Raw genomic sequence first — 144,179 nt, forward strand, 5'->3', positions numbered from 1 at the left:
CATTTTTCCCGTAGAGGTCGAGAAATATCCAGACGAAAACACAAGGCTTTTAACAAAGTGAGTATCTCGTGCTCATATAAGGGGACCAATTTTATGTTTTATTTGGTGGCAATTGCTGTTCGTAAAAAGTCCACAAGGGATCGACTAGTAAAAGAAATCCCAGAAAGCAGTCACCACGCGTCCACCCCAATTCATGGGACACAGTTCTCGTAATAAGTGTTGGTAAACCTCCACCGTTTGAATACTCTCTTCAATTTCCTTCCACGGAATATGTTGTATCACCACTGATAAAGGTCGTGGCATGGTATCCGGTTTTAATACGTCTTTTTGACTGAGGCAATAAGTGTACTTTCTGCACAGAGATGGTCGTACTCCAGTGGTAAATGTAAATGCTTTAGTCGCTAACTTGCACATCACAAGACACCGTTCAGAAGTTTCCTCTTGAACTAAATTTACGTTGTGTAAAAGATTTTGGTAACCATTTAACTGTTCTTTTGGAATTCGTTGTAGTATGTCTACCTTGTAGTAAAAACAAGCAGTCACAACAAACCATTCCTTCTCGCCCCCATCCAATTTAACAATGTCTGACCACCGAAACACTTTCATTTGAATCAATCCTCTTATAGCATTGAGGAACCAGTGATTTAAATAGCGGTGACGTGACGGATGCAGTTGTTCTTTGCGTTTCACTTGTATTTTGACCAGCTCTCGGTAAATATGTTCTCTCAACTCCACAGGCAAACCACGAATGTTCTCTAGTAAAGTATCCATGATCATGTCAGTAAGTAACTCTACCTACGTTAGGGGTCACTTCTAATTGTCCTTATTTTATTTAAAATCTTCTCCTTTGAGAGAACGTAATGGACATAGTAATTTCTGACCACTGCCGTTCAGGGTAACGGTCAAGAATGTCAATAAAATCTTCTAATGTAAACGGTCTAAAGCGGAATAATGGGATGAACGCAGACTTGATCCAGAGAAACATGACGAGCTTGTTGACGTTTCACTTTCCTCGTGTGATTTTCGCTACCCAAAATTCTACAGTCACCAACTGAGATTTTGCTCTTGAAAGTCCCTGCCAAACATCTTTGTAGATATTCTCTTACAGTTCGTTTGGTAATCCTTGAATATTACTTTTCAAATGGTGTTTAAATACTTGTCTCGGTGTTGTCCAAGGTTTGACTCCTAGCCATGCTGGTATCTTAAACGAAAAGGTATGCCACTTCAATAGAGTCCCAATAAAGGTAGGTAGTGACAATGTGGAGACCATCGAGCCTGTTCCAGGTAAGCCGAATCTTTCTGCTCCCACTCGTGAAGTGACACACCACAACTGAAGCCCTTGACTTTATCCCCTGTGCCAAAATAGATAAATCCAGCTCTTCCGTGGAACGTTTGGAATCGACTTTTAAAGTCGCAGTGTACAGGGAAATGCAAAGGGAAAGAATATTCGTCTTTCACAGATTCATTCCGATGACGGTACGGTGAAATCCGCAGTGGTTTACTTAGGGTTACATGACATCGGTAGGGTGGTAGCTGAATGGTTTCACTTGGATGACATTGACAATGAAAACCAGTAAAGAGACAAAGTGGTCTGTAACGAGTGGCATCGCTGTCACATTCGTCAGGTTTGATACGCATAACATCACTGTAGTAGTAGTAGTCATAAAACGTTCCCATGATGTGGTACTGAATCCCTGAGGTCACAGTGTACGGCATCGCTCTCATAGCAAGGCACAACATCGCATTCCACTTGAGAATCACCGAGTTTAAATGATGTATGTTTAAAAGTATCCATCTTTCTTGCTTGGACTTGGTAGTTACAATGAACTATTGGTTTGAACGTTGTCCCTTTTCATGTACTGACCAATATCGACTGTACGTACGGCAAAACGAAGTGGTTGGGAATCCGCGCTCGCTTCTGCTACACGATTTGATACACTTTATCCAATAGCCGACTGACAATTTGGTGTGTTTGAAGGTACAATCTTGTGCGGTTCGTAGGTGGTCAATTTAAGGTTTCCATCCTGTTCAGACTGCAAAGCTTATTTCACCACGCCAAAGGTCACCACTAGACTGTTGAGATAATTGTGAGTCAATCCTTTCGCTTTACACTCGGTGTGCACTTCTCCTTGTTTATTCCGGTTAATGTGAGTTTATGTGTGTGCGTACGTGCGAATATGTGTGTGTGTTTGCATGAACTCGCGTCGTTTGTGGATAGTGGAGTGTGTTTTTGTATGAGTGCGCGTACGTTTGTGTGGATAGTAGATTTTGGGGTTTGTAGGCGCTCATGCACGCTTGTGTGGATAGTAGATATTGTGGTTGTTTCCCCTTCCCGTATGTGGATAGCAGATAATGGGGATTTTGATAGAAGATTTTGGGTTTGTAAGCGTTCGTGTACGTTTGTGTGGATAGTAGATATTGTGGTTTTTTTGATAGTACATTTTGGGGTTTGTATGGGTTCGAGTACGTTTGTGTGGATATTATATTTGGTTTTCGTTTATTCTCTTCCCCTGTGTGGATAGTAGATAATATGTGAAGTGAGTGTAATGGATGTTTTCCTTCACGTCCGTGCTTGACAAATATAAAGTCAAGCATCCGTCATTCGCACCCAGATACACACGACAACAAGAGTGGTAAGAAATAAATAAACACAAAAAATTCTTAGGCCCCAACCATCTTAAGACTATAGGGCCAGTCATCAGCCCCCCCCCCCCCCACACACACACACACAAGGCGGAACTAAATAAACAAGAACACAATCCCCAATTATTAATACGACATATAAATCCAACACTGATACTCAGACCATACATTCTAATTTATACAACAAAAAGGGGCACGATATACCTTCCAAATTCAAGATAGCTACTAAACAAATAATCGTGGCGATAAAAGACCAGTCGCAAACATCAAGATCTAAGGCAATGGAAGTCGAGACGAAGCAGAACAGCAAACTCTAGCAAAACAGCCAAGCACTACAACAGCACGAAGAAGAAAGAAAGAGGGTAACACAGAATCAAGAAGGGTAAAGAAGAAAACGGACATCGACTTACAAATTGCCAATTTATATGAGGTTCTTCTTTTGGCTATTGAAGACCTCTTTTGACAAAAGCTATCCCCACAACCCTAACTCGATCCTTTGTATATCAGCATCAAAAGTGAAAACCGAAAGTAAACACAGCGTGACCCAAACATGTATAGGGTGCCTGACACCCAGCTGATTGGCAACATTTCGGAAAATCAAAAGTACAACATGTACACCAAATTCCAACTTTAATTAAAGATAGGAATGGAATTACACAACTCAAAAGAATTAGAAAAATTACACGACTGGCTTACACACCAATGGAATAGATTACTGTCCACAAGTACAACTGGACTTGATTTGGTCTTACGCGCTTTTCTGTTTCTGGGCGTACAGCTTTCCTGTGGCGCTTCGCGTCCCGCGGGTCCCTTGCCTCTTTACCTCAGCCGGACATGTTCATGTATTTAAAAAAGTGCAACATTCACACATAAAAGGGGGACTGTAGTGGCTCCATTCCTACAGTCCCGATCAACTGAAAATCTCGACCTTCGATACTTAACCAGTCGCGAAAGCATTAGTTGCGTAGGCGACTTATATCCTTTAATTGATTGATTGATTCGCGCCATTCTACGGAATAACCAAAGATGACCATTTGAATAAAATGTTGAAACTACCGGAAGTGGTGGATACCATTGGCATGGTGGAAGTATTACTAGTGAGAATTGAAAATGGGGCCTATAGTCCGCACATTTTAAAAATGGAATTAAACAATTTAAAAAGAGGCTAAGGAGCAACTGAGACAGCTGATTAAAGAAGAAAATGAGGAGAAGGAGAATGAATAGGACATACAGAGCATGAATGAGCGGAATAACAAAATAGAAAAGGAAGAAGAAAATGAAAGGAAGGAGAAAGAGAAGAATGAAAAACAAGAGGAAAAAATGAGAAGAAGACAAAAAGTGTAGGACAGAAAATAATAAGCTGGTGGAGGAATAGAAGAAATGATAAGAAGAACAAGAAAACCAAAGGCCCATTTCAGGGCCACTCATATGCCTCGAAAAGATTTACTTTCTTTTCTATTTTTTTTAGCCGGTTGTATAGTTGTTTGTGTCATAAACTGATGTTCATCAATCTATGTCTATATGTTGTATCTGTTATATGTGTCTATGTCACTGTCTATAAAGCAGTTATGTGTCCCGCCTCTTCTGGTGCTGTTTATTGGTATAATTTATGAACTAGCTGAACTTACCCGCCACCCCTTAACTAGCTGAACTTACCCTCTACCCCCTGTCACTGATTGCTGTTTGGCCCGACTGAGGTTAGCCTCTTGCAACATTGTTACCAATTCGCAGTGCAGTGACGTCACCTCACCTGTTCCATTACTATTGTCCCTATACAACAACCCACTTCCCCTTGTCGCTAGACAGACCCAATTGTCCCCGTGTTCAATTCACTTGACCCTAAATGTGCCCAGTGTGATCTGAAAAGTCTTGACGCTAAACGTGTCCAACGGGTTCTGTAATGTATTTTCCATAGACGCTAAATAACCGCCTTTAACTACTTTAGACTCGTTTCTTTAATTCTTGGATTATTTTTGGATTTAATTCGCAATAAGTTCTTTTTTCTCATTGTTCTGGTTAGCTTTCCTAGAGCAAATACAGCAATCTGAAATTGGTCTTGAGCGAAGTCATGGCAATTCAGAATTGACCAGTTGGATTTTTTTTTTTTTTGGAGATCTTTTAAGCTACCGTATAATACTGTGCTAAGGAACACGAAAATTAATTTGATAAACACACATACATAATATAACAGTTATCGGTATATTTAAATATTAGATAAATGAAGGTGTTACAGCTTATTTCGTACAAAATGAAGATAACTTCATATGCTAGTACTAGAACCGAACACTTACCGTTTGTACTCATTTATAGGTTTAATCAAACTGTAAACAACACAAAGATCGTGCTTTGCTGTAACATAGCGCGCCTGCAGATCTGTGTCGATACTGCTTGTTTTACTGATTACTGTTAACAAACTCCACATATCCAGATTTGCCGTTGCATTAAACGACAGCAGTTCTGGGTCTGTGCAGTAGGTTGCAGTTTAGACCAGCAAGTTGTTCTCCACCTTTTTTTTTTTTTTTTGTTTGACTGGCGGTCTAGTTGCAGTTGGACTCGTCTTTTGTTCCATTACAGACGGTGCTGTTTTATTGACCACAAAAGTGAGAATGAGAACAACAGAAACAAAACGTGTGTAAACAGATCTCAATTGGAGGTTATAACTATTGAAAATAATTTAAAAGTGTTGATGTCTTCAAAGACCTAGTTCTGTCAATTTTGATGATATTATTGTTAGCCTCCATATTTTACGACATAGTTGGGTTTCCGGTAAACGCATGTTTCCGGTTAATTGGATGATGATGAAAGCTTATTGAAATATTTAAATCTGTTGTAGGTATATCTGTGGTAAGTAAAATAAAACAATGTAATTCTTTATCTGATTATATGGCATTAGACGTAAAAAAAAGTTAAAACTATTTAAAAAATCACGGTATGAAGTATTTAGAATGAACAGTATCTTCTTGACAACTCTTCGACATATGTTATATGACAAACCACAGGGGCTAGTATCGTTGCTTACAATTGACCTGTCATACATGTACTATATAATAACTACAAGGGAGGACACTTGTCTCCTAGTCCTACATGTAAGACCTTGACGCTCATATGTATGTTTTGGGCGTCAGGGTCTTACAGCCTAACTAACAGACCGCTAAGGTGGCCTGTGTTTAGAGCGTCTGCCTTGGATGCGGTAGGTCGTGGGTTCGATCCCCGGTCGAGTCATACCAAAGACTTACAGAAATGGTACTAACAGCTGCCTCGCTTGGCTCTCAGCATTAAGAGGTTAGTGTTAGGACTGGTCGGCCTGGTGTCAGGATAATGTGACTGGGTGGGACATTATGCTACATGTCAGTGCTAAACATCACTATACACTGTCACACTGCAGACATCGTAGCGATATGACTGAATTTATTTTAAAGCTACGTTAAAAATCCAAATCACACTCACACACATGCCTAACTAACAGCGCCGTGTTGTGTCTTTTGATCTCGACTAAAATCATAACGAAAGTCAAATTTTCAGGAATATTTCACAACTGACAACTAAAATAATGGCGCTTTTCTACAAAGTAAAGTCATAATGTTGTAGTCAGATTTTACTTACTCTGATATCTTTTCTCTAATAAATTCAATTTCTCACAGAAGAAATGGACCTGTTTTCAAGTTTCCTTGGCCTACATTTCAGTTGACTGGAAAGCGATGAACACCTGGAATGCCTAAGTCAGGTTAAGTTGAAATATTATTCTTTAATGAAATGAATAAAAACATATTATGCCTATTGGAACTGGATGGCAATGTTTTGTTTCGTTTAAGAAACATATCCACCACTCAGTATCTTCTGCTGCTATGCCCCAGAAGCACTAAGCTGTGTCTAGCTGCTTGTGCCCCAGAATTTTTACCTGTTTGAAAAATTTTGAAAACATCGTGCACATACATTCACTCTTACCTTAATTTCTTTATTCCAAATGAATTTGTCTACACAGTGATTATTTTTTTCCCTATTTGTCCAAGTCTTTCGCAACTTATTTATACACATTTTCCAAAATTATGTGCAATGTTTATCCGCAAGAACTCTATCATCATCGCTGTCAGCATCCTCATCTTCTGATGATTCAGTCTTAGAAACTTTGTTGTCCGAATCTAAATCTCGCAAAATATCCAACTACCGAACAGAAATCTTTCCTCAGCTTGCTCAATATTTTTTAGATCAAACCCAAGAAACTCCTAATTTTTGCTCTCATAAAAAATCACTCTTACGTCCATCATCATTTATGATTTTTCTTGAATAGAACACGTATAGTTAAACTTCTCTCAAACAGTAACCCTTGGCTTCTAAACAATTCAAATTTCCACAAATGAAAGTAAAATCATTTCTGATTGGTTTATTAGTTGTTTAGCTCTTGGAAAAAACCCATTTCTAACCAATCAGAGATGTTGTATCTAACACACATTCATCACACCTGGAGATGAGATCAGCCACTGAATGCAGTAAACAATCCATGACTACAGGCGGGATTGGCCAATGAATGCAGAAACCAGATCATGTCTACAGACGGGATGGGGGCCAAATGAGTTAAACATACTTCGGTATTCCTTGACTACCATCCCATTACAACAAATTCAGATGTATGTCAATGGAACATGAAAATGCGTCCATTTGCTAGTGTTATATTTTCATTCCGCCAAGATAAAGACAGGACAGTAAGTATATTAATTGCACATAAATTAGTGGAAGAGTGTCGATATATGCTGCCAAATGTGTGAGATATTCCTGAAATTTTGACTTCTCGTTCCGATGTCAACAACATCGGAACACGCTATACAAGGTCGTTATTTGGATGGTAAGACATAGCACTAAAACAGAACCAAACATGTGCTGTGTCTTGCATTGTAGGGCTAACTTGTCTCCTTGCTCTCGTGACCTATTTAAGAATAAACACTGATATTTTAAGCTAAGCTTTGCATAGCTTAATAAATTTGGTATGGATATTTAGTTCAGGCATCACAGGCACTTGATTCCAGGGTAAACTAATCATGTGTACACTCACCAATTAACACAAGGTAACTAACTCTAGCCAGTCACAATTTGACCCCTCAGTGGTTCTCTAATTTTCCGATACTATCTTTGTATTCAGTCGCTCATAACGTACACCACTGTAAAGAAGATTCCCCACACCTTTTTTTAAATTTTTGCATTGTTTTTCCTGGGAAAGATATTATTTGCTAAATACTTTAGCCTGTATAAGACTGATGTGTCTACAGTTCTTTATTGTACTACAGAATATAGTATTCCGGTGTTTGAATTTCCAAATAAAATTTCAGTAAATGTCTTTGTCCAAGATTTCTGTGTGAGTACTAAAATATTTACAGAAAAATGAATTAATCTTTTAGAATCCAAATAATTTGAATAAAAGTTACAATGTTAACTCCAAACCGGTCGCAACAAAATTAACACCTTGATATCAAGTGTTTAAATGCCTAACTGACTAAATTCTCTATAGACATCGGGATAAAACCTGAATACTGCACAAAACAGATGCCTGGATCAGGGTCAACCCTCTGGTAAAACCAGAATTTATAGAACTTGTAGAAGCTATTTACGTCTAAAGTCATCTAGTCCCTGTCAGCCTCGATTTCACTATGATCAATCACACATTAAGAATGATTTTTTTATAAAAATGTTGTTTACTTGATTTTCAATCAAGGTCAGGAACTAGGTCAGCAAAAAGATACAGAGTTTTTTTTTTTTGGTGTTTTCGACTAAACAGTCAGGTCAAACTAATTTCAGGGCCCCGAGTGGTCTACAGTGCTCACTGTTACGTATCACTGCCATCTCACCTCTGTCTGCATGGGTTCAAGTCGTGGGTTTGGCCTATGTGAGTATGTGAGAAAGCTTGCCAGTAGCTTCTCGTGGGTCAGTGGTTCTTTCCGGGGGTTTTCCGCGTTCTTCCTCCACCATTAATACTGGCCGCCATGTATAGCCTATCTTGTGCTGAGAAATGGCGTTAAACCCCACAACAACAACAAACTAATTTCTGAAAAATATCAAATTCCGTAAACAGAATTACATTACATTAATATGTAATAAAAAAAATTAAAACTTACAGACAATTAAATTAAATCAAATATAAATTAAATCAAATATACATAATATTTTAAATAACAGTCTTTAAGAATGGGTTTGTGCTTTAAGAGGAGTCATATATCATATGCATTGATCCATTCATTAGTTTCAAATTTGAGATGTACTGTAATTCAAGTAAACATCATGTGATGTGAATGGAGGTTGTGGCTTTTCAGAAAGGTTAGACAGACCTAATGCTTGATTAGCTTGTTGAATCCACATGACCCTTGTTTACCAGTTAACTTTGCAGTGTAAATGAGTCATTGAACGGTCCTTATTTTTTAGTAAGACTTGGTAATCAGTATTAAAGAATTATTGCAATACAATAGTAAACACCATTCTTGGAAGTTATTCATTGAGAGGAATGTATTTATTTTAATTAATATTTGTAGTTAAAATGCTTGAACCTTTCAGATACATTTGGATTTATGGCTGTATTGGAAATACATGTACTTTGACTTCATTTAAAGACATTTTGAGAATCTATCATTGTGAATTCTTTTGTACTATTGATACATTAGTACATTACTCTCATTTGAAATACCTTATGAACTCATTCAGATTACTTGAATCGTTTAGAATTGATAGAACATTTAAGATTTTAGGATTCATTCTCCATACTGTAAGTTATTTTTAATTCTTTTATTTTATATTATTGGGAGATTAATTATATTTTCAGTTATACAGGACTTTGTTGTTGGCCTTTCTTGTTACTTGTTTTAAGACCATATCGTCATGACTACATATCGTACCAACAGCATGTGTTAGGAGACCCCTAGCAACAGTCAGGGTAGAAATTCTAAATTGATGAAATGGCTAAAGTTTGTGCATCTTTTATAACTTTGATTTTGATTTTTAAAATTGTTAGTGTGGAGTACAAGCTGGTGTGAGGGTTGGCAAATACTATAGTTATTTAGCTTTCCTGATTTGTAACCATGACAACAGAAGCAAGTATGAATGGATTTTTATTATTAACCCCAGTTTGTGGATAGATGCCCTCAGTGATACAACATCAGTAACTATTGAGTTTACCCCTGCTCCCCAACCCTGTACCCAAAAATACAATAAATGTAGATTTAATCAAACTTTGTGTGTGGTTATATTGTCAGAGATAAGTTCAGTGACCTTTGGCCTATGATATCAGATTCAAAGTCAGAGCCGTGAAAAAATGTTTATAGTGCACTTTCAGCTAATGTGTTACCCTAAACATATGAAAATAGCTTTGTTGCTAAATTTGTTAAGTTAACATTTCTGAAGAATATCAGAGATGTTTTCATTGCAAATCATTTACATTAGAGTTCCTTTGAGAGAGAGTTATATATTAAAGGTGCATGTGTATATACAGTGTATATATTGCTGACTAATTAATGGTTGACTACATTACAGGAAGAGAAACTGAAGAAAGTCATCATGGCTGAAGAGAAACTCCGCTTAATCAAAAGAAATCTGCAGGTAGTAGTCAGAAAGTTCAAGTATCATTATTTGTGTTATTCATAAATATAATTTTAATTTATTCTATACTAAACAAAAATTAATTGTATAATTTTGGAATTCCTCTTCCATAATTAATTTCTTTTTTTTTTTTTTTAAAGTTGCTTTCTGCAGTGAATTAATGATGTTTTAACATTTTTTAAATGATTTTTCAGAAGACTTAATGCAAATGACAGTATACAGTAAAGATTGTTTGTAACATTTCGGAATGGACTGGGATTTGAGAATGTGATGCTTGAGAAACTTTATACCCAAATTCTTTTATTTTTTAAAATATTTATGTACTTAATCCATGTCAGTGGCATTGAATATAGACATGGTAAACAATATATACTGGTGTAATTGCTCTCAAACATCATAAATGATGGTAATTCAATTTTCTAAAGCAACATTGTATTAATGCATGTTATCATCAGAAAAATGGATAAATCATGAAGTTTACCATCTGTTGAAAGGATCAACATGTAAATGTTGTTACGTGCTTAGGCGCTTTTAAACAGTAACAAGAAAAAAGTGAAGACAACAAGCTTTGTAAATTTTAGCAAATAATTTATTTCCCTAGAAAAACAAGGTAAAAATGAGATAAAGAGCTTATGGTTTTAAGAATCAAATCCAAAAATAATACAAGAATAATCAAAGAATTGACAAATAGAAGTCCTAGTAATAAAATGTTTTAATGAAATTGAGTTTGAATCCCAATGAAATCCAAAATGGAAGGTGATGATGTATGCTGTGGTCATTGTAGTATTGATGTGTCAGCAGTTCTTTGTTGAGTTACAGAAAATAATATTCCAGTGTTTGAAGTCTGTAAATTTCGATAACTGTCTTTGTCCAAGTGTTAATTTAGAGCACAAGTATTTCCAGGGAAAAATAATCTCTTAGAATCCAAATAATTTAAAATTTAAAATTAAACTCAAACTGGTCACAACAAAATAAACACATGAATGTCTCCAGGGTTAAAGCAAGAATAAAATTATTTCTCAGTACATCAATATTAAATCTAGCTACTGTGCAAAACAGATGCCCGAATGAGGGTCAACCTTCTGGTAAAACCAGAGTTTCTAAATAATTGCTACATGCTGTTTGTCACATACTTAAAGTACAGCCTTGATTTCACTCTATAAATCTACTTTAAGCAAGAATCATTTATTTTTTTAAATGTTGTTTACTTCAACTCATGAATCAAGGTCAGAAACTAGGTCAGCATTAGATACTAAGTTCTATTGTAATGAAAAACTGAAATGAATTTCTGGTCAAATCCAGTAATTAAATTATATTAATATAGCATGTAATGGAATAAAAACAAAACTAACAAGCGAACAGTTAAATTAAATCAAATATAAATAACATTGTATCAACAGTGTGCAAGTGAGCATGGGACAGATCACTTATTATTAATGAAACTTTAAATTGAAAGATCTTGAACAGTGAATAGCAATGAAACTAGACAAAAATCAAGTTACAGACTTGATTCTTTCTGCCAAATCATTTTTTGATCGGTCTATCTATTTTATCTCACCTCTGCCAAAGAATGGTTGATTTTTAATCAAAGACTCAAAAAGCTATCATGGGCTACATTTGATCCCTTTATTATTTCAACACCTCAAAAATATCGCATATTTGGCTTAAACTCTCCAGATTACAACAATAAGCTAATCAATTTACAGCTTGATGTGTACACATGTTAGTGTTAATCCCTTTACTCAGCCTGCATCATTGCAACAGCTGCTGGAATACGTCTGTACCCAGGAGACTGGTTCTGTCTGGTTTCTGTAATGAAGGGATAGAACGTGTTAAAATGTGTTGGTTTTTCTTTCAATTTTGAAAATGAAATCTGTTAATTTTCAGAGTAGTAGATTTCAACTGTATAATGGTATGTGTAGTAGACAGCCATTTAAAGCTGTATTTTTTACCTATTGTCAGTAGAATCATGTGTATGGTAAAGCCAAGAGAGCACTAATTATAGTTAACCCAGCCAGTATGTTCCCCATTCATAGATCACATGTTTCACTTTGTACACAAAGTTATAGCTTTCGATAGAAATTTGCTAAATATGTGGTCCTAATGCATTGGGATACATATTAATTCATTCGGCCCCAATCCCTCCTGTAGGCTTGATGAGGCTGTATCCTATTTCCGAGCTCTGCTGCATCAAGGTCATATAAGATACACCAAAGTGGGTGGTATTGGGGGTGCTCACCAGATATTATGTACTTTTGAGAGAGTGGCGTAGATAAGGTGAAGTTGTTTGCATTTGTAACATGCACAGTAAAGAGAATGTTGGCATACCTCTATGCTACTTTTATGTAATGTGGCTTACATTTCTTTGGATACTGTACTTGTGGAAATTGTACATGATCTAAGCACATGGTATAACAAAATGGATGCTCCCATGTGCTTGACAAATTAACCAAAATTAATCAAAAGTACACTAACTTTAGCAGTTATTAAAATAGGGAAAACAAATTTTGCTGAAGTAGACAATAGCAGCTACTGAAAGTGCAATGAACCAATTACAAAATATCTGAAAAGTAAAAAAAACATTATCGGCTCTTTTTTCTACAATTTACCTCTGAAGTCCAGGAAGTGAAAATGACCAGGTGGAGCTAGCAGTTTTTTTATGAGCACATCTTAAGTGAGTCCAAGCTGTATACTCTAGAACCTAAATTACACCTATCAATCATATATCAAAATTAAGGGAATTAAAAGTTCTTTTAACAACACCTAAGATATACAAAGTCTTTATTATATAGCCAGTATAACCAGTGAAGAAATCCTGGGAAATTCTTTTTCTTTAAAATTGTAACCATATTCAACATACAAAACTGTAGAGTGCCACCATTACAAAAAAGCAGACAGATATAGCTCTACAATGATACCAAATAATCTGGATGTTCTAGTTACACTACAAAATACAGAGGGAAAAACCTAGTTTTTGGATCCGTTTTTTTCCACCCAAACTTCGCTCGTGGTTGGAATGTGATTTTGTGTTTGGATATTACACCTTTTGGCCTCAGATCTAAAGCAGACCGGTCTGAACTGCACACAGACAGGTGAACCTTTGCAAAAACTAGGATAAGGTGGGCATTTGGAATAAAGAGTGGTCTCCATACGAAAATGATAGGGCCATAAGGCAAAAAAAAAAAAATAGAATTCCAACTTTTACCCTTCTCCCTTCTGCTCATGCACTAGCAAAATAACCAATGGAAAATGGTGTTTTTAATACAACTATGCATTTGTCTCGTGGAAAATATTTTGAAAGCTGGTGTATTCAGAAATAGCCCCCAAAATGTCTTTCCTACTCGTATTTCAGGCAAAAACTGCAAAAACCACCAGGGCCGAATGAGTTAATAATTTACTACATGTATTCTTGAAACAACTTGAAAATAAAACCCTGCTGTTCATCAAAGTTTTCTGAGGCAAATAAAAATTTCTTTTAAAAAGCCCAGTGGGCACATAATTTAGAGTATATGAGGGCCCCAATCTGAAATTAGAGGGGCTTGGGACATCAGGCTATCAGATTTCTTCAGTACTGACCACCATTGTTTAACTGGCATGTCAGATGGTAAGAAAGTTATAATTGAGTTCATTTTCTCAGGCATACCAAAGAAATCAAACTGTATAACCAAATAAATGTTGTAACAAAGGAATGATTGAACAAATCCTTTGAAATGATAGGTAGGAATTCAGCCAAAAAAATGAAACTCATTATAACATTAAAACCACTCTGATATCTCATTCTGATAGATAACCATAAGCAAGTGAAGTGTTCCACCCAGATACAACTGTACTGGAAAGAACAGATCACCAATTCCCAAAAGGGCACAGAGTGCTTTAAATTCTTACAAATGAAGACTTTATTTAATGTCAGCTTCATGACCATACATTCAGCCAATTGATCCCAATATAAAAAGTTCTGTAAAAATGTTATTATACAGTTGTTTTTAGCATAACAGAACAAAATGTAACTGTCAAAATAATTGTACATTTTCTTCAGCTGAATATATAATGCAGTACTGTCACTGATTAAGTTTGTTGGGACATGCAACACTATTTTTTTAATTTAGAACATTCCTATTGGACTGTATTACTGGGCATTAGTATCAAGCATTATAAAATGGGACATAATGAGTGTACTGTATTGTCAAGAAATATCAAGCAAAAAACCGACTGCCACAGAGTGCCTCAAAAGTTGAGCCAGTACCGGAGTATAGTGTATGCTGACATAATGAAAGAGAAGTATTCCTAATTTGAGAAATGCATCCATCGGTGTTCTATCATTTTGTTGTAATATTTTGATATATTCATATGATCTTTATCTAAAATCCATGACGTGTTGAAATAGGAAAATCATGACCCATCACATGATAAATTTAAACTAACATATTATATCCCCATACAGTTCAAATATTCCAGTGTATAATTATGTACAGTTTGGTTATCGAAATTGAGGCTACATTCTTTGTTTTTTAGAATAACTTTCCAACTTCATGGAGATGAATTTAAACTGATGCTGAGAGATTTTTCTGTTACTACTTTTGATCCATTTAAACTGTATCAAAATTAGAATAGTTCTTTCCCCAGATCAGTTTGTGATGGCACTGCATTATGCTTTAATTTTTCTGCACCAGGTAATTTTTTCTTGCATCAGCTGTTTTAGATACATGTAGTGCCATGCATTTTTCCCTGAAAGCTTTTCTCTTTTTTTCAATTACAAAATATTTCTTTTCATTTCTCATTGCCCTTATGATAATGCAGAAATTGTGATATTGTTGTGAATGGAATTAGTGTCATGGCTAGTGAAATTGAAGTCAGGGTTTGTGATTTTTTAAAGGTCATGTGCCTTGGACCTGTGTTTGAAATAAAGTAATTAACACAAATTGTCTTATATGATCAGAGTTCAGAAAATCCAAAAGCTCATTGACTGGGGCCCCACTAAATCTACATCAGGCCCCCCCCCCCCATTATTATAAATGAGTTTTCAATTCAGCCAGTCCAAAAGAAAGAAGTTCTATATATTTTTGCCTGAAATAATCTATGTGCTCACTGATGAAATTCATTTCTTATTTTTTTTTTTTTTTCATTTTCTTGAAAGGCACTGGTAAATTGTTAATACTAATTTCCGTGCTTGGCAATGTCTATAAATCCTTCCACATTATGGAGATCATTTGCTTAACTGTATGAAAAGCTTGTGATCTATGAGTGTTGAGCAGTACCATTTCTTTTCTCCGTATTTCATTGGTTACCTCTAATTAGCAGTCACTTGTACAGCATTAATATTGATAAACTATCCTGTGCTCATGTTCCTTTGGTAATGCATTGTTGGTTAAATATATCTGTGTGATTGTTTCCTAGTTAAGCAGAGCTAGGGATAATTGACTTAAGGCCCCCAATACAATGGTTTTTCACCTTAAATGAACTGAGATCATTATATTTAAATCCATTAAGTTCACAGAGTCGGTAGCCACTGATTTGATTGATATGGAGTGAGTGTTTTCTACAATTATGACACATCCATATTACCATCACAAAAACTAATTACTTATGAACCCAGATTGCCCATCATACATTTTTTGCAGTGTAACTTTGTTAAGGGATATTATATTTCATCCAGGGTTAGTATGCACCATTTTTTTTAATGAGACTTTCCTGACTTTAACCTTCTGCAATGAAAACAACATAGTCTTGTGGCTGTATGGCAGGAGTAGCTGTCATTATTTTTTAATCTCATTTGCAAACAGACAGAATGAATTTATGTTATAATTTGAATATGTATTTCCTGATTGAAGTGCCCATTTAATACCTGTGATGAAATAAATCATCAGCGTTGTAGTTGGGGATTGACCTAATTAAGTCCCAGATGGTAGTGGATTTATCAACTTGCTCGTATTTGAGAGCATTCTTAAATACTGAGACTTAATGATGGGTGATACAGGGCAATTTAAACATTATGAACTTTAACAAGAAAAAAGTGACTTTTTGCCTTAGTCTCCAAGTCTACAGATTGGGGGATGGGTTCAATCACCTGCATCAGCAATTGTTTCTTTATGTCATTGTTTGGGTACAATATCGACATATATTAAACATTTCATGTACTGTATATTTTAAGTAATGCAGTACAGAAAGAATATGCAGATCTGGAAGGGACGTGGTACTGGAAAGAAAAGATGGTTGGATATAGTCAGTATTAAGAATTAAATATAGGTGGGGTGAAAATTGAACTCCAGAAATAAGTTCTCTGATGCAGTGCCATTCTCTACTTACTGGGACACTAGGAGATCTCTGTCAATGTGATATGAAATGTAGTGATGTATCTAATATAATAATTCGTTTTGTTTATCATTCAAACACAAAGGAATAGAATAATTTAATTTATATTGTACTCCACTATAAAAGGTGTTGTGGATATGTGACAACAATGAGCAGTGAACACTTTCTGGTTCTAAACCTTCTACCAATCTTGGACAAAGGTTTAATTTTGCTGGCAACTTTTGGGACTGTATTGCACTTTTTGTGCATTTTGTTTAATACCTTATCAAATGGGATGGAATATCCTTTTCATGATTTATTGTTTATTGTAATATGTTATGAAAATAGTTAAATTCTGTCTTCATCAAGTTTTAACTACGCTTTATTTCAGGAGATCATCGGTGAAGACCGTCTTCTTGAGATACTGAAGCAACGTGATTTAAAGGTATATTGGGGAACTGCAACAACTGGAAAGCCCCATGTAGCCTATTTTGTACCAATGTCAAAAATTGCTGACTTCCTTCATGCGGGATGTGAGGTAAACTACTTAATATCCTATTTTGACATTAGTGACCACCTTAACTTGTCATATTTATTTAACAAAAAATGCTCTTGTTGATTTGCCCACTGTTTTATATGTCTACCATTTTGTTGGAGCTTATTATGCTCTGAAAAGTCTGTCCATCTATACATTAGCTTTTCCTATCCCCAGACTTGCCAACTTTTATGGCCATGAAAGTGGGACTGTTGGTCATTTAAAGTATGAGACTGGGTTTGTAAAGTGGTATTATCTGACAATCTTGTCCCAGAATATCATAATCTATTATTGACATAATTTTTTCTTTCACTGGTCAACTTGGAAAATTTGAAAAAACAGAGATATTTTACTTGATCTGTATAATAGATGTCCTGTTAGTTACTCTTAACACAGATCAACCTGGAAAAAATGGAGAAAAAAAACCTGTTACTTCCTGTTGACTCTGAAAGACCCAGAAATATGACAAAAACTGAGGTGTTTAAATTTGTATATAATTTAATTTCCCTGTTACTACCTGTTGATTCGGAACGTTTTTTAAATTGGGAGAATTTTACTCCCACAAAGGACTGTTGGGTTTTCTGCACACAGTCAGGAGCATCTCTATTAAATCGGGAGAGTTGGCATGTCTGTATTCCACATGACAGCTTCATTTCTACAGCATGTGCCTCCACCAAACTTTATGGATAGCTTGGGATCAGGAAGGTTTATGTACAGTAACCAACAGGGCTTCACCTCCTCCATTTACCAGAATTTGTTGATAGCTTGCACTTGGGGTAACAAAGAACCTTATTAATTTTTGGGTCATAAAGCCAACAGTTGAAAAAAGAAAACTGGTTTCTGCACAATTACTTGAATTCTCCACAGTCTGCAGTACCAAATATTGCCAGTGGCTTGCGGGATAAGGAAGAAGACATTGATTTTGGGGTCCAAAATGTCGTGGTCACTTACCAAGAGAAGAAAAATGGTTTGTGTACAAAAATTGGAGTTCATTATCATAGACTTAGACTATTCTCCTTCCAGTATGTTCCCCAATCACATCACTTTTGGAATTTTTAGCCAGCTACCCCCTCCTCGTCCAGTCCTACTAAAAGATGAAAACCATCTTATCCTATTTCAGATAGACAAAGGGTAGTAAATCTAGCCCATTACCTCCCCTTGGCACTGTCAGGGTCACTAGTTTTTAGCTTCACTGCTGTACAGAGCACACATCATAAAGATCATCCTCAGACAATCCAGCTGTTGTAATGTTCCCATAGGCCCACCCAATGTTTTTTTTGGATTTAATATGAGGATTTGTCAATCTGTTGCAGGTTGTATGCATTAATTTTTTAATTTCTACCAAATCTGAGTGCTTTTATCACCTTTCAGGACCTGATCTTTTAAGACCCCTGTCCCACCATGCAGTCATTGACCTTATACAAGATCATTATGAGTTAACCTGACTTTAATTGTCGATTACTCCATTTATCACAGAGCTTTTATTAGCGAAATTCTAAAGTGCTGCTTGATAATTTATGCTTGCTTTATTCGTTTTCATGCTATTTTGATAGAATTTTGGTTTTATTATTAACTAAGCATTGTGCATATGTTCATAACAGGGCCATGGGTTTCTGATATGAAACTTTCACTTCTCTGTTAGTTACAACAGTGATTTATCAACTCATTAGTTTCAAATACTTTACTAGTTTCAGCTTTAATTTTTGTTTTTTGTTTCGTTTCATTGGAATGTCATTCAGGTGTTTAAAGTATAAAAAGTTTCAGGCAAGGAAGGATACTCATGACCCCAGCATTGTCTGTATGAAATGTACTCCAGCATCACCTTGCCATATATACAGCATTGTCTGTATGAAATGTACTCCAGCATCACCTTGCCATATATACAGCATGTAGTCGGAGAACACCTGGGCCATAGTGCTCCAAAAAGCAACCAAGGGGAAAGAAAGAAGGTCGAAATCAACTGCTCCGACGTCCTCAGCCTTCATCCCATATCCACTTCCATTGCAAGCCTTGTGGGGGATGTTGGGTCCCCCCCTTCCAAAGTTCTTTGGTGTAACCTATGGCTGCAGTTACTTCAGCAACAGGGGATGAAGATGATGCAGGAAGAGTACAGCCGGCGTTTGAACAAATGTTACGCCCGGTAAAGGAGACAACAGCACAACTCTTTATATTTGGACAAATTTTGTCCCTTTTTCCATCACTTGTTCCTGCACCTCATTTGGATTCATTGAGGGAGTATTACCCAAATTTTAGGCAGCCCAGCATGTTTGAGCATGGCCTTTGGGCCTTTAAATCTGGGCAAATGGGGTTCATGCCAGATCCATTGTATCCAACTCTTGATACTGCTTACTGGCCATCCTGACATCACCAGCCATCAAGCTGACATTGGCAGTCCAGCTATCCCAGTATGGGTACCTTTTCATTAAAATTGTCCTGCCAAATAGTTCATCTGGGGATCTTAGTGATCCATTCATCTATCCATGCCATCGTCATCTACTACCACTATACTGGAGATTTTAATGAGAAATTTGTCTGCGGCCAGGCCTTTGGGATGGCCAGTACCGTTGATTGTTGGACCATCTTATATACCGCCAGCATCCAGGCCAACCACACACCATTCACACCAGCCATCAGTGCCGGTTATATCAGACTTTTGATTATTCACTGCCTACCTTCTAGAAAGAGCTAGTGACATTGCCAAAAATGACCAGCCAGAGTCATCAATGCCATCTGACAGGACTTGAGCAGAGCTAGAAGCTGACCTGGAAGAGGACCCAGCGCACAGTGATTGTGAGACGCTGGCAAATCAGTCTTATTGAGTTCTGACTATGGAGCAGATTGAATTTAGCTTTCAAAACTCCATTGAAGAAATCTTTCAGGTGTTGGAAATTTCGGAATATCCTCCACTCCCTACCACTACCCAGGATACAAAAGTCACAGCATTGGTTGATTTTGGGGAGGAGGATAAGATGCTGTCCTTCCCCAATTGGCAGAGATATTAATGATGGGCTTTTGGGTCAGATTGGTGACTCAGGGATCTCTAAGGGCATTTCTAAGGTATTCTTCTCAGAAAGCCACATTCCAGTGACATTCTCCTCTTGCTGGAATCATACTCACTCCAATGCCTTCATTACAGATCCTCCAGCTCTCAACAAGAATTTGGCAACCATCCACATCAGATCCATTGTATTACACAGTGGATAAGAACATGTTCCATGCCATGTGTAAGCTGGTCCAGAACATTGTGGTGACATCTTTTATGTTAGATCTGGTCTAATTGGCAATCTTCAGTTCACCAAACAATCCAGCAATAGTCATGCCTGTGACACAATTGCCAGGATCATTCGGGTTCTGAATGGAGAAGCTACCATACTATGGCCAATACCTTGATGGCTTGGGCCAAATTTTTAGACCTAATCTGATGGGTCACATGTCTGCAGTCATCACTTAAACTGCACTATACCATTGATTTATAGATGATCCCGTTTTGTCTCTCTTGCTTTTTGAGGACAAATCAAAGTTTGGAGGCAGGCAGCTCAGGAACTGCCCCTCCAGCATGCCGCTTCCCCCGGCATAGGTGTTTGGGCCCACTCAACCCCCACCAGTGTGAAGATATGTTCAGCGACCCTGGGACAGGGGATTCCTCTCTGAGATCTACACCAATATAGGTCCCAACTCAAAAGTCAGGAGACCACAGCTAAACCAGCTTAGGAAGAGATCGTACAGAGATGGGGAGAAACAGATTTTCTCCTCTTTCAACCCTACAAACTGTAAGCATTGACCTTCCCCACTGCCTGCAGACAGCCTACCAGTGGGTTCACAACTGCATTTTCATGCTTGCTTGATCTCACTCTTCCCTCATTGGTTCAGTGGTCCTCCGGACACAACCAGGCTTTGTAGCCAAAAGCAGGTTACTGTCCATCAGTAACCAAAGAGTCGTCATTCACTCCCTCTCTTCCATAGACAAGTTGAGAGCAGCAGCCATGCAAGATCCTATTCATGGTCTCAAGCACTACTTAAACACACAGAGACAAGTCATGGCACACACACACTCTTTCTCCTGTGAATGCTGGGAAATGGGATATCATCTCTGTTAAGTGTTCAGGCTCAAATAAATGATAATACTAGAAAGAGTGAAAACAACAAACTTTGAAAAATATAAGAAATAATTTATTTCCCTGGGAAAATACTGTAAAAAAAAAGAACTTATGGTTTTAAGAATCATATCCAAAAATAATCCACAAATTAAATTTTAGAAATCCTAATAATGAAATGTTCTAATTAATTCAATTTCGATTCCCAACGAAAAATCCAAGATGGAAGGCAATGACATATTCTGTATCCTTTGTGGTGTTGTAAGGTCTACAGTTCTGTTTTATTCACAAACAATAAATCCGGAGTTTGAATTTCCCAATAAAATTTAATGAAATTTCTTTGTCCAAGAATTCTGTATGAGCACTCATACATTTCCTTCTGAATCCAGATAATTCGAATAAACATTAAAATGTAATTCCCAAAACTGGTCACAAACAAACGAACACCGTGACATCAACATAGCTGCCAACCCTCATGATTTGGGCGTGAATTTCATGACTTTTTCAGCAATTCACAGATTCATGTTGCAAGCCAAAAATTCACGAATTCTCCAATTCTCAATTATTTTAAATCTTTAATAAAATAACCAATTTCCTGTTAAGTGCTAGTTGTGATATTGGCAGTTGCCAAAACGGTCCGGTGGCAATATTAGTAGAAATATAGCCGATTGGTACAGTTGGCCTGGTAGCAAGCATTTTAGCCTATTTATTCTATATATATGAGTAGTTTTACAAATGCTTTTAAGAGAAACTGGGGCCTAACCTGAATTTTGTTCCATGCATGCGTCACCAACACTTATTTGAGTTACTGTTTGGCATCGCATGTAAGATCTTGAAAATGGCTTTACCACCAAGGAAAAAGAAATGTGTTTCTCAAATAGTGAAGTTTAATTTGGAATATATCAAAAATTGGCCATGCATTCTGCCAATAAACATTGATATACATCATGCTTTTTGCACACAGTGTGCCACAAATTTTAGTATTGGGCATGGTGGCAGAGATGATGTGAGGAAGCACGTCGGTTGCCAAAAAAACACAAAGTTGGGAAAATAAAGAAGTCGCAGATTTCAGCTCTGGAATATTTCAAGCCATCGGCGGAAGACCTGCAAGCTGCCAGTGCTGAAGCATTATTTGTGAGTTTTCTTGTTGAACACAATCTACCTTTTTCAGTTGGAGACCATGCTAAACATTTGTTCCAACAAATGTTCCCAGATTTGAAGATTGCTTCCAAATTTTCCTGTGGAAGAACCAAAAGTGTTGCATTTCCTGTGCATTACCCACAGCAACAGCGACAGTGAAAGAGTATTTCCTCTAGTGAGGAAAAATAAGACAGACTTTAGGGCCTTTTTAGCTGCAGAAAATTTGTCAGCAATTTTAGTCACCCAAGATGACCAGCAGGCAAGAAGTCTGAACTGTTTAGGAAACAAATCTACAATTAAGCAGTTGAGGAAGTTCAAGTCTGCCACAGTATCATGTCTTGATAAATAACCACAAGAACAAGTGGAGTTTATGAATACCATAATAAATAGAAATGCAGATATATTTCTGCATATATGTAGTGTTTTAGTTTTATATTGCGATCTTGATATAATGTAGTATTGACGGTCAGAGTGGATGGAATTATTGTCATGGTATTTTTCAGTAATTCATGTCCAGATTCACTAATTTTTGTCCCTATTTTCACTAATTGCGAGCCTGGAAGGTTGGCAGCTATGCATCAAGTGTTTTAAGCCCAAAGTGTTGTTGTTGTTGTTGTAGGGTTTAATGCCATTTTTCAGCACACAATAGGCTATACATGGTGGCCAGTATTAATGGTGGAGGAAGAACCTGGGAAAACCCCAGAAAGAACCACCGACCCATGAGTAGCTACTGGCAAGCTTTCTCACATACCCACATTTGCCAAATCCGAGACTCGAACCCATGCAGACAGAGGTGAGCTGGCAGTGATCCGTAACGGAAAGCACTTTAGACCACTTGGCCACTCGGGGCCCGCTAAGCCCAAACTGAGAGATATCTCTATAGACAATGATTATACAGTAACTCAAAACACAAAACAAATTCCCGGATGAGGGTCAACTTTCCAGAACTTTGAGAAGTATTTACGTATAAAAGGATGTAGTCCCAGTATGACCTTGACAAGGACCTCTAAGAATAAGATAAAAATAAAAAGTTGCTTACTTCTCTAATTTTTAAATCTCAGGAACTAGGTCAGCTTTAAGTCTTTACAAATTAACAGTCAACGTAAAACTATTTTCTTGAAAAGTATCAAGTTCCTAGTCAACAAAACTACATTATTTTGACACATAATGAAATTAAAAATAAAAAGATTTTAAAACTTACAAACAATTAAATCAAATATACATAACACCCCTCAAGCCCATTGCTTCATGGCTGAAGTGGGTTATACACTCACTGTACTCCAAGGTCACTCAAGATCAGAGTTGTTTCATGAAGATTACAGCTATGAGATTAGAGCCATCTTTGCGAGCCTCATATTTGAACACAACATGTCAGTCCAAGATATAGTTATTTGAACGCAACATGTCAGTCCAAGATATAGTTCTATCGCAGATCAAACCTTGAATCTGGTAGGGCTGGTGGCAGCAGCACAGATGGCCACCAGACCCAAATAAATCAAAACACATCCTGTTAGCTTCGCTTGATTCAGCAGTGAAATTTTGCAGATTAGAAGATTTCAACTTCATCTTCATAACTATAAATAAGAGTCACATGTCAAGGGATCCCAGACTATATAATTAGGAGAACAGGTTATCGTTCACATCGGGAATCCAGGTATTCTTCCCCTGAGGGATACTCAAGGTACAGGTTGGATGCTCAGAATCCCCTCCTTCTACTAATTATTCTCCTGAACTAATGTGATTGGGGAATGTATTCTAAGGAGAAAGCAGATTTTTAAGTAAATTATGTTTCTTTGAGAATATTTAACCCAATCACATTACTTAAAAGCCCTCCAAACCACACTGCCATGTGAACATCCTCCTTAGTATCTTGCTGAGCTAAAACAAAAAATGGCGACACCTGGCAGTGCCAAAGGAAGGTAATGGACAAGAGCTATTGCCTTTTGTCTATCAAAAAATAGACATGATAAGATGTCTTTCGTCTTTAGTAGGGCAGGCTAATATTCCTAATGTAGTTGTTGTAGTTGTTATAGGGTTTAATGCCATTTGTCAGCACAAGGCTATATGTGGTAGCCAGTATATATGGTGGAGGAAGAGCCCAGGAAAACCCCGGAAAGAACCACCATTGGTAATCACCGAGTACACAAATTTCACAACCCACATGTTCATGACCTCATGGATACCATAGTCACATGATATCAGTAATATCCCATTTCAAATGTTGTAGAAAAAAGTATTAAATGAGATTCATATGCTGGTTGTAATAAAAATACAAACTCGAAAGAACCAGAAATTATATATATTTATTCCTAGAGCAACTGCCAGGGTTTTGTTGTATCATGTGACTACCACATTAATTTGTTCTCTGTGCTTGATGAATCTGACTGGCCAGATTGCAATGACAGTGACAGGTTTCTTGTCATTGTTCTCCAAATAAATATGTTGAGAATTATATGTTCTTTCTGGTTTTTACAAAAGGTATCTCACTTTCATTTAATATAATTAAATTTTTTACAACAACAATAAAAAGGAATGTGCTGTTGATATCACGTGACTATTGAGATTTGTGACGTCATGTAACTAGTAACGCAAATGGTGAGTACCGGATCAGGTTTCATATATGCTGTAGTTTAACCTAGACTGTTAATGGATTAAAGACATAACGATAATAATACTTGCCATTTCTGAGAAAATAAATCATTTTCGTATTGATTTTATGCAGGTATGAGTTGATAGAACATCGTTTAAATTTGCTAGGCCCGCTCATAAGCGACTACCATATGCTGCTACCACACAGTGGTGACAAATTCCAAATTTTCAATATGCAATTTCTCTGACCCGACATCCCAACTTAAATGTCCATGGGGTGGGAATATATGGAGGAAATCTGGATTAGAAAACAAACTGCAATTAGTTTTAAGTCGAATTTGTTGTCCAAAATGTTGATTGTCTGAGCTGAAATTTGGTGAGAACTATTACAAAATGACATGTGGTTTTTGAAGCATTGCCAATGTCATTGGTTTCAGATCTTAAATGGAATGCCAGAGAAATGGGGAAATTGTCGTCCCTTGTATTAAATTAAAAGATGATTTGAAACCCCGGTATCAATACAAGTTTTGGGGCTAGTTTATCAGATTACAAGAAAACAAGTTGATTTTACGGAAAATAAAGTCCTTTTTAATATAGCTATTATAAACGTGATTGTCTTCTTTCAAAATTTAAATGAACCCTTTTGTAAATGTTTTTGAAATGATGGAAATTTTTTACCAAATCGTCTTATGGAGTTTAAGTTGTTTGAAAAATCTTGTTTGGGATTTTATTGGCACAGATAAATTCAGGGTTAAACTTTTTTCAATTACAAGATATAATTCTAATATTTTGCATTGTTTTTTCATGCTGTGATAGGAAATATTACTTTGTATAACATGTATATACATTGTTATAGAATTATTTAGAATTAAAAGTTTGAAAGGAAATTTATTTTCATTACGTTGTTTGCACGTAGCAACATAATGCAAGTCAGAAATTTTAGAATTTGTATTCTGCGCAATGTAATGACAATACATGCCAATTTCTAGGAATATAATCAGACTTGTTTCATGTGATACATTTTGTGACTTTGTACATGATCATCTTTTTTTACTTAGATGTTTTGGAGAGTCTTGAGAAGAAAAAAACATCTTGAGAACTAGAAAATGCTTTTTTTTAAAATCGAAAATGTTCTATCATTCTATTCAGTAATGGTCATATGTGAACCTTGAAAATGTAATTTCTTCCTGGAAAAACCCTGGAAATTTATCTTCAGAAAAACTTGGGAATATTGTCTGGATGTCTAACAGATTTTTTTAGTAACTCGCACTCAAGCTTATAGTGTGCTCTATGTTTTTGGACCACGATGTGCACGAGTTATCGAGGGCTAGGGTTCATTGTCCAAAGTATATGAATGACTTTAGGACAACTGACCTAAACCTCTAGATTGTGGGTCTTAAGTTCAGAGGTCATGGTCTTGTTAAGACTGATTAAATAATGATGGTCTCTGCATAAGACATTTACTTATCATCTGCATTGCAAGTGTCAAGGTCATTAGGGCCCATTGTCAGGTAGTCTTTATGGTCCACCATCGCCTATATAGAGAACTGTTGAACACATTGTGGGAGTATAATGTACTGCTGTTTTTCATCACAGGTGACAATTTTGTTTGCTGACCTGCATGCCTACCTTGACAATATGAAGGCCCCTTGGGAGCTGTTGGCCCACAGGGTTAAGTACTATGAATGTGTCATCAAAGCAATGTTGAAGTCAATAGGGGTGCCACTGGAAAAACTCAAGTTTGTCAAGGGAACTGACTTTCAGCTTAGCAGGTAGGGTTTTATTCTTTTCTTTTTCATTTGTTGTCAGATTTAACCATTGACTTCAAATAAATTTGATAATTTACCTATTCTGACAATATCATGACAGTATTCTCCAAGTCAGTGAGGTACCTCAGTAATCCGAGTTTCACTTGAAATATTCTACTGCAAAACAGGTAGGTTTTTGGTGATGTGCAGCACATGAACACTCTAAAGATTATTTCATACATAGGTAAGTAGAGTAAAATTCAAGGCTTGGTAGTTGATCTGGGCAGATCCAGTGGTGGAACCTGAACCTGCACCCATCTCATTTTCTGTATCAGTGTCAAGATAAACATCATCCCTGACCTTTCTGGTGGCCTAGTGGTTAGAGCATCCACTTCGGATGTGGGAGGTCGTGGGTTCGATCCTGGCAGAGTCATACCAAAGACTTATAAAAATGGTTCTAACAGATGCCTCACTTGGCACTCATCCTTAAGAGGTTAGTGTTAGGACTGGTCGGCCTGATGTCAGGATAATGTGACTGGGTGGGACCTAATGCTACATGTCTGCGGCATGATGCCCCATTGCTAGACATCACTATAAACTGCCACACTGCAAATATCGTAGCGATATGACTGCTAAATTGTTAAAGCTATGCTAAATCCAAATCACACACACACACATAAGCATCATCCTTGTGACATCTGTAATATCTGTATCAGTGACATGATAAACATCATCCCTGTGACATCTGTATTTTCTGTATCAGTGACATGATAAATATCATCCCTGTGACATCTGTAATATCTGTATCAGTGACATGATAAACATCATCCCTGTGACGTCTGTAATATCTGTATCAGTGACATGATAAACATCATCCCTGTGACATCTGTAATATCTGTATCATTGATATGATAAACATCATCCCTGTGACATCTGTATTTTCAGTGTCAACGTAATGATAAACATCATCCCTGTGACATCTGTATTTTCAGTGTCAACGTAATGATAAACATCATCCCTGTGACATCTGTATTTTCAGTGTCAACGTAATGATAAACATCCCTGTGACATCTGTATTTTCAGTGTCAGTGTCATGATAAACATCATCCTTATGACATCAATATTTTCTGTATCAGTGACATGATAAACATCATCCTTACGACATCTGTATTTTCAGTGTCAATGTTATGATAAACATCATCCCTGTGACATCTGTATTTTCTGTATCAGTGTCATGATAAACATCAACCCGGTGACATCTGTATTTTCTATATTAATGACATGATAAACATCATACCTGTGACATCTGTAATTTCTGTATCAGTGTCATATTAAACATCATACCTGTGACATCTGTGTTAGTGTCATGATAAACATCAGCCATGTATAAGATATTTCAGCAAGTCTACATAAAATGTAGTTAGAGTTATGATAAATTTTTATCCTGAGTTGTGTGAAATGGATATATGCAAATCTTTAGTACCATACTGTACGTACTTGCTTTAAAGACAAGTCAAACTGCAAACTGCTTAGACCCAGATCTGCAGTTGCTTAATGGCAGATTTGAGTCCATGTAGTTTGTTAGGATTAATCAGTAAATCATAACCCTGATGTGCCAGTGCATTATGTGATGGTAGATCGAGGTCTGTTGTTTACAGTTGGACACGACTTACAAGTGTGCATATATGGTATGTTTAGACAAAATTTAACAATTAATGTCTAGGCCAATATTGTTTCATATGAATTTAATTGTATATGAAGCACTTTGTTCAGTCATAAATTCAGCATCTAATATTAATCAGGTTTTAATAAACTTCATAAATAAACTGTTAATAAACTTTTTTTAAACTTAATGCAACTGTAATAATGATTCACATATATTAGCATAAACATGCACAATTTTCCATCATTACTGAACTTTGCATTGAACTTGGTTGATATTTACTAATCCGGATGTTTGGTCATGAGTTTAACATTTTCTTGATAGATTTGAATCTTTTTTTTCTCAGGGAATACACTTTAGATGTCTACAGATTGTCTTCCCTTGTCACAGAGCATGATGCTAAGAAAGCTGGAGCTGAGGTGGTCAAACAAGTAGAGCACCCCTTACTTAGTGGTCTTCTGTACCCTGGGCTACAGGTATGATAAAAATAAACACAAATTTGGGCTACAATATATACATTGTAACTTCCCTTACCAGCCTTTCTGTATTTTGGCTATGGATTCTCTTAAAACTTACATATATAGTGGAACTTCCCTTAGCTGATTTTTCAATAACCAGGCCTAGTATATTTACAGGGCTACACATAAATAGTGAAACTTCCCTTAACTTTTCTTTCTAGTTACCTGGCCCTTTTATTCTTGTAGGTAAACACATATACAGTGATGTTCTCCTGAACTGGTGCTTCTAAAACCTGGCTTCATATTCTTCTAGGGCTACACATATACAATTAAATTTCCCTTAACTGGCCATTCTTTAGCCTGATCTTGTATTCTCACAGGGCTGCATGTATACAGCAGCACTTTCGTAAAATGGAGTTTCTGTAACCTGTTCTCATTCTCCTAGGGCTACACATATGCAGCAAAACTTCCCATAACTGGTATTTCTATGACCTGATGTCGTATTAACTTAGGACTGTGCACATACAGTGAATTATTATATGCTCATTCCACAATAACATTTTTGATACATTGTTTCAGATTTAGGCTAGCTATAGAGTAGACACAAGAAAGGGTCCTTAAAAATAACTTAAAAGTGACAAGGTATAAACTGTCTTCTTTAGTTGGTAATAAGAGTGGCAAAAAATATACTTACTGTTTTACTTCCTGAATTTCCTCAAAATGTACTTTCTTAGTTCTGCAATTGTGTAATCTTGATTACACATATCGAAATTGTACTGGAATTTTGAATATAAGTGCAATTACATCCTCCTTACTGCAATCAAAATGAAATAAGCATTAAATTCCATAGCGTCTTTTTGATAATTGCTTTTGAATGATTTCATATTTTCCCCCACATTATGATTTCAAACATTCAGTGACAGAAACAGAAACACATTTGCAGATGTCAACACGCTTCTCCCTTGCTTCTTCAGTCCGATGTATTTCATGTGGAATTGTCACATATAGATCCAGTCCATAATCAGGAAATTTCGTAAAATTGAAAAAAAAATACCAAAATGTATTAATTCCAGATCAAATGGAAAAGTTGTTGCAATGCGCATTCGTTCACAATATGACTCCAAATTTCAATTTTAACTAGACATGCCATATTCTTCAAAAAGTTATTTTGAGCTCACAACTGAGTTCAGTTTTATCTGGATGGAGTTATATGCGCAGTAATAATGTTGTTGTTATGTAATGAGGAATCTGCGCTTGTGTATTTAGTTTGGATTACGGTATACAATTAGTTACTTTGTTTCTTGTAGTGTGTTTTGTTAATATAATTAAGCATTAGGTAGAATAAGAAAATGAGCATATAATAAAAAGATCACTGCATTTGCATGGAAAAATATGAACTCGTTTTGTTGGATGGATATACTGCACTCGCAAGATTGTGCAGTATTTACATCCGAAAAACTCGTTCATATTTTTCCATACCAATGCAGTAACCTATAAATATCCTTAAACTATTCTTATTATAATCTGGCCTCGAAACTTTCTGAGAAAGAACCACGATCTTAAGCATGAGTCCATCTGATGCTTGGAGCACATATGGTTTACTGAGATTTTTGCAGTAGGAGGACTCCATTTGAGAAAATAAGTTCTATTAATCCAGCTTTATTCTTATTTAAAGGTCACTGGCCATACTCCAGCATTTTCCTTTTTACATCAGAGTTGCATTACATGAATAAAAGTAGTTATACTCGCACAAAAAGAACAAAAAAATTATCAAGCGTAAAGTGTAAACCTATAGAGGACGGGAAATGACGTACATTTATCCCTACAAGACGAAGTACATGCTTCTTGTTGTCGAAAAATAAAAGACTATAAACTATGGATAGGGATTATTTAGATGAAACTAATGAAAACTAGATTGTATCGCTTTCAGAACTGTTCCATTGTTTCATTTTATTTTTAAAATTCCTGTTAATACAGGTAAAAAGAATCAATGCTGGCTTCCCTGTGTCAGCAGACTTTATATTAAAAAAAAGAAGAAAGAAATCGGCACACTTAAAGAATCCAAAAGAACCAAACTTGACTTCCTTTTGTCGGCCGACGTCAAAAGAAAAAAATCGACACACTAAAAAGATACCAAAGTCAGTTTCCTTGGGTTGGTTTGCTTTGTAATAAAATAAACTACATATTTGATATCCTATCGGTAAGTTTAAACAATGGGTTTATTGCTCCCTGTCAGTTGTGTTTATCACCTGCCATATGTAATCGTAATTGATGTTTGTAGGGCAAAGGGTATACACAATAATAACTTGCTTTAATAATACTTCTATAACCCATGCTAGCAAAAAGATTTTCATTTGCACTCACATTGAATGTATTTTAAAATAATGATTTTTTATTTGCGAGATACCATCTTATAATTAGCCTGGATACAGTATAATCTGGGTCAGTTTGCAATAAGTAACTTATCATGCGTAAATGGCAGGTGCCTTCAAGCAATCAGGTGATATTTTCGTCTCATTTGCGATTTTGTTATTTGACATAGGCAATACACTCTAGAGTAAGGATGCATACGCAAGCTGGCATCCGCTACATACAGTGTGACCCCGCTATAACACGGTAGTTGGGAGCCATAAAACCCAACCACGTTATATACCAAACCGTGTTATATGCAACCAAGTCATTTAGCTGAAGAAAATTCCCCCCCCCCCCATAAAAAATTGTGGGTGGGGGTGGGTAATAAATGCGGGCGGTAAGATATGTGCTTCATCGGCAGTTACCATCTTAAATTGATGCATATTAAATGAGAAATACACCTGTAGTGAAAACAGAGAAGACATAATATAATAGTTTACTTTATTTAGAGAACCATGAATTGGTACATATACATGAATCCTGTTTATATATAAATGTCTAATGTATAGCATGAATAGATTATCAACACTGTGTACTCACCTGCGAACCTCATCATATACAGGGTTCGTACGGTCTTTGAAGGTCTTTGAGAGTTGGGGAAAAATGAGATAGCATTTTCAAGGCCTTGAAGTTTGGGAAAATCGAGCATATTACCCTGAGGTCTTTAAAAGTCTTTGAAAATTGAAATAAACCCAAAAAATTTTAATTTCTTTCCAGAATCACAAATAAAATTATCCGAGGTTGTTAGATTCGGATGTAATCTAATTATCTTGGTTTCATTCTTTTGATGACCCGTTCAGTTTCAATGCTGCCACAATAACAAAAGAGGCTTTGTTTGGCCATCCAAAGTTGGCCTCGGCGGCGACTTCAATAACACATGCACTCTTCATCAAAGCAAGACGGCTACACACTTCATCAAAGGAAGTCACAAATAAAATTGCCTAAGGTCGTTAGCTTCGGATGTAGCTGGTTTTCCTGGCTTCTTTCTTTTGACGAATTGTTCAATTTGATTGGATGAGTCCATCAGCTTTGGCCAATCACAATGTTCATTACACTAATTCACTCTACGTAGAAAGTGCACAAAAGTATTACGTTCGAGGATTCAAAATTTGTTCAGTTGATTTACATCTTCAGTGTTTAAAAATGCCAGGTCTTTGCTCTTTCAACGATATCTGGCTTGAACAAGAGAAATACAAGGAATGGCTGCAAAAGGATAAATTATGTAAACGAAAGGCGTTTTGTACATTGTGTAAAAAGATGATCAGCTTGGCTTCAATGGGAGAAGGAGCCCTTACAAGTCATGCCAAAGGTAAGTTGCAAATTAATAACTACATACTGTTCATTTAGTGGAACAAAGATGCAGAAGTATAAGCTATTGGTAGTTTTGGGCAAAATAATGGTAACTCATTACTTTTCGGGTATAAAATAAGATACTGTTTAGTTTGATGATTTGGGAGATATGGCAAAAGAGGGCCCGTTTAAATTTACTTATACCATCGGTTTATTTAACACGTTTGAGGGACAAAAATCATTTTCGAAAATTTTGTTCCACATAATGTTCCTTGGTTTAATATAGAAACATCAATTGTAATAAATTCAGTTCACGGATAAACAGTTTCAAAGTGTGCATGCGTACACTATAGTAGAGTTAAGCAAGAGTTGTTGTTCTTGAATTGCGAGTAAAAAAAAAAAAATGGCGTTAACGTGTGCTGTGAAGCTTTAACTGTATGAAGTCAAGTCATTTGATTAGGCAAATAAAAAAAAAAGAATGAAAAAATGTGTTTCCAGTTGACGGAATGTCCCCGTTTCTCATTGCTGACCCTCAACCTTTTTCCCCAGTGGTATAAAAAAAAAATTTTTTAAAAATCACTTTGCTGAAATTGATTTGTGTATCTATAGTCTGACTATACATCCCCGTTTGTTTGTACCCCGATATTTTATTTCACTTTTTCAGAAGCCAATTTTTAAATGGTAATTTGTGTCTAAATAGTGTTTCTTACTAGTATGTAAAACCGAATTAAAAATTACTTTCATACATCATGAAGTTATTTGTTTTCATTTAGATTCATTAAAATTCTTGCAATGATAATTACATTTGTTTCATTTCTAGGATATAAGCACCAACAAAATAAAAACTCTGCAGAACAAGTCGCACCAGTAAGTGCATACTTTTCACAGCCAGCAGCAGATGGTATGATGAGTACAAAGCAGCCTACCAAATCAGCTTTAGCAACTTCTACTTTAAAGACTAGTTTAAATACTTTTTGCACTAAATCTGAAGTACTACGGGCGGAAGTTCTGTGGACAATGACATGTATTCACAGCCACTACAGCATGAATTCATGCAAGGGCATCAACAATATTTTCAAAGCAGTGTTTCCTGACAGTAAGATTGTGCTTGTCACAGAGTCAAATGCTCTTAGGAGAAGAGCAGAGGAAAAGATGACAGTGGTGGCATCTCTTTCCAAAATGATTGAAGAGAAAAAAAAGCAAATATAATAATGCATTTAAAGCAGTGCTGATGTCTGTTAAGAGAACAATTTATTTTGTATTAAATCTGACACGTATGTTACATATTTCTGAAAAAATAACAAATGTTAACCTATCTTCCAGATCATTATAATGCTATTTTAGGAAATTAATTATAGTTTGACTTTAATCAATAAACAATATTGTAGTATATGGCATTTGTTGTTTTCTCATATAACCTGTATACACAATGTTAGCAAAAATAGGTCTTGGAAATCTCTGTGGTCTTTGAAAGTTTGGGAAAAGTCTTTGAATTTATCATTCATAGTTCAGTATGAACCCTGATATACATTGAATCCACAATACAAGTGATTCCATCGAAAATATGCACACACACAGCTTTAAAATAATAATTTTGTAATATTAGTCTGAATTCAGTGAAAAATCATAACACAGTTACGTAAGGAATGACGAAGCACATTTACTTTAAAGTATGTTCCAAGTCAGTAAAAGTTAGTTTGCGTTTTAAGCCGCTGTTGGTAGCGTTCGTAAGCATAAACTTTTTCACTACAAAAAGGAAACTTTCACAGCACAGTTAACATGTTCCAGTCTCATTGGAAAATGCAAAAATCCATCAGATTTCATCACTTTTGTTTAAGTTTGGTACTGACTTTGAAGAAAAGTTATTTGCTGTTATTGAAAGATTGTAGTCCGCTTTCTTTGATGAAGGGTGCATGCGCTATTGAAGTCATCGCTAAAGGACAGCTTTAGAGAACCAAACAAAATGCCCATTTCCTATTGTAGTGGCAACATCAAATAATTGTATTGCATGATTGAGACTGGTATTTTTTCCATTTGCTGAGTACGTTTTCATAGCAGTCGGTGCTTCAAAGGTAATCTGTTTCCTTTGAAATTTCAGATAACTTTTTTATCTGGGTACATTTTTAATAAGGAATTGGCCATCGTTTAGACTATTATAGTTACTGTCCCTCCATGCCTACTGAATAAACCAATAAGTAAGATGTATTTTTTTTTTTTAAATTTTTAAATTTGTGGTAGCAGCGTGATTCTGCCTTCCATGCATGTGTCTGAAAATTAACAAAGCATCAACCGACAATATAGATGTGCGTGTTCTGATGACAGGGATTATTACATTAGACGTGAGTGTTCTGAAGGATTTAATTCTGAGTGAAAAGAAGAGGAATTTTACTTACCATCCACATACAAATGTCAGTCTTTGTAAATATATTAATTACTAGCGAGCAGCCGAAAATCCGATGAAAGATAGATTACGAGATAATGCCACATCCGGTTGATCTCCGTTACCAGAAATGTCAACAACAAAAAAGCAGATATTTCACAACATACAGAACTCATGCTAGATGTCTGGATAAGCGGATTATGATATAACAATGCACTGTTTAGATGGTTTGTCAGTATGGACAAAGAATTTGTTTATGTAACAATAGATAAATTTCAGTGCATTTTATATCAAGTTTGTGGCTTCCTTTCATGCGGCCTCTGAATTTCTGCACTCCAAACCATTGGTTGTATACAAAAGTTTAAACAGCCAACAGTGTCGCCAACAAATAAAAAGAGCCACATGGTATGTTTTGCAACCAATAAGGAAAAACGTTCCAAGTTTGCAACATCGGCGAAGACCTACGCGATCCCAGAATAAACTTTTTGTGCGTTTTTTTTCTTCTTCTTAAAAATACTTTTTCGTGTACGAGAAAAATACATATAAAATTTCAGGAGCCAAGCCACGATCATCTTGTATTATTCATATGCGATCTCTTCCCCAAAATGATAAGCAACTTTTTACGTTTTTTCTTTCTTACATTTTAAGATTTTTTTTGTGCACAAGAAAAATATATGAAATTTCGGGAGCCATGCCACGACCGCGTTATATCCGAATTCGCATTATATTAGAGTGTGCTATAGCGGGGTCACACTATATACGTAGTTTGTGGATATATATTTTTTTAACACACTGAGACAACTTGAAAAATAAAAACAAACAATAAAATTAACTGGTAAGAGCTTCATATTGCAGCAACTAAATACTGACAAACTGCTCAACATTATTATTCTCTCTCTCTCTCTCTCTCTCATGTGTAATTGAAGTTGTTACAACGTGAAGCCTAAAATTAAGTATATTTGTTATAATATCTCATGTACTCTGTCCTTAGCAAAATGTATATGTATTATGTAGAACATTATCTGTTAAGTATTATTGTTTTATAAATGATTATTGATAATTTGACCGGAAGACTTAAATTGAGAATGTTGTTGTGTAGATGCATCTATTTTTTAGCATAAAAAATGTATATAAATATTTTAATTAGAACAAGGAAGATATGTCAGTTTGTGTTTTCTCTCATCAGTATGTATGTTACGAAGTATGATTATTTTCTTTCAAAGAATATCAAAATAGTTTGTTTAAATTTAGTTTTTTCCCTAATACCTATCTTACATTGCATCAACTTGTTTGTTGAAGAAGAAAAAAGTACAAACTGTTGTTAAGTTGGACCAAATTGTTTTTGGGCCAAATTCACTATAATCTCGCATAAATGATACAACTTTCCCATCCCTCCCCTATTTGATCCCACAGATTAAATCCACTTTTTTTCTGGTAAACATGGTCTTTTGGAAAAAGAAACAACCCTTTTTCCTATCACTCTTTTGGTTACATCCGTATGCAACACAGTGCACCATGTTTGCTGTACAAAAACACTATCGTACGCCATATCACATAGACATTTACGTGGGGAAATTAAACACTTTAATGGCTAGGTTGAATAGAAGGGATAAATGTACGTCATAACTAGTTTTTGCACTCGGAAACTACTGATTGTTTACTGAGATTGCCATATAATTTTTTCATTTAAAAAAGCAGAGTTTTAAGTGTAATTAAACATTTTTATGGTGTGTATACATAACCAATGCGTTTTGTTTATAACTGTAATAATATCACACGTTTGTACAATATAGGTGGCCAGTGACCTTTAAGTTGCAAACTGTTTGGGACTTTAACTTGAGTGAGAACAAAAGTTCTGATGTATCCTGGCCACATAATTGGGACCCCTAATAATATTTGAAATACTATTCAGCCCACTGGACACTGATCATCTATATGAAACTACCAAAAGACTTAGGAAGTTCATTAATAATTAAAAATGTACCAGGAGTATCAGCCAGCTAAAAGTTCATGTAAAGTGCACAAGGACCAGGTTCACTCAGTAAAACAGGTCTAGCAGTCTGTATACAATGCATGCACACCTTCTATATCTCAGATTGATTGCTTGGTTGGATTTAATGGCTTTTTGAACAGGTTTGACTTTTACTTATTGGACATGGGAGCCAAAAGCCTTTTCCATCAACATGGAAGTCATGGTAAATCAATGGTTAAAGCAGTGGTTCACATTAACCCATTTGTTGCCACCCAAACTCAGGTTGCCATGCAGTTTTGAATGGGTGCGCCGAGATCAACCTTAATAATTTGAAATATCCTACCCAGATTTATTTTTTAAGCATTTGACTGGTGGTGAGGCTAACATCGCAAACCTAATCTAGGTTGCCTCCTGAAAAGGTTATGGATCGCTGGATTAAGTTGTTCTACTCATGCCAAGAATAGTGTTGGTTCAGTTCCTTCCATGATGTATCCTTGGGCAAGGCATTTTACACTAGTTGCCTCAGCACAAAATCAACTTTGAAATGCTGCTGTACTGTTACACAAAATTAACCTTATTTCTCAGGTTGACTAGGTGTGATTGTAATCACCCCCATTATTTGTATTTCATACTGAATAATGTAAGCTTTATTCCTGAGTAAACTACTTGTACATGTTTCCAAAAATGACTTTTTACATTCAGCTTATTCAACAACACCTATGTATGGTTGAATAATAATGAAGTAAATTCTAGCCAAGATTCAGTTACATGAGTGTTATTTTTTACTGGTAAAATTTGCCCCTGTGCCAGAAAAAATTCAGACTGTTAGTATTCATGTTCCGACAAACTGTCAAACGTATTTAAGTCTTGAAAGTTACCTGCCTCAACTAACCAAGTCTTGTCATGCAATTGTAGTCCCTTATTTTTTTGGACTTTATCAGTCATTGACAGCATCAACACAACACTAGAAGAGGAGATGGCTTATCTCATAAATGGATTCAGATGTTGTAATGATATAATTCTGCTCATGTTTCTATTTATAAATGACACCTTACATTTAGGGTTGGAGTTACCATGGTTATCAGATTACTAAAACATAGTATTGGACTGCCTACTAAAGGGTGCTTAGAGGTCAGTTTCATTGGGCATAGTTGCTGTCAAAACAAATCTAAAGCCATCATTGAGATAAACAGACTCACCTTTCAGTGCAATTATGTGTGACTAAATTCTGACGTGTGGAAAAAAATTTGAAGCACCCATCTTTCCGCTTCATGCACAATAATCTAAGCTTTTATTTCTTCTTAAAACAAATTAATAACCACTTGTTTGATGGCTAAAATAAACCTGAACTGAAGTTGTTAATTGTAAGTTGATGACTGACAGAGACGATAGTGCAGTGAGATTTGATTACAGCCATGGTGTTGATTTGTGACATTGTCCATTATCAACACAACTATTCTTTTTATTTTCTTTTGCTAAAGTATTGTTTACAACATAAGTTTCCCCAATTCATGCAAATGATTAACCATGCATTGATGAGATTGGCTGATAAGCATTTTTTTGTACTGGTAAAATCTGGCCTAGTACTGCCTTTTTTGGCCGTTGCCACTACAAAGTATTGGTACCACATACATGCCAATCATCATGCTTTGGTATAATCATGATGCTTTTTTTTCACTATATATGTTATATGTGGATTACTCTTTTTTCTGCTTGGATTACTCTTTTTGTCCACTTGAATTACACTTTTTCCTTGCCAGGGTTGACAGGTATGGTACCAGTTGTTGTGTAGCCCTAGCAGCATCTCTAACTAGCAGCTTTCAGTTTGTCCAAAAAGAGCACATTTTATAAAATGTTTCCAATGTGCTTGAAAAATTTGTTGCTTTGCAACATAACTTAATCTTTTTTGCTCTCTTTTGATTTCACCTGTAAACATATAGGAACAAATTATTTTTAGAAGTTCATCTTCTAATGTTCTTGTTTTAGCAAGTAAACAAAATGAGGCTGGAAGAACTTAATTAGGTATCCTTACTTTTGGTTGTGCTTGTTACAGAATTTTGGTTTTACTGCATTTCAGGAAATAATTTTTAAGCTGTTGATTCTTTACATTCCCAGTTTCACTTGAGATGAGAAAATAGGGCCTTCCAAGCCATGCTGTATAACTTTTTAAGCTGTTGATTCTGATTGTCAAGCTTACTAAATTTATATTTTCATTCTTTGAAGCAAATCAATATTTTTATCACTGTCACAATGGTCTTAAATGAATCAGATTTACAGTCAATGATATTTACTTGCAGGCATTGGATGAGGAACACCTGGGAGTTGATGCCCAGTTTGGCGGGGTTGACCAAAGGAAGATTTTCACATATGCTGAAAAGGTACCATATTCACTTTGCTCTGCTATCATGACATCCCCATTATTTTTATGTTGTTGAGATGGAAGTATCTGACATGTGGATGGTTGGTGTGAGTGGGTGTCTTGATGAGTGTGTATGTTACATACTCAAATGAAAGCATCATTGTATGAAGTACTTCAAAATGTTAGGAAATGATGATGATTTGCCATAAAATGTAACCACTGTTACCAAATACAGACAAATCTTCAAATACCATATTCAGAACCACTTAATAGAATTTAAATAAGCTTGATAGAAAGCATCTTGGCATAATGACCATTCATTTTTTTAAAAATAAAGTATGACAATCTGACATCAATTATCGGAACTGTTACTAAAAACTGACAAACATCTTCTCAAAAGAATCGGACAGAAAACATCCTTGTGTAAAGGGCTTGTACAAGTAATGTCATCAAAAAGTCATCCACCTTTCAGGCTTGTACAAGTAATGTCATCAAAAAGTCATCCACCTTTCAGGCTTGTACAAGTAATAATGTCATCAAAAAGTCATCCACCTTTCAGGCTTATACAAATAATGTCCTCAAAAGTCATCCACCTTTACATGACTTCATAACAACTAAACATAATTTGATGTTCCTTGATCAAATACATCCTGGCAATATGACATAAAGCTTTCTGGCATAGAGGGTTTTAAAATGTGTACCCTTATGCTGGTTGCCATCAGATTTGTTACCATTAATAATAAAAGAAACAACTTTTAAACAACTTCTTCACAAAAACAGCTTATCAGAATTTGACACTCTTTGACACAAAGCATCCAAGCATGGAGTACTTAAGGTTTTATACAAATAATGCAGAGACTTATAAAATGGTACTGACAGCTGCCACGCTAGGTTAAGACTCATTGGCCTGTGTCAGAATATTGTGACTGGTAGGACATGATGCCACATGTCTGCATCATGGATGTCCCAGTGCTTGACATCACTATAAACTGCCACACTGCAGACATTAAGCTACATTAAAAATCACACACACACATACAAATAATGCTGATCCACCATCAAATATGGCCACTGTTGCTAATAACAAAAATATTTTTAATGATTTCATCATGAATACTGCTTTATTAAATTTGACCAGACTTCATCCTGTTATAAAGGGTTTTCAGAATTGTACAAATGCCAGTATACTATTTATATGGATGCTGTTACTATAAATAGAAGAGAAAAAAGCTACTTTTCAGAAACCCTTGGCACAAATTTACCACATTTGTCAGAATTCTGTAATGGGTTTTTAAATGTAACACATGATGCTGATTCAGCATAAAAACATGAACACAATTGCTAAAAATGAAAAATACTTTTGTGATGTATATCTATATACATTGTATTTTTATCATTAAACTTTGTAAGGATTATTTACTTAGTAACATTTTTAAATACTAAATTTTGCTATGATCACAAGTTCATTCTTGTTTAGTGTGGAAATTCATTCACAAGTTCCAGGGTTGAGTGGTACTTTTATCCAAGTAAACATCATGTGATATGATTACAGGACACGAGTTTTTGAAAGGTGAGTCAGGCCTAATTCCTGCTTAGCTAGTACACATGGCCTTGTTTACAAATTTGAATCATTCTAGAATGCCATATGTGTCTTTCATTTGTATTACATCTTAGTTATCTATGTAATCTATAAATTGTGGGGAATTGGGCATTCCTAGCAATAATCATCAGTCTCAGGGGAGTTGTATTTAGTTGTATGTAATTGAGAGGATCCATTTATATAATTCAATAATTCATTGGAATTACAAAGTGCTTGGACATACTTGGAATTATATTTTAGAATTACTGTGAATTCATTTAAAGACATTTTGGGAATTATATCAGTGTGATTCATTAATTACTATTGGTATGTCAATACAGTATAATTAACATCTTTTGAAATACCACTAGAACTCGTTTGGATTGCTTGATACTTTTGGTCTTGATAGAACATAGGATTTTGATCATACTGTAAGTTATTTTTAAGTTTTTCCTTTTTTATTTTAGGGAAATAAATTATATTTTCAATTTTACAAAACATATTGGTTGTCATCTTTTTTTGTACTTAGTTTTCTGACCATAGAGTCATAACACTTTCAGTGACATTTTCTCAAAAACCACGAAACAGAATGTGACCAAATTCTGCAGTAAGGATTATTGAATGAGGGGCTTTGAAATTTATACATATGATGCCAATCTGCATTTAGCTTTCAACTGTATGAGCAGATTTGTGAGCTCTTCAAGTATGGGCAGATCTGTGAGTTCTTCATGTATGGGCAGATCTTTGTTCTTCAAGTATGGGCAGATTTGTGAGTTCTTAAAGTATGGGCAGATCTGTGAGCTCTTCAAGTATGGGCAGATCTGTGACTTCTTCATGTGTGGGCAGATCTGTGAGCTATTCAAGTGTGGGCAAATCTGTGAGCTCTTCAGGTATGGGCAGATCTGTGAGCTCTTCAAGTTTACCATAACAAAGAACTGTGTACTGTTTTCTTATTTAAAGTTTATTACCTTTGCTAATTTAAATGTTGTTATTCTTTTTAATTTTTGGTCATGCATTGTAATAGTTGTACATTTACTCCACTTTTACAGTACCTACCTCACCTGGGCTACAAGAAAAGGATACATCTGATGAATCCAATGGGTAAGAAGTTTGTTGCAAACATTTTATTCATACATGCCTCAATGTACATATGTTGCCATCATTTTGTACAGTACATTTAAATGAAAATATGATCCAGCTTAATGTTATGCAAGCTGTGGTGACTTCATCAGGAAAGAAAGCAGTAAAATAGATTGGCATTCAAACCTGAACACAGTAATCTTTTCTCCTCTACATACCGACCACTCAGGTGACCTAGTGGTTAGAGCATCCACCTCGGATTGGGAGGTTGTGGCTTCGATCCCCGGCCAAGTCATACCAAAGACTTACAAAAATGGTATGAACAGCTGCCTCGCTGGGTGTTCAGCTTTAAGAGGTTAGTGTTAGGACTGGTCAGCCTGGTGTCAGGATAATGTGACTGGGTGGGACTTGTTTGATTTGGAGCCGGGTTTCATAGTAGAATTAGTGAAATTGGTCAAGGAACCAGACTATCTTTACAGCAGCATCTCAGACACTTTGAACTGAACCTATTTGTTTATGCGAAGCATCTGCATGATCAAACTGTTGATTATTGATTTTTTTTAAATGACATCCAGCAAGCGATGCATATTAAAGGCGAAAGGGAAAAAAGCCTCTTGAAAAGTGTTAATAATCAACACAAAGGAATATTCAGATTCTTGTAAATAAAAGCTAGAAGGGACACAATTACATTTATTGGACATCATGTACCAATCTGAATATGACTCATGGTGAGAGATATTATTGCCATTGTTAAGTGAAATGGAAAATGAATTTCCAAGAATTTCATCAAGTTGAGAGAGAGCAACAGGCCATTGAACTGCATAGGGTTAGGAACTAAAGTTTGTGCAACTGTACTAGTGGTAAATAAAGTCTTTGCCTACTTTATAAACTTTTCATAATGTTTATCTTCGCTGCATGTTTCGAATGCCAAACTTTTTATTACGTTTTCCAGCTTTACAATAACAGTTTGATATTTAATTACACCTTACTGAAAACTGGTCAAACTTTTGGAAAAAAATCATCTGCCTTACTGAGACAGACTCATCAGGGTTGGCCCCATGATGCATCGGTACTTGTATTAGGCAGGTCTGTGTAAAAGACTGAAAGTGAACCAGACAGAGTTGCAGTTTGTTGTACATGTCTATATTTCCATTATTTAGCTTCTTATTTAATGGGATCTAATTCATTTGTTGCAAGTTAACTTCTGCCAAGCCAATCTTTATTTTGTTATGGAATTACCAGGATGCAGCTTGTTAGAATTAGTTTATTCTGTGTTGCATTTTCTAAACAGTTGCATTTGAATAAAATGACCAGAGGTTTTGGTGAAAGTGATATTTCCAGAATAGTCCAGATCACACTTATCTGTTTTGCCATCCTATACAGAAACCAAGATGCTGATTGAAATAAATAGTGTATTTTCTGTTTAGACATTGATTGTTTTGTTTTTAAAATCAATTTTAGGTTAACATACTATATTGGTAATCATTTCTAACGGAAACATTAGATATTAATATTTGTGACCTTCATAGAGACCACAGAACGATGTAATAAGATCCATTTGACTTAATTAGTGCCTTTCATTACAAGTATTGGACCATTTGTTATTTCCCTTGTCCATAAAACAGTGCCTAATTTCAGAAGTCCATTCTTGGCTTGGCAGGATTTCATTCCCTCCATTCCAATGGCAAAGTGTCCATTTTCTTTAACAAATACAGTTTGTATTAATAATAACAGTAAGAGATCCCACACAGATTAATAATGAAGTTATAGTAGATGAGAGCAATTTAATCACATATTTAGCAAATTGATTAAGCATGTTTTGTTAAGGTATTATTCCAGTGGTAATACTTGAAATGACAGTAAAAATTCCTTTAACCCTTTATTGCATAATGACACCATTTGATGCCTTTTATGACAAATCCAAATAAGATATGCACTACTATCAAAATGAAGTCTTTATACCCATAAATATAACTTGTAACACTGCAAGATTGAATATAGAAAATAAATATGAAGCAAATCATTACATTAATTGCATGATTAAAACAACTGTGCATTTCTGTCTACGCTCATCCTTTGTATGTAGCAGTGCATTTGTAAACATTTGCTCTGCATCTCATGGATTTAATGTCTTGTCATTGGAAATTTTGAATAATGTGGGATTTTTTTAATAATATATATGGAAATATGCCATTGTTTGAACTAATGCAGTTTATTAATATCAGGCTTCATCATAAAAGAGGAAGGTTAGAACAAACTTCATACTTAGGGAAAAGAATATACGCTAAAATTAAGTTACTTATACGTGTTTACTCCTTAAGTTCATATCTGTCATTGCAGCAAAAACATATGTTGAAGACTCACAAATTTCTCAAAAATATGGATTTTTGATATTTATAAAAATATTTGCTCAGTAAATGTTATACTAATTATCACGAAAAATATACTAATGACATCCTCAAATACTTTTGTATGTTTGGAAACAAGGAAAAACCATTATTCACATGGCATGGCAAATTCTGCTGACTCCACCAATTGATAATGCATGTTTATTACAATAAAAGTTAGGACATGTCCATAGAGAAATGTGTTTTGGTACTTTAAAGTCTTTAATTAATGTCATATATTTTAAATAATTTGTTGAATTTCACAAGAAAAGTTGATCCACAATGGGCTAAGATTTGCACATCAATACTGATGTCATGCTTCATTTCTCCAACCCACAGTCACTCCTGCTGGGTTGTCAAAGATCTGCCAAAACCTTTGTTTTTAGTCAGTAGCAATCTTCAGTTACTACTCCCAATAACATATTTCCAGTTACTACTCCCAATAACATATTTCCAGTTACTTTCTGCATTGATAATAAGATGGGTTTTATGTTTTTGAAAATTTGACTAACTTTTCCAACATAGAACATTCATACAAGGATAAAACTTAGCTAAAATCATGCTTCTTTATTAATAAGGATACAGAGAAGAGCAGAATAAATTTGATAATAATTTCTGAATAACTTGCTCAACAACAACAATGATCATCGTACATGGACTTTATCTCACGATTTCAAAGAGATATGTTTCTAGAACAAGTAACTATCTCCAGTTAAGAAATTCTTCATCTTAATGTTCATCCAGATTGAAATGGTGTTTATTCCATGTTGTCAGTAACGATGATACTTGTCTTTATTATTTTCTCATAATAAAATGTTGACTGATTCACAATAAGTCAAGCATCTAATATAACAGATTAATTATATGGTACCTGCATGTCTTAATTTTTTTCTTAATTCACAAAATGACTTTGTGAAATGAAGAAGAATGTATCATCTTTGTTTCTCTCATTACTTCTGAGTAGTGTGACTCAGACATTGACCTTTGGTTTATGAAGGCATTTTCTAAAATTAAATCTTTATTCAGCAGTTCATATTTTTTAATATTCCTTCAAGAGTTGACATCTTTGGCACTCATTACACAAAATAAGCTATAAATAATGGGATGCTCCTACCGTAGTTGCCTAGTTGCCCCTATAGCCCTCCCGGTTGCCCTTCCTACCTCTGCCCCCCCACCTCCAAATCCGTAAAAACTCTACTTAAATCTGTGCTATGTTATATTAATTTTATATTATTATGTTTTATTTATTATGGAATATTTATATGGGTGTAAGCTTATTTGTTGTTTATTTTTAAAAAGACGTAATGTTGTTGTTGTTGTGGGGTTTAACGCCATTTTTCAGCACACGATAGGCCATACATGGCAGCTAGTATTAATGGTGGAGGAAGAACCCGGGAAAACCTCGGAAAGAACCACCAACCCACGAGAAACTACTGGCAAGCTTTCTCACTTACATTGGCTGAATTTGAGACTCGAACCTGCATGGACAGAGGTGAGATGGCAGTGATCCGTAACGGAGAGCGCTTTAGACCACTCGGCCACTTGGGGCCCCAGAAAGACATAATAAATATTGTGATCAAAAGTGTGTTCTTTGGTTGAAAAAAGCAAGTCCAGAATAGCATCTTACTTTCATCCAATGTGGTCTTGACAATTCAACCCAGCAGACCATCAGCATTTTCACTGTTTTGATCTTTATTGCAGTTCCTGGCCTGACAGGATCCAAAATGAGTTCCTCAGATGAAGAGTCAAAAATTGACCTGCTAGACTCTCCAGCACAGCTAAAAAAGAAACTGAAGAAGGCCTTCTGTGAACCTGGCAATATCAAGGAAAATGGAATTCTCTCCTTCTGCAAACATGTTCTTTTTCCTCTTTCAGTCACACATGGTAAGATTACTAATGGGGGCAAGAAAACATTGTATTCAAAATGTTTGTGTGTCAACAACCAAATCATGAACACGCTCATTTTGAAAAATGCTAATATTGACTGATTTTATTGTTAACTTCAATTGTTGTTCAATGTTAGTATTGCAGTCGTAGTTGAATTAAATTTTAAATACTGTGTTTTCGGACACATGTTTTCAGACACTGTATGCTTTTGGTGAAAATATTTAAATGACTGGCAATTGGTAATTTTAGATACTGTGTTTTCAGACAATGTTTAGTAAAGGTCTGTTTCATTTTCTAATAAAGCTGCAGTGTTTCAGTAATTTAACAGAGACGAGGTTGCTTCATTCAGTGAGCAATAAATATTTAATGTGGTGATGAACTTCCATGAACTAAAATAATTTTAAATCCTTAGTTGTCATGAACGATTCCCTGACATTTCATGTAAATTTTCATTTGTAAGGGATCTATTTTAGGACACATGATTGCAGGTTCATACAAATTTTTTAAAATATAGCACTGAAAAATCAACCAAATGCATGAAAATATCTAATTGTATTTTCAAGCCCTACCTTTATTTCTTTGTTAAATCCTTTGTATCAGTTCTCATTTAAAAAAAAATCTCAGTATGGAGATTAAATATATGTATGATAGTGAATGCACAAAAATGTCAGAAACATTTCATAAGATGTATTGTATCATGTTGTATTCCCCCTCCCTGTCCAGAACTAATAAACATAGAGTTTTCATGCCAAGAATTTATTACAATTGGATACTTGGTTTAACTCTCTACTTGGGAGACAGACATTATGGTTATCCAGACTTGCATAAAAACTTGCAAACATTACAGTGATATGTTTCAGAGCAAAATATTGTCTAAACTTAATGCATTTACTACCAAAAGCATCACACTTGTGTATCGATTGTTCACGTAAATTCAGAGTTTTATAGGATATATTCTAGAATGCATGATTGCAGAATTTACACAAATTCCTTAAACTAAATCATGCCAAAAAAACAACAGCAGCCAAATGTGTGAAAATCGTGCATCATTAACATTGTTTCTTTTTACTAGCTTTATTCAGTGAACAAAAATGTGATTACAAATGAATCCATTTTTAGCAGGTATGAAAATCAGAACTTTCATTAAAGACAATGAAACACATTATTATCTCTATTTTACTTAGAAAGTATGATCTCCCACTTAATCTCATTAAATAATACATCGAGTCAATATGGATTAGTAAATTCAAAGGAATTGTGCCACAAAAACTAATTATTTTTCATCATATGCCATGGGTTAAGCATAGTTTTTGTTCCACATCCAGTCAATCTCTTTGCTTTATAAACAACAATAGTAGATGTTAACAATTGCTTATGGGTGCTAAATTTTTGGAACATTGAGCCTGCTTTTAAGAAAATGCAGGTGGCTAATTATTAAAGATGATTACCTTTAATTTAAAGCACCCATGTAAAAAAAATCCCACAGTTATGTTATTAACCATTATATCCTAGTCACCTTGAAATTGCCAACATGCATTAAAACAGTCGATGATGACTCAGTTGTTTCAAGTTGACAGGCTCTGCTCATTTCAAAGTTGCCCATGGCTAGGTTTAGAAAAAACAAAAAGGAAAGAAAGAACCACAATGAATAGGCTACGTTGACATAACAATTTCAGTGTATATATCACACTGACTCAATACAGTTTATTGTTTCATGTTTATAATTTACCCTTCCTGGGCAAACATACAAACACAAGCCCTTAAGGATCCTCTCTTGTGAAAAGTAACAGTCGTACACATATTTTTAATCTTGATACCGAAATGCATGCATTTTTTTGGCCATAAATAGCTTCAGAATTAGAATTCCAAAATCATGATACCGAAATGCATGTATTTTTTTTGGCCATAAGTACCTTCAGAATGAGAATTCCAAAATCATTTTATTTGGTTTTTAATTTTTTATTTACACAGGTTTAATTTGTGTGCATTTATAAGGTAGATTTTAATTATTGCCGATTAGCAGAGAGTTAAGCAGTGGATTGAGTGATTATTAATATACAGGTTCTCTTAGAAAATAAAATTGTTATTTTGATACATGTTTGGCCACATTCTGGTGGACAGACATAGAGAAAATAAAAAATTTAAATCATTACATATAAGTGTTTTAATTCATGGTTGCACATTGTCATAGGAGCTACCAATAATTTTTAATTCCAGGGCTACCATTAGCTTTCTCCTTCAAAATACATTCCCTGATCACATTAACGTCAGGGATATAAGCCTGCTACCTCTCGAATCCAGCCCTACTAAAAGATGAAAATTCGTCTTTTCTGTCTATCTCATATAGACCAAAGGGCAATAACTCTTGCCTCTTACCTCCCCTTGCCACCGCCAGGTGTCACTAGTTTTTAAGCTTCACTTGTACTGATAACACGTACATTATACCTCCAAACAATCCAAGCCATCTTAGCGTTAAATTGGACCATCCAAAGTTAAATTTGGATTTATTGCATTGGACAATCATTCTTCTACAGGTTGTATACATTATTTTAACAATTTTTTCAAAATTGAGTGACTTTGTCACCCTTTCGGATTTCGTCTACTGAAGACCATGTTACACACGCTATTGCTGAACTCGTGTTGTCAGTTAAGAGTTAACGCGACACTGACTAATTTCGCTTACTCCGTTAGTACTGGTTGTGGTATTAGCAAATTAATAACATGCTGAATTGCTAATTTGTGCTTTGTTTTCTTTTCTTGTGTCGTTTCAGTAGAAATGTCAACCAAATGCATGAAATGCAAAAAGTGCAAAGCAAAAGAAGACAACCATGACTCTTGTATTGTATGTACCAAGTGTACATCATCTATACCATGCAGCATGTGTAATACTTGGACAGAGCAAATGTGGGCTGATGTAGTCCAGAAGGCAGCAAAAGGGAGGGATAGACAAAACAAGTCAAAGAAAGATAGCATTGATGTCTTCAGTATACATCCAAAGACAGCCTCCATTGCGAGTCTTGTGGGGGACGTTGGGGTCCCCCTCCACCTAAAGTTCGTCGTTTGCAACCATCAGCTACAGTAACATCAGCGGCAATGGAGGAAAATAATGTTGACAGGGTACAACAGTCCACCTTTGAATAGATGTGTCGTTTGGTCCAGGAAACGACGATGCAGCTGTTGACATCAGGCCAGATATTACCCTTATTTCCCTCGCTCACTTCCACAGCTTTTTCTGACTCTTTGGGGGAATGTTCCCCCAATTTTAGGCTGCCCAGTGGGTGTAAGTGCCCCCGCATGTCCGAGCATGGCCTTCTGTAAGTCAGGATGCATGGGGTTTTTACCGGATCCATCGGATCCATTTCATTATACAACCTCTACGTCACCGGCCGTCCAGCTGTCCCAGCATGGGGACCCTATTGCTAAAACGGTCTGACCAAATATGATTTACGGGGATCTTAGTGATAAATCCGTCCATCAAGCTGTACTGCCGGCAACATACCAATACTATGGCGGAGATTTTAGTGAGAAATCTGTCCGTCCAGCCAGGCCATTTGAGCAGCCGGTACCGGTGATAGCAGGACCGTCGCCAACATTCAGGCCGACCACAAGCCAGACAAACCAGCCGGCAGGGCCAGCCATCCATAAGTTCATGGCTTATCCACAAGGGAGAGTTAGTGACAGTGTCAAGGATGACGGAATCGCATCATCTATGCCACCTGGTATGCTCTATCCAGAAATGCAAACTATTCCAGAACACGACTCTGCACACAGTGAGGGTGACGAAACTCCTGCAAATCAGCCGTACACAGATCCAACCATGGAACGGACTGAGTTTGGCTTCAAGGCGGCAGTGGAAGAAATTTATAGGGTGTTGGCAACTTCAGAATGCCCTCCACCTCCTACCGCCACTCAAGACTATAAAGTTAAGGCGTATGTAGATCTTGACCGGGAGAAAGAGATGCCATCCTTCCGGCTCCTAACCCAGTCTGCAAAAATAAAGGAGATCAATGATCGTCTATCAGGACGAATAGGTGATCCGGGGAATGCTAAGGCGTTCTTTTCAGAAAGCCAAGTACCAGCGACGTTCTCTTGTCACTGGTACAAAACTCATTCAGATGCCTTCAGTATGGATCTTCCGGCCCTGGACAAAAGTATGGCAGCAGTTCACATGTCCACTCCACTGTTTTACAAAGTGGACAAAAATGTGTTCCATGTCACGTCAAAGCTAGTCCGGAACATAGTCGCTACGTCTTCAATGTTAGGCTTGGCTTCATTAGCCATTTTCCGACTCGCAGAAAAATCCGACAATGACCATGCTTGGGAAGCGACGGCCCAGATTGCTAGAGTTATTAACAGGGCAGCTCACCATTCCATGGCTAATGCGTTGACTGCTTCTGCCAACTTAGACCTGATACGACGTGACGCATGTCTGCGGTCCACGTCGCTCAAGTCCCATCATACTCTGGCTTTACGGATGACTCCATTTGGGTCGTCTTTACTCTTTGGAGGAAAAATTGAAGAAGTTCGGAAGCAGGCAGCTCAGGAACTGCCCCTCCAACTTGCCACCCAACCCTTGCAGGCGTTTAGAAAAAATCAGCCCCTGCCGCAGCGGAGGGATGATTGGCGGACCAGGGACAAGGGATCCTTACAATCAAATGTGCAGTATAGATCCCAACCCAATGCCAGGAGACAACAGTCTAATCAAGCTAGGAGGCAACCATACAGAGGCAGTAAGAAACAAAGTTTCTCCATCTTCAAGCCTCCTAACTCTAAAAGTTGACATACCCTCCCCACCACCCGCGGACAGCCTACCTGTGGGTGGCCATGTCCTGCAATTTCAGGACCACTGGACCACCTTTTTGCCTCAGAACGATTGGGTGATCCAGGTCGTTTCGGAGGGGCTTCGGATTTCATTTATCCAACCCCCTCCCCTGTTCTCCTCTCCCCTCTTCCCGGACATACCGTCCGATCGGGAGAAGGATACCTTTCTACAACAGGATATACAGTTGCTCTTAGAAAAATGGGCAGTGGAGATTGTGAAAAAACTGCAATCGCCGGGGTTTTATTCCAGGCTGTTTCTTATCCAGAAGGCAAACGGCAAGTTGAGGCCGATCATCGACCTGAATCGCCTCAACCAATACATTTTGCCACCGAAATTCAAGATGGAAATTGCGAGATCAATACGTATTTCCATCCGGCTTGACGAGTATGCTGTCAGTCTAGATATGACCGACGCATATTTTCATGTCCCTATCCACCCCGCGTCACGGAAATTTCTCCCATTCGCTTACCGCAATGCAGTTTATCAGTTCCAGGTCCTACCCTTTGGCCTCAACATCAGCCCTTGGGCTTTTACCAACGTTATGGATTGCGTCGTCACCCTGTTCCGCTCGACTTCATCTACAGGGACGGCAGTGTACTTGGACGACATCCTCCAGAAACATATGGTAAGTTCTATTCTGCTCAAAGGCAGAAACGATCTTTTAGCACTTTTAGATCATCTAGGCTTTCTCGTCAACTGGAAGAAGTCCGACCTCCGTCCATCCCAGCGTTTTGTCCATCTGGGTATGGAGTTTCTCACCGATCTGAATCTGGTACGGCTTCCTCGCGCTCACATAATCCGGATCGTCGAACTCGTCAAGTCCATTTCCAACTGGACGTGGATTTCAGCGAGAGAATTCTTGCAACTCCTCGGATTATTCAATGCGGCAGCGGAGTTGATCCCACTTGGCCGTCTTTTTATGCGTCCCTTACAGATGACGTTACTGGCACAATGGCACCCCTTTTCAAGTCCCCTCAATCAAACAATAATGATCACGCCCGAGATACGATCATTCCTGTGTCAGTGGCACAACCCTGGTTGGCTTTCCACAGGGATTCCTCTAGAGATGCCCCAAGCGGAGATAATAGTATGTACCGACGCCAGTACCTACAGTTGGGGTGCCCACCTGTTGCCGGACTTCGCTACAGTCATTGGCACGTGGGAGCCAGGGGAGAGGCCTCTCCACATCAACCTTTTAGAAATGAGGGCTGTCATCAATGCCTTTCATTTCTGGAAGGATCAACTCTCAGGAAAAACTGTCCTCATTATGTCAGACAACTCTGTGGTGGTGACTTACCTCCTCAAACAAGGGGGCACCAAATCACCAGACCTGTGCATTCTGATCTGGCAGTTTCTGCGTTGGTGTGACAACCTCCACATCAACGTACAAATCAGACACATTCCCGGCAGACTCAATGTCTTGGCCGACACTCTATCCAGGAAAGGTCAAGTCATTCACACGGAATGGTCACTCCATCAATCAGTCTTTCTTTGGATTTGCACACTTTGGGGGTGTCCGATGATTGATCTTTTTGCCCACCTTCGTCTCTCCGGTTCCAGACCCAGAGGCTTGGGCCGTGGATGCTCTGTCAATCAGCTGGGAGGGGTTGTGGGCATTCGCCTACCCTCCCACAGTTTTGGTACCGAAAATAATCCAGAGGTTAAGGGGTCAGAACTGTCGGATGATTCTGATTGCCCCTCTCAGATGGAACAAGTCCTGGGTCACCGATCTACACGATCTAGCAATAGATCTACCCAGGAAGATTCCAACCAGCCCAAATCTTCTCAAACAACCGCGGTCACGGGTGTTCCACCCCTGCCCAGTCCGTCTTCTTCTTCACACTTGGCTCTTGTACGGACAGCCTTGCGAGACAAACAATTTAAACCTTCGATTGTGGAGAGAATCTCAAGAGCAAGAAGGCCCTCCACTCTGAAGGCTTACGAGGGAAAGTGGCGTGTTTTCAGGGACTGGTGCCATATCAGTAACATCGTTCCTTTGAGTGTCTCAATCCCTCAACTGGCCGACTTTTTTCTCTGGCTTATCGAGGAGAAACAGTTGGCCCCAATTACTATCAAAGGCTACCGCTCCATGATATCAAACACATTCCGCCATCATGGTAGTTGTGATATTGGGCATAACAAAGATCTATCAGATCTTTTAGCCAATTTTGATTTCAATCGACCAAAATCCCTCACCCTGTTTCCAAAATGGAATCTGTCCTGGGTTTTAACATGGCTCAATTCAGACAAATTTGAACCTTTAGCCCACACTTCGTTAAAGCTACTATCATACAAAACATGTTTCTTGATAGCCTTAGCTTCAGCATGCAGGGTGAGTGAGTTACATGCCCTTTCCAGTGACCCGGACTTTCTTCAGTTCAGATCAGATGGTTCAGTGGTCCTCCTGATACAACCATGCTTTGTAGCCAAAAATAGGTTACCATCCATTGGCAATCAAAGAATCGTCATTCGCTCGCTCTCTTCCATAGATAAGTCAAGAGCAACAGCCATGCAAGATCCTGTTCGTGCACTCAAGCACTATTTAAAACGCACAGAGGCGTGTCGGGACACTCGTAAGCGCCTCTTTCTTCCGGTCAAAGCTGGTAAACGGGATATCACCCTTCAAGCCCTTGCTTCATGGCTGAAGTGGGTTATACGCCCAGCATACTCTGAGGTCTCACAAGATCAGAGTCGCCTCATGAAGATTACAGCTCATGAGATTAGAGCAATCTTGGCAAGCCTTGCATTCGATTGCAATGTTTCGATCCGAGATATAAAAGAAGCTGTTGGCTGGCATGCAGTCAACCTTCTCCAGTTTTTATCTCAGAGATTTGGCTTCGCAGAGGCAAACCTTGAATCTGGTAGGTCCGGTGTCGGCAGCCCAGATGACCACCAGACCCATTCAAAACAATCAGCACAGCCTATCAGCTTTGCTGGATTCGCCAGTGAAATTTCTTCGGTAAGAAGATTTCAATAACTATCTTCTTAACCGTATATAGGAGTCACATATCACGGGACCCTAGGCTGTGTTGCTGATGAAATTAGGAGAACGGGTTATCATTCAAATGGGGAATCCAGCCATCATTCCCTAGAAGGTACCCGGGGTGGAGGTAGGATGCTCAGCATTCCCTCCTCCTATTACCTATTCTCCTAACATTAATGTGATCGGGGAACGTATTTGAAGGAGAAAGCAAGTTTTTAGTAAATTATGTTTCTCCAAGAATACTTACCCGATCACATTACTTAAAAACCCTCCCAACCACCCTGCTATGCGAGCATCCTTGTATAATATATATCGCTCAGCTTAAAAAACTAGTGACACCTGGCAGTGGCAAGGGGAGGTAAGGGGCAAGAGTTATTGCCCTTTGGTCTGTATGAGATAGACAGAAAAGACGAATTTTCGTCTTTTAGTAGGGCTGGATTCAAGAGGTAGCAGCCATATATCCCTAATGTTAATGTGATTGGGTAAATATTCTCAAAGAAACATAATTTACTAAAAATTTGCTTTTTCATTCCAGGGCTACCAGTAACTTTTTCATTAATGGGGGAGGGGTGCATATTAGTATACCATGGTTTGTTTTTGGATACCAAGTTAAAGAATTTGATATGTATTCAGATGACAAATAATAATTATTCTTGCCATCTGAAAACATTGCAGAAATTATGGTACCCAGCATTATAAAATGCACATTTTTTTTACACGTACGGTGGCTTTTAACTTCATTTGAGTGTAATCTCCTAACCAAATCACTTATAAAGAAATTTTGCAGATGGGGTTGAAGTTTAGAATATTTTTTAAAAATTCTCCAAGTTTATTCTCTTTATTTACAAAAAAGATTCATGTTTATAAGAAATTGGTTTATAACCATATACATGTTATATGCAAACACATCCCAGCACTAGAAACTGAATTTTGCAAAATGCAAACAATAAAAGCTTTTCAGCTAGTATTATTATTATCAAATTTGTACCATTGTATATATTTTTGTTTAATTGTAAATTTATTGCATATCTTTTTACAGAATTTGTGGTGGAAAGAATACCTGAAAATGGTGGTACTGTCACATACAAAAATATTGAGGAGCTGGAACAGGCATTTGAGAATGAGGTAGAGACAAGCCAGCAAGTTGTATTAAATAAGGCCATTTTATAAATGTGATTTTTGGTCACTATAAAAATATTTTATTTTGTTAAATAATGCTGACCTGTAGCTGATAATGCTGATATCACATAGAGATATGAGAACCGTTTAGTAATCATCCTTTTAGTCCATCTCTCATTCTGTTCATATCTCTTGCAACACTCTGCAACACTTAGGTGAATGATAGGTGAATTGCCTATTACACTTAGATGTATCTTTCAAATGTTTCATTTTTTCAGGTTTAAATTTGATGTGGTTTTTCCCCTTTATTCTGGCCCTTGAAACTAGCATATTATTAGTCACCATTTTCATCATAAACATTAACAGCATGTTGAAATGTCTATATCATTATGTGTTGACAACTTTTTGATTTGCTTTAGCTTGTAGAGTATGTATCATATTGAATGTTGGCTACAGGAAAGCTTGTAGAGTATGTATCATATTGAATGTTGGCTACAGGAAAGCTTGTAGAGTATGTATCATATTGAATGTTGGCTACAGGAAAGCTTGCATAATAATAAATGGACAGTAGAAAATGGATTCAAATTTTAGAAATCTAAAACTGTATATACTTCTGATTACCTAAAATTCATGATGACCTGGAACTCTAACTTGACAGTTACCTTATCCCAGTTGTCTTCAGACCAAATGTTTAGGGCTATTTTTAAAAACATAAACAAACCTTCCTTTTTGCATATTAGATACATCTGTGACACGTGTAAAAAAGAGTCCCAGCTTTAATGTTAGTCATGGCAGGACTTTGCCAAGGAGCATTTAGAACTTCGTCGTCAGAATCTTCTGTGTTGAGGCTAACAAACCTTTGCTTTATCTCAAATTAAATTGGATTTTCAATATACTACCAAGCTAGCTTCGAAACGATCAAATCATAAATGTTATGATATCTTCTTTAGGCCCAAATATGCAACATTGTATGCTTAGAAGACAATTTTATTTCCACCTTTGGTGTATGAATTTGTTCTCACTTGGAAGCAGTGCAGATTAATCCTGCAGATAGTGAAACATTCTATAGTCCCATTGACCACCTAGTTTATAAAGTCTTTCAAAACCCTCAGTTGTAAATTTGTAAAATCAGAGCCTCTTGTCATGACTGTATATCTCTGTGTACCAACAGTTCAAAAGATAGAGATGAGGTTGGAACTGCCATTGCAACACCCTATCCATGAAACCTTGATGGGTGGTTGAGTGGTCTTACCATCTAGCCATTAAAGGTCACTGACATTTTGCCTCTGTCCACATGGATTGAAGTCTCAGCTAGGTCAGCATGGGTATGTGAGAAAACTTGTCATTAGCTTCCAGTGGGTCAATGGTTCTTTCAGGGACTTGCCTGGTTCTTCCTCCACCAAATACACTGGCTGTGATGCACATCCCATCATGTGCTGAAAAAATGTCATCAAAACCTATCATGTGATGTCTGGTGCCTAGTAACAAAAGAATTCATTAATATATAAGGTAGCATTTAAATTTGTCATTCTCGTGCCTGGTTGGGTCTATACTCCTACATGAAATTCCAGAAATATTCATGCCTTAGTTTTCATGTTTGACATGTATCCAATTCCAAATATTTGAAATAAGACATTTTATCAGTAGGGTATGTTCTCGTACAACTTCTGATTAGTGGACACTCCTGTTATATCCAGATGATAAGTATAGAGTTTTTTTCCATATAGTGATGTATCACCCATTCACTCAGTGTCAGATATTCAACATCTTTGACAAGTACAGTAAGTTATTGATGGCCCAACAGTTACTCAAATACTCTGCATCATTTGAATGACGTGCACAGTACCGATGTAAAACAATCTCACGTCTGCAACCCTCAAAAAAATTTAACTGAAAATTCAACGCAATGATTTCAGTGTTTTTCTTGTTGTTCCACTGACTTTGATATTTCCTTGTTTTCATTTCTAGGCATGTCTGAACTGTTAAATCAATTATTTTGGAATATAAACTTGAAGAAATATTGACCCATTAGGGATATAGCAAACTGCATTGTTTTACAATAATACATTTAAGCCCAAATACTGGTTTAAAATGCAAGCATAATTTGCCAGCTCATTGGTTGACTGTCCAGATTTATGGCAACAAAGTGTTAAAATATGCCACTGAAATGTTGATTTGGTTGTATTGTCTTGATAAAACTAAGTAGTTTTTCACCTTTCTCAATGTTTTTGAAAGTGCTGTTTAAGGAAGATAATACCAGTAGTTTTGCTGTAAACAGCTTAACCACTATTCTTTCTCAATAGCATCTGCGGAATGTTTCATTAAATACAGACTACAGTTCAAACTATTCTCCAAAGATGGTACATGCCAGAGTTCTCTTCCTGTAATATTTTGTTTTTATGGGTTTTGGTGGCACTTTTAACACATTATAGACTTTATCATGCCAAGGAAACAGGAGCTAAGTGCCTTTTGAAAGGACACACCAAGGCAGCTGACATATCCTGGCCTGGGTTTTGTGCTAAGGACACACCAAGGCAACTGACATATACTGGCCTGGGTTTTGTGCTGAACCTTTGATCCTAGGATTGTGAGTCTATTGCTCCACGAACTGAGTTATGACAGATTCCAGTTAACTTTTAAGCTCATCAGCTCTATCACTGAAGCACTAAAATCAGTATTGCTTTCAATCAGACCGCTCTGATGGACTAATGGTTAGAGCATCCGCCTCAGATGCTGGATGTGGTGGTTTGAACCCCAGCCAAGTCATACCAAAGACTTATAAAAATGGTACTAACAGCTGCCTCACTTAGCATTAAGAGATTGGTGTTAGGCCTGGTCGGCCTGGAAGTTAGGATAATGTGACTGGGTGGGACATCATGCTACATGTCTTCTGCAGCATGATGCCCCAGTGCTACACATCACTATAAACTGCTGAAAAATTGTTAAAGCTATGTTAAAAATCCAAATCACACACATACATTCAAAGCAAGCATCTGCATGACAGAGTGAGAGTGAGACCGTTGTGTGTGAAACTCACAAGTTTGATGTTGTGATGAACTTGGAGGTACAATAAAGCAGTGGGATATTTTTGTCGGTCTGAAATCCAGGGAAGATGGTCCAGTTATTGACAAAGATATGCAAGATGGATTTTGATCTTTATTTAGACTAATTCATGTAAACTAATTTGTATAGAAAAGATGTGGAGGTGTCTGCTAATTAGAGGAACAGTGAGGCTTGAAATAGTCAACATGCATACTTCTTTGCAAGTTTAATCATAGTTGTTGATGACATATCAGCTATCAGTGTTAGTATATCAATTTGTGGACAGATGGCTAAAATTACAGTTTGGACTTACTGATAGACATCCATAGGTTAAACAGATCTGTGTAAAACTCAATTTTCATCAGTTTTTTAATCTTCATAAACAAGACCATCATTCTTTTAGCGACAATTATGTCTCTCTTGTAGAAGCTTCACCCAGGTGACCTGAAGGCTGCAGTAGAGATGCACCTCAACCGACTGCTGGACCCCATTAGAAAGGAGTTTCAGACACCAGAGATGCAGAAACTTGTGGCTCAGGCCTATCCAGTGGAAAAGAAAAGTAAGGGATCATTACCAGGATCTTTAAAAAAATCTAATCAACCAACCCAAACCCATCCACCCCCAGCCCTAAAAGTTCTCTGAAGTTTTACAAACCTAATAATATTTTTAATGTGGATATAAATTTTGAGCTCACCTGGCAGTAATGCCAAGTTCGCTTATAGTATGGCCCTCTGTCTGTTATCATGTGCCTATGAATAATTGCTTGTAACCAATCTGGAGACCCTACTTTTGATCTGATTTTGATAAAATTGTGATGGTGGATTTATAACATTATATGAGACAGACTCAAGAATGAGTGAAATCCATGTATATTAACAAAGTGATCTTGCATCTGAATTGCTAAACTTATTATCATTCTGAAGTCCATATTTATAGTAAATTTTGGTCAGACTTGTAATCATGTATGATCAAGAGCTTGGATGATCAAGAGCTTGGATGAGTTTGATCAATGGTGTTCTGTCTGAGCTTGTTACAAACAATAAATCTCCATTTGTTTGTAGGCAGAAATCAGATTTTTGCTGAGCAGGTCACTTATGATATTGTTGTAAATTTTAGGCAGTAAGATGAATTAGAGGGAGTTGATATATAATGAGTATTGTCATACTTATTTGTGATTAAAACCAACACTAGTGTGGACCAAATTAACAAAATGTAACATGATTTTTTTATTATTGTGTGATAGATTCAGAACAATCAAAATGAAATTGGCCAGAATAATTGTGTTTATTTTCAGTCTGGTCATTTGATCAGGTTATAGTCCCAAATCAGTCAGTATAATAGATTGTTGCATGTATGTAGTGTCATCTGACATAGTGTTTGCTAATGGCACTAAGAAGTTGATTGTAACTTGGTTATGTGATAGACCAGAAGAGCTTTTGGGATGGTCTCTCTTCCACTATCCATTGTCCATCTCTTAACACATGTTTGTTATCACTACTTCTTTTAAGCTAGTTGAAGGCTTGACATGACACTTAACACAAATGTTTATTAATTGGTCTAGTTGGTCCTAAAAAATAATTTGCCTCAGAGAAAGCAAATATGGCCACCCCAGTGACTTTCTCAAAAATCTTGTTATTGCTACTCCTGTGCTCACCTCGGTATGGGTTTCCACTACTTGTGATGTCCATTTAGTGCACACTGAAAATGGTGCCATTAATACATCCAGCAGGACTGCCACATCAGCCGTTAAATTCTTGTTATCGTTACTTCTCCAGCTTAGCTGCTGAGTGAGCACTTAATTAGGGTGTTATTGTTGCTCTTGCAGGTATCAACATGGCAGTCAATTGACTTTTTTCATGTTTGAATAGAAGATGACATATCAAATATATACTGTGTACACTGAAACTGAATTTAAAAAAAAATCAAATGTATTTCATTAACAGGACTTTTTGATATTTTATTTCTTGCTGTATTACCACCAGTAGGTATTTGCCAACCATATTTTCTTGAATACTTTGTTATTTATTTAGAAAATATTCCACATTGGTGCACACTAACTGCTGTTTTCAACAACAAAACCAAAGCTGTATATTGAGTTTTTATTTACTAAGTCTGATTGCAATTTTTAAATGTTTAACAAATATACACTGTTTGCCTTTTTTTTTTTAATCCAGATCCACAGCTGCCTAAGCATTATCAGTAGGTTCACAAGTTATCAGGTGCACTAGAAGAAGAGAGTGATGTGTACCTTTTACTATGACCATCATTTACTTGACTGATTTTCCCAAAAGTTCCATCATTTGCTGAGATTCATTGAGATGTATACACATGGAAGTTAGAGAAATATTGTAAATTCATACAGAATGGGTAGGCCAAAATTTCAGGGATTAAAACTTGATCAAGCGAATCTCTTAGTTGTAATTATGTACTTATAGACTGTCTTAAAGGTCTCTTTATTGATCTCAAGTGATCACAGGGGTTACCCATTAATAAATTTTATATCTGTAATATTGGATAAAAATTCCTATTGTTTGATTTCAGAGGGTAACATATTTTGAACAGTCAATGAAATGCTTTCCAATTTATGGTTCACCACACAGACATCTTGCAAAATGACCAGTGCTTGATAAAAAAAATTAACATTGTCTAATAAACTACAACCAAAATGATGTCTTGTATACATAATTTGTGCTATTCCTTCTCCTTTGTTAGTGACAACTTTGAATCTTTTCTAGATTCATATTTTAGTTGGTTTAAAAGGGTATAGTAAAGAACTGTTTTAAATTTCCAAAGAGAGAAGTTCCATTCTACAACAGACATTAAAAATGAAGTTGTATATAGATTTGTCCTGATGCCAAGTGCAGTAGTGTACACTCAGTATTTCCACATCAGAACATGGTCTTCCATAATGGTCTAGTGCGTTGGCTGTGTTAAAGTGAGCTCAGATTTTGTTCATCTCATTCAAGTTTTAAAATGACTTTTCCTAGCAAACTGTCAGCAACTCTAGCTAACTATTGTCACATATCCATTGTGTTGCACAGTACTTTTGAGATTTAGAACTGTCATGAGACTTGATTGAACTTTCAGTCCAGAATTTGTAATTTCCATTGACAAATACACTGGTTTTGTGTGCGTTCAACCTGTGCCAGTTCATGGTATTTTTTTGTAATAATTGCAAAACATCTGTCCCCATGGTTAGTGATTTGATGCCAGGGGTAAGAATCAATGTGGCTGAAAATTTCTCTGCCTCCTAGTTGTGTCATCCTGCACATTTGGTGTCATAGAGTCTGGCTTATATCTCTCGGTAAAAATAGTTACCTTAGACTCGGTAGCAGCTTTACATTTTATTCCTCTACTTTCATATGAATTTTTCTGCTCCAAATCTTTCTTGCAAAAATAATTTATTAAACTCGTTTTATCCATATAGTCGAGAAAAACTCACTTGATAATTACTTCTAAAGTGATCGTAATTATGAGTCTGATTCCAATATCCTTTGAGCTCAAACTGTCATAGACAAAAATAATTTGTGATACATGTTGTCTGTTGTCCATCATCCAGCATTTGCTTGTCCAGTAGCACAAATGTGTTATTGCTACCCTTCGTAAACTACATGAAACTTGACACACATTCATCTGAAGGTCTAGTTGGTTCTAAATGAAAATTGTGCCAGTCTGACATCCAATATGGCTGCCATGGTGGCCATCTTGAAAATTTTGTTTTAGCTGCTCCAACTGAGTGGAAGGTCATAATGACTTCTGGTTTTTCACCAGAAGACTACAGATGATGTTTAAGTTAAAAAAATGGTTCCACTCCGACATTCAATATTGCAGCAGCAATGGCCATCATGAAAATCTTTTTATTGCTACTTGTTCTAAATGGATGGTCTTGTCATTATAAACCTTCTTATGATATTATCTAGTTTATCATAATGAAAATGCTGCTGATCTGACAGCCAGTATGACTGAAATGGCAGCCATCTTTAAAATGTTATCACTACTTCTGTATGGCTGGTTCTGTCAGCATGGGGATTCACAGGAAATCTTATGACATCTAGTTGTAAATGAAAATTGTGTCGATCCTTTAGGAAAATAAAAAACTAGAATGTTTTATTTACATTAAATGAAGAAAAAATATATTTTCACAAGCAATTTTCAGCTGAGATAGGATTTTTATCCTAGAAAATTGGGACACATTCATTAATATCATTGCTAAGATACATTTTTAAGGAAAAAATGAACTCTGAAAAAATATAGTCATTCCACTGCAGTACAAGGTAAAATTCATTTACTGAGTTATTCATTTGGAAAAATATATGCCATGAAAGTAAAACAGTTTGCCCCATGAAACATTGTTTATTAAAATTCATTTAAATTTGATGGTGAGAAATTGTTTATTTAATCAAAATTTTCAGTTTCTTTGACACTAAATGCTTATTTCAGAAGGTGGAGCAAAATCAGACATTGAGGTAACTCCTGCCAGATTGGATTTGCGAGTGGGAAAAATACTGGAGGTGAAGAAGGTAAATGAAGCTTTCTGAAGTTACTCTCACTATCAGACAAACAGTCTGTTGTATTGCAAAATGTATTCCTTTCTAATTGTCATCATTAGCAGTCATATTTAATTACTGTTACTGATTTCATCTTACTGCTGATTGTATTAGTAGTACAAAAAGTTTATTTAGTAGAAAAAATATCATTAACAAGAAGAAAAAACAATGGGCGTTCAGTCAGTGTGTGTTTTAGGAACTTTTTTCTTGATGCATGACTTTTACTGTAGATAATTTTGCTATACTGGTATAAAACCAACTGCCAGTTTATGCTCGACTCAAGTCAATTAATGGCCATTGAGGTGTAAAATATTCACCTTACTGAAAAGAATTTGCTGAGTGTGCAAGAATTTCAGTCTACCTTCAGTATTTCTCTTGTAAATTTGTTAAAAGTGGGTGGTGGGTTTGTCATTGGGCAGGGGTTTTGAAAATGAAAATTATGCAGAATTTTGTAAACCTTGGGTGTTGGCTTGGCATCAAGCATGGGCTTAGGATTGGAGAGCTGCTGTGTCTAAAATATCCATAATGGAACAGAGTGCATGGTCTGATCTTTGAAATGTTGGAAGCAAGGTAAAGAACACTTAACCTCAAGACAGTATGGTTAACCTTGGACATAACCATTCATGGGATCAGAGCAAGGCAGAGCTGCCATGATTACTCAAAGAAGTTTGTGATTTTGTTGGTATAATGCCATTTTTCAGCACATGATAAGTTAAACTTGGTGGCTACTATATTGGTGGAACAACCTGGGAAGACCTTGAGGAGAAACACCATTCCATGAGAAGCTACTGGCAAGCTTTCTCCATATGCTTCCTAAACCTCTCCTTCAATGGCTCTTTCTTATATATCATAATTGCAATTTCACCTTTAAGTACAGTGTAACTGATGGTCTGGCACACATTATAAATTTTTAAAGTGATGAGCACTAGTCAGATCCATTCCAGATAAAATATTTATATAATTGAGGATTATCTGTTGGATTCTGCACTATAGAGGAACAAAATTGGAAACTTACCCTCTTTATTTTATCTATACTCCTTGATGACACAAAATTGGAACAACATAGGATCTTCTGTTGGGAAAGAAAATGTTACGACTATCCAAAGCCTAAGTCCTGTGTTATCAGTTGAAAAGTATTGTAATAGGAGCCCACCATGTAATTTACATCCATATTTTAAGGTGGCTACCCAAATTCAAAACTTCTCCATACACACCCACACAAACCTACAGCTCACTCCCCATACACACACTGTAATGGAACAGCCAAGCAGGATTTTGTTGACATCCCACCCCCTCCGATTCTCCTTTTATGTCAGACTCTCATTTTACAATTCATTTGCATATTTTTCAATTAAAATAATTAGTTCTATCTTTTGGTAAGTCTGTCTATTACTTTCTAGCACCCAGATGCCGAAACCCTTTTTGTTGAGACAGTCGATCTTGGTGAAGAGGTGCCTCGTACAGTAGTGAGTGGACTGGTTGGTTTGTACTCAGAGAGCAAACTTCAGGACAGGCTTGGGGTATTTCTTTGCAATTTGAAAGGAGTCAAGATGAGGGGTATAGAGTCCCAAGCCATGCTTATGTGTGCATCAAGGTGAGTTGTGATCAGGACAGATTTTTTGAGAACATATAGTACTTAATTTTGATGCTGTGCTCTTTTTACATTCTGATATAGTGTCTTCAAGCAGCTGAATAGATCTGAGGTAAACACATTTTGATTTTGCCTTACCCAGTGTCATCTAGTAAATGTTACTATTCACAACTTTAAATTGTATTGGAGTTTTATCAAAGTAAACAGGTGCCTTTTTATCTTGAAATTCACGATTCATAAGGAAGGTATGCATTCTTTTCAGTTGGTGTTTTATTTTATATGCAAGAAAGATATATGATTTAACAAGGGAATTAAATCCAGTAGAACATGTTGCTTGACAATCCATACATGGCTGTCTCCCATTTTAAATTCCAGTAGTCTGCAACAACTTGTTATCAAGTCTATCTTTGCATCTTTATACTGCATACTTTTTGTCCATGATTGTCGATGGAGTTTTTGCATCTCAGACTTTTTACATGATTGTAAGTAGTACACAAGGCGTTTATTAGAGTTTGAGTTTAAGACCAAACCTGGTTTACTAGCTATTTGAGTATTCCATTAGAATAATTAGTTTTCCAGAACATTCTATTGTGTTGTAGGTCCAGTAGAGATTTGTAGCTTTAGGGGACTTGGTAAACAAAAGATTCAATCCTATTTTAAAATCAGTCTGTGGAATACATTTGTTTTCAGAGGTTATAATTGTGTTTAGATGCAATTCTAGATTTATTTTTTGAACAGGGTCTGTAGGGGATCTTGAAAAGCCTGGAAAAGCTCTTGTAAAAGCAGCTTGATGACAAGCTACAAGAACTGAAAAATTCACTCTAAAATTGTTTGGACTTTGTAAATAGTGTAGTGTAGACAGAGTAAAATGAAGTTTGTTCAGTGACTGTACATTTTTCTAATGCCCAGATGTAGGATGTTTAATATTAATGGAAATGACATCAGTGATAATACTCTTGACTTCATGTTGTTAAAAACAAAATTTGCAAGAAATGTTCCTCATGTGAAGTAATAGTATGTTTACATACAGTTTCATTTATGTATCCTTAAAAATTAATGTAATAATGAACCTTGAAAAACATAATTTTAAACCTTGAAAATATTTGAAGGAAATATGCTACTAACCCTGTTTAAATCATTCATTGGAATTACTAAGTGCTTATTGACTGGATTAACATATTCTTTTTATAACTATTGTAAACTCATTCAAAGACATTCTGGATTACATCATTGGTGTATCAGGACATTCAAGACTATTTGTATATAGGGACGTTTTCAAGAATATTGGAATTCATCTGGAATATTTTATATTCTTGGTTTTGTGATAGGACATTTAGGATTATTTGGAATTTAGTTAACAATGCTGTAAGTGTAGTTTGAATTTTCACTTCGTATTCAAGCAGCAGAGGGGGCGAATCGGACATTTTGTCCAATCGTTATTTTGCTTAATTATTACTTTCTGCAACTCAACGATCTAGTGTCGTCAGCGCCTGGTAAAAAAAAACGACGACGACGCTGGGGGATCGTCCAATCGTCATTTGGTTTAATTAACACCTTCTGCGCGTCGATCCCCAGCGTCGTCAGCGTCCGGTAAGCACATCGACGACCGCGTCGATGTCATCGCCCCCTCTGCTGCTATGATCTTACAAACAGAGTGATCACTAACTCCTCCTCTTGCAGATCAATTAGGTTATTTGACTGATCGGTAAGTCTGAAATTAATTCTCGTTAAAAACCGATCATGGCATCGCATATAGACCGGATTAATCGGATTCTCAATGATCAAAAATCCCGGAGGGGCTGTTGGTGAAAACGAATAAAGGATATACCCCTGTTGAGCTTGATTTGATTGCTTGGTATCCACCTGATAACTCCCTTCGATAACATCACACACTAGATTGATCGCTATCACTGATGCGATATTTACGTTGTATGGAGCAATATGCCTACCACCATCTCCGTTATCGTGTCTGAGGATAGTTGATGGGGGGGTGTCCGCGGGTGGATTCTCAGGCCATCCTAGTATGGTTCTTATTGAACTGTTATAAATATCAACCATATACCCCGGTGTGCTTATTTCAATCGTCGACGATAACGTTGGTTCATGAACCGTAATAGCGATTTTTGACTCTTTTCCTGTGATCGATTTTATCCTGCGTTGAAATTCTTTATTGATTTGCTCTATTTGGTATGACCCAGTTGGTATTGTAACCTCCTCCCAGTTTGGGGTTCCATCGGGTTTATTTGTCCGTGCAAAAACCAGCGAGTTATTAGGTTGTTGTCCGTTAAATGCGTCCGCTCGAATATTAGGCCAACTGTGATATACTCGCAATTTTGCCAGCGCTATTTCCTTCACTGGAACCGGCGACGGGAAGTTCACACTGAATTCGGGTTTCGTTGACGTTATCGATATCATATTTGTTTGTACCGGAGTGGTGTTCTCCGCGATCCGCTGAAGTAATTGAAACCCTTCGGGGTTCAGCGACATTATTATTATTTGTTGTCTTTAGTGTCTAATTTCAACAACCAGGTGGTTCCGGCTTCCAGTTGAAAATCCTCGATTTTTGACATCGCGGAGCTATACAACTGGACCATCGTGGAGAATTCAACATCGGATACGAACAAATTATCAATTGACAACGAGATCAACCCGGATAATTTCGAGTACGCGTCGGATACTATTTGATGTTTTACTGTATACTCGTTGAGTTTTTTCTGAAAACACGATGATATCTTCCTAGTGATTGCGTTGGCGACTCCAGCAATTGTTGTCATCGCGGAGACGGCGATTGGAACAGCGATCGGGGTTATCGTGGTCATCGTGGATAAAACGACGCCGGTACCGGCCACTATACCCGACACCGAGTACACGACCGCGTCGATGGCGGTTATTTTTCTGCGGTATTTTTTTATTTTTGCACGGTATTGTTCGGAAAGCGTTTTCAAGTTCGCGGAAAATTCTTTTGCGGTATCGAATCGATATTGATGTGACGTCGGTGATACCTCTGATTCAATTTCCTTGGTGGTCATTTTTATTTTAAAAGAGCTAGTGTTTTTAATTACTTAGATTCGCTACAAATTCCACATACCATGTGATGTTTGCCCCGGCTAGATTTCTATCAACGGCATAAATTGTAAACAGTTCAGTTGCGTTCTTGTCTATAATTGTTGATATTGTATTGTTAAACCCGGATGAACTCGACGATAATATATTAAACTGCATCATTGAAACCAGTGTCAATCGATAAATACCCTTAATAGTTGCGGTAATATTTACTGTATTCTGTGTAGGAGTCCAATCGAATGATCCATGCCGAATTGTGTATACTGTGTTGATGATGTTCTCATGAGGGGTTTTTATTTTTTCGAATTGCTCTGCTACTCTCGGTAGCCCGTCTTTAATCGCTTCAACATCAGTTCTGATTATTCCTACTTCCTGCCAATGCGCGTCTATATTATTCTTGTTCGCTGCAACATTAGTTTTGATTGTTTCTATTTCCCGTGTATTCTCGGTCATACTTTTTTTGTTTGCTGCAACATCAAGTTTGATTGTTCCTATTTCATATGTATGCACGTCTATACCCTTTTTGTTCGCTGCAACATCAGTTTTGATTAATCCTATTCCCCGCCAATACGCGTCTATATTTTTTTTGTTCGCTTCAATATCAGTTTTGATTGTTCCTATTTCCTGTGTATGCGTGTCCATATTATTTATGATCGTTGTAACATCAGTTTTGATTGTTTCTATTTTCCGTCCATGCGAGTCTACATTATTTATGATCGTTGCAACATTAGCGCCGATTATTTCTATTTCCCGTTCATGCGCGTCTACACTCCTTTTGTTTGTTGCAACATCAGTTTTGATTGTTTTTATTTCCTGTCCATACGCAGTGATATCATTTATAGTTATTGTAATCTCATCCGGCTTGGTATTTTTTTTACCAAAGAATTTATCAAAGTTGTCATCGATCCTGTTAACATTTTTTCGCAACGGGGGTAAATTGGCCGACATCTCCATAAGATCCGAAATAGCATTTTTTATTTTTACAAGATTTGGTTCGTCTGCCGTCGTGGATCCCCGAAAAAATCTTTCGACAATGTGTTGCACATCGTCGAAATGCGTTAGCGTCAACACGATCCGTTCTTCATATAATTTAATTTCACTACGTAAACCCTTTAACGAATTTGACATGGTTATATAATTGTCGCCAAGTGTACTTATTTTTCCATTTATCGTCAAGATGGATTCACCCGGTTTGAGTCGTCCGTCGCTGGTATACAGCGCGATAGTGTCCTCGGCGGTATCACGCTGTCGTATTAAAACGTCATCCAGCGACACATTACTGGATTTCAATTTACCCTGGCGGTCTTGAAATACAACTATTTCATCTGGGTCAACACTGGTTAAGTTCAACGTATCAGCGATTTCATCCTCAATTAGTTTTTTTATGTCATCGGTGGCGGGCGTTTCCGTGGGCTTTTTCAGCGCCGAAACCGGTCGTCCCCAGATATCAATCATTATTATTGTAAATGTTATTCTCTAAAATCCGTTGAGCTTCTACGACCCCACTAGTGTATTCGTTTACAACCACATGAGGTGGTTTTCGCGATGATGAAATCGCCGCAAGTACGTTTAATACCTCGCGGCCACATATCGGTGGGTCACTTAATCGCTGTGTTGGCAGCGTGGAATAAAAAACCCGGGCTGAACACGCCCGGATATACCGCATGAACTCTTTCGGCGGAGCTAACCCGTATGAATCAAAATAGACAATCGCACGCGGATCAGTCGCGTACGCAACCCAATGAGTTCCCACTCCGGAGGACCCATCGAGGTTAATTATGCCGGTTTCAATATTCCTTGGTGCCGCCGGTAATTGGTCCCTCATAAAAACACCTCTGAAGTTTTTTATCGCTAGCGCGTTTGCGGCGTCTATTAAATCAAAATTAGACATTGGAGTCATTAAACGGTTCCCGGTAGTCTTAGACCCTTCCCCGAGTACCATGAATACGGGGTTCCCGGTAGTCTTAGACCCTTTCCGGCCACGGGTCTTTTTTTTTTGTAGCCTTTCCCGGTTGCCTTCTTCAATGCCATTCCCGCCGCGGTACCAACGGCTCCTAACGCCGCCGCCTTAGCCACTGCTGGTGCGGCCGCGGAAATCAATGCCGGAATCGCAGCTAACAGCGGAAATATCCCACCGGTCTTTTCCATGTTTTTAATTGCTGCGGCCGAGAAATCTATTTGAACTCCCTTTTTATTCTTCATCGCATCATTGAAATGTTTTATTTGACGCGCCGTCAACGATATCTTATGATTACCGCCCGCCATCTGCGACGGCTTCAGCGTTATTGTGGTCCCGCATTGTTTAGCCGACTTTGATCGTAATTTCTTGACTTGACCATCAGTCAACTCTACACTGACGACACTATACGACATTTTATTGTAAACGCGTTTTGTGCTTTCAATTACATGTTTTCCACTGGCGCATCAACGATTCTCATTCGTCCACCAACGCCTTCTAGCAGCATTGATTTATCGCTGAGAATGACAGCAACCGCTCTATAATTGGCACCAGCCGGGGCTATACGAGCTCGGAAGTGTATATCAACGACGGATTGTCTCGTTAAATCAAGATGTTTCAGCGAAAAATAATAAATCGGATACAGGTTTTTAAAATCAAGTTGTGATATTTGCAAACCAGTGTCGACGTTTTGATCACGACCCATATACGACAGCAATCGATGATACACACGTGCGATATGGTTGTCGCCGTAATTAAGCTGTATATCCTCGGATGGTTCCTGTTGTCCGTTTATTCTCAGCGAAACATCCCTGACTCCTAATTGATCAAATATCATATGGCTGCGTTCTTGACTGCCCAATCGTTCCCTATTCTGTAGCGCTATGAATATATGACGCGGGGCTGAAACACCCTGTTTTGATGCCAAGTGCCATGTAAACGTATCGGCGACGTTATCCTCTTTAGCATCAGTTGTTACCGCTAGCCAACTCAACAACGATTTTCCTCCCTGTTCCATAAATGCTAACAATCGTGCTTCCGTGGTAACTGATGGAGTCAGCACCGGCATCCACAATGCCATTTTAGTTAAAACGACTTTACCGGCAGCGACGCCAGCAGCATGCCATATTGCATTGTTATCATCGCCCCTTCGCGTCAGGGCAATTGTATGCTTAGCCCCATAGATGACCTTCCTGACATTTCTGCAGAATCCAAATATGTGATGAAGTGGAATCGCGCATGAAAACTTTCGGCGTGGTCCTTGCAACATCCCTACTCGTGTTGCGAATCCCATATTGTAATTATCGTTAAGACTTTTTATAATATTGAAATTAGCGCCTGGTCTTGCTCTGCGGTCTGGGTTATTTGCTTCAGCCTGTGGGTCAACTGCGGTATCTCTTTCCACCAGCACGTTAACGTACTGAAGATGGTCAGCGTTATCGGTGGAGTCCTTCGCAAACATCATAGATGGGCCCGCCGATCTTGTATAATCATCCGAGTATCTCGCCAACCCAATTATCGTCGTTGCAACATCAACCTCGCGTTCTATTGATTCAATTTCTCGCCCGTCAATAAGATATCTGGCGCTCTCAAATAACGCCATAATACCGTTGTTGACGAAGCCAACTCGAACACGATGGTCATCTGCGTATGGTGCATTATCGGCGGCATTTGTCACGAGTTCTCCCTCAATTTCGATAAACGCTTCACACGGCAAAAAATATTTACTGGTATCTTGGACCTGAAGTTCAATTCGCGATCGTAGGTCGGGTTGCGCTGCATAATAAGAATAATATTGATAATCACGGACAGAATCATCCCTGCGCACTGGGGCGTCCATATCAAACGCGGGATCAGCGGTTCGCGCAAACATTTTATTATTTATCATGTTGATGTTTTCAATTGCGATTTTTTCGTCGTAAATTCTTTGAATTTAAACCACTCCCCGCTATCGCGTTCATGAGCGCGTTGGTTGCCGCATCGGCTGATGGCGAAGTCGCCAACGACGGAGTCGTCGCCGCCAACGACTCTAGTTTTTCTTCCACGGCGTTATTTATTACTTTACTGACATTCGCAGGCATCACTGTCGTTGATGGCATCTGTTTTTTTCTCCTGGATTTCACCAACGACATTAGTTTGTCCCGCGCGGCTGAAAGCGCCTTTCCGGCAACATCTCCAATAGCACTAATTCCCTTATCACGAATAACATCAATAGCCTTCATCCCTAATTGTTTGGCTAACGGCGCTACTTTTGGAGCCATTCTTGTAAATAACCCCGCAATGGTGCTACCGAGACCATCTCCATAGTACGCGCGGTAAACAGGCAATCGCGAGTTTACCACGTAGACGAGTACTGGTTTATCGTGGTTGTAGTGTATAATCATCCTTATTATAAAAACACCAGTTTTCCAATTAGTGATTGTGATCACCAGTGATTGTGATCACCAGTGATTGATTACCCCCCCCCCACCGAATCAAAAACCGGAATAAATTTTATCAAAATTTCCTTGGGTTTTTGCCCTCGATAAAAATCCGGTTTTTTTCTGGTTTTTTCTTGATTTTTAGTCATTTTTGGTCGTTTTTTGTTGCCTATAGTCGTTTTTTTCTCGATTTTTCAGAAAAACATCGATTTTCTCTAAATGATTTCCTTGGGTTTTTGCCCTCAAAAAATGGTCAAAAACAAAAACAGTCAAAAAACAGTCAAAAACAGTCAAAAAACGGTTAAAAATTAACAAAAACGATAATTTTATAATTTTATAATTTTATAATTTTTTTTAATCATCCACGAGTTCGTCTATGAGCGTTCGATATGCATTAATGTCCATGATACCGCCTGCAAATAACCGCTTGCAAATATCAGCGGCCTCATTGATTATTTCCGGAGAGTTATTTCCGGCTCGTTTTCCTCCAATTAGTACCTCTAGCCGTGATATATCACTGAGAACACTACCAGGACAGGTAACGCCGTAGGATTCTTTACCAACAGGGTATCCTTTTCCTTTTTTTGGTGTTCTACTCTTAACTTTCTCGAGGAATTCATCGTAATCGGGATCACCACGATGTGGTAATGCGTCTCTATGTTTACTCGCTAAATACACTATTCTTGCCCAGTTCTCCGTCGAGGTTATTTTTTTCTTGTAACCTTCATTGATATACTCATCTCGAATGTTCTTAGTTAATGTTGTAGCAACAAAATTAACTAATTCTTCATCGTCGTCGATGTCTCTAATTTGATCTATTGCGGACTTTTTAAGAACATTACGGGGTATATTCCCCTCTTTCTTTTTTTCTTTCGATGTTTCTTCGGGTATTTCTTCCGGTATTTCTTCTTCTGGTTCTTTCGCAGTAGCACCTAGTTCTTCCTCGTCGGCCATTGTAACATAAGGTTCTTGTGGTTCCGTTATAGCGAGTGGTGGTGGCCTCCGTGTTGTAGCAGCCGCTATTTTTGCAGGGAGTGTTTCTAAAGACCTTTTTGTTTGTTTTGTCTCTGCCGCTATCTTTTCAAGCGCATCGAGGACGGGCACAGTTGCCGCCGTAACATCTTTGGTCGCTTTAGTTACCGGGGCAAAGAGTTGTTCGCTTCCAACAGCAAAATCAGTTTGTAGTTGTTGCCGCGTTTGAAGTTGTTCTCGGACCCTGTCTCGTAACGGTATGAACTTTTTAAGCGCTGCTAGCCGCTCTCTGGCTAGTCGAGTAGTAAGTGATTCGCCTACCATTATTGCAATTGCGAAGCAATTTCTAATTTCTCGCCGGAGGCTCCGTCTATAATCCTTCTAATGTTTTTGATCTTACTAGAAATCTCCCGGCGTCGTTCATAAACACGTCCGAGTTTTTTTCGTATTATTTCAACGGCAGTGAATAGTCCAATGAATGCATTTGCGTCATTGTGGTACAAGTTTTCATTGATCGTATGTTGTAATCGTTTTATAAAAAAGTACTCGCGGGCCAGGGTAAAACGCCCCCGTTTCGATTGTTCGTTAATAATTTCATAATCGGATAATATTTTTTCACTGTCGAGACCATCAGATAATTCAATTCCTTGATTTTTTAATTTTGAAATCTCGGCTAATATATTATTGATGTCTTCGATATTCATTATTCTTATAGAACATCTTGTTTTTAAATAAAAAAAAATGAAACCCCGTGTATCGATCCCGAGGTGTTCATACTTTGTTTTCTTCCGGAATGGACAATTTATTGTCATGGCGACTTCGTCAGCGCCATAGGCGCCGGTGACTTCGTCACTCGCTGATATTTACATATGAAAATCGAATTCTATGCCCGGTCTTTTTTGAGATTGCTGTTTGATATACTCGTTCTGCTACTTTTCGTATTGAGGCGATACAAATGTCAAAGTATCTACTGGCTTCATTCATCGACTGAAATATTTTTTCCTCGTGAGTTGTTGTATCAAATGACTTTACGGGTTATGCTTTCTTTGGGTATTTACCGGTTTGGCCTTTTTTGGTATTTTGACTTTGAGAGATAGCTTGCAAGTTTATAAGACAATTATCAGTCTTATTATTATTAATATGATCAATCACAAGTCCATTTTCGATTAATCCGTGAAAACATTCATAGATGATTCTGTGAACAAAATATGTCTTCTTTCCAGCACCAAATTGCAAATACCCGTGATTATTTACGGTACCAACCGGCTTCTTCAGTTTGCGGTTTCTAACAATGCCGTCGCGAGATGCCTCGTAACTGACGAGCACAGGATGCGGCTGAAATTCTTGGTCCATTTATATAATAATACTATTTGTCTAATTTATTATTTGGTTTAATTATGAATCTTTCAACATAGTCTTGGGGGGTTTTGATGACGAAGTCAGCGGTGGGGTCAATGACGGCGTTTTTAATTCGCTTGTCATAATAGCGTTTTAGTTCCCTGTATCGCTTTCCGCCACAATTAATACACAACTGCGATTTTCCTCTTACACCGACGTGGCAAACCAAGCACGGGAGGGGGCCAAGAGAACCATTACGAACGCTTTGTAAATGATATCCGCAGAATTCACCTCTACATGATTTATTGCACGGGGTTGTCGACCCAATCATCAACCATTTGCATTTATTCATTATACTATATTCTTTCATTTAAATACTTGTTTTAATTATATGGATGAGTTCGAGAGATTGGCAGCAATTAAGCCCCGGAAAAATATTAAGTTCAATCTCGACAGAGTCCTCAAGGACACACCAAAAGCGTTAATAAACGATAGAACCCTGTTGAATAAAATACGCGATTGTATCGGTGAATTCAAGCGTGATGGTGCATCTCATAGTTGGTCAACATTTCGAATTGATGGCGTTGTTGATGCTACCATGAACGACAATCGCGCAGCAATGATAATATCACAACTTGACGGTAAAAAGTATTTCTTCAGAGTAAAATTCATTGTCCGGGTGGAATCAGGTGATTGGATCATACGTGATAAATTTGAACCAGTTCTCAGCGACATGAAAACAGTCACTGTCAGCCGCGACTCCAAGCCGGGGTTGTTAACCGGAATTGACAAACCATACTATGAACGAGCGTATCCTGAAACAGCAGTTGTTTATGGAATATACCCGTTAAATAAGAAACCTGATATCGGAAAACTGAAACCAATGAAACAGTCAACTGGGATAAATTGTGTAGCAGAACGAATAATAGAGCATTTTACAAATGCATGTCGAGGAAACAAATTGACTGATTTACGACGTAGCAAAATCAACCAGTGGGAACTAACCGTAAAAGAGCGTGGAGCAACCATCAGCGACATAGCGAGATTAGAAACATCGCTGAGATTTCCAATAACCGTTACAACGATAACCGGTGAAGTATTACACGAATCAAAGTATAAATCAAAGGGAGCCCCAATCAAAATTATTGATCATAACGAACACGCATGGACGCCCGCGATCACAATATTTCCACGGGATAGAACAGTAAAGTATATACCCGAAGAATTCCTGGGAGAACAATTCTCCAGGGATGGTTTTCTCGCGGAGAGGAAACTATTTGATGCTATTGCCTACTTGTGTAAAAACGACCCTGTATCAGTGTGGTTACTTCGCAGCGCTGAAAACGACATGGATACCTTTGATCAGTTTGTAAGACCAAACGGTGAATTATATCGCACTGAAGCATTTCACAACAGGATGAAAAAAACCGCCATAGAATTTGAGGAGCATGATGAACAACTGCTAACAAATTGTTTTACGATTCCATCGGTTGTAGCTCATGTTGCAGCAAGGAAAAATGCGTGGAGACCAACGCGCAAGGAATTTCTACCGGATGTACAATCCAGTTGTTTGGAGTATTATCACGGTGGACTATGGAACACTGGATACAACCGCGACGCTATGATTTCCGTTGATATGGTTGCCTGTTATCCAGCGAGTTTTCTCGGGTATGGATCCGCCGCTGAGTATTTCAAACGATTTGGACACCCCAGACATGAAATGACTCGTGTTGCTATTAATGGACCACTGCCTGATTTTGATTTAACCGGATTCGCTCGCATAGTATCATTTGAATTCGCGGCAGGACTTCATCGCTGTTGCTATATTTGGATCGGTAGGCACATGTCTGAAAAGAAGTGGCTGCCAATAGCGCTGCTACGGTATATGATTGATTGTAGCATGCTTGTATCGTTGATTGTCAGCGACGCGATTATATCATACCGGGCGCAGACTGAAGTCTGGTTACCAGAACCGGAGCGTCTAGATAGCATAATTGACGAGTCCAGAAAACACATTGATGCCGACGAGGAATATATCATCGAATGGTCCAAAAAGATATTCAACCAACGAAACCGCGAGGCAAAAGATCTCGGTAGAAGAATAATCGGTAAGTTCACACAAGGTGGAAAAAACTGCGACTACAAACGATATTGCTCACGGCTGATTATAGATGACGCAGAATATGATTTCGTAATCAAGGACGCAGTGGCAAAAAATAGATACGTGAACTGCAAAACAGCTTTCTTGTCCAATGGAACAAAGTTGGGTACAGTTGTTTCCTACAGCGATGGAGACAGCCCAGCATATCCACATTTGAGGGCGTCTATGCTGGGTTACGCCGCTATCAATTTATTCTCGATGATAAATAGATTTCCCGATACCGCGGTTAGAGTAGCCGTTGATTCATTTTATATAGACGCGAAGTATAAGAAAAACGTAGCCGAGTTTACTAGTCCGGACGAGAGTTGGGGCACATGGAGAATTAAAAATGAAATACGACGCGATTATTCCCCGTCAGCGGATGTCACCGTTGAGAACGACTACTTACGCGGTGATAAATTGTCAGAATGGTCTAATGCACCACCGTGTTCTGATCCAATTTGTAGACACAAGACGGTTTATTTAAGCGGCTGTGGCGGGTCAGGAAAGACGACTCGGGCAATTGAATTATTTCGAACGCGGGCAAGTATAATCGTGCTTACACCGACCCATAGACTAGCGCGAGAGATAAAACAACGAAATGTTGACACCGTTACTTATCATAGCTTTTTTCGATATAGCGGCGGCGAGTGGACTCCTGATCGAATGGGTGAAAAATTTATTCCTGAAGTTATCATCTGGGACGAAATATGTACTGTTTCGTTAGATGTTTTACAAATGTTTCTTGAGTGGTTGTTGCGCGCGAATACAGCGGTGATCATGTGTGGCGACCATGGCCAACCACCACCATTTGTCGGCGAGGGTCCACATGATTGGTTAAGGGGTTTTGTGGACTATTATGAAGAAACCGATACTGATTACCGAGCACTTGATGAACAACTGCGCGGGGTTAAAAAACTAATCAGATTACAGCCGGATAAAATTCAATGTGAAATAATTCGCGAGGTGATTCCGGAAACGCCGTTAAATGAATTCTGGGAAACATGGAGACCAAACGATTTGATTGTAGCGAGTAGAAAGATAGTCAGAGACACACTTCAGCGGAAGTTGTTTGCGTTGCATAAGGAAAAGTTTCCAACGCGTCCAGTGCCGTTATGTTATAGACCCGCGGACACACGGCGGCAGAACATTGAAGTTGAAATTCCAGCCTCGACAGCGTCGGGGACAAAAAAACAAATTCTCGTGCTGAATGATATCGTGCTCGTTGATATCAGCGTCGTCGAGGACGCGCTACGTGCTGATAAATCCCCGTGGACGCTAGGATACGCAACGACAATACATTCCTCGCAGGTACTAACCATCACGGATACAATTGTTTGGATGGTTGATAATCGCATCGATTGGTCGAATCTAGTCTATCTTGCAGTGTCCCGAGTACGAAGGATAAATCAGCTTCGAAGAATTGTTATTGACGGAGTCAGTGACGAAGCCAGTGACGACAACGACATCATCGATGTAACCGTCATTGATAGAAAACTCTCGGGTTACCGCCAACAGGATAAAAAAAAACAGCGGCGTTTTGATATTGATGCCGAATTAATAATTGCGTTACGACAACAACAGAATAATCACTGCGCGAGTTGTAATTGTGTAATGCGCTGGCGTTATTCGGATAAAGACGCTCGCCAATTTACCGTGGATAGGATCGATAACAGTCTCGGTCATGTCAAAAGCAATGTGAGGTTGACCTGTCTTGAGTGCAATAGACGCAACGGCGCTAGTTAAGACCACGTGGGGGCAATTGAGTATCGTTAGGTATCACTTGTAGTTGCTCGCGTGTAAATCCGCGCTGAGGAGCAGTTGAATCCAGTCTGTAGATCGGTGGTCTACCAGTTGATCGTGTTATCGTTGATATGTTATGTGTGGTAACACTCCAAATAGGATCGGTAGCCCTTTTTTTACCGCCTTCAAGCTCTCCTGGTTCATACAGATATCTAACAGTGACATCGCCAAGAATCGGCTTGGAAACGCTATTTATTTTTGATTTTCCGGGTATATACTCGTATTTAATCGCGTCGCTGGGCTTCATGTTGATTGCTCGGGTAATCTCGTTATTTAACGCTGCAATTACACCTGGCAACCTTTTAACCCATTCACGAGATCGTTTTTCTTGGATGAATTCCTTCGCGTATTGATATCCAAATAACCGTTCAGCGAGAGTCCGATTGAATCGTTCAACAATTGCCTGATCACGATGTAGCGCAGTATGACCTCGTCGTACCGCGACGCTATGATGTTTCAGCGTTGATAAAACAGCGCCGCGAAATTCACTACCGGGATCAACTTGTAATAGATTTGGCCAGCGCAGAGGACCTCTTCGATAAATTCTTTCAAACGCAGCGGCTACTTCAGTTGCTGACTTTGTTTTTAACGGCTCCGCTTGTTTGTATCGACTCGCAACATCAACTACGGTTAGCGCGTATTTGTAACCGTTGTCATGCGGCAAAAATAGTATATCAGCCTGATGAACTTCATTAGGTACGCTGACATCAAAGCGCGAGAAGTTGATTTGTTTAGGCGGTGGTAGATAGATTTGCCATATAGCCTGTTTGGATAACCAATTAGCCGCAGTGGTCTTTGTTACCTTTGCAGCGCTTGCAAGCTTACCAATTGCGGCCTTCCCCTTCCAGTATCCTCTCGGAGAATAATAGATGGATTCCATGTTGTTATTATAAACGCTATCGTTTTCAATTACCAGCGCCAGAAGCTCCGCTTCCAATCATTAATTTACCTTTCATAGCCGATTTTACCAACCATGAGGCCAATTTTTCTTTGACGGATTTATCAGGAATAGCATTTAATGCGTGAATTAATTTTACATCCGCGATATGACGCTGTTGCAGATCGCTACTTTTGTAAGCAACATCATGAGCATGACACGCCTTATCGATAGCGTTTATTGGATACTCACCGGGTTTGGGCTGATTTTGATCATCGAGTCTAATATCTAATCGTGTTCCGGGGCCACAGTAGTTATATCCTGGGAGGTGTTTTTCTCCTGGATACTTTGCCCACGGTGTTCCGGGGAGTTTTGCCAATTTGGCTGCGATGTCACCTCCTCGCTTTTTTTTAAAACATCTCCGGGTCTAATAGAAATAAATCTAAATTTCTTTGTACCGCATTGTACACACTTGCCAGTAAGGGCCGATCTGTTATTTCTTGTTGTAGCGGTTGTCATATCATTTATGCCAGTACGTACTCTACACTTCACACAATATAGATCCATAATTTATGTATAGAGATATGAATATAATTGATTTTTCGGCGACTAAAACAAGAGAACCAGTTAAGCATGTTGCAGCGTTACCAAACTCGATCCGGATGATTATCATCGGACCATCTGGATCCGGCAAGACGCAATTGTTACTCAATTTAATAATGAGATGGATGAAGTGGGATAAGTTGTATTTGGTTGCTCCTAGCGTAGATGATCAACGATGCTACGAGGTGTTGAAAGATTTCAACGAGAATGCATCAGCGATCGCTAAAAAAAATGTTATTGAGTTTATTACGGATATCAATGATGCACCGGGTATTGATGATATTGATGGCGACGTTAACAATCTAGTCGTGTACGATGATGTTATGTTAGACAATCAAAAAAACCCAGCTAGGATATTTTCCAGAGGCAGGCATAAAAACACCGACGTGATATATGTCACTCAACGATACACTCAGATTCCAAAAGTAATCAGAGACAACTGTAATATTCTTGCTGTATTCAACGGCGTTGATACACACACGCTACGAAATATTTGGCAGACATGGTGCGGCGGTGACATGGACTTTAATACTTTTCGAAACTTTTTTAGTCATGCTCAGTCGACCCCACATGGATTTGTAACGATAAATTTACATGATCCTCGGACACGATATCGTATCGGACTTGACCAAATATTCGGTTAGTTGTAAATAATTTTCATTGTAAATAACCACTTAGCAGCAGAGGGGGCGATGACATCGACGCGGTCGTCGATGTGCTTACCGGACGCTGACGACGCTGGGGATCGACGCGCAGAAGGTGTTAATTAAACCAAATGACGATTGGACGATCCCCCAGCGTCGTCGTCGTTTTTTTTTTTACCAGGCGCTGACGACACTAGATCGTTGAGTTGCAGAAAGTAATAATTAAGCAAAATAACGATTGGACAAAATGTCCGATTCGCCCCCTCTGCTGCTATTCAAGGGAAATAGATTGTTGAATTTTATTTAAATTGTTAGCTTCTCTTCCTTTACTATTACATAATGTAAGACACAGAGTTAAAACAATAATCTGTTATACATTGTCATTTTTCACTTTACTGTTTTATTTCTATACAGTGTAGTAAGTGCTTGTTTATTTTGAAACTATTTGTATACATCTAATACATTCCCTGATCCCATTAAAAATTAAGAAATAAACTCCTTTACCTCCCAAATCCAGCTGTCCTGGAAGGATGACAATCTTGTCTTTCTTATTTATATGCCATATAGACAAAGGGAAGAAACTCTTACCTGTTACCTCCTCATACCACAACTCATTGGCCACCCATAACCTGGATGTTTCTCCTTAGCTTGGCAGGAAATTTGGTTGCCTTTTTATGTGCCCTTTGTAAATGGCTCTACAAACACCCATTTTCCAGTCCTCCTGTTCATCAAGTTATGATCTCAACCAAAATAAGACAGTTCCTGTTTCAGTGGCAGTAAAAGTCCCCCACTGGAAATTTCAGTCTGCATGGACACAACTTTATACTGCTGGGGAATCCACCTCTTGCCCTGCTTCACCATTGTCAGTGACAAGTGGGAGTCAGAGGAGATACCCTTTCACATAAGTCTTCTGGCAATGAAAGCTGTAGTAAACACACTTCATATTTGGAAGGATCAACTATATAGAAGGGTATTTCTCATCATGTTCAAGAACATGAAGGTGGTGTCCAACCTTAAATGTGGGAGGGGACAAAATCTCTTGACAAACGCATTCTGGTCTATGACTTTCTGCACTTGTATTCCCAACTAAAGATCACAGTCAAGATCAGACATATTTGCTGCAGGCTCATCACTGTCATTGAATCAGACACTTCACACCAGCTTATCCATTCATCACTCATTTGTTTAGCAAATTTATGCAGTCAGATGGAAGCAAAACATGCCCAGTTCTAAAACTAGAAGCCTAGGCTATGGGAACATTATATAAGTTATTTCTGATAGATTTGGGGGCTATGCCAATCCGGTTGCTTTTCTGGTACTGAGGATAATACATGAATGTCCCAGTCTGTATTTTCAAGCACTGCTTGAAATGCACAGAGAATACAAGTTGGGTCAGATGTCTCCATCTTTCTTTGAAGTCAAGATATAATCCCCAAGCCCTGGAATTGTGGTTAAGGTGGGTGATATGCTTGGCATACTCATTGGTTTGACAAAACCATATACATCTTCTGAAGATTTCAGCTGATAAAATTAGAATGATCTGTGAGCCATATGTTTGAGTGCAACGTTTTGATCCGAGACATTATTGAAGCCATGAGATGAGATGAGAATTGATTCTGTTATGGTCCAGCAGTGTAGCTTCCAGGCTGTGCAATAATGGAATTTCCTCCTTTCTCTAAGCAACACCCACAATAATACAAGTTTAAAGTTAGATAAGTCAAAAAAGAAATAAAACTCCTGCATGTTTGTGTGTGAAAGTTTTTAATTCAGATAGTTTTATCTTTTCCATTGAAACTGCAAGTCTCATGTCTATAAGCTAGTACCATTCAAACACAGTTTATATTTACAACAAGGATTTCATGAAATTGTGTTACCACATAGCCAGGACATACAGTTGTTGCTGTACTTGGCACTTTTCAAGGGTTATAACTCATTAAATGAAGTGGATAACTGATTTCTGTGTGGCAGAGTACTGACTGTGGGTGCAAGATGCTTCATGGAGAAATACTCCAGTTGAAACAAACGAGGAAAAGGGAGAGAGGCTGCTTCTGAAGCAAACAAGCATGGTAGACAACACAGATATAATGTTCATGTGATTGCGGAAACTGGGAATGATACAATACACAGATTCAAGAACAGGGTTCCCACGCTACCAGGAAATCGGGAAAAAGTCAAGAGAAATGATAATTCTTTTCCCAACCATGAAAAGTCTTTGAATTTTGCAAATATTGACGAAAGTTGGGAAAACCCCAGGAATTTTCCCCCTCAATGTGATGCCCGAAACAATTATGTAATTTGAGTCATAATTGAACTGATCGTGAGTTACAGTAATGAGTTTTAACCAGAATATTAGGAGGTTGCAGTATGGATCATTTAGGTGCTTGCCATAAATATATTTGTTTTGACAATCCAAACGCTCAGTGGGTTAGATTCATCTAGTAGACTTTTTGTTTCACAGACAGCTTGATATCCATGTTTTTTTATATGGAAAGTATGAAAACCAGTCTAGCATCACAAGAGGCCAACATGGTGACAGTAAAGCATAGCCGCCTAGCGGATGGGCTAGCAAACTTAAACGTTGTTAAGTTGAGTTATACCTGCATGAAATCGATATGAAAATTATTTATATTCTCAGAAATTGTGAGAGTATTAAAATCGTTATGTTTTAATCTGCTGAAAGACGATGAAACTAATGCGTTCATGAAATTTGAGCTGGTACTAGCGATTTCGATAGCATGTCGCACGAGCACACATAATCTCACAACCGTCATTTTCAAATATTGTAGAAAAAAATATTAAATGAAAGTCGTATACTGGTTGTAATAAAAATACAAAAAATGAAAGAGCACAAAAGTCTCTATATTTATTCTGAGACCAACTTCGGAGTTTTGTTGTATCATGTGACTACCATGTTGATATGAGCTCTCTCACGCAGGGAGCATATGAAGCAAGGAACCAGACTACTCTGCTTGATGAATCAGATTGGCCAAGTTTCTTGTAGTTGTTCTCGAAATAAATATGTTGAGAATTATATGTTCTTTCTGGTTTTTACAAAAGGTATCAGACTTTCATTTAATATAATTGAAATTTGTACAACAACATTAAAATAAGTTTGTTGTTGATATCACAGGACTATTGCTTCAGGTCCACTGCTTCAGGTCCTGTCAACATCATCAGTGTCTACGCCCCAACCCTCACGTCGTCAGAAGACGCAAATGATCAGTTCTATGGGCAGCTGGATGAACAGATCAAAGGATGCCCCAAAAATGAACCACTATTCCTCCTTGGCGACTTTAATGCCAGAGTAGGTGCGGACCACGAGTCATGGCCTACCTGCCTCAGATATCTTGGCACTGGAAAGACCAACGAAAACGGTCAGAGACTGCTGGAGCTATGCACCTACCATGGCCTGTGTGTCACAAACACCTTCTTCAAGTGTAAGCCACAACACAAAGTGTCATGGAAACACCCCAGATCTCATCACTGGCACCAACTCGACTTGGTCATCACCAGGCGCTCTGCCATTAACAGCGTCCTCTCCACCAGAACCTACCACAGTGCAGACTGCGACTCCAACCATGCCCTCGTAAGCAGCAGAGTACGACTACAGTTACACACACTACACTGCTCAAAACCAAAAGAACGTCCTCGCATAAACACCGCGCAGATGTCAGTCCCCGCCAAGGTGGAGGAGTATGTGTCCGCCCTGGACAAGGCTGTCCAGGACCTGCCTGAGCACGACGCTACAGCCAAGTGGAACGTCATGAAGGGTGCCATCTACAGTACAGCTATGTCAACGTTTGGCAAGAAGGAACGACCCAGCCAGGACTGGTTCAACGCACACCTGTCAAGGATGGAACCACAAATCGAGGAGAAACGAAAAGCCTTCATAGCTTACAAAAAATGCTCTAATGAACAGACGCTTGCTGCTCTCAGAAGTGCCCGAAGTAACACCCAACGCATCGCTAGACAGTGTGCAAACAAGTACTGGCAACAACTGTGTGAAGGGATCCAGCACAGTGCTGAGTCAGGACACATCCAAGGTATGTACAGTGGCATCAAGAAGGCTCTAGGCCCTACAGTGAAAGGGGTCGCTCCCCTGAAATCTCTGATGGGAGAGAAGATCACAGACCGTGGGCAACAGATGGCCAAATGGGTGGAACACTACTCAGAGCTATACTCCCGAGAAACGTCAGTCACCAATGCAGCCCTCAGCAGCATAAAGAATCTGCCCACCATGGAAGAGCTCGACAAAGTGCCAACCTTAGAGGAGCTCAGCAAAGCAATCGACTCCCTTCCAAATGACAAAGCACCAGGTAGTGACAGCATCCCGCCCGAAGCTATCAAACGTGGAAAACCAACATTGATTAAACCACTGCATGAGCTACTTTGCCTCTGCTGGGAGGAAGGAGTAGTCCCCCAAGGCATGCGCGATGCCACAATTGTGACCCTTTACAAAAACAAGGGCAACCGCAGTGACTGTAATAATTACAGAGGGATCTTGCTCTTGAGTATCGTTGGTAAAGTGTACGCCCGCATCATACTCAACAGGCTGCAGTTGCTGGCATACCGTGTGTACCCAGAATCCCAGTGCGGCTTCAGAGCAGGCAGGTCGACGACAGACATGATCTTCTCCCTACGACAACTCCAAGAGAAGAGCAGAGAGCAAGGTCAACCACTCTACATGATGTTCATCGACCTCACCAAGGCCTTTGACTTGGTCAGCAGGAAGGGCCTTTTTGAACTTCTGAGTAAGATCGGTTGCCCCCCCAAAACTCCTCAGCATGATAATCTCTTTCCATGCAGATATGAAGGGAACAGTCCTGTATGATGGATCCTCCTCAACCTTCTTCCCAATTAACAGCGGCATGAAGCAGGACTGCGTGCTGGCACCAACACTTTTTGGGATCTTCTTCTCCCTGCTCCTGTCCTACGCCTTCGACACGTCCACGGATGGCATATATCTACACACCAGGTCCGACAGGAGGCTGTTCAACCTGGCACGACTGCGCTTAAAGACCAAAGTGAGAGCTGTGTTCATCAGGGAGATGCTTTTTGCAGATGACACAGCTCTTGTGACCCACACCAAGGAAGCCCTCCAGAGACTGGGAGACCGTTTTGCTGATGCCTGCATGCAGTTTGGTCTCACCATCAGCTCGGAAAAAACAAATGTCAGTGTGCAAGATGCCACCATTGCCCCTTCCATCAAAATCAACGGTATCACCCTGGAAGCAGTCAACAACTTTACCTACCTGGGTCAACCATCAGCAATACTCTCTTGATTGATATGGAGCTGGACAGAAGGCTTGGAAAGGCAAACACCATCTTGGCTCGATTAACAAAGAGGGTGTGGGAAAACAATGCGCTGACAGAGCACACCAAGGTCTGAGTCTACCAGGCCTGCGTTCTCAGCACCCTTCTATATGGAAGTGAGACCTGGAGTACCTACATGAGGCAAGAATGCCGGCTCAACTCCTTCCATATACGGTGCCTAAAACGCATCCTGAAAATCAGCTGGCAAGACCGTGTTCCACACAGCGAGATCCTGCAGCGTGCTAGTACCCCCAGCATGTACTCCCTGCTGAGCAAACGCTGCCTCCGATGGCTGGGACACATCCGATGCATGGAGGATGGAGGGCTGCCAAAGGACATCCTATATGGACAGCTGGCCACTGGCATGAGAAGAGTCGGCCGCCCCTCACTCCATTTCAAGGATGTATGCAAGAGGGACATGAAGGCATGCAACTTTTCACCCGATGGCTGGGAAGAGCTTGCCGAGGACCGAGGCACCTGGAGACTGACGGTAAACAATGGCATATCAGTCGCTGATGCGAGGAGTGGCCAGTTGGCGGCAGAGAAACGTAAGAGAAAGAAGAACACGGCAGCAACCACAGTAATGCAGACTTCCCAGTATGTCTGCACCAACTGCAACAGGGACTGTCACTCACATATAGGCCTGCACAGCCACAGTAGACGATGCCAACAGAGACAGACAACACCCCAAGGGCGCTATTCGCATGGTCTTTCGAGACTGAGTCGCCAATGATGATGATGATGATTGGACTTCAGTGTCGTTGTTTGAGATTTGTAGATTAATGTGACTATTAATGCAAATGGTGAGTACTGGGTCAGGTTTTATCTGTGCTGAGTTTCGTCTAGCCTGTCAGCGGATTAAAGACATGACGATTATAATACTTGACATTTTTGAGAAAATAAATAATTTTCCTATTGATTTCATGCAGGTATAAGTCGATATAACCTAGTTTAAATTTGCTGGGCCCACTGGTAAGCTATCTCACGATGGTGGCAGATTCCACATTTTTTTATATGTAATTGCTTTGAACCCACACTCCATCCAAAATGTCCAAATGTGAAAAATGGGGCTGGAATATTCGATGGAAACCCGGATTAGAAAGATTTTGAATCTCTGAGCTGAACTTTGGTGCGAAACTATTACACAGTGACATGCAGCTTGAAGCACTGCCTTCATATCTTACATGGAACACAGGAGAAATGGGAAATTGTCGTCCCTTTTATTATATATTAAGAAACAATAAGAGCCCATGTATTAGTTCAGGTTTGGGGACTGGTTTATTGAACTACAAGACAAGTTGATTTTAGCAGAAAATTCTGTACTTGTTTATACAACAATATATAATTTTGAAGGTCTTTTGTCAAAATTTAAATCAACCCTTTTGTAAATGTCTTTAAATGATGGAATTTTTAACCAAATCCTCTTAAGGAGTTTAGGTTGGTTGAAAAGTCTTGTTTGAGATTTTATTTGCACGGATAATTTCAGGGTTAAACTTTTTTTGTAACAAGATAAGATTCTAAAACTTTGCATTTTTGGTGGGGGTTCCTACTGTTATAGGAAATGTTTACTTTGTATAACACGCACACATATTGCTCTAGAATTCTTTGGAATTAAAGGTTTGAGAGGAAACAAAATAATTTATGCTCATTATGTCGTTTCCATGTAGCAACATTTTGCAGGTCAGCAGAGTAAAGTGAGAATTTGTATTCTGTACATTGAAATGGCTTTAAATGCCAATTTATGGGAATATAGTCAAATTTGTTTCATTTGACTCATTTTTGGTTTTGTTCATGATCATCTTTTCTGACATATATATTTTGGAGAGTCTTGAAAGAGAAACATCTTAAGATTTGGAAAATGCATGTTTTATAATCCAAAATGTTCTTTAATTCCATTCAGTAATGGTCATATGTTAACCTTGAAAAAATTAATTTCATCCTGGAAAAAGCCTGGAAAAGACCTGGAAATTTATATTTAGAAAAGCTTGGGAACCATGCAAGAAACACTAGTTCCTATTAGACTTAACCAGCTGACATTCATGTAAATCCTTTTATTATGCAAAAGCTGTCAGATGCTGGAGGGGAAGAACAGAATGGAGACCATTTACTCAGAACCCCATGAAACTAGTAACAGTTTGATGAATAAGCTTCTGTCCCAAGTAAGCTGTGGTACTCCACCCAATTCGGGGAAAGTTGTGTGGTTAGGGAGAGTTCCCCCTTTCTTGTAAATTCCTGGATGCTACACTGTTCCATCACTTGATTTGCCTTATTTGTCTCAGAAAACATTATTAATTTCTTACGGTCAACATACATTTACCTCGTGTTATGTGAATATCGGTTGTGCTGCCTTCATATAGAGCTTCCTGCCTTCCTACCTTTTTATCTTTGAATAGTACTTGTAGTGGAGGTTGGATGCTCATACATTATCTTTAGTGGAGGTTGGATGCTCATACATTATCTTTGAATAGTACTTGTAGTAGAGGTTATACATTATCTTTGAATAGTACTTGTAGTAGAGGTTATACATTATCTTTGAATAGTACTTGTAGTGGAGGTTGGATGCTCATACATTATCTTTGAATAGTACTTGTAGTGGAGGTTATACATTATCTTTGAATAGTACTTGTAGTGGAGGTTGGATGCTCATACATTATCTTTGAATAGTACTTGTAGTGGAGGTTATACATTATCTTTGAATAGCACTTGTAGTAGGTTGGATGCTCATACATTATCTTTGAATAGTACTTGTAGTGGAAGTTATACATTATCTTTGAATAGTACTTGTAGGGGAGGTTATACATTATCTTTGAATATTACTTGTTGTGACGGTTGGATGCTCATACATTATCTTTGAATAGTACTTGTAGTGGAGTTTGGATGCTCATACATTATCTTTGAATAGTACTTGTAGTGGAGGTTGGATGCTCATACATTACCTTTGAATAGTACTTGTAGGGGAGGTTATACATTATCTTTGAATAGTACTTGTAGTGGAGGTTGGATGCTCGTACATTATCTTTGAATAGTACTTGTAATGGAGGTTATACATTATCTTTGAATAGTACTTGTAGTGGAGGTTGAATGCTCATACATTATCTTTGAATAGTACTTGTAGTGGAGGTTATACATTATCTTTGAATAGTACTTGTAGTGGAGGTTATACATTATCTGTGAATAGTACTTGTAGTGGAGGTTGGATGCTCATACATTATCTTTGAATAGTACTTGTAGGGGAGGTTATACATTATCTTTGAATATTACTTTAGTGGCAGTTGGATGCTCATACATTATCTTTGAATAGTACTTGTAGTGGAAGTTATACATTATCTGTGAATAGTACTTGTAGTGGAGGTTGGATGCTCATACATTATCTTTGAATAGTACTTGTAGTGGAGGTTATACATTATCTTTGAATAGCACTTGTAGTGGAGGTTGGATGCTCATACATTATCTTTGAATAGTACTTGTAGTGGAAGTTATACATTATCTTTGAATAGTACTTGTAGTGGAGGTTGGATGCTCATACATTATCTCTGAATAGACTTGTAGGGGAGGTTATACATTATCTTTGAATATTGCTTGTAGTGGCAGTTGGATGCTCATACATTATCTTTGAATAGTACTTGTAGTGGAGGTTATACATTATCTGTGAATAGTACTTGTAGTGGAGGTTGTATGCTCATACATTATCTTTGAATAGTACTTGTAGTGGAGGTTGTATGCTCATACATTATCTTTGAATAGTACTTGTAGTGGAGGTTGTATGCTCATACATTATCTTTGAATAGTACTTGTAGTGGAGGTTGGATCCTCATACATTATCTTCACCTATATGTTCTCTTAACATTAATGTGATCAGGGAATGTGTTCGATGGAGAAAATTAATGTTTAGTAGATTATGTTTGTCTGAGAATACCTGATCACATTACCGTTAAATCTTCCAATACCTTCCAGAAAGTATCCTTTAAAATGAATATCTCAGCTTAAACTGGTAAACATCATTTGATAGTTTATCATCTAGCGGCTGTAAGGAGAGGTAATAGGTTAGAGTTTTAAACCTTTGTCTGTTTGGAAGATAAATGAAAAAGACTAATTTTTCTATGGTCTTTCTGGGAGAGCAAGATTCAAGAATTGGCTTAACATATTACCAAATATTAATGTGATAAAGGAACTATTCTCAGAGAAGTGTTTACTTTTCATGAAGGTGAAAGATGCGGCACTGAGTTTCAGTTAACACTTGCTTATATAGATTGCACAACAAAAAAACTTTGGAAAATGTAGATGTTGGAATGATTAGTAAATTGTATGATTTTAGGGAAGACCCAAGGGCCATTGAACCTCTGGACCCACCAGAGGGAAGTGCACCTGGGGAGCGGGTCGTCATTGAGGGCTATGAGACAGGGAAACCAGATGATGTGTTGAATCCCAAGAAAAAAGTTTGGGAAACACTACAGGTACATATTGTAAAGTGTTAAGTTTATGGACACAGATTATGAGGAATTCTTTCTCTTTGAAACCATACTAGCTACATGAGGACATTACTGTTAAATCAAAAATAGTTTGCAGGTTTTTTTTTTTCTTTTGTCAGACACCATAAATAGAGACCTGCTAATATCCAAATGAGGCTTGCATTTTTTTATAGTCTGTAGTCCATTGGACTAGTCCAGTCATTAGTATATCTGATGTCCGCTCCAGCAGCCTAAATGGTTAGTGCATCCACGAAAGATGTGGGTTCAAACCCTGGCCAAGTCATACCAAAGACTTATAAAAATGGTACTAGCAGCTGCCTTGCTCGGTGCTCATCATTAGGACGTTAAGAGTTAGGACTGGTGTTCATGGAGTCTGGATAATGTAACTGGGTGGGACATGATGCTACATGTCTGCGGCATGATTCCCCAGTGCTAGATATCACTATAAACTGCCACACTGCAGACATAGTAGCAATAAGACTCACAGATTGTTAAAGCTACATTAAAAATACCGATCACACACACACAGTCCGTCAGACTAGCCATTTTGTGACAAGTGTCTAACTTAACATCATCCATTTTACCCCTAACTCGTAAACTGCATGGCTTGGACTTAAATTGATCACCATCTGACAGCAAGTACACTATCACAGGTTGAATGAATGCATGGTAGACCATATTCTGATTAGAGTACTTGGCAAAGTTGCATAGTACTTTAATGTTTCAGCAACCAGTCTGCCCCGTTTTTCTCATATTGCCTGAAATACAGCGGGGGAACTTGTGAAGGTCACTAGTTGAATGACTTGTCATGAGTATGTAAATGTTTGGTTTTTCAGTAAGCATCCAGAATTACCTGCTCAACAGTATCAAGACCTGCCATAACAAGTCTAGGACTTGCCACTAACCAAGACCCACAGTGGGTCCTGGGACTTGTGTTTGATTCCACTCTTTGTTTTTGGTTAATTGAATATCCACAAAATTATATCCACCACACAAATAGTATTGTAAAATTAGGTGTTATGGTAAAGTGGCTTACCTCATGAAATTGTATCCACTCAAATTTATTTACTCCCAAACTTTGCAGTTTTATCCCCTCCAGTATTTCTGATGTGACAGTAAATCCATTGTCCATGTTAATTATTAGGCCCTACTCAACAAAGTTGGCAGTCATATCATAATCATGTTGTATGGCAATAAACAAACAGGTTTCTGCAAGATAACTTTACTGGCAGTTGTTGGATTTTAATTAAACATGGTATGCAGCTATATAATTTAATTATCAGACTTCTATCTAATTTGATTATCAGACTTATATCAATATAATTTGATTATCAGACTTCTATCTGTATAATTTGATTATCAGACTTCTATCTAATTTGATTATCAGACTTCTGTCTATATAATTTAATTATCAGGCTTCTATCTATATAATTTGATTATCAGACTTATTTCTATGTAATTTGATTATCAGACTTATTTCTATATAATTTGATTATCAGACTTCTATCTATATAATTTGATTATCAGACTTCTATCTGTATAATTTGATTATCAGACTTCTATCTACATAATTTAATTATCAGACTTCTATCTATATAATTTGATTATCAGACTGTCTGATCATTTGGAGCAGTTATGGCCACTGATTGAGTGGCCACCTGATTTTGATTTCCATGGCATAACTTTACTGAGGATTCTTAGATTTCAGCCAAATTATACATTCAGCTTTAATTGATGAGACATTGAAACATCAATTTCCAACATCCCTTAAACTCATTTGGAGGCGTTACGGCTCCTAGATTCCCATTGTTTACACTTTTGTATCTGCAACAAAAAACAACTAAGAATTCTTGGAAATCAGCTATGTTAAGCATTACCTTTATATTGACAAGACCTTCAAGGAATATGTTCCATGACAAGAGTTATGTCCCCTTAGGTCCATCCTTCTATCTAAGGTTTCTGCAGCATGACAATGATTGTTAAATTTCAGCCAAATTGGGCATGCTTCTTTACATGCATAAAATCTTGGACAAGTTTAATTATCAGGATTCCATGTCTTGTTTTGGAGAAGTTATGGCCTCAGAATCCTATCTTTAAGTTTGATGTCCCAACACACATTCGTGTTTTTAAGACCCTGTTGAGCAAATTGCAGCGAGTGGGGCCTTTGCAATATGCCCATCACTAATAATAGCTCTATTTTTTTATAATAAATTTTTAAATAAGAACATATTTTAGATCAAGTTTTGTGGATGTCATGTTCAAATGTGCTGCTACAAAAAAATTTCATTGCAATTTAAATCTAGTTATAATATATACTTTAATATGTACTAATATTGCCATGGTCAGGAGTTGCCACTCATGTTATATGACCCTGTTTGATCCATGCTCATTTTAACCTTGCCTTTTAGGAAGGATTTGTTGAGTAGTAAATTTGATATCTCTTAAGTTTCACTCAATGTTGTGTAGTTAAAAATGTATTGTGTATTGACATTTGCAGACTAATCTTATTTCTGATTCTGTGCTAGGTCAGTAAGAAGTCTGGTAAGTCATACTGGTTTTCATGACCATGCCATGGTAGGAATAGTATTACCCCTAGTTGTTGATCTACTAGACCATCCAGTAGACACATTATTTTATTTATATTCATTAACTGGGGAATGTAATAACATGTTGGTATATTGGATCATATAATTTTGACTGTGCTCAGTTTCATTTGGGGGGGGGGGACAAGTTGGGATGTTTTATTTGACAGCTTGGTTATAAGATGCAAAACTTGAACTCTTGTTTGGAAACTTTACACAGGAGAAAAATTCTTCTTTGAATCAGATTTTTGCATGCTAAATTTAAATCGACTCCTTTATTGAAATATCAGATTTTTTATATAGCTCGTCTTGTGATACTTTTAAAGTTTCATTTTATTAAGGAACTTTATTATTACCATTTCTGTATTTTATAGAATGAAATACATCCAAGCTCAGAATTAATTGTTGGTGGTTTACATTTTATTTTGTTCCATGGTTAATCTAAAATTTGTAGGTCCATCTAAACACTGGTTCCCTTTCCTGTTCACTGTGTTAGTATATTTTATCCAAAGAAAGGTCATTTTGTAGTTATTGGTAGACATGCAGTTATGTCTAAAAATAATGCCTGTTACTGGAAATAGTAAAAATATAACTAATCTTTCATTATGGTTAATATAGTTTTTTGTTTTGTTTTTCAGACTGACTTCAGAACAAATGATAAGTGTATTGCAGAGTGGCAAGGCAACCAGATGAAGACAAAACTGGGAATTGTCAAGTGTGAAAGTTTATCTGGAGTTCCTATAAAATAAATTAAACCAGCAGATTTGAAATCTACCTGTGATAAAGTTAGTTAAAATTCAGTCAAACAAGCAACAGGCTAAAATCCAGTACAGTCTAGATAATACAAAGCCCACTTAGACTTATATTGAGAATCTTTATGAATAGTTGGTTCGGCATTTACCTGACAAAAGATAACCACCAGCTTTAAGCATACAAGCGCCTTTGGATTACAGGAGTCAACCATCTTTGTACCAGAACTACTAAGCTCCTGTGACAAATAATATTGATTAACCAGAAAACATCGATACAAAGTTCCTGTGACAATTGATATAGATGTACTGGAAAACACTGATACTAAGTTCCCATGACAATTAATATAGATGTACTGGAAAACATCGATACCAAGCTCCTGTGACAATTAATATAGATGTACTGGAAAACATTGATACAAAGTTCCCATGACAATTAATATAGATGTACTGGAAAACAACGATACTAAGCTCCTGTGACAATTAATATAGATATACTGGAAAACATCGTTTCTAAGCTTCTCCAACAGTTGAGATGTACTGGAAAACATAGGAACTAAGCTTACCCAACAATCAGTGTAGATGTGCTGGAAAAAATCAGGTTTTCTTGCAGCATATTCATAATATACTGGTTCATAAACATCTTTATTTCATTTGATTGCAATATAAACTTGAAATGAAAGACCTTGTAAATTTCTTTTGTTTTTTTTAATTATGTATTATCACACAGTTTCTCATTAGATGTAATTGGCAGATGAAACTATAAGACACATGACATGCATAAATGCAGATGCAATTAAAATGCAATTCATTTGGGCATAATGTAGGTCAGGATTTGCAAAGATAACTGGTAATCATTTTTTCCAGACATTTTTTTAAAATGCTAAAGTTCTGAGTCAGTTTGAAGGATAATAAAATAAAGTTATTTTATGTGAATTGAACCATCTTACATTGCTGACCGTTTTTTGATTATTACTTGACTGTTGTTGGTAATTCGTGAAGATCATGGAGAAGAACAGTTTGTCTTGAATTCTGGTAAAATGTTGTAAAACTTTATGCATAATTTATTGTTTCGTCTCTTCACAATTTGGTTGGGTGGGGTAATTACATCAGTAATCTTTATGGTTATGGGTGCACCTTCACAAAGTACTATTAACTTGCACAGATATAAAAATGTATGGATTGGTTTAACTTCGTTTGGTCATGGACATTTTACAGCACTGCAGCACATAATGATGGCATCATGCAAAGACATATTCCTTGCCCTTAACATGGTAGACAGTGTAAGCTAAATCGATGGCCTGACTTGAAGTTGCTCTCTTCTAATCTAGTTCATTGCCTTAACGATCAAGCCTCTGTGGTTTCATATAATATGAAATATAAAATGGCATATAAACTTAAGGTCCATGGAACTGGTCAGTGAAAGATAAAAATAAGTCTTGCTTCTGTATACATGAACTGAAATAATGGTTGTGCCCAAAACAATGTCATGAAAATGACAGTCATATACTGAATATACTTTTAATTTAAGCTCAAAATGCAAACAACATAGACCCTGTTCTGCCATTCTGTGTGATTAAAGATACAGACTCAAAGGAGAATGATCGGAAGATGATTGTATATGAGCACAAAAGGGTTCAGAGTTTGCATGTTTTTGTTTCTTTGTTATGGGGAATATATGAAGTGTGTGATTATGGTTTGGTTTGGTATGGTGTTCACAGCACTGTGATTCCTATACATTATTTAGCACTGAGGCAGTTGGAGAAAAGTTTCTTGCTATGATCTTGTAATAATAATATATAGTCAAGATATTAAATGGTTAATTTTTGTACACAGGTATAAAATTCTGTTTCAAAATATTAAGAATGTAGATTGCGTAGGGTCTATAAATAGTTGTTGATAATAATAATAAGACCAGATTACCATTTTAGTGTTATTTCATAGTAGCCAGCCAATTCACATTCCTTTTGGTTTCAAGTCCAGCACACTGAGCACTACAGCTGCTATAAAGGTGAACAGGGGGTGGGTGGGGGATAATTTTTAGTGGAAGTGTAAATTGGGACATACCTATAAAAAAAAATATAGGGGACAAATACATATTTAAGCTTTACCTCCTGTCCAGAAATGAGATGTTCACACAATAAGTGTTGACAACAGGCACAGTGTTGGCAACAGGCACATTGTTCGCAACATGCACAGTGTTGATAACAGGCGCATTGTTGACAACAGGCACAGTGTTGACAACAGGCACATTTAAGCTAAAATCATGGGTTATATTGGTGCCAATTCCCATATAAAGTATAGGAACCATTAAAAGTGCTTATATTTAATTCCTTTATTTCAGATACTTTACTACGTTTATTTTATTGCCGTGTCAGCTTATGGTCATTTCTGCTGATTAAATGAAAATTAGAAACTGTTAGTGCAAAAGAATATGAACATTGCAGTTGTATGCCTTGTTTATAATAAACAGGAGGCATGGTGGGAAAATGCAAGGGGAGCAAATTTATGTTATTTTTGGCTAGAGCCTGGGTACCTCTGAATCTAGATATTCTAAGTGATTTGCCAGTCAAGCTTGTAAAGTGTACTTTAATTTTCCTGAAAATCAGAAAGACACCTTGAGCACGCCAATGAAATGCAGCATTTTCACTTTTGCGTTTTTGATTGACACTGGTGACTCGTGAACATTCATCCCTCCTACAGGGGCTCAATTTGTTTTCTTCCACCTTATGAAGGTCAACCGCTTAATTGTATTACAATAAACTATTTCTGTTCTCCATATTTTATTGGTTACCTACAATTATAGTCTGACTCTACATCCCCGTTTGTTTGTACCCCCCTACCAATTTAAAACGAGAAAGTTTAATGTGATAAAAAGTGCACAGAACTAAGTCACTTGAATCATTGATTTATAATTTCTAACCTGACTGTGACCAGAATGGCACTAATGCTGGCATCCCCTGCATCATTTCATGCTTAACAGACTTTCCATACTAACACGGAGCCATATTGTGTACACTATAGGCTAGTTTATTTCCATCATACAACATAATGACGTAGTTCATCCTGTTCAGCAATGCTGAGTAATTGCGTAAATTGCATAACGTTGAGAGTTTGGAATTATATCCCTCTGCATACATGAACATAGAAATTAAACCACTTGTTAAATCCACGTGAAAAGCATATTTGTCATTTTCCTTTGCTTTGTAAATATCGGAAGCAGACGACTTGTGTATGTACATCTGTAGTCGTGATACACCCCTTTGCTGAAAATGGACTTGTCCAGAAAATGGTAATGGATCCGAGCATGTCTGTCTATTGCACTGAAAACTTCCGTTAAGCATGAAACGCGCATAAGATGACTGTGTTAGGGCCACTCTACTCAGAGTCAGGTTAGAAACTATAAATCAATGAATGAATTGACTAAGTTCCTTGCACTTTTTATCACATTAAAGGTTTCCATTATTTAAATCGGTAGGGGGGTACAAACAAACGGGTTTGTATTATCAGACTATAGTACTTACTTGTCCTGCATGAATAGTAACAAGTAGCCTCTTGGTCATCACTGGTTAAATAGATCATTTGGTATTTATGCAGCTGTTTGACTTTTAAGCTAAGCTAAGGTTGAGTTACTTACAAAAAAAACATCAATACTATGTTTTCACTCAGTAGGAACCGAGAAAATTACATTGTATTTTAATGCTTTTAGTTCAAAGAGTTGGTAGCCACTGGTTCTATTGATATATATTTTCTGTAACTGTGATGCATCTACAGTACTAACTGGGTGTGAAAATAGCAGTGGTCTGAGATGTGGTACCTGCAGTTTTCCAGTCAGACCCAAGAGAAAAACATGTCAGAAGTCGGTCAGACGCCTCAACTGTTACAGCCATAATTAAACTGAATAAATAGCAAACATTGTATTGCAAAATCAGGAAATCCATATTCTGATTTTCAACCATTTTGTACAGTGCAAAAAAATGGTGTCATTTTTAGGTGAAAATTAATCTATACCCAAGGATATACTGACTTCATTTCATTTATTGCAGACACCCTTCTGATCAAATCAAACATGAAATTAAAAGTGCAAATTTCATTAGAAATTAAATGATGGATCAACAGACAGTGCCAATGTGAAACAAGAAATTGTATATGTACATTATCTGACAACATATGAGAAAATACACTTTACAAGATTAGTTATGATTGAGGTCAGTAAAGAAAGGAAATTGCATTATTTAAAAGTAATTACTTTATTCGCTTATAAATGTATACATATACTGAATTTGATAATCCTCACAACAGCTTATGCAGCACAGCACTATTTTCAAGCCTTGACTGATTAAGAAACTTGAAAGACTAATGCATCTCCAGCTTGTGTCTCTTTACAGCTTTGATTGCAAAATGGGGGAATTTAGCAGCATACTAAAATAAAACTAGCATAATATTGGTTTACTTAAAGACCTGGAGAAAACATTGATTTTAATTAAATTAAATCAAATAAAAATTAATAATAAAAGGTCACATTCAATTTTTTCTGAAAGATGTGTTTTGTTATAGGCAAATGTACACAGAAAATTAGCCAGTTCTAAGCATTTTTTATTTTTTATTTAAAATATAGCTCTGGTCCTCCATCTGAAACCCAATTTTTTACAGGTGGTGTATTTTTTTCTTTCACACATTGGAAAATGTCAGTTTTGTGACCTATAACTGTCCAAGATGCATTTTTAAGTCATAATTATCCTCCTTTCAAGTAAGAAAATCCTATAATCCATGTGAAAATTGAAATGCTACTATGAAATGTTCATGTACTGGCATCTTTGTGCTGTTCCAGGAACAATTACCTTGTTTCTTATCAGTCACCTAACATTACTGGGTCACAAAGACAAGATTTCTGTTTGAATAAGCGTATGCATCCTTATAAAATGGCAAACTATAGAAAGTTTAAAATTTTGCAAGACATCATCCATGTATGTATTTTAGTTTCACTTTGTAGAGTGTTTATTATGGGTACTCTTCTTGATCATGTATGTTTTATGTTTACATGCAGTGCACTTTTATGTGATATACATGTTTACTACATACTCACTTAGTCTACACACGTAATCTGCATTCAGTACAGCTATATATTTCTCCTTCACACCTCCAGATGCAAACTATTTGGGTGTCTTTTTTGCTGTCTTTGTGTAGATATATTTAGACACAGTGAATCAAAGTTTTATAAATACCATTTTGTTTTGATTTTCATTCATACAGTAAAGCTAATGCTTAGAAAGCATAAAAAGGATATGTAGCAAATACAAAACTGTATTCATGTTTTGTTCTGCGCCACGGGAAAGAATCCATTTGATGTGGCTTAACAATCATTGAGACAGTCAGGCCCAATGAAACCTTTGCTACATCAAACTCATTCATTTTCTGCTGACTCAGCACAAAACTTGTTCATAGTTTCGTGTACGTCTTGCTTGCTGTATTTGACCTGAGTCATGATACATCTTGTACAGATAAGAATTTCTTATTTTCAGGACCAAAGAAAACAGTTTGATGTCAATACTTTAATACCAAAAATATTACATATTGGAAATCTATGAATTATACATGTACCTTTGCATTTTTAAATACTGCTTTACATAATAAAAATGAAAAAACTGAAACACAAGTACAGCTGTTTACAAAATCATAATTTTATATAGGGTGCTTTTTTGTATGCCTTGATGGTGATATAAACAAAGCATGGTGCTTCACAGTGAGCAATTGATGCACATTCAGAAATGAATGGTTCAGTTAGACGAAGATTTTAATGGCACAAAATATTGAAAATGTGGAATAACTCTTTGGAAACTTTTGAAAAGATTTTGCAGAGGCAGTTTATAGAAAACAAGAAATAAGAAACCATTATTCACAAGGGACAAGAGGTGATATGTACTTGTTCATGGCAATTGTTGAGAATCTTTGTACCCGACTTGGTTGTAACATGTCTGTCATTGTTCATCTTAAACTCTATCAACAGAAATTAAAGAGTCTGTGATTCAGTAGGTGTTCTCTGTGGAAGCAAACTATGATTTTTCAACATACTTCATGGTGTAGAAAGAGTTATACCAGGACTATGAAAATCAGGGTAGAGAGTAATTTTTACCATTGCAACTAATGTTGTTTTGGGCAACAATCAAAAGTCTGTTAAAAATTGCAGCTAGAGTGGTTAAGTCTGCACAGTGCACACTCACTATTCAGGAATATTTCAGTATTTTTTTTAAGGTGTTTTGTGTTGCTAGTTATTTCATATGAATTTCCAAAATGCTAGGAGGACAAAATGGTGGAAAATTGATAAAACACCGAATCTTTAACCTGTCCATCATGGTCCCTGGGCCTCATTAATTTTGGGAATATATAGCAGATGGTTAAATCCTAGCTTGAAACAAAATGCTATGAAATGAAATCAAAGGCTAAGGCTACATGAAATTCAGCCTATGGCTCATCTCATTTGTGTTGTTCTTGACATTTAGGTCTCTCTCAATTAACCTCACACAAGAGGACTTTACAGCTCTGTACCTAAGCACCCAGTAGCCAATTATTAGATGTACATGTATCAATTTCTTGAACATATGTGTCAGATGACTGTTTACAAATAGCAATAATGTTGGTTTCCTCCCATGACATTAGCATAGGTGGCTACACATTTCTACATGACAATACTTGTCCCTACTACTGATGATTAGACAGGTAAATCAGTGTTGTCTTGATTAATTTGTAGGTATCTTGAATTGTGGATTTTTTTTTTAAAATCTGGATTATGATGAAATTTGTCATCACTGAACATTTTTGGAATATTCTTTGTAAGGTGCCATATTTTTATGGGCAGTGAAATTATCAAATAAATTTGAATTGCGATTTTTGTTCTTGATGTCATTGTTACTGATATAAATAGACAAATTTTTAGCCTCTTAGTGGGGCCAGATTCACAAGGTAGCAGGCTAATATTTCTAATGTAATGTGATGGGGAATGTATTCGAAGGGGAAAACTACAACTATATACATGCACTTCATTTATTTCTGTCTCTTACCCCACACACACTCTCTTTCACATACACATGCAAACACTTTTATTTCATTATCAGTCTCCTAAATAAAATTACCAACTGACAGCTTACCTGTGATTGTGAAACACATCACTGACATCTTGTTAGGCATGAAAACATACTCACACTTTAAACTGATAAATTAAACTGTTGCTCAAAATCGCTAAAATCAAATGATGATTAGTGAATGAAAAGAAGCTTCCTGGGGCTATTGTTAGTAGCACCTAAAACGTCGGTCTGAGTTTCCTCTGACCCTTCTCTCCATTTTTAATCTCAGAAAACACAACACGGTACTCACATGATGCAACAAAACCATCATTGACATATGCTCCATTCATGATAAATCTTTCTCCAAGTTGCAGTGACAGGGATATCACTACTGCAGTTTCAATTGATTACAAGATACAATCAATTAAGAACCATTTAAGCATCCATTCAGATAATATAGCTTTATATATACCATGCACTGCTCATCAAACAAAACTTTAATTTGCATACTTGGAATGTCTACTGCTGATACACTTCAGTGACTGCAGAAAACAGGGTGAAACCACTGCTTGGTAAAAAAAAAAAACATGGACACTGACTGCAGACAACAGGCGACTGCTGATTACATGACATTTGTATTTTAAAAAATTGGGGTGGGATTAGAATGGTCATTGTGACCAGGTGGCTGTTGAATTCAGGTGACCATTATGACAGGTTTGTCTATTTGGAGGTACTAAAATAACCAAGTGCCAAAAGGTATTTTATTTTTAAACAAATAATCTTTTATTACTATTTCCAGGTTAGTAAATCAAATTCAGAATGGTGGATATTTTAATGACAAGTCATATTCTATTTTTTCATGATAAATATTTTATTGATAGGACACCAGTCATGCAGCACATTCAAAACAAACAAAATTCCAGCTATTGAAGTGCAAGATTTAATCCTGCTAAAAAAATCATGGAGATTTATGTAATGTCTGAGAATATGATAATTCTCAAAATTATGATGATAAATTCCACTGTTGCATGATATTAACTGACATCCTTTCTGTAACTCGGACCAAAAAAGTGTTAATCATATGAAAATAATGGACTTCTGGGACATCAAACAGAAGAAACAGAAATTGCTATGGTAACCTTTACAGCAGAAGAAAGTTGATTCTTGCATAAGATGTCTGGTCACATAACCAATACAGCTTTATTTCTTCTTACAACTTGTAATTTGGCTAGATTATATACTTGGGGTAAATTATATATTTTGTTTAAATAAGTAAAATCAATATATTTGTAAGGAAGTCCATTCTGCAGTTGTTGGCAAGAGGCTATTGCCTGCTGAGTTTCAGAATTCCCCTTTGGAGTCTGATAAAGAATATTCAACACTAAAAATACAGCGATCTAAAAATTGTAATTAATCATCAATACAGTTTCTTGAACCAGAAGTATTTACATAGGAAAGGCAGTACATATATCAGAAGTTAAAAATTCTGGAATAGAAGCATTCTGAATAAATGAAATCAACAAATCTAAGATGATTTTACAAGATCTTTTATCCTTTAAATTTTTGCCACGATTTCTATCATGCATTATTGATGGAAGAAAATTCAGAGTGGATATTTGGAGAATTCTTCCATCTTTTAGCTTTGCATTACACAAGTTTTATGCTTTCACAGAATCGTTCTTTATATTCCTCACACTTGTATCCCGAGGTCTCACCTAACTGCACTGTCTATTGGATCAAAGTTATTTTGTGACCTTTCCTCTGACTGGGATGTGTCACCAATATGTGTACTGAAAATGATGGGGGGAAATTCAAGTTTTTCAAATGACTGTTTCCTCAGAGTCAAATATTTACCCAGTTCATTGTGGTCTGTCAACACATGGGGTGGTGCCTGCAAGATAAAATTTGGTAAATGTTCTGAACAAACATGAAACATACAAATTATCACTCCAAAAAATTGATAATCTGGCAAAAGCTAAATTTGAAATGGGACATAATTTATACAAGTATATTTTCATCAATATACCTCAAATTTTTCTGGATATATTAACCAGGAATTAGTAGATAAATGAATACATTTTCTAATAAAAAAACACGGATAACTTAAAAGCCTGATCAGACTGGCTCTGTTTTACAGGACACAGTGTATAGTATGATTCTGACTGTTCCAGTGGCCTAAGTTGTGCGAGCATCCACCTCAGATGTGGGAGGTCAGTTTCAAACCCTGGCAAAGTTATACCAAAGACTTATAAAAATGGTACTAACAGCTGCCTTGTGAGGCACAAAGCATTAATAGGTTAGTGTTAGGACTGGTCATTCTGGTGTCAGAATACTGTGACTGAGTGGGACATGATGCTACATGTCTCTGACATGATGGCCTGCTACTAGGCATCGCTATGAACTGCCATACTGAAGACATCGTAGCAACATTGTTAAAAGCTTCATTAAAAATCTAAATCACACATACATGCAACCTGATCCCAGTATAACCCCATATACTTTGCTTGCAGTGGGTATCAAGAAAGAGATCCTAATTAGGTCACATCAATTAACTGTAGAATTATGATAATACTCTATTCAACTTATTTCTGAGAATTGTGAAGGCTGTATGTACATATTTTTATATACACTTAAGACTAAAATTACCCCAAAAATTGCAAATACAGCTAAAGTTGATATTTAAGCCAATCAATGAGAAGGAACAACACATTTCATAAAGATGGTTGATTTAGCTGAAAGAAGACGGCAAGAAGGAAAAATCATAACTTCAGTGCAGTAAACTGAAGATAAACAAGGAGTCCTTCAAAGGGACTGGCACTCTACTGACCATTCAAAATGAGACCATTTATTGTTTTCAGCCACAGGGTCTGATATTTGTTAATAATAGGAGTTTTAAAATTAGCCACTAAGGTAGCAATATTGGATGAAAGATCAGCACCAATTTAATATAGGGCCAACTAGACATGATTAGAAGTCTTTTGGTGAAACCCCATGTGAATATGGCCATCCATTCAAGAGGAGTAGCAAAAACAAGATTTGCAGGATGGCTGATCAACATCATTCTCCTTTCGACCCAACTAGACACAACAAGTAGTCTTGGAAGAAACCCTACGTCCATAAGCTTTTCACATTAGGACAATATTTTTTTATATCATAGCACCACAATTATTATATATGACCAACTATACAAGATAAGCATTCTGTGAAAAGCCATGTTCATATAACAATCCATTCAAGAGAAGTAGCAATACAATTTTCAGTGTGATCACCACAGTGGATGTCAGAGCAACACCAATTTTCAGTGTGGTCACCACGGTGGATGTCAGAGCAATGCCAATTTTCAGTGTGGTCACCACAGTGGATGTCAGAGCAACGCCAATTTTCAGTGTGGTCACCACAGTGGATGTCAGAGCAACACCAATTTTCAGTGTGGTCACCACAGTGGATGTCAGCAATGCCAATTTTCAGTGTGGTCACCACAGTGGATGTCAGAGCAATGCCAATTTTCAGTGTGGTCACCACAGTGGATGTCAGAGCAATGCCAATTTTCAGTGTGGTCACCACAGTGGATGTCAGAGCAACACCAATTTTCAGTGTGGTCACCACAGTGGATGTCAGCAATGCCAATTTTCAGTGTGGTCACCACAGTGGATGTCAGCAATGCCAATTTTCAGTGTGGTCACCACAGTGGATGTCAGAGCAATGCCAATTTTCAGTGTGGTCACCACAGTGGATGTCAGAGCAATGCCAATTTTCATTTAGAACCATTGAATAATGTGTGTGCAAAGTTTCATTGCATTCCACCAAGTAGGTTTGGACCTATAGCAATTTTAAAAAATTGTGCTAATGGATCAATGGACAAATGGTGGTCTTTGCCATAGTTAGAAATATACCATATATATATTCGCATACAAATCAGTCAACTGCACACACTACAGAGACCCTGATGTGTTGCTACATAATGCACTTGTTATTTTTTTTACGACAGAGTAAGTATATATGGTAACAATCTGAGGACAACCAAATTTTATGTTTTGTGAGGATTTTTCTCCTTAAGACATTTATTCTGGCTAAAAAACAAAACAAAAAAACAAAAGCATTTTCTATACATGCTTGACGAATGAGCTTGCTATCCAAATCCGACAATATCTTATAAGCTCTGGAACCAGCCTAAATTTGGGTGTATAATGGCTGAAAATCTGTAAATGATTTTCAGGTAATTTTAAGAAAGTTTCTAAATGCTAGGCAATAGAAGACTGGAACTTCTAACTTGTTTTGCTGCCATTATATGGCTGCAAATAGTTACTCCATTTAGATATTGGTTTCCAAAGGGCTGGATTGTAAAAGAAGAAACTAATGACTTTCTCTACCCCACTACAAATTTCATAGGGACATAAATTGTGTGTTACTACTTTCTTCTCTGTTCATCCTGTTAAGCTTTGCATTAGGTCTATTTTCCAAGAACGTACCAAATATACATGTACTCATTTATAAGCCAACCCCAACTGCAAACAACATAATGCACTGACAGATCTGGGTCAAGATGTTTGTTCTATTGATCATCCTAACAAACCGCATAGACATGGATTTTCTGGTGCGTTACTCAAGGGCAGATCTGAGTGTGCAGTTTGCAATTGGACTTGACTGACATGTATAGACAGTATTTCACGTTCAAAATTAACTCGTGCAACATCTGTTAACATCTGAATCGATTCAGCATCATGTATTTATATTTTCCTTGTCCAGCTAACCAATGCACAGTTACCTTTCAACAAAATTTATATTTCCTCTAAAAGACAAGTATTTAATTTAGTTGTCCTTGCGATGGGGCAAAACATTAACTTCCAGTTAGTGATAGACATTTCCCTCCATCCTTCCATTGCAAATGAAATTGCTTAGTTTCAACCCTTACTGATATAGTAGCATTAAATACTGACATTGGATTTGTGTCAGAATTTTTTTTAATTCCTTAATCCGATTGCTTTAATATAGTTGGAACCCATAACTAGCAATTTTGTCCCCAGCTAAATAAATATAATATATACTATACAATTTCGTTTTCTTAAGTCTGAAATCAAGATCTGATTTTTTTTCACTCTGTTAATATCATGCGAAAATATATTTTACTTATATATGTTGCAATCTTTTCTATGGTTACAGCAATCATGATACTGGTCAATTAATCATCAAAAATGTGCTGGGATTTCCATTTCCTTCAATAAAATATGCAGCAATCATGATAATGGTCAATTAATTATCAAAATGATGCTTGGCATCTCCTTCGATTAAATTTACAGAAATGATGCTGTTTAATTCATTACCAGAATTGTGCTTGGGATTTCCTTCAGTGAAATTTGCAGCAATTATGATAATGGTCAAATAACTATCAAAAATTTGCTTGGCATTTCACGGGAGCTGCAGATTTCTTTGTCATGCATTTGTGTGATTCTCACTGAGACAAATAACATAGTATAAGTGAAATAATTCAATCAGAGTCTTACCTTTATGTCAGCTGTTTTATCATCCTTTACAGTGAATTCCCGTAAGATATAGTTTTTACCAGCCTGTAAAAATAACAAATGAAGAGATCTACATTGATTTGAAACATGGGATTGGATAATGTGAAAAATGTTATTATCAAAAATCAAACAGCAATGCTTGTGTGTGTGTTTGTGATTTGGATTTTTAACAGCTTTAAAAACTTTTCAGTCATATTGCAATGATGTCTGCAGTGTGGCAGTTTATAGTGATGTCTAGCACTGGGGCATCATACCACAGATATGCAGCATCATGTCCCACCCAGTCACATTATCCTGACACCAGGCCGACCAGTCTTAACACTAACCTCTTAATGCTGAGTGCCTAGCAAGGTAGCTGTTAGTACCATTTTTATATGCCTTTGGTATGACTCAGCCAAGGTTTAAAACCCATGACCAAACAGCAATGCCAGCAGAAGTCAAATAAATGATGTGATCTGCACAACTTCACACAGAACTTTCTAAAAATATGCACATATTAGAAATCTAACTTTGCTGATATTTGTCTCTCTAATCCTACAAGTACATACCTTTAAAATTAAAGATTCTGCTGAAATCAATTGAAATTTCTATTTCTGACACCTGGTCCAAGTAAGTTTCTGTGTCTATTTATTGACACTTCTTCCAAGTAAAAGCATATGTATCTATTATTAAAATAATCTTCTAAATATAAGCTTGTTTTTCTATGTCTCTATTATTGACACATCTTCCAACAACAACAAAATCATGTCCATTATTGACACATCTTCCAACAACAACAAAATCGTGTCTATTGTTGACACATCCTCCAAATAAAAGCTTGCATGGCTATTATTGACACATCTTCCAAATAAAAGCTTGTGTGACACACCTTACAAATAAACGCTTGTGTGACACACCTTCCAAATAAAAGCTTGTGTGTCTATTATTGACACATCTTCCCAATATAAGCTTGTCTATCAATTATTCACACACATTCCAAATAAAAGCTTTTGTCTATTAATGATACTTCTTCCATGTAAAAGCATATGTATCTATTATTAACACAATCTTCCAAATATAAGCTTGTGTTTCTATTATTGACACATCTTCCACACAAAAAAACTTGTGTCTAATCTATTGTTGACACATCCTCCAAATAAAAGCTTGTGTGGCTATTATTGACACATCTTCCAAATAAAAGCTTGTGTGACACACTTTCCAAATAAAAGCTTGTGTGACACCTTCCAAATAAAAGCTTGTGTGACACACCTTCCAAATAAAAGCTTGTGTGACACCTTCCAAATAAAGGCTTGTGTGACACACCTTCCAAATACAAACTTGTGTGACACACCTTCCAAGTAAAAGCTTGTGTGTCTATTATTGACACATCTTCCAAATATAAGCTTGTCTGTCAATTATTAACACACATTCCAAAAAAAAAGCTTTTGTCTATCATTGATACTTCTTCCAAGTAAAAGCATATGTATCTATTATTAATACAATCTTCCAAATATAAGCTTGTGTTTCTATTATTGACACATCTTCCACAAAAACACTTGTGTCTAATCTATTGTTGACACATCCTCCAAGTAAAAGCTTGCATGGCTATTATTGACACATCTTCCAAATAAAAGCTTGTGTGACACACCTTCCAAATAAAAGCTTGTGGGACACACCTTCCAAATAAAAGCTTGTGTGAAACACCGTCCAAATAAAAGCTTGTTTGGTTATTATTGACATATCTTCCAAATACAAGCTTGTGGGACACACCATCCAAATAAAGCTTGTTCAACAGCCTTCCAAATAAAAGCTTGTGTGACACACCTTCCAAATAAAAGCTTGTGTGTCTATTATTGACACATCTTCCAAATATAAGCTTGTCTGTCAATTACTGACAAACCTTCCAAAAAAAAGCTTTTGTCTATTATTGATACTTCTTCCAAATATAAGCTTGTGCATCTATCATTGATACTTCCAATTCTTATGTTACGTGTTTAGGCCCGTATAAATAGTAACAAAAGAAAGAGTGAAAAAACAACAAGCTTTGAAAAAATTTAACAATTTATTTCCCTGGAAAAACTCTGTAAAAATGAAAAATTAAGGACTTTTAAGGTTTTAAGAATCAAATCCAAAAATATCCCATGAATAATTCACGAATCAAATTTTAGAAGTCCTAATAATGAAATGTTCTAATGGCTTCAAGTTCGAGTCCCGACAAAGAATCCAAGATGGAAGGTGATGATATACACTGTTTCCTTTGTGGTGTTGTAAGGTCTGCAGTTCTGTTATTCACAAACAATAATCCAGTGTTTGAATTAATGAAATGTCTTTGTACAAGAATTCTGTGTACAATTGGAATTATGCTTCTTGATATATACTTATATATCAAAAAAGGATAAGCTTATGTTGATCACACTTCTGTGTGCCACTGTAATTGATTTTTATGAATCAGTTACCATACATACTGCCTTTTAAGCTTGTCTGTTATTTCCACCAAGTATGTGCAACTGATGTTTGTAAATCATATCATGAAATGAAATGTATGCAATGCTTCCAACTAATGTTGTTACATGCAGGCAATAATAACAGCTTCATTGTATGTAGGCAGCATAGGAAAATCCAACAGATGGAAAAGAAATTTAAATTGTTTTTCTCAGATTATACTTGACCTGTCATTTTAACAGTTGGAAAAAGATCTGCAACCTCCTGAATTCAGCCCATCTGAAAACAAAATTTTATTCCTGTCTGTACACCCTGTGGACAAAGAGAAATAACACGTACAAGTTACCTCCAAAGATTCCTTAGTGGTCAAGTGACACCAGACGTTTACCAGTTCAAGTTGGACATTGACAGCATGCTCACATTTGTTGCAATGGAATAAAATTGATAGCATTCCTACCAACCTCTGAAAGTGAAAAAGTGGAATATGTGTGTGTGTGTGTATGTGAGAGAGAGAGAGAGAGAAAGAGAGGGGAGGGAAGAGTGTTTACCCTGTTTACCCCATGGCCAAATTTGAATATAGCATTTGCAATGCTTAAATGTTTTCTATATCAGTTACTCCTCCATAACAAATTACCATATATCCATCCAATAAACTCTGCAAAAAGTCTAACTTATTCCTAATCATCAAGCGGTCATACGATCCAGAAACAAAATAGTGTGTTCATCATTTGTTTGCAACAAGATTATCAGAGTCAAGTCTAAACACATGTTAAATTACCATTTGGTTGTGCATATACAATGTAAAATGCAAGATATATGACATCCTCTGCACTTCCAATTTCAAGCAAACAAGAAAGAGATTCAACGGTAAATACTGCTGTGCCCATAAAAGAAAAACTTGATCATATGTTTTCATTTACACTTGCATGAAATGGTGTAAATTTGAAATTTTGTGTTTCAAATTTTGAATACTGGTTGCAGAATCAAAATATCAGGAGAATCAGAATGACTGGTAAATATGTGACAGTAATGACTGGCTAAGTATTCTCAGAAAAATTGAATTCACAAAAAAATTGAATTTATCCAATAACTACCACAACCAACTGCTTTACAATTAGGAGAATATGGAAGGAATAGGAAATACAAGACCATCAACCTCTGCCATCATTACCTATCAGAGTCAATATGATAGGGCCCTTGGAAAATGATGAGGTTTTCTTCAAACAACGTACAGATGTAAAAATATGAACTTAATTATTGTGCAAAATCAACCTGTCTAGGGTGCTGCACATGTGTTTTCTTACCAAAAAAAACCTTATAAACCCTATGACAGGAACAAAATGCTGTGCTGTCATTAACAGGGCCTGGCCAAATTACAGGTAACCACCAGAAATATCCTAGGGTTCAACTCTCACCTTTATGATGCCATAACACATAGAAAGAAACTGGAAAAGGTGGACTGAGCTTGCCAGCCAAGTGACTCCAAGATGTCTCAAATAAGAGACTTGTCATTAGTTTGAACTGTTTAGCTAAGAGCTTCATAAGGCATACCTGATCCAAAGTGCATTAAACATACACTGATTGACTTACAAGACCAAAGCCTGAGAGGTTAAATCTAGTTTTCTCACCTTAAAAGGCAGGAAGAGCCACTGACAGAAACTGCTGATGTTCTCAATGGAGTGCACAACTAGATCCTGCAGCATTCCTTCTCTCAATGGATAAAGAGAGAGGGGAAAAATGATTATTTTCTGATTGCCCATAGATGGCAACCTGTTTATGGTGCCAAACAAAAGTTCACTTCCTCAGTACTACAGAACTGGATGCATTTCAGGTTCACAAAGGGAAAAGCGCTCACTCACCCTGCAAGATGGAGATGAAGCTATCAAGAAGCAAGTCTTAGAGCAGCTTCAGCAGACAAGCAAGGCCAAGAGAGATCAAAACCAGACAACAGGTCAGAAAGATCTTTGTTGTGTCCATTATCTTCTCTCCCATAAGGTTTGAACATATCAGAAATCCTGGAATGATACCATTGAATGGTAACAGAAGCTAACTTCTCCTCAAAGAAGAAAAGGAAGAAGTTTGTCAACTGAAGTATCAAAGCTATGAGGAGGGTGAAGTCATCCTGACACCAGCGTATAAATACATAAAATGTTTCCCTTGTATGCTTTCAAAATGGTAGGACTTCTTGTTGTTGAGATGTTTTCTTAAAGTTAATAATTGAAGCGCTGAACCTTTTTTTTCCTTGATCAGAGCCTGGCATGAAAAAGGAGCTAGTCCTGATAGATACAATACCGATAACCTCATATGCTTGAGCAATAAATGGGTCACCATAATCTTCCTTTGGATATCTAGTGACTGCAAGCATATCACTGGATATCTAGTGACTGCAAGCATATCATTGGATATCTAGTGACTGCAAGCATATCATTGGATATCTAGTGACTGCAAGCATATCATTGGATATCTAGTGACTGCAAGCATATCATTGGATATCTAGTGACTGCAAGCATATCATTGGATATCTAGTGACTGCAAGCATATCATTGGCCCAGGAATTGTCCACTTGGAGTACAGCAATCAGAACTAGCCTTCAGGACTGACCTCTTACCATGTGAACTGCCTTCCAGTTTAGGACAATTGGGGGAGAGGGATATGCATAGGAACACATACCTCCCAGATGACTGACAGCACTGACAGAGCTGTGACTGAAGAAATAAAATGAACAGTATGTGGTTGCACCTTATCACCTAAATGGTCTATACTCAGCTGATCCCATAGGGTACAAACTCAATGAAAGACTGATGGTTGGAGAGAAAACACTCCATTAGTATCAGATGGCCTCTCCTTGACAATGAATCTGCATACAGAGATACAGTATTGTGTACCAGTGGAGGAACTCCCATAATGTTACACAAAAATCTGGTGATTGCATGCCTCCTTGAGGAAAAAATTCATCAACACACAGAGCTGTCTGATATTATCAGGACTGTCTATGTGTCTAATCTTTTCAAGCATGGGAAACGTGGATGGCAGCCTTTATTTCCAAGAGGATGATATAAGTGCCTTCTCCTGTATCATCAACTTGCCTCTGACTGTAGTGAAGCAGGGCAGTATGTGGTGCCCCAACCCTGACAAACTTACATTTGTGCTGATTGTGACATCAGTTGGGGGCTTTCCTGGGCTATCACAATCACCAACCAGCCTCTGTCTTGCCACTGGAACAAAAAGTGGCAGGTTTCAGTTGTGATAAGTATCTGGTGATCTACAAAACCCAAGATAGCTTGTTACTACCAAGAATTCCAACTACTAGGCGTGCACAGAGAGGATGAAATTATGGTGTGATTGTATCCACAGCATCAGATGTGACTCCAGAAACCACATGGATTAGAAGAATACATTGCACACCAGGCATGTCTGGTGCCTGTCTTGCACATTTTGCATTTGTAAGACATTTCCTTTGAAAAGATAGAAGACCGAAATGCAATAAATACAAATTAGGTGAAATCTGTTTTGCAACTTAGCAGAGAAAAGAGGAGACAATTTGTAAGAGTAACACCACTTTATCAAAACCACATTTGGAGATAGAAATGATTTGTTAATTGTCTCAGAAGGGATAGATTCAGGAGGCATCTGAGATACATCTTTAAAAAAATTCCACAACACATATTCTAGGTAATTACTGCCTACCTCATGATACACCCTTGTGTCTATTATCCTGGCTATTACATCATCTACTCTCATGTAGAACCGCAGCAACAGAAAAAAACTTGTAGGCATCACTCTCTGCAAAAAAGAATTCATATGAACAAACTATGTTACAAACACTACAAGGGGTGAAATGATTTAGTGATGTAACAATAATTCGGTCATTTTGATATACATATTGATACTAAAGTGGGAGATTCAATTCAAAATGAAATAGTTACTTTTACTCTTCACTGGTAGTGAATAATTATTAGCCATTTACCTTTCCTCCCTTTTATCAATGCATATCATATCAATAGACTACTTCAATGCAGATGGATATGCCATTTGGTGGGTTAAAATAATGAAAAACATTATAATATAAAACTTCTGTTCAACAAGACATTCAAAGTGAATCTAATTTAATCTTGGCTGCCTATCCACATTTAATGGTACAAATGATCTGGAAGGCATGTGATACATAATAGAGAAATCTGAGTATAATGACTGCTGTGAAGAGTAGCTATATATGATAAGATTAGAATTTTCATGTTTTAAAGTAATAGTCCCAGGAACAAGTGCTATTTTAACAGTAATTGTCAAGGTCCAAAAACTATATATAAACTGTCATTCGATTTCAAAATATGTTAAAATGAAAACCAAAAACAGTGATTGCAACTTGTGCAAACTATCTGCCTAAAATGAGAACATGTTGACTTTACCTGTTTTACTATCTCAAGATAAAATGGGTGTTTGTGTGTGATTTGGATTTTTAAACATAGCTTTAACATTTTTTTAGTCATATTGCTACAATGTCCACAGTGTGACTGTTTATAGTGATGCCTAGCACTGGGACATCATGCTGCAGACATGTAGCATGATGTCCCACCCAGTCCTAACACTAACCTATTAATGCTGAGCGCCTAACGAGGTAGCTGTAAGTACCATTTGTATAAGTCTTTGGTATGAGTTGGCAGGAGTTTGAACCCACAACCTCCTGCATCTGAGGCAGATGCTCTAACCACTAGGCCACCAAAGCAGTATATATCTGGATAAAAATTCATCCAGAAGATAAAGTACAAAAAATATGTTGCTCATAACTGAAGTCATGTGAGATGTGGATCTTGCTCATTGTCACTCTCATGCAAGATCTTGAAAGATGCCTGTATTTCGTGACTGATCAAAACTGGATCAGAATTATGTCTTCCAAAGTGGAAACAAGTTCAGCCTTTCCGATGCAAGATTTATTTATTAGGAGGACTGGATCATGCTCGTTACCAAAATCAAATCAGGAATATAGCCTTAAGAGCAATAAGAAGCTCAGCCAATCAGATGCAAGATTACTTTATTAATATGAGTGGATCTTGAGATGCTCATGACCTAACCCATCCATGATCTTGACGATATAAGCCCATATTTCTTCAAGTCTGATCAAAACGGAATCAGAAAAATGGCTTTTTATTTGTTGACAAGGTTAGACAATCAGATGCATAATCACCTCATTAATATGCATGCATTTCTGACCACCAAGCTCTTGATGATATAAGCTCTAAATTCAAGTCTGATTAAAATCGGATAAAAGACGTTTTTGATAGTGGTAACAAACAAACGGATACAATATGTGTGTGCATCACTCAATATCGCACTTGTCCATGATCTTCATGCTGTAAGTATATTTTCCAAACCAGAACAAAATCAAATCTGAATTACAGTCTCCCGAGCAGTAAAAAGTTCATCCAATCATATGCAAGATCACCTAATTAATATGCATGAATTTCACTCTTTATCAAGCACATCCAAACACAATGTCATAGCCTTTTATTCCAAGTTTGGTCAAAATCAGATTGTAAAAAATATGATTTTCAGACCAACAGGCTCCACTCAGATGCCAGGTCACTTCAGTAATATGCATGTACCTCGCTTATTATTGAACTTGTCCAAGATTTTGATGTACATGGCCCATTTCCCAAGTTTGATTGAAGTCACACAAAATATGGACTCCCTTGTGATAACAATTCTCAATGGACATATAATGCAATTTCTTATTGCTGCCATTATAATGTGAAATACTACAACTGGAGATGTGTACAATTGGAATTATCCTTCTTGATATCTACTTAGATAAAAAAAAAAAATGAAAGTATAAGCTTATGTTGATCACACTACTGTGTGCCACTGTAATTGATTTTTATGAATCAGTTACCATATATACTCCCTTGTAAGCTGAGTCCAACTGCAAACAACACAGACCCTTACCAGCTGTTGCATAATGTGCCAGAAATCATGGCCTATACTGACTGTTCTACTGTTTGCTCCAAACAAACTGCACTTGGATCTGCCAGCACATAATGCAATGGCAGATCTGGGTCAGAATTTACTGCAGCTGTTCTCAACTTATATGTGGGTATATAGGGTATATGTAAAGTGATGAAACATATCTACAATGGACACTCAATGAATGACAAAATTTTGTTCTTTGAGGATATGTCCTTTGTAATGAGATGAAATATGCATGTGAAACTAAGAGAAGAGAATCACAAGTCCTTTATCAGCAGGTGTTTATTATAACAGATTTTGGTTTAGTTATAATGAGTGCTTCTTTTAGACTTTTAGAAAGAAAAAAAGCATTCATTTGCAACTTGGAAATTAACAAAATGTCTTGCATGATTAAATTACACAATTTTAGAGCAGAAATAAATGGTGATGGATATCAAAATTACAAGAAGCCATAAAAATCAATGATGTTTATTCTTCTTCAAGCAAACTTACAAACTATGGATTAGCCCAGTATGTCTTCCAACTTACCATTCTAACATTGAGTATCGATGTTCCATTGTCGGCCAGCTCATCCTCAAATAAAGTCATGTCTTCATAGAAATGGATCTTCTCTCTCAGCTTCAGTTTTTCCATATCAATCCTCTCTTCTGTAGGTAATACCTGTTACAGATATAATAAAACTTTATTTAATTCACCAGCAGTCATCAAATCAATGTCAGGTAGTTCTATTTCAAGCTTGCACATTGCTATTTTTGGATTAGCTGGTTTGCAGTTTAACAAACCCAGATCTGTGATTTTCAGTACTGATTTCCATTATAAAGCAAGAGGGTGAGCTTGAAAGAATAAAAAGTGATTACAAAGTATATATGAATTGATAACTATGTTCAAACTGCACTGAATTTCATTTATATGCACTAATCTTGTAAGTAAAAAAAATAATTGGATATCCTAAACATATTAGCCTGTTTACTACATTTGATAACAATCTGGTCAAACATAGTCACTAAAGTGTTTATAAGTTAATGATTTAAATCTATTTACAAAACTAATCAAAATCAGTTCAAAAAGTCTGTACATTGTTCTGAACAATGAAATGCAAGATCACATTAAAATGAATGGGTCTTGTTCATATGGCATCCATACAGGTAACAAGCTCAGAAAATCGGATCACATAATAGATCCCACTCATTATGGAACTCGCATAGACTCACATTCCAAGTTTGATCAAAATCAGGTCAGAAATACCCTCTCCTGAGTGATATCAAACTTAGACAATCAGATGTAACATCAGCTTGTTAACAGGTTGGCTCTCACTCATCATACATCTTCAGGTATCAAAGTGAAATGGCAATTTCACCTAACTGCCCCTCTTTCTACTTATGACCCTGATGAATATTACTGAACTGAAAACTTCACAGCCAACCTACTACAAACGTTTATGTTTACTGATCTTATGAAATGACTCTAACACGTGAAATGAAATGTTTGTGTACAAGGTCATTTACTGTATGTAATCTTGAAGAATGAAGCACATCAGTCCAAGTAAGAAATTTGAGCACAACATTTTGTACAATAATTATCAAACTGAACTTTTGTAGCAATATGAAATAAACAACAGTAAATAACATTGGAATTTGTACAACTTTATTTGGATGAAGTGGATGAGACTGGCAATGACTTCAATCTACCTTTCCTCATCAGCAAACTGTTGGAATTTTTTTTAATATATTAACAAATCATTTCACTAAAAAGAGGAATCTATATTAATGTTTAATGTGGTGTTTGATTTTAATGAAAAAAGTGTGTGATATGTCAATTTCTATTGTTTAATATTTCAAACTGGGACCTAGTGCATAACCTGGGATGTGTAATTACCTAAGTAATGTTGTAGTTTGAAAATAAAACACACAATCATATCATAACTTAGATAGAAATTCACATGTTACTGGGAAGAAAAAAGAAAAACCCAAACCATATAAAAAAGTCTATTTTTTGGGACTGCTCATGTACAGTAAGGTAAACTGATATACACAGTACTGTTTAAGTACAGTCTTGATCTCCATAGTGCAGCAGTAACATATTCCCTCTGCAGTCCAAGGTCTGATCCTCTCTTCCCATCCAGGTTAGTAACCCCAATCATTCCCTCCATATTGTCAGTTTTTTTATATATATTTATAAAATCAACTGTAAGGGAAATAAACAATCACTTTAACTAAACACCTTAAATTCTACTCCATCCTTTCCAAAAAGGGTTCCTTTGTATTCTGTAGTATAGGTCCAATCAAAAGGTTTCACAACGTCATTGATGTGTTCACAGCCAGCTCTGGAAAATTCAAATTGTAGAACTGACGATTATGTATGCCATTAACCTGATGGAAAATAAAACACTGTAAAACAAAACTTCTTTGATGTTTCTTTTCTTTGCTGTTCACAGATGAAATATTAAGCCTGTAGACTTCTGTGACACTTTCAATTAACAGGCCAGCTGACTAATGGTGATATACAAGTACTGTGTGCAATTAGGACTAAACTGTCTTATTCCAGTTATCATTACATTAAAGAACTCAAACCTTGCCTTAAATCAAACACCTCTCCTCCCCTTCCCTCTCTTGTGGAAGACCAGGTTATTTTACTGGACAAAAAGACAAAGAATCTGCAGGGCAACCTGGTTTCACTAGATTGACAATGTTGACCTCTCAGGGACAACCATATATTTTCGAAATTTCTCTACCTCGTGAGAACAGACTTAAGAAGAAAAATAAATAAAATATTCTAACCGAAGAAGTTCTTACAGCAAAAGGCACACCCAGCCCACTGGTCTAATATATGTACCAAGTTTCATCGTGACATCTTGAAGATTTGAATTCTGCTAGGAAAACTAAATTATGATGGATGGATAACACTGCATGAAAACAGTAGCAATATTTCAAATGAAGAATTGGGAATTACAGCAGAAGGCAGGCACACCCATACCACTAGTTTAATATATATGCACCAAATGTTATACACATTTTTTACAACTGAGTTTGAGTTTGCTTGGAAATGAAAGTCTCAATAATTGATAAACAGAAAAATGGATGAAGTGATTAAAAATACTGAAAGTGAATAAAAGTATCATATCAATTCATTTATAAGTCAATTCAAACTGGAAACAAAAAGATCCTGATCTTCCATAGTATAATGTGCCTGCAGATCAGGTCTATGTTGTTTGTTCTACCAATTATTCCTAACAAATTGCACAGACAGAGATGGACTAGTGTTTTATGCATTGGCAGATCTGGGTCCATGCAGTTTACAGTTTGACTCATATATGAGTATATATGGATAATTTGAAAAAGGCTTATCAGGAACACTAGTCAAACATGCCAAGTTTAACAGAGATATCTCACACTGAGAATTATGCTTCACAAAATAAAAATGTCTGTGGTCAAACACACAGATGGACATAGCAATAACTGGGACAAGAAGTGAGGGGGGAATAAAAATGGATTCATATTAGTCACAAGTTGTACCTGGCCTCTTTCCACGCATTAGATACTGCCACTTTTAATGGGTCATGATGTGCATCAACCAGCTTCAGTGCATCCAGAGCCTTAAACTCGATACCAAACCCATCCTTATGCTCGATGCGGAGAACGTTGTTGGCAAACACCATGTCAGGAATCTGAGGTACTTCTAATTCTGCCTCAAATCTTGAATAATGGAGAGTAGTACATAAGTACATAAGAATGACACAGCCAGGCTTACAACTATAAATAAGTTGATTTAGAAACTGCTTTATATGTGAGAGATAGCTAACAACAGTAAGCAAGATATGTTACTGCCAACAGTTACCAAGAATCTGTGTAGTTATAAAGGATATTCTAGCCATAGATGTACCTGTATTTTACAGTGGTCCATACAAAAGTCAAAGCTGGGCTTTATAACTGATCTGAATATATTAAAGCCGTACCAAATAAGTTATAAATGAGTTTGAAAGGACTCAAGAAGAACAGAGGATTGCCTGTCACATGATGTTCAGATGCAATTTTAAATGTTTATAAAAGAGACAATTTTGGTGAATACACTGAGGAAGAAATGTCTTCAGAAAACACCTATTCCTCACCAGTGCCTGAAAGGTTAACTAAATGCAGAACTTAGCCAAAATGTAATGTACATAAAGACAGATGAATGTAGTGTTGGATGTATAAGGGTAAAAGTATTATGCCCTACTTCTATTGTGTTAGGGCATGTGCGTGTGTGTGAGATTTGGATTCTTAATGTTGCTTTAACAATTTGTTAGTCATATCGCTATGATGTTTGCAGTGTGGCAGTTTATAGTGATGTCTAGCAATGGAGCATCAGGCTGCAGACATGTAGAACGATGTCCCACCCAGTCACATTATCCTGACACCAGGATGACCAGTCCTAACATGAACCTCTTCATGCTGAGCACCTAGCAACACAACTGTTAGTACCATCTGTATAAGTATTAATATATAATTTACAAGTCATGCTTGGTTTATTTGTTTTTCATGCTATCTTGATACAATTTTGGTTTAATTATTAACTGAAATCAGACCAACCAGTCCTAACACTAACCTGTTAGTACCATGTCTATAAGTCTTCGGTATAACTCGGCCAGGGTTTGAACCCACAACCTCCCCCATTCGAGGTGAATGCTCTAACCACTAGGCCACTGGAGCTATCATGATGGAACATAAAAATACTCTAAAGAGATTTCTTAAATATAATACCTGATTGCATCACAGATTGTATTCCTGAAACATCTTTGCATCAATGTGAGCTTGTCAAATTGTCAATACCAATTTTATCATTTTTAAAAGTGTCTTGTTTATGGTGTTCTGAATTATCCATGCAACATTTCCTTATTTTTGTCTTTCCTTCAACTGAACACAATTTCATCAAAATGTCAACATTTTTGGTAAGTATACTTTGAAAAACCCAGAAACACACTATTTGTTAAGGTGCATGCAATTTCATGGATCACTATATACAAAAGTACTATCAAAATTTTAATATCTACATTGGTCTAGAGTACTAAATATACTAAATGTGTCGTCTGCACTTTAATAATTATAGGTTATATACTGGTGGTGACATACAAGCCATATTAAGGCTGCGCATGGAATTAGATTATATGGTAGCCAATAAGGACCAAAACAGACAAAATGTAAACAATGATCATGCGCATCATACATACATATGAAATTATTAATACTTAACTGTTTCCATTTGTTATTTTTAAATAATAATAATAACAACACATTCCTTAGTATTCATACCTTAATATTATATATATATATATATATATATATATATATATATATATATATATATATATATATATATATATATATATAGTTTCAGAAACATATTATTTCTGGCTTTCAGAATCAACACATGAAGAAAGCAAGGAGACAGTATAATTATACAAATTTACATAGAGCTTTTAATGCAACTCTTGCAGGCATGTCTGTTTATCATGCAGCTAGGCAGTTTGGTGTTCCAGAGTCAGTCTTGAGAGATAGGACTAGAGGACATGTATCCCTTAATGCCAAGCCGGGTCCAGAGAGAATCTTCAGTGATAGTGACGAGCATCAACTGGTAGATCATCTCAAGTATATGGCTGATATCGGATATACAAAGGCAAATGTGCAGTACCTTGAAGCAGACTATGCAGTGTCTTGTGGAAAAAAAGATCCAAGTGAATGACCATTGAGTGATTGCTGGATTTATGGGTTTATGTGCAGGTGGCCAAACTTGCCAAGCCACAGAAGCTATCTAGCATGCGAGCAAAATGTGCTTCAAGGAATGTACTAAACCGCTATTATAAGGAGTTATCAACCATCCTTACAGTCAACAATTTAAGAGAAAGGTCAGATAAAATATTTAATACTGACGAAACTGGAATCAATACCAAGCATTCACCTCCAATAGTTGTATGTGGCAAGGTTACTCAGGCACAAGCAGTGGCATCAACAAGATCACAAAATGTAACCATCACTGGGTGTGGCAATGCACTTGGAAACCACATCCCATCATACTCTGTCTTCCCTGGGAAGAAGTGGAATACTCAGTTGTTGGACGCTGCTCCTCCAGGATCTGTTGGTGAGATGTCAGATAGTGGTTGGTCAAACTCAACCATATTTCATAATTACATCACCAAACACTTTGCAAAGCATAGTGGAATAGCTGATGGAAATAAATCACAGCCCACCCTCATATTGTATGATGGTCATAAATCACATATATCTTTAACACTTCTAGACTGGGCAAATAAAAACATTGTCATTCTTTTTGTACTGCCACCTCATACAATCCATATCACCCAGCCTAAGGCCGTTAGTATTTTTGGACCCTTCAAATCAATGTACAACAGTGAATGTCAGCTATTCCTGCAGAAGAACCCAGGACAACAAGTAACAAGATAGGACATTGCAAAACTTATTTGCAAACCTTACTTGAAGGCAATATCTCCTGAAACTTTAATTTTTGCTTTTGGTGAATCAGGAATTTATTGATTCTCAAATAAGAACATTTTGGATTCCCAATTAGCACCATCAACCATTTACCATGTGGAGAATGATGCCAGTCACTGTGAAGAACAAATTACAGCAACTCAGAATTATGATAAAGATGTTGTTATGAATGCCAAAACATCAGAGAAAAATGAAGACATACACGACTTCTTTAAGAAGAGAAAAATTACAAAAATTGCCCAAAAGCCACCAAAAAAAATTTGCTACACCGTTCCTTACTGGTAGCCTAGCAAAGAAGAAGAATGTCAACATCATGCAACACTCATCAGCTTCAAAACCTTACAAAGAAGCACCAATTGTTCTAGAAAATTCCACAAGTTTCACTGTCAGGAAATCATCTTTCTCAACTGTGAAGTCAGCAAGTACAGAAATAATGAATATCAGAATAGTACCTACTTTCTCAAAGAAAGCTTGTACTACAGCCAATTCTTTTTCGAAAACATCGCCTATGATTACAATCCCTTCTTCTCCTCAACCTGGTCATTCTGCATATTATGTAGACGATGATGATGAAAACATATTTGAGGGCAGTCAAGACAGCTTATCTGTATCAGAGGATGAATCTTCAAATTGTTGTGTATGCCACAAGCATCAGCCACCTGCACTTAGGGGTTGTGTTAATCTTGTGATTGTTAAATGGGCACAGTGAGACAATTGCCAACATTGGACACACCTTTCATTTCGTTGTGCAACATCAGTTGTTAGGCAACATAGTTCATTTCTTTGCCCACACTGTATTTAAAATTCATAGATATTTAATCTTGTTTAAACAATTTACTGCATTTTTATTCATGGATTTCAAGTTTAATTACATTTGTGTATTCCATTTAATCACTGGATCCTTTTATTTATGTGGAATATTCAGCCAATGCAAGTGTGGACATTCATTCTTATAGGTAAGTTCAAATTTACATTTATTATAATACATGCGTGCTACCATACCCAAGTTATGTAAATACCACGATAATATAGAGTTGTTCTCCCATGGTAATTGAATCTGGGTCATCAACTATATTTGATTTTATGTTCATTTACAGGCTTCAATTGACAGATAATTTTTATAGGAATAGATAGAAGGAAAGTCACAGAAACTTCATAAAATGTAACCATGCAGTAACAACAAAATGGTTTTAACATATACCGATAACAACATTATGTACCATGATAATACAGCGTTCCGGGCTACAATGTTTAATAAACATAATTGTCGCCCTTCCTGTCCCCCCCAAAACAAATTTTCATTTTTATTCATCTGTACTTATAAAACTTTGTATGAAAACTCATTGTCCCTTTCATCTTAAAAATGTATCGGTTGTTGGATGCCATTTTTTTAAAATTCTAAAAAGCAGCAGCTTGATTATGCATAAAAAAATACACGCAATCTGCCTTTAGTACACATTTTTCTACTATCAATATTTAGTGCAATTTCCCAGTATCCTTTTGTATTTATTCTACATCTGCATACTTTGGATTCAACTCAATTATTCTGATCAAATAAGCATTCTAAACTTTTAATTTTCATTTCGATTCTTATTTATTGAGTTTCTTTTGAACAGTTAAAATACAAATTTTTCAGTAAAATTATTTTTCTCTGAGAATACTTATTGGATCACATTATTATTAGAAAAATAAACTTGGTCAAACAACCTCCACAGGAATGATTATATCTTGGGCATGACTGTTTGATTGAGAGGACTTGACAAGGGGCACTACTCTCCTAGCTACATCATTTGTAAGGGGCGCATAAAAAGATGGCAGAGCAGGATCAAGTCCACTGCCACAATGGCTAATCCAAGGAGTTGCAAGAACTCTTCAACTGAAATCCAAGTCCTGGTGGAAATGGACTCAATGAGTTAAACAGTCCCATATGGACAAAGGCTGGGACAGACGGAGGTCCGACATTTTGCAGCTCATTTGAAAGCATAGATAATCTAAAAGTGAGAGAAGATTGTTTCTGCTTTGGAGTAGCATAGAACTTACATGTTTCTGGAGAATATTATCCAGGTACGCTGCCATCATTGTAGATAAAGTCAACTGGAACAGGGTGACAACGAAGTCCATAACCTTAGTAAAAGCCCATTGGCTGATGTTGAGGCCAAAGGATAGGACCATGTCGTGTTAAGCAAAACAGAAATTTCAGTGATATGGGGCGGTCAGATCAAGACTGAGGGCATACCCAATCTGACGGATGGAGAAATGGATTGATCTCAGCATCTCCATCTTGAATTTCAGTGGCAAAATACAACAGTTGAGGTGACTGCCTCAACTTGCTATTTGCCTACCGGAAATTAAACAGCCTGGAATAAAACCCCAACAAATGTGGCTTTGCACATCTCAGTCTGTTTTTCGATGAGTGACCGTTATCTCCTCTTGTAATAAGGCATCCCTCTCCTGATCTGGAGGGAACAGGGTGATCCAGTGAGCCTGAAACTGCAGGAGGTGGCCACCCACAGGTAGGCTGTCTGCGAGCGGTAGGTCAATTTCTGAGTTAGGAGGCTTGATGGCGGAGAACAAGTTTCTTACCATCTTTGCATGGTTGCTTCCCAGCTAATTTAAACTATTGGGATGGGATCTATGTATTTAGACTATTGGGATGGAATCTATGTATTAAGACTATTGGGATGGGATCTATGTATTTAGACTATTGGGATGGGATCTATGTTGCACATTTGACTGAAAAGATCCCTTGTACATAGTCTGCTTATTGTCCCTTCACAGTGGCAGAGGCTGATTGTTTTGAAATGTCTGTGTGGGTTGAGCGATAAGCTGGAGGGTCAGTTCCTATCTGCCTAAAAACTTTGTCCTGCAAAGCAAGTGACTCACACTGGTAATGACTAAAACAATTCTGGCTGTCATCTCCCAAGTGTGGTCACTGACAGATTTCTCTGCAAGTTGGAAAACTGAAAGGGCGCCAAATCTAACACTGAAGACATAGCATCTATGTTCTGGACTAGCTTTGATGTGACATGAAACATATTTTTGTCCACATTATAAAGCAGTGGTGTGGGCATAGGAACTGCTCCTAGATTTTTTGTCAAGGTCCAGGAGATTTGTACTGTAGGCGACTGAGTGAGTTTTGGACCAGTGTGATGAGAATGTCATTGGTATTTGACTTTCTAAAAAGAAAGCCTTAGAATTCCCCAGGCCATCAATTCTACCTAACAGTTCATCACCGATCTCCTTAATTTTGGCCAATTTGGGAAAGGAGCTGAGAGGACAGCATCTCTTCTTCCTCTTCAAAATCTACCGATGCTTTAACCTTGTAGTCTTGAGTAAGAGGTGGAGGGCATTCTGAAGTTGTCAATACCTTATAAATTTCCTCAACTGTAGCCTTGAAGTTACATTCAGTTCGTTTCATGGTTGGAGCTTAGTACAGTTGATTTGTAGGAGCTTTGTCTCTTTGAAAATGACACTAACTCCCCCAAGAGGATAAGCAGTGAACACACGGAAATCCAGCATGCCAGAATGGCTGGCTGATTTGCCTGGCATATGATTGGTCTGGATGCTAGCGGTATAGAAGACAGCCTGGCTATCACCAGTACAGGCCTCTCCAAGGGACTGGCTGGAGAGACAGATTACTGAAATCTCCAGCATAGTAAGGGTATGTCATAGATGGTATAGCTAAACAGATAAATCAGTCACTAAGATAAAAAAAAATTCTACATGGTCAAACCATTTTTACCAAAAATGTCCCCATGCTGGTAAGGCTGGATAGCCAGCATGACAAGTCTGTATTATGAAATGGATCCAATGGATCTGGTATAAACCCCATGCGTCTGGACTTACAGGCCCTAAGTCCATGCTCAGACATGCAGGTGGACTTACACCCACAAGGCAGCCTAAAATTTGGGGGACACTCCACCAATTAGTCAGAAAAAGGTGTGGAAGCAAGTGAGGGAGATAAAGGTGATACCTCACCTGATGTCAATAATTATGTCATTATTTCCTGGACTGGAAGACGCATCTGTTTGAAGGCGGATGGTTGTACCATCTCAACATTATTCCCCTCCACTGCCTCTGATGTTACTCTAGCGGAGTTTAAAATTTAAAGTTGGATGGTCCAATTTTAACACTATTAAAAAGATGTCTTGGATTGTTAGAAGTATAATGTATGTTGTTATCAGTACAGCAGCAAAGCTTAAAAACTATCAACACCTTGCCCTTGGCAAGGGGATGTAATAGGCAAGAGCTATTGCCCTTTGTCTATATAAGAAAGACAGGAAAAAACGATTTATGGCTTAGTAGGTCTGGATTCTCGAGGTAGCAGGTTTATATCCCTAATGTTAATCAGGGTTCCTGCAGAATTGACAAAAACAAATTCCATGACCTTCCCAAACCTTTTCCAAGGTCATTTCACAAAACTCATGGACCACGGTATCTTGCATTGTCAATCATAACTGTCTTGTATTTGAAACAGGTTTTTTAAAATAAGTGCTTGGCACTCTATGAAATTAGCAGTTATCATTATTTTTTTAAACTTCATTGTTAGAAATTCTATGACTTTTCCAAAACTTTGCAAGGTTTTGAGCAATTCCATGACTTTTCAAGGCCCCTGAATTTTTATATAAAAATTCTGAAACTTTTTGAGGACCTGCAGGAACCCTAGATAATATAACTCAGGAACTTATTTGATGGAGAAAAGCCCACATGACTGAAATTTTATTTACAGCTTTGCATCTTATTCAATATTCTCTTCTCGTTACTTTGTAAAGTATCATCCAAGCTTGTTATTCACCTCTCTCTGTCTTCACCCTCTGACTGCAAAATGTGGCTCTTTTTTGACATCAGCTTCCAGGGTCCAAACTGGTACTGTTCAACCTCTGGTTTGCTGCGAGGTGGCATTCCAGGATGGAATCTATTAACTGACGTCATTTTTATGTGAACTGCAAAGGAGAGCAAAGTGTCAAAAGCTAGTTTGCAATTTACTGGGTATATTAACATAACAAATATTTAGACACGATTCATGTGTGTGTGTGTGATTTGGATTTTTATAGTTTATTTTACACCAGGCCAACTAGTCCTAACACTAACCTCTTAATGCTGAGTGCCTAATGAGGCAGCTGTTAGTACCATTTGTATAAGTCTTTGGTATGAATCAGTCAGGCTTCGAACCCACGACCTCCCGCTTCCGAGGCAGACGCTCTAACCACTAGGCCACCGGAGCAGTCGAACAACAAGAAAAGCAACAAGTATATAAAATATACACAAAAACTTAGTCATTTCATTCATCAACTTAATTTATAACTGACATCACCAGGAGATCCTAATAATGTCAACTTAGTGGTGTTTCAAACCACACAGAAGCTCTTGACTGTAAACATGTAGAGAGACTGCTCTCCGTTCTTTTCTGGTTTCAAGATCAGTCCATGTCAGTAAAAACTGTGTTTTCTGCACCAAAATGAAATCTTTGCAATGTCTAGTTTATGCAATATTTCTAAAACAGAACTGAACAAACAGAACTGAACAAATAAGGAGGAGCTCTTGAATGATGTGTCCAAACAATGTAACTTCAAAATTTACGAAATTATTGAGATTATCAAAGATGGTGAACACATCTCATCTGCTGTTTGAAAACACTGACTTGTCCAGTAAATCAAAGAAACTCCTGTTTGATTCTAAATGAAAACAAGTTGACGATGGTTGGGACAGCATGGCAACAGTCACGATGCCTTTTTTTAAGTTGGCAGACAAACAAATGAGAGCAGGGATGGTCCTGGCTTTTAAAAAGCTGTCGCCAAAAAAATCGCCAGCCTCAATATTTTGTCGCCAATTTTCAAAAAGTGTCGCCAAAAAAAGTAGTGTACACTTTTCCAAGTGTTAATTTAGTCTATTAATGTAACAGGTAATGAAAATTACAAAAGATGGATTAGTTAATACTTTAATTACAACAAGTATTAACAAAATGTTACAAAGTGTTACATGAAGATCCGTCGCGATTTTAGGGCTGCCCACTTGTTGAATGCAGTTTCAAAGTCTAATTTTTCACATCTGTACATGCTGATTCTCATTAAATTCTCGAGAGATGAGATGCAGAGCTTATTTCTGATGTCAGTTTTTATGAGGTTCATCTTACTCAATCCACGTTCACAGTCCTCAGTGCTTACAGTTGACACCAGTAGTGTCTCAGCAGCCCCCCCACCCCCTATTTATGGCTAGCTTCACAAAGCTTGTAGCGAATTGCTTCCTAAATCCCTAAATCCCAAGAATGATCACTGAATGCTGTATAAATTTTCTCGACAAGAAAAATAGGATCTCCATTCCCACGAATGAAACTTACACGAGTCAACTCCTGGCAATATTGGACCGTATATATAAGCATAAATTCACACCCAATTTAGGGATTCTTTCACTCCTGTATTTTAAGAAATAAATAATTATTATTAATTATGCACAACTGTTTTTTTTTTGCTATTTCTTGTTGCGGAGTTTAAGTCTCTGCAGCCATAACACGGGACTGAAGGCAAAAGGAAAAGATCAATGAGTAAAATGCTGCACTGGCGACAGATGTAATTGTGATTGAGATTTTTTCCATTTGCTTTGTATTTATACACAGTAGTCGGTACTTCAAAGGTTATCAATTTTCTATGAAGGTTCAGCAAAACTATTGCATTGGTATATGTATTAAAAAAAACAGAAGGATTAGCCATACAATTAACTGTATCTGTTCTATTCGCGTCTTCAGAAGTCGGTCAGTTGTAGGTATAGTGAGGTAGCATGATTGACTGTATCGCAGCATACAGTACTCTGCCCAGATGTCAGCATAAGCAGATTATGATGTAACAATGCACTGTAAAGATAGGGTTGTCAATAAGAACAAAGGATTGTTTGTGTAACAGATTGATTCCAATGCATTGCTTAGTCAAGTTTATGGCTTCCTTTCGTTCTGGCTTTAAATTTATTCAGTCCAAATCCATGATTGTATGTACAAATTAAATAACCAAAAAGTATGTCGCCAAAAAAATCGCCAGATGGGATATTTTTGTCGCCAATAAGGAAAAAAAAATCGCAATTTGCGACTTTGGCGAAGCCCAGGACGATCCCTGAAGAGGGTATGCAAATAGTATAAATCACATTTATAAATGTGATGATTTGTGTATTCTACATTTTAAATTTTACTCTCAACAGGAAATTGTTTGACTATCCCCAGGTAAACAAGCTGAAATATCAGGATTTTTTTTCTTCGTTTTCTTGAATTTCATTTTAATTTGCTATATCATATTTATTGGTCTTGCACATGAATTAGCCTGGACCAACATGGGACGCAACACTTTCCACACTAAGAAAACAGCCTCACTTTCATGTCCAAGATGACTAGCCTTTCAAGAGTGTGCCATTACACCATTTCTTACATTTATTTTCATTGGTTGTTTAAAATTAACATCCAATATAAACTCTTGATACATTAAATTCATAGTGCAGTCACATTAAGTTCCAAAAACATGGTGGAATTTAGGGTTATGATTTTATTGAAATTTCAGAAACTTGAATTCCATGGTAGTAGCTTCTGAAATGATTTAATATTATCATGGTTTTGAAACGCAATCAATAAACAATATAAACCTTCAAGAATTTTAAGTGTAATGGTCATAAAGTGTTTGAACTTCCTTTGATTTCAATTGAGGGGTCATTATGTGCAAACTGGAAGTTTATATTTCAAAGATGGCAGGCACTTAAGAATTTTTTTTTTGTTTTGGACACTTTATAAGTTTCTGAATTGAACGCTTCTGAATTACATTTTATTGGTTGATTATTATTTGGAAGGAAAGGTTAAACAGGTTAAATTCTTTTCAGTAGGATCTGTTTATAATTACTTACTTTTCTGCTGATTTTAGGGTGTCGGGTCAGAAAGGACCAATATGAAAAAGGCCAGAGTTAAAAAGGCGATGTCCAGAAAGGCCGGAAACAGGTCAGAATGGACCACCATGGAAAAAGGCCATTATAAAAGATTCAGTAATAATGATAAAAAAAATTTCATCCTTGTTTTTAAATAAGCCTCTAATCACTTTTCTTTTTTCTTTTTCTTGAAATTGCAACCTGCAGTTTATACTGAGAATAATTTCAAAGCCATATTAGCAATAGGTGGTCAATGTCATTTGCCCTACAGTGTTCCAATGCTTATCCTGTTTTCTTTCTCAAATTAATGACAACTTTTCTGTAATACCTGTGTCTATTCACTTCTGATAAGAAGTTCTTATCAATTACATTTTTATGTCTATTGCTAAATTATTAAGTATCAAAGAATAAAGCAATGGTCAATAAAGATTAATGCCAAGACTCAAGTGAACTACTGATAGCAAACAGCAGACCTGTTCCAATACAGACTGCATTACCGGTATCAGGAAAGTGTCAGCATCCACACTTTACCTTTCAAACTTCCTTTACCTGCGTTCTGTCTCAGATATATTTATTATGTCAGGAAACTTTGATAATCAAAACTGAGACTCAAACACAAGTCTCTGCAATCACATCACTTTCCCAAGCATCAAGTCTCAACAGAGCTTGATGCGTCACAGGATTTTAACAGTGTTTGTAGTGATTACTGAGACACTCCTGACTGAACTACCCAAGGTGATTGCAGGTAAACTTCATGTATCAGAATCATCTTAAAACCAGCATCACCAGTGCCATCTTTGTTTTAAATAGTACTCAATAGTTGTTTCTTATTCTAATAACAGGTAATCTGATTTTAATAAGCAGTGAAAACATAACACACATTATCTCCATTTAAATCCATTCTCTTTAGTTTGATTAAATAATACAGCTGATTCTTATAACCATTTAACACAATAGTCAGTATCTTCTGTGTGTGTGTGTGTGTATGTGAGAGTGTTGTATGAAATACTTGGTACATGTCATTTACTTGTTATCAGTAACTAAAAAAGACAAAAAAAGCTATGAATCACAAGTGAGAAATTATGTTTGAATCGTTTGTATGAGGATTCCACTATTTTCTTTTTTCTGCTTGTAACCAACACTGCTCTTGATAGCCTTATCTTTCTTTTCCTTTCCTGTTGATGATTCTATAAGAATTTTTCTTAAAAAAATCACTTTGTATTCTTGACTGCAATGTCATTCTGTTTCACATTTTTCATCTCTTACCAGGATCCATTTTCTAGTCTACTGTGTCTTCAGCATCAATGAAATTTTTTAAATATAGATTTTCTACTTCCCAAAAGTGGCATGTACTGAACCATCGTAATTCGTATGTATCCGTTCTTCTTTCCATACTTCCCTCATTAAAAATGTGATGAAGATTTCATTATTCAACCTTTTTCTTTGTGTCTTCTCCTTTAACTTTCAAGATTATTACTTCTGCTAAACAAGTTTTGTTAACAACCATTGTATCCATTAAGTCCATCTGTAATGGTTTTAGTCATTTCAGTATTTGGTTTTATCTGAGTATTCTTACATATTTCACAATAAAAAAGAGTTGATATCTATTATTATTTATTTTGATTAGTATACATGAAAATTAGTAATGGATACAAAAATGGGCCTTTTAAGCGCAAGTCCATTTTTGCCATGGACATTTTTCACTGAGGTCGGTTTAGACCCTGAACCCTACACAGTGTAGTGTATTCTGTAGAGTATAGCTGCTACCTAAAATGTAAATATTCTTTTATTACGAATTAAAAATCTCAATGAACAAATTGGGTAAAGAAAAAAAACAAAGCAGCTCACTCCCACCTCACGTTACATTCTAGATTGCAGCCAGAACAATACATCCATTCACAAACACTGGTCGAAATTCAGCATGTCTCAGAATGAATCAGTGAGTAAATGACATATACATTTGTAGCCATTACTTGTAAGAAATGCTAGGCATATATTATAATAGAGTTCTGTATAAAGTACTGTGTACACCTTTTAACTGTAACATTTTTATTCAAATGGTAAATTTTGTGACATAGTAGCCACAATTTGCTTGCAAAATTAATATATTCTGTGACACTAGTTTAAAACAGTATTTGCCAAGTACAACAGTTAATTTAAGTCCTGGTATTACCCATCATCCATATTTCAAACATATCGTAGCAATATCAAACCTTGTATCCAATAATTTTCCAATGGTATTTCAAATCAGTTTATCCTTGTTTGACCAGCATGGAAAAATTAACCTAACTTGACTTTGTTTTTGACAAGAGGTGTCACCATTCTGCACTTGCATTGTTGTTTAAATTTTTTTCTTTCAAATGCATCGGAAGGTCCTACTAGTGTCAAAAGATTCATTCCTTATGGTGTGAGTATAGTGTCAAAAGATTCATGCCTTATGGTGTGAGTATAGTGTCAAAAGATTCATGCCTTATGGTGTGAGTATAGTGTCAAAAGATTCATTCCTTATGGTGTGAGTATATTTAAATTAAAAAGAGTACTTAGAATGGTTGGTAGCTGTCACATTTGTTGAACTTAATTTTGGACAGGAAAAAATGCCATACTTACGTATCCTGCTGTAAATGGACAAAAGTCCATTTACAGGTTTTACTGAATATTGCATTTCTTGTTCAATGACATGCTTCATATGAAATGACAAATGAGGGACAAACGCAGTATAAAAGAGGATAACACTGTAAAAGGTTTCCATGTCTTGAACACCATTTCCTTGCTTTTGTTCATGCAATTTTAAGTACTAACACTGACTTTTGAAACAACAGAAGTTCAACTATTTTCTCATTGTTTGACTGCAGAACATTAAGTCAAATGTTCCTTCAGTAAAAGTCTGTGTGAAGCAACATGCATGTGGTTATTCTTTCCATATCACAATTTTGGGTCTCACCTCATATGCCCCAAAGTAACTCCAAAAATCAGTAAAACAACTGCTACAATTATAATACATAAAAATATCTAGAAAATCTATTTTTGGTCCAAATTTAACAAAAGAGAATATTGTAAGCACTTAAATATTCTTTATGAATGAGGCAAATTTGGTTTCAATGTCTCAACATAATAAATAACGGTGGTTATGGTACCCATTTTTGACACAAAAATAATTGTTAAACAAAAATAAGTCAACGTATGTTAGAGGAAGAAAAATTCATATAACTACAATTTCAGACATATAATCATAAAATAAACTTTTATATGCTTCTTTGTAATAGGATTACGTGTGTGGAAATTTTGACCGAGTTATCTTTCAAATAAAAAAAAAAACACTGGGTCATTCAATATGAATTAAATAATGTGACCAAGAATGTAACAATTTGGATTACCGACTATGCGGGACATTCTTGAACGTTTCCATTTCCCCGGCGAAGTGTTCGGAACTGAGCTGTTCCGCTAGGTGCAGAAGAGCAGTTAGATGTAATGCATATCTGGATCAACATTTTACAAGGTAAAGCTACACCACATCATGATATATAACCACCCACCCCGTCCCAAATCCTTGCGTTTTGAACAGCATTCAGAACCATGCCAAAACGACCTAAACGCTTCTACATTGTCATATTCATATATATGGCATACCCTTAGCAGAAACAACAATCAGTCTTCGATAACAGAATCAATTCATCTTCTGTGGTTCGTTGGTTTTCCTTTTGATAATACAAAACATCATAGTTCAAAATAAACTACCACATTGTTTATCAATGACAGAAGGGTCTTATATTTATTTGCGAACTAAAAGTCAAACTCATCCATTTCAGAGAACCAGTCTAAAAGATTTTCGGTATCCGTGTACATATCTTACAAAATCAAATCCATTGGTAAGTATAATAATAATGGATCTTTGTACAGCGCCTAATCTTTAGACGCTCTAAGCGCTTTACAACATTAGACAACACCTATAAGATAAAAAAAAAAACATAATGATATGATTACAAAAACAAACACCATGAAATTAGAAAACATTAAAAAACATACTGAGAATATTTTAGGTAGGAAACATTATTAGGTCTTTAAGTTTGTTCTTGCAGTCGAAATAAGTGAGTTTTGAGAGCCCTCTTGAATGTGATCACTGTGTCTTTGTGTCTAAGTTCAGTGGGCAATTCATTCCACGTTGCTGGGGCCTGGTATGCAAAAGAACGCTGTCCATATGACTTTGTTTTCATAGTGGGAATAACGAGCATACGATTGTCAGAAGAGGAGCGTAAGTATCTTGCTGGTGTGTACACATGGGTGAGGTCGGATAGGCATGTTGGACTAGAGTCTGACAGTGAAACGTAGCACAGAGAACAAAGTTTGTGTTTGATTCTGGATTGAATGGATAGCCAGCAGCAGCAGAGAGGGCGAATCCTACAACTTTTAGAAGGTTCCAAATGCCGAAATAAGCCCTTTATAAAACCGCGATGACGCTTTATGTAAACGCAATTGTCGCCGTCGTTGCTGCCCTTTGTTGTCGTTGCCCTCCCTGCTGCTTCCTGCGTCCCTTTTCGAAAACTAAGGTCTCTATCGATGTACGAAAAAAAAAAAACATTCGCGCGTCTGTTGTCATAAATTAAAAAATTAAGTTAACAATAATGACCAACATTGGAGAAGCACATTCCGCTAGATTAGCTCGAGAGCGACTAGAAGCAATAAAAAAATTTCTTCCTGTGAGAGATTCTGTAAGACAAAAATTACAAGCGCGGCAAAAAGCACAAGTTGAATATGCAACAGGCGCAGAACAATTATTTAAACCCATAACAACAGCTACTGAAAAAGCTGCGGCGATCACAGAAAGATCTTTACTGGGAGATACCAAGGATGAGAAAGGTATTCTTCCAATATTAAAACAGACCGCTGAGCAGACTGAAAAAATTGCTAGAAGAACCAAACAAACAAAAAAGATTTTACGAGATCTTCCAACTGATATAGCTGCAGCTCAACCACAACTTGAAGATGAAGGAGAAGAAATACTTGAAGGTACTGTTGGTGAAAAATCAAAAAAAAAAAAAAGAAAAGAAAGGAATCGATTTTAGGGAGAAATTTACTGAAGATGGTATACGAGAAATTCAAAAATATAAAATGAAAACCAGACAAGACAAAACCAAGTTTGGTGAGTTTGCTGTCGAACATTTTTCTTCCAGAGATCGATTTTTGAAACCCGAATACGTTAAAGTAAATAGTGGTACATGGAGAGATTGGTTGTTTAAAATAAATCAAAATGTTGATCATATAGACAAAGAAGATATTGGTTATTAGATTTATTTAGAAGGGGCAGAAAGTTATGATAAAACACTAAAGGAAAAAGAGCAAAAACAAAGAGAGCAAGAAAAAGAACAAAAACAAAAACAAAAAGAACAAAAACAAAAAGAACAAAAAACGAAAAGAAAAGGAACAAAAGCGAAAACCGAAACAAAAAACGCAGGAACCTTCATCGCCATTGCAACAAACGGAGCATCCAGATGATGAAGAAGAGTTTTACGATATACCTGACACCGGTGCTACTGGCAGTGGTTTGAGAAGTGGTATTACTTGTCCAAACAATATCATCAATGATGTATCGCGGTTAGAAGTTCTCATAGGAGGAAAGCGAGCTAGAAATAATTCGCCAGAAATAATTAATGAAGCAGCTGATATCTGTCAGCGATTATTTCAAGGTGGTATCATGGATGCTAGTATATACCGAGAACTTATTGATGAACTCGCGGACGGCTACTACAGCGACTAGTTAAATAAATAACTAATTAAATAAAATGATCTTACATAATTCTCATCGTAGACCAGTCATGGTCAGAGTTGTAAACTCACAAGTACCCGTATACATGATGACTTATGGAAATGGATTCGGTGATGTTGTTCGGGGTTTATTCGCGAGGATGGCACCCAAAGCAATACCAATCGCGAAACAATTATCGATGAAAGCCATTGATGTTATTAAAGATAAAGCTACTGGTGCTGTTGGTAGCGCTGCCGGTAAAGCATTCTTGGCAATTAAGGATAGACTAGCACGATTAATACGCAAACCTCAAAGAGGTTCGCCGGTAAAATTACCAGTTACCTCAGACATGCCTGCAAATGTTAGTAAAGTAATAAATGATGCCGCAAATCAAAAACTAGCAGCGCTGATAAATCAAGGGGCTGAACAAATAAACACAAGTCTGGTGGTGGGAAGTGGTCTTCGTTTTAGACGATAACTTTTATAATAAACTGTTTAAACGGGAATCCGACCCAGCATTCGACATGGACGAACCGGTTCTTAAAAATGAATCAGTGCGTGATTATCAGTATTATTCTTATGACGCACGAGAACCAAATAAACGAGGATGAATTGAATTACAGGTTCAGGATACAAGTAGATATTTTTTACCCGCTGAAGCATTTATTAAAGTAGAAGGTGAAATTATAAAAACAGATGATACAGTATACGGGAATGATGTTAAAATCGGTTTTGTCAATAACGGAATTATGGCCTTGTTTAGTAGCGCCATATATATGATTGATGGAAAAAATATCGAATCGATTCAGAATGATGTCGATATTGCTACAACAATAATTGGTCTAGCAAGATATTCTGATGATTATACAAGATCAGCTGGTCCATCAATGATGTTTGCCAAGGACACTTTTGATCGTCCTAACAGTGATCAGTTTATTATTAGACAACCAAAAAACCGTGCTGCTTCTAATCCTGCTAATATTGACGTGGAAGACATGATTATTAGCGCTAATACAGAATTTAATTTAGGTTTCGCTACACGTAGATTAATGTTGAGCGGAAATCGTAGAAATTTTTCTTGTGCCATTCCGCTGTCGCATATCTTTGGATTTTGCAGAGATGTCAGAAAGGTAATTTTCGGAGCAAAACATACGGTCGTGCTTGTTAGAAAAAATGACGTTAATGATGCTTTATGGCGACCCTTAGGTGACGCTGGTAAAGTAGAAATAAAAAAAAAACCATCACTATGGATGCCGGTAATGACTCCAGCAATTCCTGAAGAAGAGCGACTGCTTTCTTTTATGGATCAAGGTGGTAAATTGTTGTTATCGTGGCTTACAACAACCACAGATAGTATTCAGAGTAATAATAATGGTTTATTTACATGGCATATAGCATCACAGCAGGCAGTTTCTGCACCGCGACATATTTTCATTGCTCTTCAAGATGTTACACGAACAAACTCACAAACACAATCACATATGATATTTGACAAACTCGGTGTCTCAGAAATTTCTTTAAGAATAAACGGGCATCAAGAACCATCTGAAAACATACTGTTAGATTTTGATAATAATCATGTTGCACGTGCATATCAACGTTTGACGAAATATCTGTCTCGTGATCTAAATATTGATACTGGTTTGCAAATATCACAGTTGGATTTTATCTCTCATTATCCAATCTATTACTTTTCACTAGAGCATCTTGATTTAACTAGACAGTCTGTCGTTGATGTGCACTTTCGGGCTAATGTGACAAGAGGAGCTATAGCTAATTACAGAGCAATCGTTGTTATACTTTCTGATAGAACAACGTTAATGGAAGGTGCTGGCGGCCGAATGAGATTCGTTGACGCACCAGTGGAAAACATGTAATGTTTTCAAAAACATGTAGACATTATTTTAATAATTTGTAGACAATTAGATCAATGTCGTATTAAATAAAATGTCATACAGTCACGTTAATGTCACTCTGACTTCTGGTCAGGCGAAAAAATTACAATCGAAAAACGCGAGCACATGTGGGGCAACGATAACACTAAAAAATGATAAAATTACTGGCGGTCCAAATAAATTATCGCTGACTAAAACACAACTTAATCATTTCAATAAAGCAAAACAAGCAAAAACTGGGGTTCAACTTAGTTTTGCTCCAAAAGCGCTCAAGGACATGATTAAAACCGGCGGTATATTTCCTCTTCTCGCCGCGATACCAGCACTGATAGCTGCTGCTGCCCCAGCTGTCGCTAAAGCCGCCGCGTTAGGAGCTGTTGGAACCGCTGCTGGAATGGCATTAAAGAAAGCAACTGGAAAAGGATACAAAAAAAAAAAGGACGCGGGTTAAGACTTCCAGGAACTCCGCCTTCATGGTACCCAAAACGGTTCTGATAAAACACAAAGTGTTTTCACCAATGTCAAATTTTGATTTACTCGATGCTGTTAAACAATTAAATATAAAAAAATTCAGAGGTGTTTTTATGCGAGATCAGTTACCACAACAACCGAATAAACCAGAAACTGGAATTATTAATCTTGATAACAGCGATGGTCCAGGAACTCACTGGGTTGCTTACGCGATACATCCACGTGGGATTATCTATTTCGATTCGTATGGGTTAGCACCGCCAGTTGAATTCCTCAAATATACAAAAGACATCCCATCGAAAGTTTGGTACTCAACGCTACCAACACAAACACTAACCGATCCTCCGATATGTGGCCGTGAAGTATTAAATGTTCTCACCGCGATATCAAAATCAATCAGACCACCTCACAAAGTCGTGCATGAGTATACCGCGGGTCAATTTAAACAGTTTCCTATCAAATAATGGGGTGAAGCGCACCGATATAGATTTATCAAAATATGCGACCAAAGATGAAATCGATAATCTTTTATCGTTATCCGGGATAGACCCAGATGAGGTTGTTATTTTTCAGGACCGACACGGAAAACTAAAAACCAGCGATATCAAATGGCATGAAATAATTCGTAGGGTTATTGGAGCTACTCCGGGTAACATCCCTGTGTTCACTGATAGCGGAAAAATCAGAGATTTGCTGATATCAATCGCGGCGTTAAGAGATGATACTCAAAAAGCTGCAGGGGAACGTGTAAAAAAGACCGGCGACACAATGACAGGTGAACTCAGCATGAACGGTAACAAATTAGTGGTTTTAAGAGATCCAACATCCCCGGAAGATGCCGCGACGAAAAATTATGTTGACACCGTTGACGGTAAATTATCCACGTTGCGGGCCGAGTATGACGTTCAAGGAAAATGCGTTTGCAAATCTCCGTAGAAACTTTAGAAAAATTACTGAAACCGCAGAGGCATTCTTTGGTACTCCGCCCACCGCTGATATGAAGCTTTCTGATATCAAGACCAACATTGACACGATCAAACAAACACAGCAAGATATCGTAAGTGGAATTCCTGAGATCGTTAATAAAACCAGTTTGATTAAAATCACATCTGGAGTAACTGCCGGGCATATTACCAACATAGTATACACAGTATCATCCGGGTTCGCAACATGGTCTAAACAAAATAATACTATCAAATATACAGCAACAGTCACTGGAGTGTACAGGCTGTCTGTGTTCAGTGCTGCAAAATTTGAAATTTTCACAACATACCCCTGGCGACATTCCACTGATAAGTTTTCCGGGGTTGTGACTATCATATTAAACAAGGGGACCGAAGAAACATTTATACTGGAATCCGCCGACAAGAAATTAACCGCAACATCTTACTGGTGGTGTTTTGAATTTGTAGCTGAAACGCCTCAGTAGGTTACTGCGTAAGATAATAAATGGTGTCAGAGTCAACGACTACACTGGATGCGCAGCAATATAGATACCATCAAGTACGCGAATGGCAATCAGAGTTAAAAAATACCATTGACAAATGCACAATAAAAGTAAAAAAATACAAGCGGCGTGTAATCATCCTAGACACAATAGTGTATTCAGTATCCGCGATAGTTGCATCAACGGGAGTATTATTATCAGCGCTAACACCAGTGACAACTGCAATCGCGGTAACAATTACAGTTTCACTATCAACGACAATTGCAGGCGTTGCTAATATAATCGCGAAAAAAATATCCTCATGCGCGCTAACAAAATTGCATGAATATGAAAAGTTAAACAATGCGGCCACGAGCGTCTACTCGAAATTGTCGTCGTTGATATCATCAAGCCTAAAAGACGAAACAATATCAGATTCCGAATTTGCGCTAATGGCAAAGATACACGAAAACTACACCAGTCATTTGAAAAGACAAAAGATAAATAACAATGACGGAATTACTTCAACAGATAGTCGAAAATACAAGCCCAAAACGAACTTCTTCGATAACAGTAATCTCGACTAAACCAGAATTCAGTATTAATTTTCCAACTGCGATTCCAGTCAACGAGATCGCGTTAGCACAATTACGAGTATTTCACAGCTGGCCCAATATCAGATCAAAATCATTTATTGGATTGCCAGCAAATAATTCGTTTGTGTTTGCACATACAAATAAAGAAGATGGCACACCCGACTGGAACGTTATTGGGTTACCAACCGGGTCTTATCAAATCGAAGAAATCAATGAAGAATTACAACGTCGTATAAAAAATATCACAGGAAAAGAATCTAAGATAACAATAACTGTTCATGAGCCAACGCTGTCTTCTGCAATCGAAATAAGCACCCCAGACTACGCCGTGAATAAATATCAGAGTTCGATCAGAACAGTGTTAGGATGGCCTGAAACTCCGCCACCGGCACCACCATTACCACCAGAACCTAAAAAGTCTGGCTATGTCACTGACAAACAATCATATCACGAAGTTGAACCATCATACAAACAACGCTTAAATCTACTAAAAAGGGCAACATTAGGTAGTGATTTTAGATTCTTCACTAAAGACAATATTCATTGGGTTTTTGTTTATTATCGATCTTCTAGCGGAGGAACTAAATATATTATTATTGGTTTGTCTGATATTAATAATATTTTTAAAGAAATTAATCAAGAACATAAAACACAACTACAGCAACTACGGCAACACTTTCAAGAACATCTTTTTGATATAGCGCTACGCAGCGAAGTCATCAAACGCGTAAAAATATTCAATCAGTTTGTATCCGACATGGAATATTTTAACAGCGATTAATTCAGGCGATAACTGGTGGCTTTAAACAACAATTTTTAACTGCATATTCGCTAACAGAAGCCACTCTGCCAAATTTTAAACTTCCTGGATATAACGCAGACGAACTAAAAAAAATCAGTCAGCGATTTCATCAATGAGTTCTTTGATGACATATTCGCACAGCACGGCAACTGTCCTCAGACATAACAATGACCCCAAAGGGCAAGGCCGACATGTATCTCCGGGCATCGTAAACATAACTGAAGTGGTCGCGGTCAATCTTGTGTGTGATGTTATTGATGGCAGTTACAGCACAGACACGACAGTATCAAATCAAGTCCAGCAAGGATTTGTTCTTTATTCATTCACCCCGAAAGATGTACCACCTGGATTTCTAATCGTGCAAGAGCCGATCAATCCAGTCTATCTACGATGTCATAATCCGTGGCTGACCAGAATAAATTTCAAACTGACAGACCAGTCTGATCACCTTCTTGATTTTCGGAATGAAACACTACATATTAATTTACTTGTGAAATCCTAGAAGTCGAAGACTTCCAAATCTTACGACTTTTGGGATTTTCAGTCTTAAGACTTTCAGTCTTAGAAGTCTTCGACTTCCAAGTCAAGGTGAATAATTTTATTTTTGCGCACAAATATGTTATTTATATATATATATATATTGTGGACACTGTCCGATTTGCTAATTTTGATAGGGTATTTACTAGTCAAAATCGTGCACACTGTCCGATTTGCTAATTTTGATAGGGTATTTACTAGTCAAAATCATAAAAATTCAACGTTTTTAGTAAAAGGTAAAAAAATATAATATATTTATTGAAATCTGCAGGAAAATTTATTTTTTACTGACTGACAATTAATCAAGCGAGTATTATATAATGTACCACCGCGTAAAATGTTTCATACATTGATGAAGCTGTCAAGACCGGAAAAGTTACCCCGGAAAAAATAATTGTTGACGAATACGGCACTGACGATTTTATATTGACTGATACGCAACTGAAAAGACTAAAAGAAGATCATATTGTGATCGCGCATTGCAGTATACCTCAAATTTTAGAATATGTACGTATATTTAGATCTTAGACCTTTAGATCTTAAATATGTACCACCACATAAATGTTTTCGTGTATGACAAACAAGCGCTCGAGCAAGCAGTTAAGGGTGCATTTACCCAAGAAGAAATTAATTTAAATTCATTATTGACGAATACGGAAACGAAGATTTCTTACTAACACAGCAACAGTTAGATAGTCTCAGACGCGAGCATATTATTTCAATTGTATGTAACCGAGATCAAATTCTCAATTATGCGCACTCTTGCATTAAATCCGATCGACTAATGGAAATATTATCTAACTCGGACTGATACAAGTCGCCTTGATTTTATCAAGGAAGTAAAAAAAAAATAGATCACTTTTTTTTACTTTCAATTTCATTTCCAAGTACTTGATTTCATTTCCAAGTATTTACTTCCTTGACTTCGTCAAGGGACATACAATTTTTTAGTTGTCTTAAACGAGTATTTATCACCTTCCTTGTTTCATATTCTTGGGCTAATTCCAACCTAATTTTTTCAATTGCACGAGACAACGAAACAAATTCATTTATTTGTGCTTCTTCTACTGTAGCCAGCGATTTATATAAATTCGTCTCGATCCTCTTTATAAATTTGTACTGAGCAGGCAAAATATAACGCTCTGCGCATTTAGCTTCATGTAGTGTTTCATAATCAGATATGATTGTTTCAGGATTTAGTTCATCGGATATATTAAATCCGCCCTCTTCTAATTTTTTAATAGCAACAATCACATCATTAATATTTTCGTAATTCATATATATATATATAAATATTATATATTTAAAAGAAAAAAAATTGTACACTAGCGACGACACATCTCTCTAGGGTGTCTTATGACATCATACCAAACTCAGAAGCGGAAACACAACCCCTATGTGAGCCCCTAACCTGTCAAACAACAGTCTAGAAGGCCCAGAGGGTGTGTTTGCGAAAGACGAAACATTGATATGCAAATGATATGCTAGCGGGTTCATATAAGGACAGATATATACATAACACTATTTACATCTGTAAACTCCTAAGGTGCCACCGCATCATAGCAAGTTTACAGAGACAGACAATAACACATAGTATTTACATTATTTACATCTGTAAACTCCTAAGGTGCCACCGCATCATAGCAAGTTTACAGAGACAGACAACAACACATAGTATTTACACTATTACACATAGTATTTACATTATTTACATCTGTAAACTCCTAAGGTGCCACCGCATCTTAGCAAGTTTACAGAGACAGACAACAACATATAGTATTTACACTATTACACATAGTATTTACATTATTTACATCTGTAAACTCTTAAGGTGCCACCGCATCTTAGCAAGTTTACAAGCGAGTAAGGGACATCACAACACATAGTATTTACAGTAGGACATCACAACACATAGTATTTACAGTAGGATATCACAGACAGATACGGGGTTATATTCTACGCTCAATAAAGTTGCACACCCTCCCCAAAATCAATCCCGCGAGGTGTAAAATGTCACCGAGTCGAGACGATAACGCGGAAGTTGTGCAACTTTGTTGGGTTTCGAAACCCCGTACATAATAAGAACGCTATAGTATATAAACTGACTGATACTTGGAAATTCAAAAAGAGCTCACTCGGTTTTTCGTACTTCTTTTCTTAAATATAATCGCGGAAAAAATGCAGATGAACCAGAGAACCAAACGAATTTAATAAAACAAGGATTTTATCTGTAAAAGATATATTATTTATTGTACGCCCGCCCGTGTGATAGTCTTTGATAAAATCCTTGACTTTGTCAACCTTGACTTTGTCAAGGGGAAGTAATTGGAGATGTTTTACTTCCGTATTGTGATCGTACAGGTAACACGGAAAATTGTTTACCCGTTTGTAGTGTATATCGTTACAGCTAACTGTTGACTTCAGTTGTTGCAAAATAATACTTGAATTTAATCCTACTTATATTACCCGCGGAAGGTAATGACATCTTTTGAAAGTCACCTTGACGAAGTCGCCTTGACGAAGTCAAGGGGAGGGAACTAATTGCATGACATATACTTAACAGAGTTATCTCCCTTAAATTTATATAAAACCCCTCGGATCTAACAATAATGAAAAACAATCCTTTGCTTATATTTTTTCAGAGGGTAGATTTGTATATATTTTCTGCGACTTTTCGTACTGAAGGCACACAAAGATCAAAATACTTGCCAGCTGAGTTCATCGATTGAAATATTATTTCTTCATTCGTATCTAAATTTATGGATAAAATTGCTTTGGTGCTTTTATTGCTACATCCAGTATTACCAGACTTACAATTTTGACTTTGTGTGACAGCTCTCAGATTGGATAAAGAATTGTCGGTTTTAATAAGACCGTCTTTGATCTCTCCGTTAAATACCTCAAACACGAAACGATGACAGTAATATGTTTTCTTCCCAACAGCAAAACTAAGATAACCAAAATTTATTAACAGCACCAACTGGTTTTTTCAACTTGCAATTTCTGACTATTCCATCACGATTCGCTTCGTAATTCTTGATGATAGGATGTGGGACAAATTCTTGATTCATTTTATATAATAATGTATTTGTATAATTTATAATTTGTCTGAAAACGTAGTTATATAATCGCGCTCACATTTTAACGCATCATTATTATTTTTTTTGTTATAATATATTTTAAGTTCACGATATCTTTTTCCCCCGCACTTGCACATAACCGTGTTTTACCTCTGACCCCAACACCACATCGCAGACATGGTATTGGTCCTAAACTCCCCCATCGGACGCTTTGGGAATGTTCCCCGCATAATTCTTTTCTGCAGGATTTGTTACAAACAGTTACAGATCCAACTTTAAGCCACCTGCACTGATTCATTTTATATATATATATATATATATATATATATATATATATATATATATATATATATATATATATATATATATATATATATATATATATATATATATATATATATATATATATATATATATATATATATTTCTTATTTAAATGTTTGTCTTAAATATAATATGGATGAGCTTGAAAGATTATCTGCAATCAAGCCCTGGAAAGCTTCTAGGTTCGATCTTGACAGACTAACTCCTGACTCGCGGAGACGAGCCCTGACTGATCTGTTTGATATTATCAGGAATGCCAAAAAAGAATTTCGTAATGATGGAGCATCTCACGTATGGTCTACATTTAAAATTATACGCAACGTTGACAAAGTCAATGTCGACGAAGTCATTGATGCTGTAATGAATGATGCACGAGCGAAAACGATTATCGATTACTTTGATAATCCGAAATATTTTTTCAGAATAAAATTTATTGTGCAAGCAGATTCCGAAACGTGGATTATCCGTGATAAAAATGACCCTGTCCTTGCTAATGGAAAAACCGTTCTGTTAAGTAAAGATTCCAAACCAGGAATGTTGACTGGGATTGATAAACCATATTACGCTCGAGCGGATCCTGTGACCGCGGTCATTTATGTAATCTATCCGATAAAAACATCAAAAGTCAATAAACTTGACCCAATGAGATTCTCAAAGCTGAATTGTGTCGCCGAGCGAGTAATGGAACATTTCAAAAATGCGATGCGCGGAAACGGTCTAACTGATCTAAGACGTTCCAAGATAGCAGCGTGGGCTGAAAAAGTCAAGGATACAGAAGCATCAATAAACGATGTTGCCGAGCTAGAAAAAGCACTAAGATTTCCCATAACGGTAGCAACTATAACAGAGGAAGTATTA

At 37.0% G+C, this 144,179-nt stretch overlaps 2 protein-coding genes and 1 pseudogene across 8 annotated transcripts; 2 read left to right on the plus strand and 1 right to left on the minus strand.

The window, feature by feature from the left end:
- Positions 1–5,183: 5,183 nt before the first annotated feature.
- LOC149786893 (tyrosine--tRNA ligase, cytoplasmic-like) lies at positions 5,184–99,998 on the plus strand. Of its 6 annotated transcripts, XM_089977419.1 has the most exons (15): positions 5,448–5,487; positions 6,328–6,367; positions 10,153–10,218; positions 16,898–17,044; positions 26,461–26,636; positions 28,622–28,751; positions 39,085–39,165; positions 41,775–41,826; positions 45,894–46,076; positions 54,924–55,009; positions 58,472–58,604; positions 62,486–62,565; positions 63,993–64,186; positions 89,629–89,767; positions 93,003–99,998. In XM_089977419.1, the coding sequence occupies exons 3-15, from the start codon at positions 10,177–10,179 to the stop codon at positions 93,111–93,113; spliced, it is 1,554 nt and encodes a 517-aa protein (XP_089833545.1). In that variant the 5' UTR covers positions 5,448–5,487; positions 6,328–6,367; positions 10,153–10,176; the 3' UTR covers positions 93,114–99,998. The 6 variants fall into 6 exon arrangements, with proteins under 6 accessions (XP_089833549.1, XP_089833550.1, XP_089833547.1 ...); XM_089977423.1 differs by lacking the exons at positions 5,448–5,487; positions 6,328–6,367 and adding an exon at positions 5,184–5,243; XM_089977424.1 differs by lacking the exons at positions 5,448–5,487; positions 6,328–6,367 and adding an exon at positions 5,210–5,271.
- Positions 99,999–101,021: 1,023 nt separating this feature from the next.
- Positions 101,022–132,211, minus strand: LOC149786894 (TIP41-like protein). 2 transcript variants are annotated; one of them, XM_089977426.1, is made up of 8 exons: positions 132,078–132,211; positions 125,353–125,500; positions 117,588–117,767; positions 116,296–116,398; positions 114,604–114,735; positions 111,802–111,897; positions 105,676–105,738; positions 101,022–102,065 (listed from the first exon to the last, which is right to left on the minus strand). In XM_089977426.1, exons 2-8 carry the CDS (start codon positions 125,487–125,489, stop codon positions 101,886–101,888), a joined length of 891 nt encoding a protein of 296 aa, XP_089833552.1. In that variant the 5' UTR covers positions 125,490–125,500; positions 132,078–132,211; the 3' UTR covers positions 101,022–101,885. The 2 variants fall into 2 exon arrangements, with proteins under 2 accessions (XP_089833552.1, XP_089833551.1); XM_089977425.1 differs by lacking the exon at positions 132,078–132,211 and adding an exon at positions 131,825–131,966.
- On the plus strand, positions 119,479–121,266 carry LOC149786895 (uncharacterized; annotated as a pseudogene).
- Positions 132,212–144,179: the final 11,968 nt, after the last annotated feature.

This window comes from Sinohyriopsis cumingii, chromosome 12 (assembly GCF_028554795.1).
Source record: "Sinohyriopsis cumingii isolate HCF-2022 chromosome 12, ASM2855479v2, whole genome shotgun sequence".
Lineage (NCBI taxonomy): Eukaryota > Metazoa > Mollusca > Bivalvia > Unionida > Unionidae > Sinohyriopsis > Sinohyriopsis cumingii.

Coding starts and splice junctions, on each gene's coding strand:
- LOC149786893 (XM_089977423.1), top strand. CDS start 10,177: ATGGCTGAAGAGAAACTCCGCTTAATCAAAAGAAATCTGCAG. Junction 55,010..58,471: donor AACAGGCATTTGAGAATGAG/GTAGAGACAAGC, acceptor TCTCTCTTGTAG/AAGCTTCACCCAGGTGACCT. Junction 64,187..89,628: donor ATGCTTATGTGTGCATCAAG/GTGAGTTGTGAT, acceptor GTATGATTTTAG/GGAAGACCCAAGGGCCATTG.
- LOC149786894 (XM_089977425.1), bottom strand. Junction 111,898..114,603: donor CGATACTCAATGTTAGAATG/GTAAGTTGGAAG, acceptor TCTTTTTTGCAG/AGAGTGATGCCTACAAGTTT. Junction 102,066..105,675: donor ATAAAACAGCTGACATAAAG/GTAAGACTCTGA, acceptor TTTATCTTGCAG/GCACCACCCCATGTGTTGAC.